We start from the raw sequence: 125121 nt of genomic DNA, 5'->3' as shown, positions 1-125121 counted from the left end.
GGTGGTGGACTTTGGTCCTGAGGAACTGAGTTCAATTCCCACTTCAGGCACAGGCAGCTCCTTGTGACTCTGGGCAAGTCACTTAACTCTCCATTGCCTCATGTAAGCCGCATTGAGCCTGCCATGAGTGGGAAAGCGTGGGGTACAAATGTAACAAAACAAAAAAAAGGCTGTGTCACAGTTGCATCTTAACCAGTTAACATTCTCCCCAAGACCTCATAAAGGTGAAAGCACACTACATACCCTGGACTACAAGAGAACTTCGACCTATCTGAAGTGGAATAAAGCCCATAAAATTCCACCCAGCTTTTTGTTTCTTTTGACCCAAACAGGACAGGGGCTGCTATCAGCAAACATATGCTTACCATTTATTTATTTGTTACATTTGTATCCCACATTTTCCCACCTTTTTGCAGGCTCAATGTGGCTTGACACATTTGGCTAACATACTGCATTTCCTTCACATATACTCAGGCTGGGGTGACTGGTAGAGGGTCATGTCACAGCTCATAATGTCAAAGCCATAGCTGTGTTGGAAGCTCAGCTAAGGTTAGCCTCCTTACAAGAGATATGCAGATATAGACCCCCACTATGATGTCATAAGTGCTCACTTGAAGGAAAAGGCCCTGAAAATGTCACAGCGCTTTTCCCCACAGAAAAACTACCAGAGCCTTTGTCAAATTAAGGTAAATGTTACAAATTTACATTTATTTAAAAAAAAAACTAACATAAATGATTCTAACATCCTAATTTTCAAATAAGTAATTTATAAACTAGTCTTTTAATCCTTTTCTAGATTCAGTTGGGTGAATTACTAAACAGTTTCAGACCCTTAAACAACTATACTTCAACGAGGGTCTTTAATCAACTAGGCTTAAGCAGCCTTTGTGTTCCTGGCAGAAATGTGCTACTACAGCTTTTCACTTTAGTTAGTATTGCTCTGCCCTGGCCCAATGTCCATGTAAAAATGCCCAAAATACAAAACAGGAAAATACCTCTATGATGAGTAGGCACAACAGACAAGAGTAGAGGCTGACAAAATATGAATCACCACCGGAGATATGAAGGCAGCAGCTTTATTATAAAGTTAAAAAAGAAGGACCCGATACGGGCCGTGTTTCGACACACATAGACATCTGCATCAGGGGTCAAACTTGTAAATTAGTGAACTACCGTCGCTCACCTTACCCAGAGCGGAGCTCAGGACCACAGTCCTGCTGTAATACAAGACTGTAGACCGTGCACAAATACTGCTGTGATCGAAGCAAGCTAGCAAGCGTCACTTTCTTGCAGTGGGTACCTGTTGCGCTCCTCACCTCGGTGAGGGGCATTCCTGCAGCACGGTGCGCCGGCCATCTTGGCGGGTCCAGCATTCCGGGGATTCCTCTGTGCTCCTGCTGGCTCGTGGCACTCCTGGGCCTTCTACGATCGGAGCGCCGGCCATCTTGGCTAGTCCGGCACTCCAGGGATTCCTTGGCCGGCCCTCCACGTGGGACGCCGAAATCTTCGGCCCGCCTCCAACTCTGCGGGATTGGTTCCAGCTCCCTGCCCTCCTGGGACTGGCAGCCAATGGGGAGTCCTTCCTGCCATCAGCTGGGGCTGATTTTCCTGATGGTGGGGGTGAGGATCTCTATCAGCTGTGCCTGCTTCTCCTGATGTGAGGGCTATTTAAGGGGTAACTTTTCTCCACTTTGGCTTCTACTTTGGTAGATACCTTCTAGATTCCTGACTGTTCGTGTTTGATTGCTTCCCAGTTCCTGACCACTGCCTGACTTTGGATTCTTCCTTGCTTGCCGCCTGCCCTGACCACTGCCTGACTTCGGATTCTTCCTTGCCTGTTACCTGTCTTGACCACTGCCTGACTTCAGATTCTTCCTTGCTTTCCGCCTGCCTTGACCACTGCCTGACTTCGGATTCTTCTTTGCCTGCCTTGACCACTGCCTGACTTTGGATTCTTCCTTGCCTGCCACCTGCCATGACCACTGCCTGACTTCGGATTCGTCTTTGCCTGCCTTGACCACTGCCTGACCACGGATTCTCCGTTGTTTGCTGCCTGCGGGGAATGGCGGTTGTCACAGGTGAAGCTTTGGGGATTGTTTGGCCGCCAGTGGAGCACGGGATTCCTGCCGGTGCAGCACAAGGACTCACTAACCGCAACAGTACCTTAGGTTCTCAGCAGTTGGTTCAGTCTCTGGATCCCCTCCTTGGATCTTTAGGGTGTCTTCAGAACCTACTAACCTTCTCAAAGAAATCAAAGAAGGAAGACCCTGACTCCCTGTGTTTGCAGCTGAATTGGTGTCTTCTTTGACAGAAAAGCCATGTACAGTGGGGGAAATAAGTATTTGATCCCTTGCTGATTTTGTAAGTTTGCCCACTGACAAAGACATGAGCAGCCCATAATTGAAGGGTAGGTTATTGGTAACAGTGAGAGATAGCACATCACAAATTAAATCCGGAAAATCACATTGTGGAAAGTATATGAATTTATTTGCATTCTGCAGAGGGAAATAAGTATTTGATCCCTCTGGCAAACAAGACCTAATACTTGGTGGCAAAACCCTTGTTGGCAAGCACAGCGGTCAGACGTCTTCTGTAGTTGATGATGAGGTTTGCACACATATCAGGAGGAATTTTGGTCCACTCCTCTTTGCAGATCATCTCTAAATCATTAAGAGTTCTGGGCTGTCGCTTGGCAACTCGCAGCTTCAGCTCCCTCCATAAGTTTTCAATGGGATTAAGGTCTGGTGACTGGCTAGGCCACTCCATGACCCTAATGTGCTTCTTCCTGAGCCACTCCTTTGTTGCCTTGGCTGTATGTTTTGGGTCATTGTCGTGCTGGAAGACCCAGCCACGACCCATTTTTAAGGCCCTGGCGGAGGGAAGGAGGTTGTCACTCAGAATTGTACGGTACATGGCCCCATCCATTCTCCCATTGATGCGGTGAAGTAGTCCTGTGCCCTTAGCAGAGAAACACCCCCAAAACATAACATTTCCACCTCCATGCTTGACAGTGGGGACGGTGTTCTTTGGGTCATAGGCAGCATTTCTCTTCCTCCAAACACGGCGAGTTGAGTTCATGCCAAAGAGCTCAATTTTTGTCTCATCTGACCACAGCACCTTCTCCCAATCACTCTCAGCATCATCCAGGTGTTCACTGGCAAACTTCAGATGGGCCGTCACATGTGCCTTCCGGAGCAGGGGGACCTTGCGGGCACTGCAGGATTGCAATCCGTTATGTCGTAATGTGTTACCAATGGTTTTCGTGGTGACAGTGGTCCCAGCTGCCTTGAGATCATTGACAAGTTCCCCCCTTGTAGTTGTAGGCTGATTTCTAACCTTCCTCATGATCAAGGATACCCCACGAGGTGAGATTTTGCGTGGAGCCCCAGATCTTTGTCGATTGACAGTCATTTTGTACTTCTTCCATTTTCTTACTATGGCACCAACAGTTGTCTCCTTCTCGCCCAGCGTCTTACTGATGGTTTTGTAGCCCATTCCAGCCTTGTGCAGGTGTATGATCTTGTCCCTGACATCCTTAGACAGCTCCTTGCTCTTGGCCATTTTGTAGAGGTTAGAGTCTGACTGATTCACTGAGTCTGTGGACAGGTGTCTTTCATACAGGTGACCATTGCCGACAGCTGTCTGTCATGCAGGTAACGAGTTGATTTGGAGCATCTACCTGGTCTGTAGGGGCCAGATCTCTTACTGGTTGGTGGGGGATCAAATACTTATTTCCCTCTGCAGAATGCAAATAAATTCATATACTTTCCACAATGTGATTTTCCGGATTTAATTTGTGATGTGCTATCTCTCACTGTTACCAATAACCTACCCTTCAATTATGGGCTGCTCATGTCTTTGTCAGTGGGCAAACTTACAAAATCAGCAAGGGATCAAATACTTATTTCCCCCACTGTATACTAACTAATTCTGAAAACAAAATACAATTATTTGTCCCTGTGCTAATATCCCAAAAATCCCATAAAATCTTTTAATGCACACTAAACAGTTCACTCTCAACAATGGTCCACACAACAATGCAGCACACAAACCTTTCTCACTTAAGAAACCATAAATTCTACTAAATAGCAAGATTCAGGTTTTGTCAGTCTTTAAGCAGCTTCCAGCACTGCTCAGATTCCAAGCTGTCTCTTTAGTTTCAATGCAGCTCTGACATCAACTGAAATAATTTTCTAGTTCACAACATTTTCTCACTCCCTACAAACAGAAGTTTCCTTTCTACTTTCTCACTGGAACAATACCCTTAGTCTCCCAGACTACTAAAAATCCTGAAATTAAAGACCTATAACCCAGGGGCATAGCCACAGGTGGGCCTGGGCCCACCCACTTTGGGCTCAGGCCCACCCAGCAACGGTGCACCTCAGACAACCAAACTGCGACTTCAGCTTTCCCTCCTCCTAGCCACCCGCCGGCGCGCCGCAGGTGTTGTTCCCTTCTCCCTCCCCTGTCATCCCCGCCCTGCAGCGGTGTTAGCTCCTGCGGTTTTTGTTCTCTCTCACCTCCTAGCCACCCGCCGGTGCGCCACAGGCCCTCCCTCCCCTTCCATCCCCGCAGTCCAGCTCTGAACTTCTGCAGTGGCGCCGGGGCCGTCCGCACGCTGCTACGAGTGCTTCCTCTGCACTGGCCCCGCCTCTTCAGAAAGAGTATCGGAGAAGGTGAGGCCGGCCGGAAGGAAGCAGTTGTGTAGCGGCAGTGTGCGGCTCCGCTGCAGACATGCAGAGCTGGACCGCGGCAGGGATGGAAGGGGAGGGAGGGCGGGCCTGTGGCGCGCCGGCGGCTGGCTGGGTAGTGGGAGAGAACAAAAACCGCAGCGGGTGACAGGCGGGGGGGGGGGGGGGAGAGGGGAAAAAACCTACAGCATGCTGGCAGGTGGCTTGAGGGGTCAGGGAGAGAGCAAGAGACAGCAGCACTGTTGGGATGAGGGAGTGAGACAGGGTAGTGCTAGGTGGGATGGAGGATTAATTGTCCGATGTGGGGGGAGGGATGGAGAGATGCTGCAAGGGGAAAGAGAGGGAGAATTGTTGGATATGGGTGGGGTGGGATGGGGAGAGGGAGGGAAAGGCTGCATAGGAGTGGTAAAGGACCAGAGAGAAAAAAAAGTGTTGGACATGGAAGTGGAAGGAAAGGAGGGAGAGATGAGAGGGGAAATGTTGAACATGGCATTGAGGTGAGGGGAAGGATGGAGAGATGCTGTGTGGCGGGGGGGGGGGGGGGGGGGGGGGGGGTGGGGGGGGGGAGGGGAGTGAGATGTTAGACCAGGGTCTCAAGGCAGGGAGAGGGAGAAAAGTTGGACATGAAGGTGGAGGAGAGGAGAGGAGAGGGAAGATGGATCCAGGGAGAGAAGATGGACAATGGATGTTAGGGAAGAGAAAGGGAAAAATGCTAACAATGGGGGAGGGGAGAGAGATGGGACAGGAAGATGCTGGTGGTGGGAGGTAAAAGGGATAGGGAGATATCAGGCTAGAGGGTGAGGATGGGAGAAAGAGGGAACAGATGCTGGGCTGGAAGGGTGGAGGGAGGGAGACACTAGGAATGGTGGAAAGCATGGGGATGTGGCCCAAGGAGTGGAGATGGCAAGGAAATAAATGAGAGAACAGTGATTACAGGGGTAGAAATATAGTAATGGTGCGTAGATTGAAGATGGAAAGGAATGATAGGCTGGGAATGAGAGAGATGGGGAATGGGAGAGCTAGTGGGTGAAAGGAAATGGAAATGTGATAGATATCTTAAAAGTAAAAAGAAGGAAAAGATTTAGAAAGAGGATGACATTTGAGTGTACAGAGGCAGAAAAGAAAAAAGAAAGAGAGGAAAGAGCTAAAATGGAAAGATCAATATTTCAGAGGCAGGTGTAGTGAGGAAATGAAATGACAGGAGAAAAAAGACAAATGGACAGCCGTTTGAAGAATTAGCAGAAAACAGGAAAGCGGGAAAGAGAAATTGGAACCAACATGAGAGAAAAATAAAATGCCCAGACAATAAAGGTAGGAAAATCATTTTATTTTGAATGTTTTAAATGGAATATGTTAGTTTTGGGAAATGTGCATAGTGGATGTCTTTTTATTGTGTTAAGTAGAAAAGGAAATGCACTTTTGTTTTGGGGTTTTTTTCTCCAGTGTTGCAGTGGATGCTGAGGTTCCCAGTTCAATGTTGTCTACATATTGTTATTTCTAATTTGTTATCCCTTGTTCTGTAATTTGTGAGGGTCTGTCAGTGTGACTGTAAGGGCAGATGAAGAGATTGGAGAGGAGAGGGAATTGGGGGAGGGGCTTCTTTATTTTCTGCCCTGGTCACCAGCATGGTTAACAGCAGCCCTGACCCTTGCTGTGGCTAGTGGGGATCCCCAAGCCCTGCCAGCTGGGGATCTCTTCCGGGGCTGGCCGGAGCTGCCTTCCGCCAAGATGGGGGCAGCATCCTGGAGCCACTGACAACTAAGTATGTATGGGGTGCTGGCATCAGTGGCTCCACGAGTTGCTACTGCTTGCTGGGCTTGGTGGGGAGGAGTTCTGGCCATCTCTGGAGGTCCCCAGCTGACGGAGATTGGGGATCCTCATCAGCTAAAGTATTTATATTTTGAGTTGGGAAGTGCTGGGGAAGAGGGGGGAGAGAGAAAATTTTGTGCCCACCCACTTTGTGCTCAGGCCCACCCAAAATTGGTTGTCTGGCTACGCCACTGCTATAACCTTTTTTCCTCTTAATTTAACCTAAAACTCAGACTGCAGCCACACTTGCCTCTGTCTCTCAGGTTTTTCAACTGACTCATACAACTGAACTTTTCTGATGACATCTCTCATTATACCAGGCTCATGCATGTGAAAGTTCTAAACCCTGCACATGCCACAACTTCAAACATTGCACAAATAAACTCTATCTCCTCTTAAAGACACAGAGGCATATTTTCAAAGCACTTAGCCTTCCAAAGTTCCATAGGTTTCTATGGAACTTTGGAAGGCTAAGTGCTTTGAAAATATGCCTGAAAGCTTCCTAGTCCTTTCTCCAAACCACAGCAGTCACTCTGCCTAGCAGTATTTATTTTTTCCTCATTTACACAGAGCTGCGACATGGACTTTTGTCCATACATCCACATCATCACACTATTGCCTAGAGGACTCCCAATGCGAAAGTAGGTTTGGCCAGACAGTCCTCCAGAATCTATTTGGGGTTTAGAATCCCAACTCCATTCTCCCCATGGCCCTTCACTTTCACTTCCAAGCTGCTTTCCAAAAAAAAAGGAAAGAAATAAATATGGCTTGTTGCCACTAAAAAGAAGTTGGTGCCTGCCAGTTACAATGCCATTTGTTTTTTTTTGTTTTTTTTTTCTGTTGAAGGCAGGCTGTAGCTAGGAGCCCCATGAATGAGAATTTATCAGTCCTGCTTTTCCTTGGAGAAATGAAGTTACTTTTACCTGTAGCAGGTATTCTATGAGGACAGCAGGACGTAAATCCTCACAACCCTTCTATTCCCCAAGGAGTTGTCTTTCTCTAGTTTGAAGAGGTCCCATGTGTCAGTGGTAGGTAGAAGCAGGCGTACATATGTATTAAGCCTGCTCAAATGCTTCTGGAAAAGTTGGTAGAGCAGTGCCTCCTGCGTGCTAGGCTCTGTCAGTGACATCAGCCGTGAGATTTACTTCCTGTTGTCCTAAGAGAACACCTGCTACATGCCAGATAATGAATTCAGCTAGAAGGAGGCCTACTATTGTAATGCAGTCTTTCTGCACCTTTTTGATGAGCTCCACACAGTAGGTGGATTTTATGCATTGCCCCTAAATGGAGTAGGTATAACATGGAGTTTCCAAGTCAAACACATAAACTATACATATAGGCACCGATATTCCACACCTATACACACAGAATGCATACACAGCTGTGCATACAGCCATATGGGTATATTCTGCGGTGCTTGCTCTCTCTCTCTATATATATATATCTATATGTCATCACAGAATTTAGGAATAATTAGAAATGTCTAAATCAGTGGTTCTCAACTCAGTCCTCAGGGCAAAACTAGCCAGTTGAGTTTTCAGGATATACACAATGAACATGCATGAGATAGATTTTCATACAAAGGAGGCCATGCATACAATTCTCTCTCATGCATATTCATTGTGGATATCCTGAAAACCCATAGATTTATTATTTTGTACTTAATATACTGCCCTTCAGGATAAAGTATACCTCAAGGACTGAATTAAGAACTACTGGATTAGATTATATGTTTCAAATTATTCCCCAATCATCTTGCTAAAAATTGTGTGTGTGCAGTGGCGTACCAAGGGGGGGGGGGGGGGGCGGTGGGGGCGGTCCGCCCCGGGTGCCAGTGGGTGGGGGGTGCTCCGCTCTCGCCGCCTCCCGTGGCCGTTCCCGCGGCGCCGCACATTTAAAAAACCAGCGAAGCAGCATCGCCTCGTGCCCTGCTTGTAAAAAAAAAAATCAAATCTCCTTCTCCTCCTCCTTTGATTGGAAGGCCCGAGTCGACGTCAAGGCGAGAAGGAAGGAGATTTGATTTTTTTTACAAGCAGGGCACGAGGCGCTGCCTGCGACGCTGCTTCGCCAGTTTTAACGGGACTGAGGTGGGGAAGGAGAGGGTGAAAGGGACTCGGGTGGGGGTGTTCAGAGGGGAGAAGGGGACTGGGGTGGGGAGAAGGGGACTGGGGTGGGGGTCTCAGAGGGGAAAAGGGGAGGGGAGAAGGGGACTGGGGTGGGGATCTCAGACAGGGGAGGGGAGAAGGGGACTGGGATGGGGATCTCAGAGGGGAGAAGGGAAGGGGAGGGGAGAAGGGGACTGGGATGGGGGTGTTCAGAGGAGAGAAGGGGACTGGGGTGGGGGTCTCAGACAGGGGAAGGGAGAAGGGGACTGTGGTGGGGGTCTCAGACAGGAGAAGGGGAGGGGAGAAGGGGACTGGAGTGGGGGTGTTCAGAGGGGAGAAGGGGGCTGGAACTGGGGGCTGAAAAAAGGGGCAGAGAGAGGGGACAGATCCTAGATGGAAGGGGGAGCGAGAGGGAGGGCAGACCCTGGATGGATGGGAGAGGGAGGGCAAATGGTGGATTGAAGGGGCAGAGAGAAAGGGCAGGCAGTGGATGGAAGGGACGGCAGAGTGGGCAGACACTGGATGGCAGAGAGAGAGAGAGAGAGAGAGAGAGTGAAGACAGATGCTGGATGGAAGGAAGACGGTGAAAAGAAGATGAGGAAAGCAGAAACCAGAGACAACAAACTGTAAATAAAATATATTTTTTTTAATTTTTTTTTGCTTTAGGATAAAGTATTGTAGATGTGTTAAATGTTTATAATAGAACATGTAAATAAGGTAATCTTTTTATTGGACTAATTTTAATACATTTTGACTAACTTTTGGAGAACAAAACCCCCTTCCTCAGGTCAGGATAGGATACTGTAACAGCACTATACTGTACTGACCCGAGGACGGAGGTTTTGGCCTCTGAAAGCTAAATGTATTAGTCCAATAAAATGGTATTATTTTACTTTCTATATTTGTTTTATTTCTATTTGTTAATTTGTAAAGTGGTGATTGGTACTTGTTAGGTTTTTTTTTTTCAAATTTACATCTGCTGTCTTTATATTTTGCACAGTACTAGGGGACAGTTTCTGTTTCTGTGGTGTTGCATTGTATGCAGAGTCTGGCATTGGGGGTTCAGTTTAATTTTTCTCTAAATAGAAAGTTTATGATTACTTATTCTATAGTGGATTAGGGTGTATCTGTGTTTGTGAAAAAGACATGGCTTTCAGTTGGCATTGACTGTGCAGGATCTACGATCTGTACTATTCTGTCTGGTTTCGTTTTACAATAGGTGAATTGATGTTCTAGTGCTCACTGTAGTGTTTAAGATGCTTTCCTTTTCCTTGTGTGACTCATAGAAATGACTGCTTATGGTATGGTAGAATTGCTCTATAGGTCCTGAGTGTTTTGTATTCTCTGCATGCCTAGTACTGGATTGGGGGGGGTGTTAAAAAATGATCGGCCCCGGGTGTCAACTACCCTAGGTACGCCACTGTGTGTGTGTATATAGACACATACACACGCACACCTATTCTGTAATGGAACATGCAACTGCAAGGGGGGTACATATGGGCAGAGCATGTGGTGATTGGGCATCTCCAGATTACATATGTAATTTATAGAATACTATATGTTACGCATGTAGTTTGCCGCACTTAGACATCCCCATTTATGTCTTCCATTGACATAAGTGGGTGTACTAAAATGTACATGTGCTGAGGCTGACTATAACAGTATCTTGATGCCCAGATCAGTAGCATAGCTACAGGTGGATCTGGGGGGTCACAGGCATAACCATTTGTGACTTGGGCCCATCCAGTCTGGTGACCAATGAGGCCCCCAGAGCACCTCAGTGGCGGCCTCCTCTCTCCCCTGGCTCCGGATCCAAAATCTGCCCCTCCCCTCCCCCTGTACCTGAGCATCGCCAGCAGGAGCAGCAGCGATTAATTTCCGCTGTCTGTAGTGGCCTCCAGGCTTCCCTCTGCTGCATCCCGCCAGGAAGTGATATCATGAGAGTGGAACACGGCAGAGGGAAGCCTGCGGGGTCAGTGCAGGCAGAGATTGTGAATCACTGCTGCTTCCGGGGATGCTTAGGTAGAGTGGGGAGGGGAGGGGAAGTTGCCAGGCTGTAGACAGGGGAAAGGCAGATGCCAGATCTGGAGGTGGAGGAGAGGGAGATTCAGGACAAAAGGTGGTGGGAGAAGGTAAGTTTTGGAAGGACCCACCCAAGTGACTCTGTACCATGCATCTTGCTCCCATCATATATCTACTCTTGGTCCCTTAGCTATATGGTAAAGCCATATTGTAGAAAATCTTTTGCATCATATCTATGTTAGTTGAATGTTCTAATGTATATCATTAGTACAATGCTAACATTGTATTATATTTCTGTTATTTGAATTCCAGTGAAGTTAAATGTGTATATGTTTGATACTATTTCACAGTAGTTCTATTATTAGCTTTCAGTTTACGGTTTTCAAGTTTACCTCATTTATTGTATTTTGTGTTTATTCTTGGTTATTTTACTATTGTTATGCTGTTAACAAAATTGTAAGTTTTATGTTAAACTGTAGAAGTCTGCCCAGCACTAGCCCCGTCTCCCAACCACCAGCCCCGCCTCCCACCACCGGCTCTGCCACCCAATCTCGGCTAAGCTTCTGAGGATTTTTCCTTTAGTCTCCTTTGTTATGAGAATTGGAACTACTAATTGTAGTGGACTTGAACTGAATAATTTCTGGGGAGGGGAGGTTTCATGATAGCATTGTGCTTATTATTTCAATAAGTTTTTTGTACAAGTTTAGCTTCATTTGTCTTTTTTTGAAATTTCATAAATAAAAAAATTATCAATGGGGTGGACTAGGGTGGGGGCGAGGCTAGGGTGGGGCCCCGCCAAATTGGTCTGTTATACACTGCCTTGGGCGAATCTCTTCATAAAGGCGGTTAACAAATCCCAATAAATAACTAAATACGTTTACTCTGGGTCCACCCAAAATGGAAGGTCTGGCCACGCTACTGGTCCAGATGCCAGAGAATTAGCGTTCAGCCTTGAGGCGCCTACATTGTGGCATCCAGTTATAGAATTGCCCCCCGTTGTACAAAAATCTAGGGGTCAATATTCAAAGTGATTTAAATAGGCTGGAGAGTCTCTTCCTTGGTTAAATCATGCTGACTGGGCTAAAACTGAATATTCAGCAGTGCATATGTGGATAGTGCCACCAATCACCCAGGCATACTGCTGCAGCACTATACTGTCAGTGCCAGGGCGGAGTTGAGGCAAAGCCAGGATTCATCTGGACACTGTGTTATGTTTGTGCTCACCTCACCCTTTGGTGGCCAGAACCGGTGGCTGCTGTGGACCGTCACCCGTTCCAGATTTCAGCCCAGTCCGTTCCGGATCTTCCGGGCTGCCAGACTTGCTTGCTTGGATTGAACCTACACAGCACCCGTAGTTTCCTGGTGATGGTTGCAGCTGAGCTCCAGGTGCTGCTGGGCTTATTAGCCATTCTGAAACCTTGCTGCTTGGCCTTTGCATTGCGTCTAAGGCCCTGGTATGTTGGTGCTTGTTGCACTTCAGCCTAGTTTGATTCCTGTTCTAGTTCCTTGCCTGATTCTGTTTAGTTTATGTGTAGCTTAGTTTGTACTGTCCTAGTCTTGACTCTTGTTTGTATTTACTGTGTCTGGTTCTGGGTTCTCTGTGTTTCTTGTTTAGTGGCTGCCTGGCAGCTTTCAGTCTGTCTTTTGTTTTTCAGTGTTTGGTTCCCTGCTGCAGTGGTTGTTTACAACTTTCAGTCTGGTCTTTTGGTTTCTCATTCCCTGCCTGGCTGTCTCTGTATATTCCTCTCCCCTCTGACCCTCAGTCCTGGTTCCGCCTAGTGGGGTATCCAGTCCTGCCTTGCCCAGTAAGCCCTGCTGGCCACCTGCAGCCAGAAGCTCAACTTTTGATGAAAAGCGGCCAAGTGCAGGTGAAGTTTAAGGGTGCCTGCTCTGCTTTAGTCCTGCCTGTGTGCCTCTGCTGCAACTCCAGTCCGGAGTTCCAGTCCTGTTCTGCCTAGTCTCCGGTGTGGGGTGGTTTTGCCTGCCACTGCCGCTCCTCAGCAGTGGCCCAAGGGCTCACAAACCAGGTTTCCAGCTTTGAAAACATGACACACTGCCAATATTTAGTAAGTACTGGTACCCATATAACTATCAGTTAATGTACGATAGCAAAAAGAGTGTCCTAAGTTAACTGAGTAGCTATGCAGGTAACACTGCAGAATAGTGGCGATAACGAGATAACTCCCAGCAGGCCGCTAAGTACCTGGATAATCAGTGCTGCTACCTGGATAGGGGCTGGCACTGAATATCTGGGTCAATTCAGCCAGAAGCAGCCAGCATTTAAAGAAATTCTGACCGTTTCTGGCTGAATATTGTCCTTCTACTTTACATGTACCCCAGGTATTAAATCCACTATTACTTTCCTTATTGCAGCAGCCTAGCTCAGACTGACTGCAGATCTGAAATGAAACTTCACTGGGACAGTAACAGTATAGTGTGCATTGTGCAGCCTGCAGTTTATACAGGTTACCTGTGTATATTCAGGGTTTTCTTTTATGCTTGATTATATCCCAGCGGTTCCCAAACTATGCGCCGGGTCACCCTGGTACGCCACAGCACTGTCAGTTCTGCCGGTCCTCTGCCCCCAGAACTGGAAATTGATGTCAGCAGGGCAGATGAACAGCAGAGCTGACGGCATATGCCTGAAGGATGCTGCGGCCCCACGCTTGCTTTTTTTTTTTTTTTTTTTCTCTTTTGTCACAGCCACTGGGGACACAGAGCAGATGGCCTTCGGGATTCACTTTTGCTGCCAGGGAGGTTGGATGAAAACAGGAGATGGGATGAAGTAAAAAAGTTGAAGCCAATAGGTCTGTCTCTGTTTTCCTTTCCCATTCAAAACAAAGCAAGCAAACCTGTGAGCTGCTGCATCCACATTGTCATTCTTTTTTGTTGGTGGCATTTTTTATTTAATATCACTTATATTTTCAAACATGCTGGCTCGTGCAGTACACAGAGGAAGAATAATAACAGAACAACTTTTCATTGGTAGAGTAGTAATTTGTTATAAATTGTAATCAGTGTGTCATTTGTAGAGGCTGGTTATAGGGACACCCTAGCACTGTTATATTTGTGCAGAGAAAAAGATGGAGACTTGTGTAGCTGGGGTGGGGAGGGGGGGAGAAAGCGGTGTGGATGGGGGAGGGGGTGCTGCAAGAAATTGCTTGGAAACGCAGGCTGCCATGAACCAAAAAAGTTTGGGAACCACCGTTATATCCTAAGAAAGTAATTAGCCTGCTGTGCTTGAGATCAATTACAGTTGACTGCACAAGTCCTGTATCAGTCATGTTGCTGATTATGTAGTCAATGCCCTTTTCCTTCATTAATATTAATAGGTCACATACACCCCTTTTCTAAAAACTCCATTACTAATTCTGTTTGTGCACATGATGTTACTACTTAATTAAAAGGTTTTACAAAAGAGTACAGCCGCTTAGCTTTGTGTGCTTTCCTGTTTATGAAAACAGCGATCTATTCACTGATGTCTAATTGGGCACACATATCATGCTCAAGTGTCAGCAATAGTTTTAGAATGATACTCATCACAACACGTACCTCACATAAAAACATCTCCATGCGTTCCATGCCCACACTGCACACATTTCCTCCCCGCACATCCACATATATACCCACAAACCTTACACATTTACTATACCCATAGACACATAACCAACTTCTCCCCACTACTACCACTTATTCCCATACACTCCTATCCCTCACGCATCTCAAGAAAGGTATAGTAGAATTGGAAAAGGTGCAGCAAAGGGCGACTAAAATGATAGCGGGGATGGGACGACTTCCCTATGAAGAAAGATTAAGGAGGCTAGGGCTATTCAGCTTGGAGAAGAGACGGCTGAGGGGAGACATGATAGAGGTATATAAAATAATGAGTGGAGTGGAACAGGTGGATGTGATGCGTCTGTTCACGCTTTCCAAAAATACTAGGACTAGGGGGCATGCGATGAAACTACAGTGTAGTAAATTTAAAACAAATCGTAGAAAATGTTTCTTCACCCAACGTATAATTAAACTCTGGAATTCGTTGCCGGAGAAAGTGGTGAAGGCGGTTAGCTTAGCAGAGTTTAAAAAGGGATTGGACGGTTTCCTAAAGGACAAGTTCATAAACCACTACTAAATGGACTGGGGAAAAATCCACAATTCCAGGAATAACATGTATAGAATGTTTGTACGTTTGGGAAGCTTGCCAGGTGCCCTTGGCCTGGATTGGCTGCTGTCGTGGACAGGATGCTGGGCTCGATGGACCCTTGGTCTTTTCCCAGTGTGGCATTACTTAAGATGTACTTATGTACTTATTATCCCTGTGACACACTGGCTAATCCTACATTCCACTACACAAGTAGGCTTCATTAATTTTTAAGTCAAGGCTGCTTTGGGTCCAAAAAGGATGACGAAGAGCCGATATACATCTTCCTACATGGGCCCACCACTGACCATCCATTCCCACCACTGAGACCTTACCGCCAGCCATTGAACTAGTGGTGAAGTCTCACACGGTAACCGGGTAGTAATAACCTACACGCATCAAATGCCACTTGGTATATGCCCAATACGCACGTCCAAAAATAAAAATTATTTTTCGGCCACGCGTATCGGACGCATGCAAAAATGAAATTACCACAAGAGCCACATGGTAGCCGGGTGGCAACTCAATTTTGACATGTGTTAGTGCTCGTAGTTGCTTACATGGCTTAGTAAAAGGGCCCCATAATGTCCTCTGACACCTAAAAGGTAATAACAATTAACAGGGTGGAACTGTTCTGAGACGTGATACTGGTTAATTCAGTCCTGCTGCTAATCTTTTTTGTTTTTTTTGATGCTTTAAACTTTTCTGTTGGTGTCTCTCTTTACATTGATGTGGCAAAATGATGAAAAGGAAATGGAAAGTTAGATGTTTTGCCTTGTAGACTAGCTGATCCTCTCTCTGGTGCAGCAAACACAAACCAATTTCTTACAGCTGGAACAAACATTTTGAAAGAAGAAATCCCTATTGCAGTATGGACTAGCAGAGCAAGAATAGGTGTCTGTACAAGAGAAGCAAAGGTATCCACAATCATTATCAGCAGAACAAGAGAGTAGATCACAAGGATCGTAAAATAAAAATATTTGTTTAAAATTGTCCAGTAGGGCTACATTTCACCCACTTCTGGGCTGTGTCAGGGGATAAAACTGAAACACACAGATTTAAGATATATGTCCCATCTTAAAAACTTTCATACTAGTGCACCTTTTGAAACAAGCATTTGGGGCCCTTTTACTAAGACACGCCTAAAAGTGGCTCGTGCTGGTGTAGATGTATGTTTTAGACGCGAACAGGTCAATTTTTCAGCACACCTGGAAAAAAGGCTTTTTTTTTGGTGGCTGAAAATGGACGTTGGCAAAATTACAACAAGCGCACGTCCATTTTTGGTTTGAGACCTTACCACCACCCACTGACTGAGCAGTAAGGTCTCACACGTTAACCGGGCGGTAAACGGCCAGCATGCGGACACTGCTGATTACCGCCGGGTAAGCGCCACACGGTAGAAAATAGAAAATATTTTCTACCATGTGTTTTGAGCACGCATCAAAAATGGAATTACCACCCGGGGCACACAGTAGACAGGCGATAGTTCCAATCTGGCACGTAATGAGCACGCGTAGGTGCATACGCGCCTTGCTAAAAGGACCCCTAAATAAAAGTGGCTTCTTTACACTACAAGTGTTCATATATTCATTGTAAAATGTTAAAAGTTTTTGATATGTGTGCTATAATTTATAGTTTTATCTATATTTTGTGTTATTTTTATTAATGAATTATTTAAGATTTAGAATTATTTATATGTTTAACGTTGCTTTTAGATAGCATAAAATGGAATTAAAATACTTGTCTATGTTTCAGTTTAATCCCCTGATGCGGCCCAGAAGTGGGTGAAATGTGTGATCTACTACTACTACTACTATAGGGCTGCTAGCCGTACGCAGCGCTGTACTCTTGAGCTTGAAGAGACAGTCCCTGCTCAACAGAGCTTACAATCTACTTTCTTCTTCTACAGCAAGAATAAGGAAAAAGGAAGAAAAGTCAAATTAAAAGGAAAGCCAGGAGTCAAAGCTGGTGAAGAAGATGGAAATAGCAGGGAATAACACATAACTTTCAGCAATCACTGAAGACCAGCCTGTTCAAAAAGGCATACCACAACAATACAGCCTAACTACCAGACAATGAAACTCAAGCCGAACTAGATAAAACCCAACTCTCTATACTTGACTACCAAAGTCTACTCTACCACGAATGAACTTTAAAGCAATACCACTCTCTCTCTAATTCAGAATATGAACTCTTTATTCTTGACTGTTTATTCTACTATGCTTTTTAACCACCAGAACATACGAAGTAAAATCAAATTCAAACATATCACCACCGTGGAAAGCAGCCTGTGGAGTACCCCAAGGATCACCATTATCACCAATACTCTTCAACATGATGATCCCACTGGCATAGTCCTTATCAAAACAAGGCCTTAACCCATTCATCTGTGCAGATGATGTCACAATCTACATTCCCTTCAGACATGCCCTGATTGAAATAACCAATGAAATAAACGATGGCCTGAACATTATTATCTCCTGGGCAAACTCATTCCAACTGAAACTAACACTGAAAAAACTCACTGCCTTATCCTATCATCTCAACATAACTTCAAACCCACAGCCTTACACACCTCAGGACACACAGTCCCTATTTCAGATAGCCAAAAATACTTGGAGTAACTATCGACCGCAATCTCACTCTCGAGAGCCAAGTAAAAACCGTAATAAAGAAAATGTTTTACTCAATGTGGAAACTCAAACAAATAAAACCTTTCTTCCTGAGGGATACCTTTCGTAAACTAATACAATCAATGGTCCTAAACCATGCAGATTACTACAACGGTATCTATGTGGGATGCAAAGAACAACTCACAAAAAAACTCCAGACCGCCCAAAATACAGCAGCCAGACTGATATATGGTAAAACACGATTTGAAAGTGCCAAACCCCTTTGAGAAACGTTGCACTGGCTCCCAAAGAACGAGTCATCTTCAAAATCTGCACTTTAGTCCACAAAATCATTCACGGCATAATCCCAGGATACATGACGGACCTCATTGATCTACCAACCAGAAACAGACTCAGATCAGTAAGATCATATCTAAACCTACATTACCCAAACTGTAAAAGGCTAAAACACAAAACAACTCACGCATCTAACTTCTCCTACATAAGTGCACAACTATGGAATGGACTCCCGTTTGTAGTGAAAACAATACATGACCACCTAAACTTCAGGAAATCATTCAAAACCCACCTCTTCAAAAAAGCTTATCCACCGATCCAACATAAATCCCCACACCCAGCAACAACATAAATCAAAGATCGTACTGGACAATTTACTTCCTCAACCCCATGACGCCTGATATACTTCTATCTCATGTGACCACAACACAATCTTGTATTTGTTACCAACCGTAATGGCAAACGCCTTTACGATACTTTGTAAGCCACATTGAGCCTGCAAATAGGTGAGAAAATGTGGGGTATAAATGTAACAAATAAATAAATAAAATAAATACTGCAGATGATCACAACTTCTTCATTTTCTACAATTTTAGGGGCCACTTTACTAAGCCGTGTAGGGGCGTATGCGCATCAATTTGGAGTTACCGCCCGGCTACTGCGTGGCCCTTGCGCTAATTTCATTTTTGATGAGTGTCCGCTACACATGCCGGAAAATAATTTTTATTTTCTGGTGCGTGGCAGAAACCAGGCGGTAATTGTCATTCTACGCAGGTAGATGATTACCACGTGGTTAACGCGTGAGACCTTGCCACTAAGTCAATGGCTGGCAGTAAAGTCTCAGACCAAAAATGGACTCACGCCAATTTTGATTTTACTGTACGTTCATTTTCAGCAAAAATTTTAATTATTGGGGAGAGACGGTTCCCACCACATACTAATGCAGCCTTAATAACCTTCATTTTAAAACCCGGACGCCCTGGAAATGTAGCTCATTCTTATAGATCCATTTCCCTACTCAACGTAGACCTGAAATTTTTAGCTAAAGTGCTAGCTAACCGTCTGGCAGAGATCTTACCCAAATTAATAGACGAGGAACGTGGGCTTTGTTAAGACCAGACAGGCGGCCAAGAATGTTCGAAAACTATTACTTGCTATGACAAAATGCCAGATATCCGAAATCCCAGCTTCCCTATACTCACTAGATGCCACAAAGGCCTTTGACCAAGTGGGGTGGGAATATATGTTCATAGTACTGAGATACATGGGATTTGGGGGTAGATTTTACAAGGCAATAGAGGCTCTATATGCAAGTCCAAGGGAAGAGGTGTTGGTGAATGGCATCCAAGCCCAATCATTTGAAATAGCAAGGGGCAGGAGACAAGGTTGTTCTTTATCTCCAGCTTTATTTATCTTGACCTTGGAACCCTTGCTGAGAACACTCAAACGAGCAACAGACATACCAGGCATACAAGTGGGAGGGGGCACAGTCAAAGCTCTTGCCGTTGCGGTTGATCTCATGATCATCACGGCACAACCCAGCAGATCTCTAGCTCACCTCATTCAATTGATACAGAAGTTCGGGCAACTATCTGGGTTCACCCTAAATATGAGCAAATCCTTAGCTATGGACATTTACCCGGATGGAGCCATGAAGGGGGCGGGAGACCTCCCTATAGCCCAGGCGGGCGACAAGATCAAATATCTGGGGACCCAAATACCACAGAATTTAACCACCCTCTATTCAGAGAACGTTACTCCCTTGCTGGAGACCACCTGCACCAAACTACGGCTATGGGAAACATACCCCTTGAGCTTGATAGGCCGCATAGCATTGTACAATATGATGATCGTACCGAAATGGCGTATATCTTCCAGACCCTACCACTCTATCTCAGACAGGAAGATGAAAAGACACTTCATAAGTATCTGCAGCGGTTTCTCTGGAAATGGCGAAAAGCGCGTATACCACTGGCAATCCTGCAAATACCCCGTGAATATGGAGGATTAGGCCTTTTCAGCGTTAGACTTCTTACGGTGGCCAGTGGAATGAGACATATCTTGGACTGGTATAGATTTCACAGCTACACAGATGGAGATGGACTTGATGCAAGAAACACATTTTAGTTGCCTACTACACATCGGAGGTGGCAAAATGCCCAAAGCGATGCAAAGATCACACATACTCCCGACGGCCAAAGCGGTGTGGCATTGAACATGCCGACATCATCGCTTCTCCTGGACAGATACCCCCTTCATAGCGATGTGACAATCCTAAATTCCCATTGGGCATAATATACCCGGACCTTCCGCAGATGGCAGAGAGGAAGCCTCACATATATTCTTCAAGCAGTGACAGACGAGGGTCAAGTAAAGACATTCACAGAATTAAAAACTCAATGCTCATTGAAACCGGCAGATTACATACACTATCTGCAGCTAAGGCACTACATTCACAGCCTGCCATGGGATTGCTTAACAGAAGATGTACAAGAGGAACTTTCCTCAGCTTACTCTCTACAATCGCAAAATAAAGTTGCATTATCAATGCATTACAGGCATTTGAGGGATAAAATTGCAGACCAAGACTTTCAAGACCTGGCGCAAAAGTGGAGCACGGAATTGGACAGTCAAGTGACACCCCAGGTGCTATGTGAGTACATGGTATCGATCCAGAAGTCGTCCAAAATGACCACCTACAATGAAATGGAGTATAAATTCGCTCTGAGAGCTCACATCTCACCCCGCAGGGCATTCCACATGGGGATATCACCAGATGGAGCTTGTCCCAAATGTAAAGTAGAAGGAGCACGACTTGGCCACATGTTCTGGGGGTGTCCTGCCATCCAGAGATTTTGGAACCAAATAACACAAAGCACGACGGCCATGTGGGGTGCAACCTGGAAGGGGGGCCCGCTCATGTTTGGACAATTAAATCTGGTGAGACCTACACCGGCTGGATTTACGGGATTCACCCGCAGAGCAGTAATGATAGCAAAAAAACTAATTCTCTTGGAGTGGATTACAAATAAAGTGCCTACTGTACAGCAATGGCGAAGCTACATGATGGAATACATGAGATTCGAGAAAAGAGTGGCGGACAATAAGCAAGACTCAAGATTTAAGAAGAAGGACTTCAATCGCATGTGGACTCCGTTTTGGCAGACTATACCCCCAGTGAGTAGAGATCGTATTCTTAATATGTGACTGGCGGATAGGATGGACTAGACTGATACTCCACGACCAAAAGGCAAAACGGGGGGGGGGGGGGGGGGGGGGAGGGGAAGGGACGGGGACTGGGGTAGTTGAAGTTTGAAATGACACCAGTAACGGAGGGCTCAGTTTGATAACGAGTGGAGTTAGGATTTGATGCATTGTATTAGATAGAGTTTGTAGACGTGTAGCATAGATAAAGAGTATTGATGTTTGTAAACAAGGCCCATGGAATGTAAAACCAGAAAACCAATACGTCAACACAAATGTGAGACACTGTTTGTTTAACTGAACCATTGCCTAATAAACAAATTATAAAATAAATATATATCTGTGGTAAAACCAAAGTGGTTTACATATTATATACAGGAACAGTAGATATTTTCCTTATAGTCTTCAGTAAGAGTGCTGTTTTCAGTTTTGCTTAGTTTCTTTAAACACAAAAGTCATATTAGCACCTTTGTCTTACTCCCACATCATCCTAATGCTGAGAAGCTCTTTATTATTAAGAATTGTTCTGCTAAACAAACAAAGGAATGGTAAAACTTCAAGTCACCTCTAATCAGTATGTGCTATGAAGAATAAGATGAGGACAAAAATCCATAGTTCAAGAAGTTAACAGTCTCACCTGTATGGATTTTATAGTGCTTTGTGAGGCATACTTTTCGGCTGAAGCTTTTGCCACATTCAGAACACGAAAACGGTTTCTCACCAGTGTGGATTTTCTGGTGTCTTGTGAGATGTGTTTTCTGGATAAAGCTTTTCCCACATTCAATACATGAAAACGGTTTCTCACCTGTGTGGATTTTCTGATGTTCTGTAAGGTTTACCTTATGTCTGAAGCTTTTATCACACACACTGCATGAAAATGGCCTCTCACCAGTGTGTATTCTTTGGTGTCTTGTAAGATTTATCTTGTTTTGGAAGCTTTTGCCACACTCGTAACATGAATATGGTCTTTCACCATTGTGAATTTTCTGATGTGTTGTGAGATGTGTATTCCAACGAAAGCTTTTTCCACACTCAGCACATAAAAACGATCTCTCACCAGTGTGGATTGTTTGGTGCATTAGGAGGATTATCTTCAGACGAAAGCTTTTGCCACACTCAGCACATAAAAACGGTCTCTCACCAGTATGGATTTTTTGGTGTGTTGTGAGGTGAGTTTTCCGACTAAAACTTTTGCCACACTCAGTACATAAAAATGGTCTCTCACTGCTGTGGCTATTCTGGTGTTTTGTGAGAGCCATCTTTTGAGAAAGGCTTTTATCACATTCAGAGTATGAAAATTGTCTTTCTTCTGTGTTAAATATCTGGTATTTAAGGATTTCCTTATTTATAAAGCTTTTCTCATATTTTGTACATGCAAACAATTTCTCTTCTTTGTTAGTTTTCTGGTTTTGTATTAGATCTCCCTCCCAACTGAAACCTTTTCCATATTCAGAACAAGAATAAGGCCCCTGTCCTGTGTCAATTTTTTCTTGTTCCAGCAACTCTCCCTTCTGACTGAATGGTTCCATGTAGCCTGTACATTTAGGTAAGTTTCCTGTTGAATTATTTTTTCTCCTTTCTGAGCTGCGTTGATCCATGGGATTTCCTCTCCAATCAGAACATGCAGTATCTTCTTTGTCTATTTCTGATAACCTTTTGTTCTTTTCTGGATTATCAATGAGCTCCCAGTGATATGTTTCTGTATTGTTTACATTTCTTTGTTGCTGCATGAATTGGTTTTCATTGCTTACGCTCTTCTCAAAGTCTGTACTTGAAGGTTGCCCCCCTTCTTTAGGGGCTTTGTGCTGAGCAATAGAGACAAGCACTTTCTGGAGGTCTTGAGGAAATCCTGTGTACTGAGGCAGGTTCGAGTCTAAAAGATTTTCCAGACTTATGTTTGCATTTTGAGGTTGACTGGAAATTCTTTCCTTTTCAGAACAATGAAAGACATGAATCTCACCTTCCTTTGACAGTGTCTCAGGCAGCATTGGTTTCTCAGGAGGCATATCTTTCTCATTGGTCAAGGTTGCTGGATTAAGAGGAAAGCACAATCAATATATATCTATACTAGCCGTTAAGCCCGTAAAAACGGGCGAGTATTGCAGCCCTCCTCTGTCCCCTGGCCTCACCCCGTCCACCGATCCTCCCCCCCCATATCCAGCAACCCTCCTCTCTGCCCTGCTCTCACCCCATGTCCAGCAACCATGTCCTCTCCCCCCTGCCAGACTACCCTCCTCGCCACCACTCCCTCCCCCCTCCGTGCCGGGCCCCCTGCATTGACCTGACAGCGCCTCTCACTTCCGTGTGAAAGCACTACAGGCAGCAGCAGATCGCTCTGCTGCTGCCTGCAGCGCTTCCACACGGAGGTGAGAGGCGCTGTCATGTCAGTGCAGGGGGCCCGATACGGAGGGGGTCGGGAGCGGCGGCGGGGATGGGAGGGGAGGGTGGAGGTTGGTTCACGCGATGTTTGTTTCCAGGCGGCGGCGTCCGACTCCGTTTCCCTCTCCGTTCCGCCCTCTGACGTCTTGACGCGAGTGCGGGACAGAGAGGGAAGTCTGTACTGCGCATTTGTAGGTGAGTCGGTCACTTGCCGTTTATATGTTTGATATGCATACATTCTCAAAGGCCCCAGTGCAAGTCATATTTAATTTTAGAAGTATGGTTAAATTTTAACAAACTTGGGAAGTCATGTTAGAAGAGACTCCTTTTGGAAACAGCAGCAGTTATACATGTAGATTAGCTACACGTGTAAATGGTAATTTCAGAAAGCTGATGTTCACAGGTGGAAATGGATGGGATATAGAGATTAAGAGTATGGTTTGGGCAGGCCAAAAACCCATCTACGTATAGTTTCCATTCTGTAAAATCTCCTTATCAGCTTGGTGCTTGGCCAGGGTCTTAAAATGAGGGATTAAGGAAGGACTTCATCAAGAAGCAGTAAAAGTTCACCTTTTACCAGACCTTGATTCCCAGGGGGATTTAGCAATCTGTGGGATCCAGGTACCAAAGATTGCTGAACCCCATTTTAGAAGAATAACACTGCTTGAAAGCCACCTTGCAAGCAGCGCTATTCCTGCGACCTGGGAGCATCAGGCTGCAAAGCTGTGGCTCAATGCTCCCAGGCCTGCACAGCAGGGTTCCCCCCAAGCACCAGACTCCTACCTGGACCTTACGACCTCCCTCTCCTTCCCCAGCAACATCCAGAAACCCCGGCAGCATCCGGAGCCCCTCTGACAGCACCCAGATCCTGACAGACCCTCCTGGCAGCATCAAAAAGTTGGGGTTATTGCTGTAGTATTTTATGTCAAGCCGCATTAGGGCCATTTAAGTTGCATTAAGGACTAAATAACTAACTTAGGGGGTCTTTTACTAAGGCGTGCTCACGTGTTTATCACGCGCTAAAATTGTGGGTGCGCTAAACGTTAGAGACGCCCATGCATTCCTATGGGCGTCTCTAACATTTAGCGAGTCCACAATTTTACTGCGTGCTAAAAACGTGAGCACGCCTTAGTAAAAAAAGATGCCCTTACGGCCCTAACGTTGCTTGATGAATTCCCCCCTAAAGAAGTCATCTTCCTTGATCTCCCATTTAAAAAAAAAATTTTTAATTCAAACTTACCTTTTGCAGCTTAGCTTGTTAAGTTGCACCACCAAATTTGGGCATACGTCCGAGTTATGCGTGCGCTTAATTGGCTAACAAGCTGTTAACCTTCAATAATAGGATACTGACAACCAATTATTGATGCAGATTTTTAATTGGCACCAATTAGGATTTGCGTGCACATCTAGCTGTGCACTATTCTACAATACTGGGTGCCCAAATCCCATAGCGTGCATCCCAAAAGGGGTTGTGACCATGGGAGGGGCGACAGAATAATGGGTCAGCACCCAACTTGGGAGCAAGGATTTACACCAGGTTTCGGCAGGCATAAGTTTGGTACCCAGTGAATTGGTGCTAAGCGCTATTTTATAAAGGGTGCACAGTGCTTAGTGTCGATCTTTTGCAGTGTCTATTTTTGAGCATCAACTATAGAATTCCCCCCACAGTAACTAGAAGTTGAATACTTTAACATGACCCACCTATACAAGTATTCTGGGCAGTGGCGTAGGTACCTTGGTTGCCATCTAGGGTAGAGCACCCCCTCCCTCCTCCAGGCATGTCCCTCTGCCCTCCCTCCTCCGAGCAAGGGAGTGCACTGAGCACTCACAAATCTGTTGGCTCTGCCGGTTCCCTGCCCAAGATTGGGAAGTTGATGTCAGAGGGGGCAGGGGACCAGCAGAGCCGTGCAACAGGTCAGCGCACCCCCTTGCTGCCTGCACCTGGGGCGGACTGTCCCCACCGCCCCACCCTTGGTACACTAGAGATTCTGGGGCATAGTCACGATTTTATATGCATACTTTACAAAACACCCTCAAGAAGTGTCCATGGCTTCAATATAGCTGCAATTAGTATTTTAGAAAGGCACATAGTTGCCCATGTGTCTTTATAAAAAGGCTAGAAATAGGTACCTTTTTGCCCTCTCAACCTAAGCAACCTGTTATGAAATTACTCCCTATATGTTTAAGTGCTGGCACTTGCACGTGGAAGTTGTAAAATCACCATTTTCACATCTAAGTGATGGCACTTAGGAAACCACCAAGAGATGCCATTATTTTTCACAACATGCAGCTCTTCAAAAATTGCTGTTTCTGCTCAACATTTTGGCAAATACATGTTTACGACTGCTCATCCTTATACATATTTTACAAAAAGTTCTACATTGGGAAGGCGAAATTTAATCATATCTGTTAATGTCTTTTCCTTTAGCACAGCCACATGAATCTGTACAACAATTGGGTTATGTCCCTTTCCTACCAGCAGATAGAAGTAAAGAGCTGTGTTTTACACTGACATCACTGGATATAGGCTGGTGCTATGCCAGAACTTTCCAGTATGCCACTGCCAAAGCAGCATAAGGTCCTGTGAGCCACCCCAAAGCCCCATCCACCACTGCAGCATCTTCAAATTAAGTAATTCACTAAAACTGAACCTATAAACATTGAGCAAACAACAGTGAAAGCAGAGAGCCCAAGGAGTGCTCAGATCACAGTCCTCTTGGGCAGGAATCACAGCTTGTTTTTTTTCTCTTCCTCCATTATTGCAGACACACCTTGACTCTGTATGTCAATCAGCTTTTTTTTTTTTTGCCCCGTTTTATGGAACACTTTGCCTGGTGAACTACAAGCAGAACAATCCAAGATAAAATTTAAGGCTGCTCTCAATACATATTTCTTTAGTACAGCCTACATAAATCTAATGAGTGCAGTATTCTTGCGAGTTTTGGTAAACTGTAGATGGTGCCTATGTCTCTGTAATGTTGGTGGTAAATCTCTAGTATGCCCTATCTGATTATTGGAGATCCTGTGTTATGTTTTTGTGTTATTCTTTTTTTCTTTGTGTAGTGCTTTTAAATTTAGTATTTTGCTTTAATATGCTTGGCTGAAGGTGGTATAGAAAGCACAAATAAACCGTAAACCATTTAAGTGGCTGAACTAAAGGAAAGGAAATTAACAGGTATGACTAAATTTCATCTTCCTTATCATCTAAACAATATGACTATCTTTGGGATATATCTAAATAAACTCACACTGGAAGGAGGAAGACAAAGCCCTCTGAATCAATGTCTTGCTAAATGCCGAGCGGTATCTGGCTAAAACATCATAGTAACACAGTAATGTAGTATATAACAGCGGACAAAGACCTATATAGTCCATCTACTCTGCCCAATAAGGTGGCCAGAACCACATATGCCACTCCGTGCAGGTTACACTCTGTCATGATCAAGTACATTCACACAATCATGAAAGAGTGGTTTTATAATTTTGGTAGTAGCATAGACACATTCATTGCCAATACTTGATTAAACCAGCAATCCAACATTGTTGCAAACTGACATTTAACTCGCCAACCTTAGGGTGTCTCCCTTACCCCTCTAAGATACACTGATAGCATGTGAAATAAATGTGACCCCCAAAATACACACTTGCTCTTGATCTAACCCTGTTATTTTCAGGTCACATAGCATAGAAGTCTGCCTGGCACTGGTGCTAACTTCCCAATCGCTGCAGTTGCCATCAAAGCCCACTCCAGCCCATCCAAATCCATTGTTCCATAATTGAGACCTTAAAGTCTACCCTGTCTGAGTCAGAGACCATAGAAGTTTGCCCAGTACTGTCCTTACTTCCCTACTAGTAGAATTGCCATCTAAGCACCGACAAGTTTTGTTTTGATTCCATTCTTTTTGCATTTAAGGATCCTTTGTGTTTATCCCATGCATTTTTGAAATCCGTCACTGTTTTCATCTTCAACAGCTCCCCTGGGAGGACATTCCAGGCATCCACCATGCTGTCTGTGCTGAGGGCTTCCAGTGTTCCATCGGAGCAGCGGGCTGGAGCAGCGGGCTGAATCAACAACTGAGACTGTAGCAGTGCAGCAGAAAGGAGAGAGAACTCTTGGAGCTATTTGGGGCCTCCTTACCAAGTTAGAATCAACTATTGTGAGCTGCTCATCACCATGGAAACCTGAATGCGGAGTACCACAAGGATCACCGCTCTCACCAACTCTTTTTAACTTAATGATGACACCATTAGCCAAATCGCTATACAACCAAGGACTCAACCCCGTACATCTATGCAGACGATGTCACGATTTACATCCCGTTCAAACACTATCTAACCGAAATCACAAATGAAATCAAACAAAGCCTCCAAATAATGAATTCCTGGGCAGATGCATTCCAACTAAAGCTAAACGCAGAAAAGACAATGTCTTATTCTGTCCTCACAATATAACACAAACAAACCCTGCACCATAAACACCCCAGACTACACCCTTCCGATCTTAGATAGTCTGAAAATTCTGGGAGTCACAATTGACCGAAATCTCACACTCAAAGACCATGCGAAAAATACTGCAAAGAAAATGTTCCACTCAATGTGGAAACTTAAAAGGATCAAACCTTTCTTCCCAAGGGAAATATTCCGCAGCCTGGTACAATCGATGGTGCTCAGCCATCTAGATTATTGCAATGCCATTTATGCCGGATGCAAAGAACAAGTCATTAAAAAGCTTCAGACTGCTCAAAACACAGCAGCCAGACTCATATTTGGGAAAACAAAATAAGAAAGCGCCAAACCCCTAAGAGAAAAACTACACTGGCTCCCTTTAAAAGAACGAATTGTGTTCAAAGTTTGCACCCTGGTCCACAAAATCTTCACAGGGAAGCTCCGACTTATATGTCAGACCTCATAGACTTGCCTACTAGGAACGCAAAAAGATCATCATGAACATTCCTCAATCTCCACTACCACAACTGTAAAGGACTAAAATATAAATCCATATACGCATCCAGCTTCTCCTACATATGCACACACCTATGGAACGCATTACCGAAGGCCATAAAAACAATACATGACCTAACAATCTTCCAAAGACTACTGAAAACTGACCTGTTCAAGAAGGCTTACCATAACAATCCATCCTACATACAAAATAATCAGACTTTACACGAACTAGACAAAACCAAACTCTTGTCGCTTGACTGTTTAACTTCATTGCTATTAATGAAAGCTACACAATACGCACTACCACTTTATTTCCTAAGCTGAAAATGATCTCTATAGTCGATGACCAAACTTATATTACAAATCACTTTATCACTCAGAAACCTATATGCAATACCATAATGTATTCCTCTGTACCATGTATGTATGCACCTTAATGTAAAACCATTTGTTTTATATTTAATATTTTATTAGGCAAGCGAACATTCAAACAGAGAAAGTCATTAGTTTACAAATTGTGAGGAGAAACTTATTGCCTTACTAATGTACATTTGATGTCTCTAACGTGTCTCAAAACTCTCTCTGCTCATCTAATTAACCACTTCAGACTATGTGCTCTCATGTAAAGTAACAGAGCTTAATCATAGTTAAACATTCTAAGTCTATCATTTTAACCATTCCTAAAACTTCAAACTCCCTTATTCCTCCTTCCCCTACCTACATCTATATTTCCTTTTTATCTATTCCTTCCCCCCCTTTTGCCCCTCCCCCCTTTCTCTTCTCAGTATCTGTCTGTGGATGGTCTGGTTATGGAAATCAGTTACATGTTAAGAATACGGTCTCTACCCCCAGGGGGTATAGTCTGCCAAAACGGGGCCCATACACGATAAAATTCCTTTTCCTTGAATCTCGAGTCTTGCTGGTTAACCGCCACTCTGTACTCGAATCTCATATACTCCATCATATAGTGGCTTATTTGTAATCCATTCCAGGAGGATCAGTTTTTTAGCTATCATCACTGCTCTGCGTGTAAATCCCCTGAATCCAGTCCGGATGGGTCTCAACAAGGTGAAATGTCCAAACAGCATAAGTGGATCCCTCTTCCAGGTCGCACCCCACAGCAGTGAAGTGACTTGAGTTACCATCTTCCAAAATTTCTGGGTAGCAGGGCATCCCCAGAACATGTGTCCCAATCGCGCTCCTTCTGCATGGCATTTGGGGCAGGCACCATCAGGCGAGATCCCCATATGAAATGCTCTGCGGGGTGGAATATGGGATCTCATGGCGAATTTGTTTTCCATTTCAGTATAAGAGGTCATCTTGGACATTTTGTGTATTGACACAATGTACTCTCGAAATAGTTGGGGGGGGGGGGGGGGGTCACTGATCTTTCTAATTCAGTACTCCAAGCGTGCGCCAGACCCCAAAAATCTGGTTCTTCAGTTGTGTCTCGTAAATGTCTATGGTGTATGGATAGCGAGACTTTAGTTTGTGATTGAAGGGAGTATGCCGAGTATAATTCCTCCTGTATATCTTCTGTTAAGCATTCCCAAGGTAGGCTTTGTATATAATGTCTTAATTGCAGGTAGTGTATATAATTTTTATTTATTATTTATTGCATTTGTACCCCACATTTTCCCACCTATTTGCAGGCTCAATGTGGCTTACAGAGTGTTGTAATGACAAAGTCATGACAGGATATTGGAAACAATCAAAAGTAATCAGAGGATAGATGAAGAATTAGAGAAGATGGAATCTTTGTGTTTTGTGTCTTTAAGGGTTCTTTTTGTAGGCTCTATTGAAGAGATGTGTTTTCAGAGATTTGCGAAAGTTGCTTAGATTGTCCATAGTTTTTAGGGCTGGGGGTAACCCATTCCACATCTGTGTACTTCTGTAGGAGAAGGTAGTGGCGTATACCTGCTTATATTTAAGTCCTTTACAGCTGGGGAAGTTCAGATTGAGGAATTTGCGGGCTGATCTCTTGGCATTTCTGGGTGGTAGGTCCACAAGGTTAAACATGTACAGTGGGGCATCTGCATGAATGATCTTGTGTACGATCTTGCAGATCTTGAATTCGATTCGTTCCTTGAGTGGAAGCTAGTGAAGTTTCTCTCTTAAGGGTTTCGCGCTTTCGTATTTGGTATTTCCAAATATGAGTCTGGCTGCGGTATTTTGGGCTGTTTGGAGTTTCTTGATAGTCTGTTCTTTGCAGCCAGCGTACAGAGTATTACAATAATCCAGGTGACTAATTACCATAGATTGTACCAATGTGCGGAAAATGTTTCTCGGGAAGAAAGGCTTAACTCTTGAGTTTCCACATCGAGTAGAACATCTTTTTTGTTGTGTTTTTCACGTGGGTATCGAGAGTGAGGTTTCGGTCGATGGTAACTCCAAGAATCTTCAGGTTTTCTGAAATAGGAAGGGTGCAGTATGGTGTGGTTATAGTGGAGTAATTGTTTGTGTTGTATTGAGAAGTGAGTACTAGGCATTGAGTTTTTTCTGCGTTGAGTTTTAGCTGGAATGAATCTGCCCAACTATGCAAGGTTCTGAAGCTTTGGTTGATCTCATTGGTGATTTCGTTTAGATTGTGTTTGAACGGGATGTAGATCGTGACATCGTCTGCATATATGTAAGGGTTAAGGTTTTGATCGGCTAAGAGTTTGGCTAGAGGTATCATCATTAAGTTGAAGATGGTTTAAAGAGATGTTTTAAAGAGAATTGTTTTTGTAGTTCTGAAAAGGTCTTTACTTGTCCCTCTTCTGTCACTGCTTGAAGGATGTAGATAAGTCCTCCCCTCCACCACCGGTGGAAGGCTGGATAAAGTGTGCCCGGTGGGAATCTAGGGTTATCACAAATTGCTATGAAGGGGGTGTCTGTCCCGGAGAAGTGGTGGTGTCGGCACACCCACTGCCACACATGTAAAACCATTTGTAATTTTGTACCCCGAAAAGGAGGTCACTCAGAAACCTCTATGCAATACCACAATGTACTTTTCTTTACCATCTATGTATGCACCTTAATGCAATACCATTTGTAATTCTGTAACCGGAAATGGCGATCGCCATCACGGCATAATGTAAGCCACATTGAGCCTGCAAATAGGTGGGAAAATGTGGGATACAAATGCTACAAATAAAATATTTCTAATCTAAAGTTATCTTGTGGGACTTTAGCACAAAAATTTGAGACTTTAGAGGCTGCGCATCGTGAGAAGTTGAAGAACATGGAGAAATCTTTGAAAGATAATACAGAAGTGGTGTAGCCTTTGGTTAAGGACAAAATTGTTATTCATCAAAAGTTGGAGCAATTTGAGAATCAGTTTAGACATCTGAATCTTCGTCTGGTTAATTTTCCAAAAGTTTTGGGTGTGCAGCCATTGGATATCTTTAAAAAAAATATATTTGACTGAGGTTTTGAGTTTACCATCTGAATCAATACCTCCAGTTCATAAGGAGTGTTTTATTTATTTATTTGTTGCATTTGTATCCCACCTCTTTGCAGGCTCAAAGTGGCTTACAATACATCATGAGTAGTGGAGGAATGTTAGTAAATAAACATTTAGTATTAAGAGTATTGGTCAGCATGATGATAATTAAACAAAGTTATAGTATACAAGCAGATATTTGAGAAACAGTTCTAAACATAGATAGGCGAGTTGTGCATATTCACATTGGTTGGTTGATCGTTGTGGTATGCTTTATTAAAGAGATGGGTCTTCAGTGATATGCGGAAGTTCGTTCTTTCGTAGATCAATTTTAAGCTGCGTGGCAGTGCGTTCCATAACTGTGTGCTCAGGTAGCTAAAGTTTGACGCATGCATTAGTTTGTATTTAATTCCTTTGCAGCTGGGGAAGTGTAGATCAAGGAATGTGCGGGATGATCTTTTGGCATTCCTAGGTGGTAGGTCTATCAGGTCAGACATATAAGCTGGTGCGTCTCCATGGATGATTTTGTGAACTAGTGAGCATACTTTGAACGTGATGCGTTCCTTAACTGGGAGGCAGTGTAGTTTTTCTCTTAAAGGCTTGGCACTTTCAAATTTTGGTTTGCCAAATATGAGTCTAGCTGCAGTGTTCTGAGCACCAGCTGATAATGGTCAGTCTAATATGCATGTATCTGCTATCTTGGATTCTTCTCAGGAATACGTCTCAGTTGATCATATTTCTGAATCAAGTGGATACTTGTGAGAATTTAACTGAATCAAAATAAAGTTAAGAGAGAAATCCTGAGACCTCAGGCACCAGCATGATAATAGGGCTCCCTGCAGGGGTTTTGCATGTATGTGCCCACAGAACCACTTCCAGGGTCACCACAATGGAGCCAAAGACTTGATGATAATCCCACGTCCTCAGGGCCTGCAATGCACACAGATGGTTCAGCTGTAACTGAAGCTTGTTCCCCTGTTTCTCCATGACAAACACTGTCCTACATGCAGTGTTGAACAAAACTCTCAGATAGTCCAAACACCTAGAGGGGACCAAATGGTTTTTGGCTTAGTTCCCTACTCATCCCAAGCTCTCCAACAGCTAAATCACCTGGGAGGTAGCCACCTTGGACTCCTCTGCCGAGTCGGCTCTGATTTGCAAATTGTAACGGTAGGGGTACATTATGTTTCCTTGAGAGTGTAGTTGGGATACCACTACCACCATCACTTTGAAGAAGATGCAAGGGGCTGTTGCCAGCTTGAAAGTAGGGACGTAGAATTAAAAATGTTTTCCCAAGGATATAGAAGCACAGATAGTACTTGTGGACCACATGAATGGGAATGTAAAGGTAAGCCTCTGTCAGATCCACAGATGTTAGAAATTCATCAGGATGGACTGAAGCGATGACCAAGCACAGCATCTCCATATGGAATTGCAGTGCTTGTTGATGCCTTTGTAGCCTAATGGTTAGTGCAGCAGACTTTGATCCTGGGGAACTGGGTTCGATTCCCACTGCAGCTCCTTGTGACTCTAGACAAGTCACTTAACCCTCCACTGCCCCAGATACAAGTAAGTACCTGTATATACTATGTAAACCACTTTGAATGTGGTTGCAAAAGTCACAGAGAGGTGGTATATCAAGTCCCATTTTCTTGCCCTTTGAGGTCTACAATGAACCTGAAAGAGCCCCCATTCTTTGGCACAACAAAATAGATGGAGTAGCATTCTCTGCCTAGCTTCTTGGATGCAGGGGCAGACTGACCATTGGAAAAATAGGACACTGCCCGAGGCCCCACAGCAGGGGGGGGGGGGCACTCTCCCGTAGCTTCCACCTAAATTAATCACTTTTGATGGGTATTTAGGGGCCTATGACCTTTATTGCCCAAGGGCCCAGATCACTGTCAGCCCACCTCTTCTTCAGTGGCACCGCCTCCCCAGCCCCCCAGCTGGAGCAGATGAAGAAGCATGTTGCCCACTGCCTGACGTTTTGTGGATGAGCTGCAAGGGGAGATCATTTAGGCCTCTAAAATGGGACATGCCAGATCCAAGGCATAGCCCTGAATCACCACCTCCAACACCCACTGATCTGAGGTGATACAGGCTACTTGTGGTACAAGAGGGAAAGTCTGCTGCCCACTCAAATCAACGAGAGGCCTGGCACAGCCTTATTGTGATGGCGGGGACTCCACAAAAACCTTGGTCACCAGACCTTTTTGGGCTCTGAAAGGGACCTTGTTTGAACAGTCTCCCTGCTCCAGCCAGGGCTGGAAAAGCTCACTTGCCTTGCCAGAAGTGACTGCCCCCTTTTGAGCTGCCCTTGCTTAAGCCTAACTGCCTGGGGGCTCATATGCATGAGAACTTTGTGGAGAGCAGAAGCCTTTGGGGCCCACCAGGCCCTCCAGAAATGAGTCCCCTTCATCTGGCTCCAGTGTGGAGGTAGAAGACAGCCACAATGTCTCCCTGATTGCATCAATCAGGATAGAACGCTATTCCTTCTTAAATAGCCAAATGGCCGGGTAATATGCCTCTCCTTCCACTTGAGGAGGCTCTGGGTCTAAACTCATACCTGATGCTGAATCCTTTAGAAAAAAGGAAGTATCCAGGCTGTCCAGTGCCCACAAGGGTCCAAGAGCTACTTTGGGTTGCTTTGCCCAACCGACCATGACCCCCAAGGGCCTTTCATCTCCACTATCTCAAAGGGGGGGGGCCCAAGCCCCCCCCCCCCTAAATGGTCCAACAGCTGCAGCGTCAGTGCAAGAGCCTCCTTTATGAAACCCACACTCTGGAACCATTCTCCCACCAATCCTGATGTGAGATGATTAGGGTTAGTCCCACTGCAGAATACTACCTCTCCCAGGTACTGCTGTACTTTCTCATACAGCAAAACAGATGGAGGAGGAGGAGGAGCAGACGATAAAATTGCTGCCATTCCTGCCAAACTCCTTGGGACCAGCAGCCCTTAAACTTATCTCCTCCATGTACCCCAGTGCTATTTCTACAAGGGAAATGGCCCATCTCAAGCTGGATAAAGGAAACCAGCAGCTGTATGCCTCTTCTTGCCTAAGTGAGACTTGGCACTTCCTGGACTCCTGCGGTCCCCCCTCCCTCCATGGGCTCTCAAAGTGGCTTAGCACTGCTTTTTGTAATTGCTCTTTTTTTGTTCTTTTTTTTTGTTAAATGCTTTAAACAGGGCTGTTCTCTCATTTTAAACTCTACTTCCCTGAACAGGAGGGAAACAAAGCAAGCTGGGAGGGAGGGGACCCACACCTCTGCAGGGACCAAGCCTGAACGCCACCTAGCAGGCACCCTTAAGTACTGGCTGGGGGCTGCTGAGCCACAGCTCCCGTGTTTGACTGGCCCCAGCTGATGGATGGGGGGGGGGGGGGGGGGGGGGAGCAGGAGTAGGCCAGAAAGTCTGTACAATGGGGAGTTAGGCCTAGTACAAGCACCAGCCTAAAAAAACTTACCATCTGCTGGAAGTAGAGAAATATTAGAAAGTTCCAGCAAAGCATCAGCCTATATCTGGAAATATCACTGAAAAACTTGGCTCTCTATTTCCATCTGCTGGTTGGAAAGGGACACAACCCGACTGTACAGATTTAAGTAGATAGGGCTCTAAGGAAGAACCTTTGGTAAAATGCTGGCAGAACTGGACATATCTTGACTTGAACTAGAGATGAAAGCCAATATTCCACTCAGTGCACAGTTCAAAAATATTCAAAATTTCTTTTAGGAAGGAAAAAAAACCCTTAAAATAAAAAAAATGTTTTTAGCACCTTCTCATACTGATGCTTATTTCTCTCTCTATCATTAGCAAAAAACAACAACTTTCCTTCAAAAATGTGTGTAGAATTTCCCACTCCAATGTACAGAGAATGAAAGTTTGATATTCTCTCTCAAAACCCTTGCCCTGCTAAGGGAGAGGCATTTGGAAATTTCAAATCATTCCTTGTTGGTTCATTGAAAATATAGGATCTGTAAAAGCTCTCTAGTTTCAACCTAGCAAGTGAGGAGTAAGAATAAGCTACACCACCTTGGATGAATTTCTTCAAAAAGGCAGTATATAAATCCTAATAAATAAGTTCTGCACCTCCCATCATTATAATAAATACACCACCAGTTTCTCCAGCTGATTTCACACAGGGTTGATTGTGCTAAGGTGGAGGAAGATCATGGACAGACTAACAAGGGATCTGGGCCCTTGGGCAATATTGTTTTATCATTTGTCATTTTGTTTACCGTTTATTTAGAATTTTACGTATCGCCTAATTCGCAGTGCAAGTCTAGGCGGATTAACAATAAAATTATATTCTGAAAACTGAAAAGAACTCCATCGTTAGTCAGCAAAGTACAAATTCACTCAGAACACCGACAAACACGCTGTATTCTACCTATATACTTCCCTGCATTCATCCACTATCCAAGTTAAACAAAAACAGCTTAGTTCTTTGAAAGGTCTCCTAATGCTATTCTAAAAAAAAAAAAAAAAGTGTCTTCAGAGCTGACCTAAATTGGGTCAATGAAGGTTCAGATGGTAAGCAAAGGGGCAAACTGTTCCATAAAGCAGTGGCAAGAAAAAAGAAAGCTGGGAAGGATCAACCTATGATCATTTAAAGAGTGCAAGAAACGTAAGGGCAAATATGGAATGGTTAGCGATGCTAAGTAGCTGGGGTTCCCAATATGAAGAGCCTTATATGCTAAAAGTAAGATTAAACTTCACACTATATTCTACTGGCAACCAATGTAACTGCTTCAAAATGGGGGCCACATGGTCTCTACGCTTCGTCCTGCAAATCAGACGAGCTGCAATGTTTTGAAGAGACTGGCCTTAGTAATGCCTGCATAGATGACTACAATAATCGTAATAAGAATGAAAGTATAACACAGCGTACACAAAGCATCATGGTCATAAGAATAGCCATGCTGGGTCAGACCAATACTCCATCTAGCCCAGTATCCTGCTTCCAACAGTGGCAAATCCAGGTCCCAAGTACCTGGCAGAAACCCAATAGCAACATTCCATGCTACAAATCCCAGGGCAAGCAGTGGCTTCCCCCATGTCCATCTCGATAACAGACTATGGACATTTCCTCCAGGAAGTTGTCAAAACCTTTTTAAAATCCAGATACACTAACTGCTGTTAATACATCCTCCAGCAATGAGTTCCAGAGCTTAACTATTCATTGAGTGAAAAAATATTTCCTCCTATTTGTTTTAAAAAGTATTTCCAATAATTCAAGTGTCCCCTGGTCTTTGTACTTTTTGAAAAAGAGTGAAAAATTAGTTCCCTTTTACCCATTCTACACCGCTCAAGATTTTATAGACCTCAATCATATTCCCCCTCAGCAGTCTTTTCCAAGCTGAAGAGCCCTAACCTCTTTAGTCTTTCCTCATGGGAGGAGTTCCAGCCCCTTTATCATTTTGGTCACTGAACCTTTTCAAATTCCGCTATATCTTTTTTGAGATACGGCAACAAGAATTGAACGCAATACTCAAGATGAGGTCGCACCATGGAGCGATACAGAGGCATTATAATACTCTTGGTCTTATTTTGTATCTCTTTCCTAATAATTCCTAGCATCCTGTTTGCTTTTCTGGCCAATGCCGCACACTGGGCAGAAAATTTCAGTGTATTGTTTAAAATGACACCTAGATCTTTTTCTTGAGTGCCGACTCCTAAGGTGGACTATGGCATCAGGTAACTATGATTTGGATTATTCTTTCCAATGTGCATCACTTTCCATTTCTCCACATTAAATTTAATCTGTCATTTGGATGCCCAGTCTTCCAGTTTCCTATCTTACCTGATAATTTTCTTTCCTTTAGTCACAGCAGGTGAATCCAGAGCACCTCCCTTTCTTCAGTACTTTCGTGGTTTGTGAATTCACTTGTCGGTTATTGTTCTTGCAGGTATTTGTTTAATTTCTTTGGCTGAAGTTTTGTTCTAAGAGGAAGGCGACTAGAAGGTCTCCTGTACCAGTTTCTGCTTTGATAAGGATACACTGAATAGCTAGGAGGAATACCATCCTATAAGGCAGAGTCAATTCAGTACTCTACCTCATAGACACATCTAAAGACACAACTAAAGGAAAGAAAGTTATCAGGTAAGACACAACTTTTTCTTAGCATGTGTTTGACAACTTTGAATAGTTTTGTATGATCTGCAAATTTAATTACCTCACTCATCGTTCCGATTTCCAGATCATTTATAAATATATTAAATAGCACCAGTCCCAGTACAGATCCCTGCAGAACGCCACTATTCACCCTCTTTCATTGAAAAAAAAATGGCCATTTAACCCTACCCTCTGTTTTCTGTCCAACAACCAATTCCTAATCCACAGAACATTGCCTCCTATCCCATGACTTTTGTAATTTGCTCAGGAGTCTCTCATGGGGAACTTCGTCAAAAGGTTTCTGAAAATCTAGATACACTACATCAACTGACTCACCATTGTTCACATGTTTATTCATGCCTTCAAAGAAATGAAGCAATTGGTAAGGCAAGACTTCCCTTGGCTGAATCCATGCTGACTCTGTTCCACTAAATCATGTTTGTTTGTCTACGTGTTTTGTAATTTTATTCTTTATAATAGTTTCCACTATTTTGCCTGGCACTGAAGTCTGGCTTACCAGTCTGTAATTTCCTGGGTCACCCCGGAACCTTTTTAAAAAATTTGCATTACATTGGCCACCCTCCAATATTCAGGTTTTATGGACGGATGATTTTAACAACAGGTTACAGATCACTAACAGCAGATCAGCTATTTCAAATGAGTTCCTTCAGTATCCTGGGGTGTATACCATCTGATCTAGGTGATTTATCACTCTTTAGCTTATCAATTTCACTCCAAATAGCTTCTAATTAAGTACATGGTGGAGAGTGTAAAAATCAGATTTCACCACATTAGAAATTTGCTGAGTGAAAGAGTACCTAATATGACTCCTAAATATCTAAAGAAAATGACTGTTTGGACTGAATGACCAAACAAAACTGGGGAAAGATAGGAAGAGATGTGTGACCCATGACCCAGCAGACCACTGTTTTTTTTTCTGGATTAAGAACTAACCGATTGGCTCAGAAACAATCTGCCACTGCCTCAAGACATAATTGAAGAGGTTGGAGATCAAGTACTTCAGCGATACAGTAATGAATCAGAAGAATGTCATCTGCATAATAACAGGTAAACTTATTCCTAAACTTTGTATCAGAAGAGCAAGAGGACTTGTGAAAACATTAAACAATGGGAAAGAACTGAATCTTATTTATTTATTGGGAACACTACAAGTTAAGGGATGCAGTGCAGATGTTTTATCTTGCATAGAGACTTTAAATGAACAACTCTGGAGAAATGATTTTAAACCATTTAAGAACCCTAATCACTTATCAAAAGGGATTAAACTAGATAGAGGCTAGGGGAGAGTCCACCCCTGATAGAGATACAGTAGGTTATAAATGAGGTGCAGAACCTCTTCTTCCACTCATTCCTTCCTCTCCTCAGCTGCTGCACAATTTAATTTTTTTTTAGCGTTAAGGATGTGGGTTAACTGCCTGTTTGACAAGTACATTATCAGTGGGTTTGACTATATTTAAGGAAGGCGGTATAGAAATGTAACATAACAAGGAGCCATGGATTCAACTTGTTGCATGTTTCCTGACTTGTAAACCACTGCTGGTTCACTACCGCTGTCATAGGGATGTAACAATAGCTGGCATGACCTAGCAAGGTCCTCTCATCAGCATCTGGGAGGGCTCAGCCAAGGCCTCATAAGGGTATTAGTAATATTGGAAAACCCAAACAGAATTAATCTCAATAAAGGCTGCAAAACAATTTTTTCTTTCATGTTTAATATGTTCAGTTTTGCAACTTTGCAGATGGGCCAAGCTGCTCAGGTTTTCTGAGTAACAGCAGATAAGGGCTAGGTGAAATTATGCTGTGTTCTGCCCCAGGTCATCCAAACTTAACGAGGTTCATACTCACTCGCAAGGTTGTTAATTACTCCTCCACTTCCCTCAGATGCATGTTGTTCTTCCTTAACTGGGAGTAAACAATCAGGGCTGGCAGTGGGAATGCCTATTAGTGAAAGAATATAAAGGTTTATAATCAGGATTTGGAATTCTGTAATGTGATTGACTGACGAGAACATTGCGAGATATTATACAAGGTTTGCATTTTGAATCAGGGTGTTTTATTGTGCCAACTAAAAGTGGACCCACATCATATGGTAACGTTTATAATCTGGTTTTGGGAGTTGTAAAGAGATTGACTGATGACAGTAAATGTCAGATTTTTACATCCTTATTAACAGGAAGGTTAAACCACCCACATAAATATATTAGAACATCAACTTCCATTGGATAATTCTCAAAACAAGACAATCTGAAATGCTTTATTCCTCACCTAAAAACCTTCAGGCCTAAGACACTGTTTTTCCTAAATTTACATAACGGCTAATGTTTAGGGGGACGAAGATGTTACAGATAAGAAGCCCCACTACCATGCATGTTCTGCAGCTTGTCAAAATCTCGACATGCACTAAGGTTGGAGAGAGGCAAATCATAGCATACAGAAGCTCTATTTTGGAATATTGAAATCTTCTCTGTATATAAAGCGAATGCTACATACCTGTAGAAGGTATTCTCCGAGGACAGCAGGCTGATTGTTCTCACTGATGGGTGACGTCCACGGCAGCCCCTCCAATCGGAATCTTCACTAGCAAAGTCCTTTGCTAGCCCTCGCGCGCATGCGCGGCTGTCTTCCCGCCCGAAACCGGCTCGAGCCGGCCAGTCTCATATGTAGCAAGACAAAGACAAGGGAAGACACAACTCCAAAGGGGAGGCGGGCGGGTTTGTGAGAACTATCAGCCTGCTGTCCTCAGAGAATACCTTCTACAGGTATGTAGCATTCGCTTTCTCCGAGGACAAGCAGGCTGCTTGTTCTCACTGATGGGGTATCCCTAGCCCCCAGGCTCACTCAAAACAACAACCATGGTCAATTGGGCCTCGCAACGGCGAGGACATAACTGAGATTGACCTAAAAAATTTACCAACTAACTGAGAGTGCAGCCTGGAACAGAACAAACAGGGCCCTCGGGGGGTGGAGTTGGATCTTAAAGCCCAAACAGGTTCTGAAGAACTGACTGCCCGAACCGTCTGTCGCGTCGGGTATCCTGCTGCAGGCAGTAATGAGATGTGAATGTGTGGACAGATGACCACGTCGCAGCTTTGCAAATTTCTTCAATGGAGGCTGACTTCAAGTGGGCTACCGACGCAGCCATGGCTCTAACATTATGAGCCGTGACATGACCCTCAAGAGCCAGCCCCGCCTGGGCGTAAGTGAAGGAAATGCAATCTGCTAGCCAATTGGAAATGGTGCGTTTCCCCACAGCCACTCCCCTCCTATTGGGATCAAAAGAAACAAACAATTGGGCGGACTGTCTGTTGGGCTGTGTCCGCTCCAGATAGAAGGCCAATGCTCTCTTGCAGTCCAATGTGTGCAGCTGACGTTCAGCAGGGCAGGAATGAGGACGGGGAAAGAATGTTGGCAAGACAATTGACTGGTTCAGATGGAACTCCGACACAACCTTTGGCAAGAACTTAGGGTGAGTGCGGAGGACTACTCTGTTGTGATGAAATTTGGTGTAAGGGGCCTGGGCTACCAGGGCCTGAAGCTCACTGACTCTACGAGCTGAAGTAACTGCCACCAAGAAAATGACCTTCCAGGTCAAGTACTTCAGATGGCAGGAATTCAGTGGCTCAAAAGGAGGTTTCATCAGCTGGGTGAGAATGACATTGAGATCCCATGACACTGTAGGAGGCTTGACAGGGGGCTTTGACAAAAGCAAACCTCTCATGAAGCGAACAACTAAAGGCTGTCCCGAGATCGGCTTACCTTCCACACGGTAATGGTATGCACTGATTGCACTAAGGTGAACCCTTACAGAGTTGGTCTTGAGGCCAGACTCAGACAAGTGCAGAAGGTATTCAAGCAGGGTCTGTGTAGGACAAGAGCGAGGATCTAGGGCCTTGCTGTCACACCAGACGGCAAACCTCCTCCATAGAAAGAAGTAACTCCTCTTAGTGGAATCTTTCCTGGAAGCAAAGAAGATGCGGGAGACACCCTCTGACAGACCCAAAGAGGCAAAGTCTACGCTCTCAACATCCAGGCCGTGAGAGCCAGGGACCGGAGGTTGGGATGCAGAAGAGCCCCTTCGTCCTGCGTGATGAGGGTCGGAAAACACTCCAATCTCCACGGTTCTTCGGAGGATAACTCCAGAAGAAGAGGGAACCAGATCTGACGCGGCCAAAAAGGAGCAATCAGAATCATGGTGCCTCGGTCTTGCTTGAGTTTCAGCAAAGTCTTCCCCACCAGAGGAATGGGAGGATAAGCATACAGCAGACCCTCCCCCCAATTCAGGAGGAAGGCATCCGATGCCAGACTGCCGTGGGCCTGAAGCCTGGAACAGAACTGAGGGACTTTGTGGTTGGCTCGAGATGCGAAGAGATCCACCAAGGGGGTGCCCCACGCTTGGAAGATCTGGCGCACCACTCGGGAGTTGAGCGACCACTCGTGAGGTTGCATAATCCTGCTCAATCTGTCGGCCAGACTGTTGTTTACGCCTGCCAGATATGTGGCTTGGAGCACCATGCCGTGACGGCGAGCCCAGAGCCACATGCTGACGGCTTCCTGACACAGGGGGCGAGATCCGGTGCCCCCCTGCTTGCTGACGTAGTACATGGCAACCTGGTTGTCTGTCTGAATTTGGATAATTTGGTGGGACAGCCGATCTCTGAAAGCCTTCAGAGCGTTCCAGATCGCTCGCAACTCCAGAAGATTGATCTGTAGATCTCGTTCCTGGAGGGACCAGCTTCCTTGGGTGTGAAGCCCATCGACATGAGCTCCCCATCCCAGGAGAGACGCATCCGTGGTCAGCACTTTTTGTGGCTGAGGAATTTGGAAAGGACGTCCCAGAGTCAAATTGGACCAAATCGTCCACCAATACAGGGATTCGAGAAAACTCGTGCACAGGTGGATCACGTCTTCTAGATCCCCAGCAGCTTGAAACCACTGGGAAGCTAGGGTCCATTGAGCAGATCTCATATGAAGGCGGGCCATGGGAGTCACATGAACTGTGGAGGCCATGTGGCCCAGCAATCTCAACATCTGCCGAGCTGTGATCTGCTGGGACGCTCGCACCCGCGAGACGAGGGACAACAAGTTGTTGGCTCTCGCCTCTGGGAGATAGGCGCGAGCCGTCCGAGAATCCAGCAGAGCTCCTATGAATTCGAGTCTCTGCACTGGGAGAAGATGGGACTTTGGATAATTTATCACAAACCCCAGTAGCTCCAGGAGGCGAATAGTCATCTGCATGGACTGCAGGGCTCCTGCCTCGGATGTGTTCTTCACCAGCCAATCGTCGAGATATGGGAACACGTGCACCCCCAGCCTGCGAAGTGCCGCTGCTACTACAGCCAAGCACTTTGTGAACACCCTGGGCGCAGAGGCGAGCCCAAAGGGTAGCACACAGTACTGGAAGTGACGTGTGCCCAGCTGAAATCGCAGATACTGTCTGTGAGCTGGCAGTATCGGGATGTGTGTGTAGGCATCCTTCAAGTCCAGAGAGCATAGCCAATCGTTTTCCTGAATCATGGGAAGTAGGGTGCCCAGGGAAAGCATCCTGAACTTTTCTTTGACCAGATATTTGTTCAGGACCCTTAGGTCTAGGATGGGACGCATCCCCCCTGTTTTCTTTTCCACAAGGAAGTACCTGGAATAGAATCCCAGCCCTTCTTGCCCGGATGGCACGGGCTCGACCGCATTGGCGCTGAGAAGGGCGGAGAGTTCCTCTGCAAGTACCTGCTTGTGCTGGAAGCTGTAAGACTGAGCTCCCGGTGGACAATTTGGAGGTTTCGAGGCCAAATTGAGGGTGTATCCTTGCCGGACTATTTGGAGAACCCACTGATCGGAGGTTATGAGAGGCCACCTTTGGTGAAAAGCTTTCAACCTCCCTCCGACTGGCAGGTCGCCCGGCACTGACACTTGGATGTCGGCTATGCTCTGCTGGAGCCAGTCAAAAGCTCGCCCCTTGCTTTTGCTGGGGAGCCGAGGGGCCTTGCTGAGTCGCACGCTGCTGACAAGAGCGAGCGCGCTGGGGCTTAGCCTGGGCCGCAGGCTGTCGAGAAGGAGGATTGTACCTACGCTTGCCAGAAGTGTAGGGACCAGTCTTCCTTCCCCCGAAAAATCTTCTACCTGTAGAGGTAGATGCTGAAGGCTGCCGGCGGGAGAACTTGTCGAATGCGGTATCCCGCTGGTGGAGATGCTCTACCACCTGTTCGACCTTCTCTCCAAAAATATTGTCCGCACGGCAAGGCGAGTCCGCAATCCGCTGCTGGAGTCTATTCTCCAGGTCGGAGGCACGCAGCCATGAGAGCCTGCGCATCACCACACCTTGAGCAGCGGCCCTGGACGCAACATCAAAGGTGTCATACACCCCTCTGGCCAGGAATTTTCTGCACGCCTTCAGCTGCCTGACCACCTCCTGAAAAGGCTTGGCTTGCTCAGGGGGGAGCGCATCAACCAAGCCCGCCAACTGCCGCACATTGTTCCGCATGTGTATGCTCGTGTAGAGCTGGTAGGCCTTCCTCCCAAAGGAGTCTAAGGTTCTAGAGTCTTTGCCCGGGGGCGCCGAAGCATGCTCCCTAGAACTCTTAGCCTTCTTTAGGGCCAAATCCACAACTCCAGAGTCATGAGGCAACTGGGTGCGCATCAGCTCTGGGTCCCCATGGATCCGGTACTGGGACTCGATCTTCTTGGGAATGTGGGGATTACTTAGTGGCTTGGTCCAGTTCGCAAGCAATGTCTTTTTTAGGACATGGTGCAAGGGAACAGTGGACGCTTCCTTAGGTGGAGAAGGATAGTCCAGGAGCTCAAACATTTCAGCCCTGGGCTCGTCCTCCACAACCACCGGGAAGGGGATGGCCGTAGACATCTCCCGGACAAAGGAAGCGAAAGACAGACTCTCAGGAGGAGAAAGCTGTCTTTCAGGGGAGGGAGTGGGATCAGAAGGAAGACCCTCAGACTCCTCGTCAGAGAAATATCTGGGGTCTTCCTCTTCCTCCCACGAGGCCTCACCTTCGGTGTCAGACACAAGTTCACGAACCTGTGTCTGCAACCTCGCCCGGCTCGACTCCGTGGAGCCACGTCCACGATGGGGGCGTCGAGAGGTAGACTCCCTCGCCCGCATCGGCGAAGCTCCCTCCGCCGACGTAGTGTGGGAGCCCTCCTGGGAGGTGGCCGCAGTCGGCACCGCACGCGGTACCGACGTCGGGGACCTCACCCCGGGTGATGAGCCAGCCGGCGCCACGCTCGACGGTACCGGAGGCGCAAGCACCGCCGGTACCGGAGGGGTAGGGCGCAACAGCTCTCCCAGAATCTCTGGGAGAACGGCCCGGAGGCTCTCGTTCAGAGCGGCTGCAGAGAAAGGCAGAGAGGTCGATGCAGGCGTCGACGTCAGAACCTGTTCCGGGCGTGGAGGCTGTTCCGGGCTGTCCAGAGTGGAGCGCATCGACACCTCCTGAACAGAGGGTGAGCGGTCCTCTTGGTGCCGATGCCTGCTGGGTGCCGACTCCCTCGGCGACCCAGAGCTCTTGGTGCTGACGCGGGGAGGAGACCGGTGTCGATGCTTCTTCGACTTCTTCCGAAGCATGTCACCGGAGCTCCCCGGCACCGACGAGGACGTAGAATCCAGCCGTCGCTTCCTAGGGGCCGAGGCCGAAGGAGGTCGATCTCGGGGGGGCTGTACCGCAGGAGCCCTCAGGGTAGGGGGAGACCCACCCGAAGGCTCACCGCCACCAGCAGGGGAATGGACAGCCCTCACCTGCACTCCAGACGATGCACCACCGTCCGACGACATCAGCAGATGAGGTCCTGGTACCACCGACGTCGATGCAGTCGCCCGATGCCTCAGCGCCGATGCAGAGACTCGATGCCTCGATGCACCCGATACACTAGCAGCCGAGGAAGAAGGTCTGGACGCTGACGACGTCGATGCACTCGATGCCGACGAAGAGCCCGAGAACAAAACGTTCCACTGGGCCAATCTCGCTACCTGAGTCCGCCTTTGTAACAGGGAACACAGACTACAGTTCTGAGGACGGTGCTCGGCCCCCAGACACTGAAGACACGACGAGTGCCTATCAGTGAGCGAGATTACCCGGGCGCACTGGGTGCACTTCTTGAAGCCGCTGGAAGGCTTCGATGTCATGGGCGGAAAAATCACGCCGGCGAAATCAAAAGCCGAAATGGCGAAAATGAGCACCAAAACTTAGAGGGAGAAAAATCTCGACCGAGGCCGAAAAGAGGCCTACCCCGACGACGAAAGAAAACTTACCGGGACAAAATCTGAAAAAATACGGGAAGGGGCAAACAAAACCCGAGAGGGCTTCCGGAGCACTTCCCAAACAGTTTTTGAGGATTTTCCGAAGAAAAAACACGTCGAAAAAAGGACACGCGAGGTCGACTTTCCGGGGCTCGACACGGCGAAAACACGACTGTACCGAGTGCGGACGAAAGAAGACTGGCCAGCTCGAGCCGGTTTCGGGCGGGAAGACGGCCGCGCATGCGCGGTGCGCGCGGGCGCGCGAGGGCTAGCAAAGGACTTTGCTAGTGAAGATTCCGATTGGAGGGGCTGCCGTGGACGTCACCCATCAGTGAGAACAAGCAGCCTGCTTGTCCTCGGAGAATGCGTGTTTCATTTGCTCCTTTCCCTTTATGGCAAACCAAACACATAAGTTACATTTTTTTTTTTTTGGGGGGGGGGGGCACTTAAACAAGCACAATTAATTTTTAACTGCTCTAATATATCCTCATGCTTTATGTATTTTATGTATACCTGAGAATACTTACTAAATCCTGAAAGTCACGAAATCATTAGAACTTTAGGCCATACTAGAATGGAATCAGCATTCTCCCATCTATCACAACCCCATTGGCAGCAAACTAGAAACTAGCAACCAACCTTCAGCATTTTGGATGAAATAAACTGATAGGGATGGGCACCCACAAAAATTTGTTTTCATGTTTTTTTCATTATTCAAATGAATGTCATTAAGAGCGTGCACTATGCACATAGACCCCTGGATTCTGTATAGGTTGCCCAAATTTGGGTGCGGATCCCGGATCCATGCTTAAACTAGTAAATTAAGTGCTAACAATCAATTTTTGGAGTTAACAAGCACTTGATTGGCAGTAATTAGGACTTACGTGTAGATCTGCCCTACACCCTATTCTATAAAATGAGTATCTAAATTTCATAACGTGCAACTCAAAAGGGGGTGTGTCCATGGGAGGAGCATGTGCAGGCCAGGGGCACTTCCAGAAATTAGGCACAATATTATAGAATTCCTGGATTTGCACACCTGTCATCAGTTGGGCATGAGCATTTACACCAGCTTTTGGCAGGCATAAGTGCTCGCACCCAAACTTAGGTGCAAGCAGGGGCGGATTGAGAGTGGTCTGGGCCCTCCACCCGGCCGGTGCCTGACACACCCCCTACCGCCACAAAAAGAATATCAACACACAAATCATGCTGACAAAGCATATTCCAGAAGCGGCGTCTAGATTTAGGCGCAGTATATAGAATACACTTAATTGATATCTCAGCACCTAAAACTACGCACCTCCATTTACACCAACAAAAATGTGGCATAAATCCCGGTGCACAGAATTAGGCTCAGTAGGCCATATTCTATAAATACACACCTAAAGTTTGGAACACCCATTTTCCTGTCCATAACCACGTCCCTTTTCATCTGCCCTTGTTAGAAGTTGGGTGCACTGCACTACAGAATGCAATTAGCGAGTTGCATGCATAAATTCTAATTATTGCCAATTAGTGCTCATTATTGCTTAAGAGCTGTTAACACTGATTAGATTGTTAAGCCAATTAAATTACATGTTATAGAATACACTTGGATTTCAGTGTGAATCTCTAGCTGCAATATATAATTCGGTGGAGTATGCACTTTTTCTCAAGGGGCTTGTATGTGGGAACCATCATGCATGTGCAGCCTCTTGAGAAACAGCGCATACTAGGGCTGATATTCAGACCATGGGAGGAAGCTGGGCTGCCTTCAGCGGTCAGCGCTGAGCCTGGATCTTCAATGCTGGGCTGTTTCTGGTGACCGGCATTGAATAACTGGGTGTTTTTTGGCCTGTTTAAATTTAAGCGGCCAAACCAATATTTAGCGCTGGTCAGTTAAGTTTAAACCAGCCAAAGATATTCCAGCTATTTTGGCAGCCTAATTTGTCTGCCAAACTTAGCCAGCATATGCTGAATATCGAAGGATAACCGGCTATCTGCTAAGCTCTAAACTGGCAATATTCGGCAGGAGATAACCAGCTATCTCCTGCTGAATACTGCCGGATAGCTGGTTAAGTGTCATTTAAATGGTTTTAAATGTTAGGTGGACCTTGTACAAAGACTTTTCTCTGCCAGTGCCGGCTGCTGCGTTTTACGGGAGAAGATGTCGGCTGGCGGGGAGTGGGGTCCCCCGCCAGCAAAACGGAAGGTAGGCGGCGGCGGGTTCGCGGTGGGAGGGGGGGGGGTCGGCAGAGACGGGGGGGAGTGACGATGGCGGCAGGAGGGGGGCGGGGGCGGCGGCGGGGGGAGGTAAAATGTGCCCCCTCCCCTCGAGCTGTGGACCCCCCTCCCACGCAAGTCTGGCTACGCCCCTGCTATGCATGGGCCATAGACGTCCCAGTATACCCAGGTTTTGTCTCATTGGCAGGCATAAACTATCCTTGCTTTTGCTGTCCGTTAAAGTGCGAAATAAGCCACAGTCCTTAAGTCTGAGATTCTGTTTCCCTCCGTAAAAGACAAACAAACAAACCCGGAGAGTGAATTTTATCCTATTGAAGAAATATAAGTATAACCTGTCCTGAGAGAGCGCCAGCTAGTCAAGTTTTTAGGATATCCATTTGGAGGCAGTTCTGTGACACAGGGAATAACATTAACATGCCGATCACATGCATAAGCATTTAGAAGAGACACATAAATGTCAAAATTCCACCTAAGTGCTACTCTGTAAATACCTGCTTAACCTGAATAGCCTGGTACAAATGGGTGGAGCTTAAATGGAGCATGGACAGGGTTCAAACTAGCTTTATGGCTGGCATAAGTGCTTGTGCCTAATATTAAAGCATGTATATACCCAGTTAGGTTACTATTATCAAGGACTGTAGATACTTGTATTCCATTACAGCAGACTTGACCAACCTTTTTCTAGCAGGGATCACATTTTATATTTTGAAATATTCAGAGGGTCAAAACAGTCTTTATCTCATGTACCCCCCGCCCAGAAAGGGGGCAGATGCTGGACCAGGAGAGAGAGGGGGACAGATGCTGGGAAGCTGGACATGGGGAGAGACAGGGACACAGAAGAGGTGGCATTAGAGGGAACTTAGGGGCAAAACTGGACACAAGTGGACGGATAGGGACACTGAACATGGGGGAGGATAGGGACATAGAGGGGAAACACTGAACAAGATGGATAGGGACACACAGAAAAGATAAATGCTGGACATAGAGAACACAACCAAAAAGAAGGGGTTGGACCAGTGGATCCAATGAAGGATATTTATTAAATGAAACAGTAAAATGACAAAGACTTGACGTAGTCTGTTTTGGCGACACAATGCGCCTGCATCAGGAATCAAAACAATTTCTATAAAATAACACAAACATAAAAACATCTTGATAATAACATATATTTGATAAACAATAAATGAGTAAATGAATAAAAAAGACCGTTGCAAGAACATAAGAGTAAAACAAATGTCAAAAGAACAGGGGACCCTGAAGGAAAGCAGGAGAGAGACACTAGGAGCAAAGCAATGCTCACACAACAAAAAGGTAGAAGAAAATATTTTTTTTTACTTTTATTAATCATAATATGTCAGCTTTGGGAAATGTGAACCCTCTCCTCCCCCTATCATCTTGGGAGCAATGGTGTTATAGGGGACCCATATCAATTTTTCTGTCCAGGGCCCAGTCAGTCCTAGCTACTGCGGCAGGCAGGTGCAGTCACAGTCCGAGACCAGGAACAAAAAGGTTTGTAGGCAGAAAAAGTACTGCAGTTTTCCCTATTCTCCAATAAAGGAAGAGAAAAGGGAGAAAAGTGTCCTTACCTGGGCAAGTAGGTTGGCAGTTCCTAGAAAACCCGGTTGCTGGGACAGAGATCCTGTGAGGAGGAACAGGTAGGAAGCAAAGCTCAGGAAGCTAGCCAGGCACACAGAGGAAGAATATGGGAATTGTAGTTCCCTAAAAGTGAGCAGAGGATTTCTTGACTGCCCAGCAGGCAGTGTGAAAACAGCAGACAGGCAGCCTGGGAGCTGTAGTACCGGGAGCTGTTCACTACAAGGGAAGCAATCGGTCATTATTCTCACAAAAAGATCAGTACGCGCATTCATGAATCTTCACTACCCCAATTGCAGAGGACTTAAATATAAATCCACGTATGCACCAAGCTTCTCCTACATAAGCACGCAACTGTGGAATGCACTACCAAAGGCCATAAAAACAATGCACGACCTGACAATGTTCCGTAAACTACTGAAAACCAACTTGTTCAAGAAGGCATACCATAAGGACACATCCTAAACACTAGACATTTAGACTTTACATGAACTGGACAAATCTGAATGCTTACACTAAACTGATACCATCGCTACGAGCGAAAGCACGCAATCCATGCACTACCACTCTATTTCTCATACCGGAAATGAACTCGCTATAGTTAATTAACTTATTGTTATTACCCACTCTATCATTCAGGAATTTCAATGTAACACCACTATGTATGTCACCTTCCTTACTGCAATAATACTTGCAATTTCTATCCAGAAATGGCGATCGCCATTACGGTATAATGTAAGCCACATTGAGCCTGCAAATTGGTGGGAAAATGTGGGATACAAATGCAACAAATAAATAAATAAAATTAGCTACCTTCCATCTCGGGAGGAGGGTGTGGATTAGAGAGCAGAATAAGAATGGGGTTAGTGGGAATCCCGCAGGGATGGACGCAGGTCCTGCAGGGTTCCCACGGAAGTATAGTGCTAGGCCAGCCTACCTATCCTTTCCTTGTGTTTCTAATCTAGCTTAGCAATTACAATAGCACTAAAACAATTAATGGATATGATTGATAGCATTGAAAACCCCATAAGCACTGAGAGGGGAAGTTAACATGGTCTACTGTTAAGTTTAATTATTTTACCACAAATCGGGTTGTTTTAGTACAGGGGACAGGCTGGGATGGAAGAGATTACTTGCGGGGATGGATGAGGATGGGTTAGATTCCAGTGGGGACGAGTGGGGATGGGTTAGATTCCAGTGGGGACAGGCATGACAGGTGAAATTTCTGTTCTTGTGCAACTCTCTAGTGTGGATCTGGCTGCAGCATGCAAGTAGAATGTTAACAGGCTCTTCATGCACAGAAAGAGAGGCCCAGGAGATGTGAAGCAAACTCCAGTTGAAAGGAGAGAAACTAGCCCTGGAGATTCAGGTGCTGCCCCAGACAGCCAGGCAAGGGCTGGGGGAATTAGGTTGTTCTTTAAGAGGTGCTCTATCTGCAGGAAGGGAGAAGAGCTTGGAGTGAAGGGGAAGGGTGCTCAGAGGCAAAGGATGAAGACAGCTGGAGAGATAAGATACAAAAGGGCAGGGAGGGAAATGGTTTAGTGCTGCTCTGTTTGCACAGTGGGAGGAGAGCTTAAGGTGAAGCTAACTCTGGGAAGGTGCACACTGCACAGGGGGCACAGGGAGGGTGAAGGAAGCTGGAAAGGGATGTCAGCTACCCTCTAGAAGTTTGCTATTAGGCCCGATAAAAAAAGGAAGCCATAGAATGGTGGACTTTAGTAGTTCTTCCTTAGTGAGGTTTGTTTTCTTTGCATTGCCGAGAACCCAGGAGAATGAATGCTGGGGGGAGAGGTATGGAACCTATGAATACAGTTCTATGGTTAGCTTGTTCATTGTTGGAGAAATAAAAGTAAAGCCTTATGTATTGTAACTATCCTCCTGAGTGAGGCGGTTTGAAGCATTCGTTAAATGGAATAGTTTATAGCACATGTGCAGTCTGGAGTCTGGTTCTTTGTTAAAGGGGAAGGCATCCTTAGGAGACGTGGAGGGGTACATGACATCTAAGTCCAACACTGGACGTTTTGCTCAAAATGTCCAAAATTCAAGTGAAGAATATAGCCATTTTCAAAACAGAAAAACATCTCTCTTTTGTTTTTGAAAATGGCTATTTGCTAGATGTTTTTGTGCTCCGTGCATTTCTCTTTTTGGCACATTTTCGGAAAAAAACACGTCCAAGTGAAAAACACACAAAATCAAGCCATTGGGATGTAGGAGGAGCCAGCATTCTTAGTAGACTGGCCATACAGATATCCCAGGAGAGCAATGGGGTACCCTAGGGGGGGGCACTGCACAGGACTTCATAAAATGCTGCCGGGTACCCATTTCAGCATTGCTTCCTTATCTTGTCTGCTGAGCACCCCAAAATCCACTGCCCCCAACTGTACACCACTACAATAGCCCTCATGGATGAAAAGGGCACCTATATATGGGTTCAGTGGTTTTCTGGTGAGTTTTGGAGGGCTCACAGTTTCCACCACAAGTATAAACAGGTACGGGCCTGGGTCCACCTGTCTGCAGTGCACAGCACCCACCACTAGATTATGCCAGAGACCTGCACGCTGCTCTAATGGACTTGAGTATTACATCTGAGGCTGGCATAAAGGCTGCTAAGTAATGTTTTAAATCACATTTTTGAGGGGGGTGGGTGGGAGAAGGGTCAGTGACCAATTGGGGAGTAAGGAGAGGTCAGCCCTGATGCCCTCCAGTGGCCATTGGGTCATTTAGGGTACCTTTTTGTGTATTACTTGTTATAAAAACAGGTCTAGCTCAAAACATCTTAGTTTTAGTCCTGGACAGTTTTATTTTGTTCCACTATGGCAGAAAAACATCCAAGTGTTAAGGGCGGGATCTGGGCATTCCTAACACACCCCTGACATGCCCCCTTATGATTTGAACGCACTTCTGATGGACTTCATAAAAAAACAGGGCAGGCAATGTGGCAAACAGTGCTGGAGGAAGGCTTCTGCTGGCAGGGCTTGGGGACCCCTGCCAGCCAAGGTGTGTTGCAGCGGGGCACAGGGAGGTGGAGCAAAATGTGCCCCCCACTTTCGGCTCTGGCCCCCCAATCTTTCAAATCTGGCTACGTGCATGGAGGGAGGGGTGGCCCAAACTAGCAAGCGAGGGAGGGGCGGCAACTGCAACTGCGTCCTGAGTGTGGGGGTAGGAGTGGTGGAGGTCCTGCCCCAGGCCTGGCTCTCTCTCTTGGCAACCCTGCAAATCTATATTCCAACTGTTTATAAATTATGCTGAAGTTTTCAATCCTCACTAAGCTATGACAAAGCATAATATAATGCTGCTATTAATCTATGCTCTTGTTTTGGAGAGCTTAGTAGCTGTCTCATCTTATTGATTTCTCTGGGAGACTTATTCAGTGCTACTAATTTTTCAAGAAGTGCTTTTAGCCAAAGATCGATATCTTCCTGCTGATATTCAGCCAGTGGCAAACTGTGTTTTTGTTTGTCCACCACTAGTGCTAAAACCGGAAATTCAATGCCAGCCCTGGGTGGGCTTCAGTACTGAATTTCCAGGTTCTTTTTTTTTTTTTTTTTAAAGCTGGCTACTGCATGCCCAGTTAAGTCAATATTCAGGCTTAACCGGCCATGGGCTAGTGCATAAAGGGGCCCTTTTACAAAGGCTCGTAAGGGCCTACGTGCATCCAATGCAAATCGCCATTACCGACCAGCTACTGCATGCCCCGGGTGGTAATGCCGAATTTGGTGTGCACCACAAACACACAGTAGAAAATATTTTCTAATTTTCTACCATGGGCCACCTACCCAGCAGTAAATGGCAGTTGGGGCGTGCTGCATGCTTACCACCCAGGTAGTGTGTGAGACCATACCGCTTAAGTGGTGGTAAGGTCTCAGGTTAAAAATGGATGTGAGCTGCTTTTCATTTTGCCGCAAGTCCATTTTCTGGCCCATTAAAAAATAATCCCTTTTTCCCAGATGCGGTACAATAAGGATCTGGTGCGCACCAAAAACATGCGCCCACACTGCCGCAGGTCAGATTTTGGTAAGCCATTGTAAAAGGGCCCCAAAGATAGGGCAGTTATTTATGTGATTCTATTTATGAACTAAACGTGGCTGGTTAGCTCTGAATATTTGGAGCTAACCAGATTCCAACCCTGATGAAGCCGGCTTCTGCTTTGGCACTAACCAATCATTTTCAGTGCCACTAAACAGTTAAGTGCCGCTGAACATGACCAGATAGACGCATATAAGCAAGTTAACCGGGTTGGTGGCCGTTCCCAGCAGGTTAACTCGATTTGCGTATCGGCTAGCTTGTGTATAGTACCTGGGCAGCTAATATTTCTCAGAGTTTAAAAAAAACAGGGGGTTCCTTAATGCTCATGTCTATTGTGAGGCTGTGTGTTCCATCTGAGAATTACAGTACTGAAACTGGATAGGTATCAACAATAGGTACTTTGATGAATATTTTCACACTTTTCAAAACCTTAAGTGAGTGTGCAATAAAAGTGCAGTCTCTACTAATTTCCCTTTCTAAAGGGGCATCAGAACTTAGTGTTAATAGTGCTTCTAAACTTCTCCCCTCAGCTCGATATTGCTTTGGCTGTACCCAGCAGTCTTGTGGTTAGTACTACTGACACGTAACTCGGTTCCCCAGCTGGTCTGAGGCAGGGTTGGTTGTGGTAAGGTGGATGGAACCAAGATTATTCTAATTGAGGTATGCAACCTTTTTTTTCACTCATTCTTTCAGCAGCATGGTCTACTTCATCTGTTTTGGTCCTAAAAAGGCTACTAACAGCCAGGCTTGTCCTCAAGGTATCGCATTTTGATAGAGCCACTCCATTATTATGCAAGCTGCACTGGTTGCCCATTAAAGCCAGGATTAAATTTTAAATTATGTGTTTTTGTCTTTCAGATATTATATGGCATGACACCAGATTATATGCAGCCCTTAATAACTATTCCCCTACGCAATATAACCTCTAGTTCTAGGGACTACCTTAGACTTTGGCTTCCAGATTGCAAGAGAATGCCTTATAAGTCAGTTCACTCTGCTGACTTTAGATACTAGGGTGCCAAGTGGTGGAATTCACTGCCAATGGCAATCAAAGGTCAGCCTGATTACTTGGTATTTCGTAAAAGTCTGAAAAAAAACTCTCCTCTTTGAGAGGTTTCTATCCATTGATGGAGTATCTTAGATTGCAACTGGCCATCAATGGTCTATATTTGATATTTTGTTTATGGCTTTGTAAACCTTGTCTGTTTATTTGTATCCCACATTTTGCCACCTATTTGCAGGCTCAATGTGGCTTACAATGCTCCGTTATGGCATTCGCCATTCCAGAGTAGAAGATAACAAGTGGTATTGCATAGAGATCATGGATGACATAATAGAATTAGGCAAACAGATATAGAAAGAAAACAGTTCAGAATATAAAGTAAAGTGATGTGTTACATTTACAGTTCTTGATCATTTTGGTATGCCTTGTTTAAGAGATAGGTCTTCAGAGATTTACGAAAGTTCATTAGTTCGTAAATTGTTTTTAGGTTAAGTGGTAATGCATTCCACAACTGCGTACACATGTAGGAAAAGCTGGACGCATGTGTTAAGTCTGTATTTTAGGTCTTTATAGCTAGGGAAGTGAAGATTAAGGAATTTGCGGGATGATCTTTTAGCGTTCCAGGGTGGCAAGTCAACCAGGTCTAGCATGTAGGTCGGGGCATCTCAGTTTATTTACTGTTATCCACATTGAACTCAATAATGTGGGGTATAAATGTCAAAAATAAATAGCAGCCTGTTTGCCAGGTACATAAACAGAGAGACATGGATTTCTCTCGACACAGATCACCTGATTTGTGAACATCTGCTGGTTTACTACAGTTGCAATGGGGAGCTAAAAAGCTGGCAGGACCCAACAAAGGCGCTACAAAAACACTAGTGATGTCAGACATTTTTGTCTCCTAAATAACTTTATTAGTAAACTGGGGAAAACAGTCAGAAATTGGAACTCCCTGAACACACCTCAACTCTCCCTATAGGCTGCTAAATGGTTTTCTTTTGGGTCCAATATTCAGCTGGCAGCAAAAAGTGTTTTGCTCACCACCAACGGAGTTATTCCCAGATATTCAAAGCCAGAACCTGTGTGGGCTTTGGCTTTGAATATCCAATTATTCTAAAGCTGGCTAACACATAGCCGCTTAAATTGTTATTCAGCACTTAAGCGGCCATGGGTTACCACATAAAAATAGGACAGACTTATGCGGGCCCACTTATGTGCTAAACCTGGCTGCTTAAGGGCTGAATATCAGTGCTTAAGCAGCCAAGTGCTGATTCCGCCCCCAGAATGCCCCTAACATAGCCGGTGTTCAGTTCTGGCGCTAATCACGATATTCAGCAACACTTAGGGCCCTGTTTACTAAGCCGTGTTATAGGTGCGTTAGTGTCTTTAATGCGCATTAACCATGAATGCGCCTACAATATCCGTATAAGTGCCTACACGGTTAGCACGCACACTGATTGTAGGCATGATAAAAATGCTAACACGCCTTAGTAAACAGTGCCCTTAGCTCGATAAGTGCCGCAGAAAATTAGTGCCTAGCCCCGACTAAGCAATGTAACTGGTCAGCGGCCGGCTAAATCTCTTTAAATATTCTGCCCCTTTGTGTTCTGTGTTCAGTTTTGTAATTTTGTAGATAGACCAGGTATCTCGGGTTTTCTGAATAACAGCAGAGAAGGGCTGCACAGGAATAGTGTGTTCCACCCCAGGTTTTCCAAACATTTTAAAAATAGTTCATACTCACCCACAGGGTTGTCAATTATTCCTCCTTCTCCCTCTGATACATGTTGCTTCTCAAAAGAGATTACTTCCTCTTCCTTAATTGTGAATAATCTATCAGGACTGGCAGTGGGAATGCCTATTAGTGAAAGAATACAATGTGTGTTTAAATATCCAGTGGACAATCCACAGGGTACCAAGTTTTATATACCAGTTTAATCAGATGATAAGGTTTATAATCATGTTCTGGGCGTAGAAGTGCATGATAACACACCTTTGGTAACAGGCTGGTTAAACCGAACCAAAATTACACATCACCAAACCTTTACTACTTCAGTTTATACAAACTTTGCTTTTGATTTGACGTGTCTTATTATGCTAAATAAAATTTGAGATATATCCAGTAAGCTCAGGAAATACTTTTGCTGAGACCCAACAGGGGATATTTGAAAGAAAAAACAAACAAACGAGAGAAACTTAGATGCATAAGATATTTTTCACCTTCAGCCTGGTGTTCCCCAGGACTATTCTTGCACCCACCCTTTAATATTTTTCTAGCAAATCTTTTGACTATTATCCAAGAATAGGGCTGCACTCCCTATTGCTATGCTAATATCCAAATTCTCTGCCATGTTTTTGACCCACTGACATAATTAAACTCCTTGAATAACTGTCAACCATGTACCTAAGTGGCTGAAGGACAATCTTCTGTTCCTGAACTTGTCCAATGTGAATTTATCCTCTTTCCTAATCCCTACAACTCCCTCCTTACTTGTCCCTCTGTTGATGATCACTCTCTTCCTTTCAAAGACTATTAAAATTTTGGGGTGTCATCATTGATGCAAAATTAATATCTAAGAAACAAATTGATGCTGTTGTTCTATCTTCCTTTTTTGCTGTGCATTGTATTCACTCTGTTCACCCTTTCCTCTCCATATTTTATTCAAATTCTTCTTCTCATTCTAGTCATATCCAACCTTGATTATTGCAACTCTCTCCATGCAGGACTTCCCTTCTATTCCACCAAAAGTCTACAACTCATACAATCTACTGCAGTCAAACTATTTCATCATATCCACTGCTTTCACCATAACACCTTTGTTCGATTTCGAACACTGGCTACCCATCTCTGCTCATGCAAAATTCTTCTCATCTATAAACGCCGCCTACCAACTACCCTGGCCTACATCAATAAGTTGCTCAGTCCATACATCCCATCTTGCACTCGTTTGGCTGATAATCTCCTCACTCCTCCTTCAGCCCTCATTTAAACATTTCACGTGAAATAGCTTTTAATTATATAGGCCCCAAACTCTGGAACTCCCTTCCCTCTTACCCGAGGAAACAACCCTCTGTGGGTACGTTCAAAGCTCTGCTTAAAACTAATCTCTTTTCTGAGGCTGTCAGTCCTTCCCCTGATTCTTCTCCCATCCTATACCCTGAGCTTTTCCTCCCCGCTATCCTCTTTTTTTCTCTTTCCTTTTTTACTGTGTAAGCTGCATAGACACCTTTACAGGCCTCCTTGCAGTATATCAAATAAAGTAAATAATTACAGAACAATAATCATTTTCTAAAGATGAATTCTTCTTGTCTAGAATATATTTGACAATTCTTTCCAATTTTTTGATTTTCCAAATAGCTCGATATGTATTCATGTGAAAGTGATTCAACCTGTGTACTATAGTGATGTCCAGGTATGCATAGCTGTTCAAGTCCATTATAAGTTTGTATAAACAAAAAAAAGGATTTTAAACCTTGGGTCTACCAGATATATTTTGATTTGTCCAGAATGATGATGTATCCAGATAATGTGCCACAGTGCTAATCTATTTGTACGGGCCAGGTACATTAAAATATCATCAATGTAAAATGATTTTATGGGAAACTTACTGGCACCTGAAATCTTGGAAATCATCCTGTTCATATATAACCTGAGTCAACAGTTCAACTGACAAATGAAATGGTATTGATCATCCCTGCCTAGTGCCACCCTAAATCAAAAAGGGATATTGATAGGTGCCGCCCATTTGAGGTCAATGGCATGAATATAAGAATTGTACACTTTTTATAAAACCAAGCAGTAAGCAAAGCCTTCTCAATTCATCAGGTAGACATGGCCAAAATATATTGTCAAATGCCTCAATAGCATCAAGAGCTAAAATGACCTGGAATTCTCTTTTGTTTGCTATATTTATTAGCGTAATAATTTCCCAGTATTTTGTACCAAAGTTTTAAAAAGCCTCTCCAACCTGAACTGTACAAGTTTTGCTTTGATACATCTGTATTGATCAAAGTGATGAGTTCATACAACTTACATCTAATCAACAAAAATAAATGGTTTTGCGAGGCCACCGCTGGAAGTCTCGGCAGCCATTTTAAAGAAGCGGTACGGCAGCAAGAGGGTCAGCAGCAGCGGGCAGGAAAGACTAGGGATCTTTCCTGCCCCAAACAAGTCACTAGACCACCAGGGTGGTTTGAGGTATGTGCTGGGAGGGCACCCAGGGCTGGAGGGGAGGTCTGGAGTCATATGTGGGTGGGAGGGAGGGAAGGAACTGTAAAAAAAAGCAAGGGTATGTTTCCCCGTTCTCGCGCAGCTGTCATTCTTGTGCACTCAAAACAAATCAAGCAAACCCACCCACCCCCAGGGTTATAAAGTGCTAAAGGACGTTTACCTAATACCTGTTCTGCTGCATCTCCCTCACCTGTCCAGTCTAACTTTAAAATGTCTTTTTCTAAAACAGAGGATTTCTGGCACAGGAGCGATTCAAACATGCTGCTTTTGGCCTGCTTGAAACTCTCCCTCTGCCGTGGTCTGCCTCACCTCCGACGCAACTTCCTGTTTCCTGTGCGGACTGCGTCAGCAGAGGGAGAGTACAAAGGAAGCGTGTTTGAATTGCTCTCGCACTGGAAAACCTCTGTTTAGAAAAAACACATTTTTAAGTTAGAACGGGCAGGTGAGGGAGACACCGGACGAGGGTGGAGAGAAGGGGAAGACATGCCGTGCAGCGCATGCTGTTTCTAGTGGCAGGGCAAGCAGTGGCTTCCCTCATATCTATCTCAATAGCAGACTATAGACTTTTCCTCCAGAAACTTGTCCAAACCTTTTTTAAATCCAGATATGCTAACAGCTGTAACCACATCCTCTGGCAATTAGTTCTAGAGCTTAACTATTCATTAGTGAAAAAATATGTCCTCCTATTTGTTTTAAAATTATTACCATGTAACTTCATTGACTGTCTCCTAGTCTTTGTACTATTTGAAAGAGTAAAAAATCAATTCACTTTTACCCATCTTACACCACTCAGGATTTTGTAGACTTCAGTCATATCTCCCCTCTGCAGTCTCTTTTCCTGACAGTTGAGACCTAACCTCTTTAGCCTTTCCTCGTATGAGAGGAGTTCCATCCCTTCATCATTTTGGTCATCCTTCTTTGAACCTTTTCTAATTCCACTATATCGTTTTTGAGATATGGTGACCAGAATTGCAAACAATACTCAAAGTGAGGTCCTATCATGGAGTGATACAGAGGCATTATAATACTCTATCTTATTTCCCATCCCTTTCCTAATAATTTCTTGCATCCTATTTGCTTTTTTGGCCACCGCCGCACACGAAGCAGGAGATTTCAGTGTATTGTCTATAATGATACCTAGATCTTTTTCTTGGGTGCCGACTCCTAAGGTGGACCCTAGTATCAAGTAACTATGATTCGGATTATTCTTCCCAATGTGCATCACTTTGCATTTGTCCACATTAAATTTCGTCAGTCATTTGGATACCCAGTCTTCCAATTTCTTAAGGTCTTCCTACAAAGAAAATACATAATAGTAACAATAACATTACAGGGTATAGATATGGAATATAGTATGGACAATTACCAAGTTCTGGTGCTGTTCTGTATTGCCTATGGTCACAGCAAACTGGGTTGGTGTTTCAACTCTATTAGTCTGTGCCTTAAAATAGCATGCAGCCCTCTGCTTTTCATTCTCTCCAGCAACTTCTCTCAGCAGAGATTAGGAGAGGAATGGGAGAGATTGGAGCAGACAGAATAGAGCAGATAATTACTCTGCCCCTGTCATTTCCTAGGGGGCTGAGAGAGATTAAAATAAAAAGTGCATGTGCTTAGTACCATCAAGTACTAAAGAAAGAAGTGCTATAACTCATATGCCTTTTCTTTCAACTTGACGCACCCCTAACAGGCAAGAAGAGACTACTGTAACTCCATTCATGATAGAACAAGTGGAGGAGGTTGATATGAGAATTGGGGTTAAATTGGTGGATTTAAACAAGGGCTGAGGGAGGAGAAAAGATAAAAAGACCAAAATTCTGAGGGTACCTACCACAGATTAATGGCTTTCAGATGTTGAATCATGATTGGCTGATACCTTTAGCTTTACATAATGCAGAAAATAGTGGAGGAGTGGCCTAGTGGTTAAGGTGGTGGACTTTGGTCCTGGGGAACTGAGGAACTGAGTTTGATTCCCGGCACAGGCAGCTCCTTGTGACTCTGGGCAAGTCACTTAACCCTCCATTGCCCGCCGCATAGAGCCTGCCATGAGTGGGAAAGCGCGGGGTACAAATGTAACAAAAATTACTTCTGGCCTTTGAACATACATTTACTTGGGGCAGTAGAACACAAACTCAAAAGTATCAGCATTTTGTCATCTCCAAAATGTTCACACTTATAAGCACTACTTACTTGCTATACAACTATTTGGCAGTTTTCTTCTTTCTATATCATGGTGCTGTGTGGGGTGTATTTCTTCCTCTTGTTTAATGCAGAAAGGATCTGAAAGTAGGATATCTGAATACCCTGCAAATAAAAGGATATATATATGTAACTGAACAAGCGTTCCAGAAGTAAATTTAAAAGTCATGAGTTTTTTGCACTTCTGTAGTGCTAATGGATATATGCAATACCAAACAGCAGAAGTAAGCCCCAAAGGGCTTATAATCTAAGTGGGTAATTGAGGCAATGAAAAGTGGAGGGGCATTTTCGATACGTCAATCCAATTTTGGACATTTTGCTGAAAGTGTCCACAAATTAAACAGCAAACATACTGATGTTTGACCAGAAAAACATCTATATTTTTGTTTCAAAAATGGCCATTTGCTAGATGTTTTTGTGCTCAGTGTGTCCGTTTGGATCATTTTTGGAAAAAAAAAGCATCAAGGTATAGCGTATCAAAAGCATGTAGATATATAGGAAAAGAAAAAAGAATTGCAAGAAATTCCACAGGAACAGAAAAATATGGGAAAGCTGTCATTGTACAGGGGTGGAAAGGGCAATATGCAGGAAAAAAAAAAAAAAAAAAAAGAGAGAATGGGGAATGATGCAGCCAAGCAAGGGAGCAAGGATGTGAGCTGAGGAAGACTGACTTGGGTCGAGAAACACTTAAGAGAAATTGCATGAAGCATTCACATCTGTTTACAGGTGCTCACTTTGCTTCCTTATATGTAGCTGGTTTAGGGAAAAGGCCTGCTATTACACTGATGACGTTACTGTATAAGAGATAAGGATAGCATTCATTGTCCCTTCTCAGTCATTCAAGAGCTCTTCAGCATCTCTCACCTTCCACTGCACTGGGACAATTATTCACATCCCATCCCTCAGATATATGCTGAGCTTTATAACGTTCATTGTTCTCTTCTTTAATCCTCAACAAAACATCAGGAATGACACCTGGATAACCTTAACATTAAAAAAAAAAAGGAGTAGAGTTGTGAAATACACATATCAAGGCTGATGTTATAATACAGGGAATAAAGCAGAGTGCCTGGGTTCCTTTCCTCCCTCCCTCTCCCCACCACCACTACCACCATGTGATCTGCAGATTACCTACAGCAGCATAGAGAGAGAAAGAGAGAGTGTGAGAAAACCAGGCTGGCATCAGGGAAGGTATCTGTACAGGGCAGAAAAGAATGACCTGGGAAGGGAGGCAAAGTAACAAAGCCCAGTCTCCTAAGAGGTGTGCTGTCTGCATGGGGAAGGGAAAATTAGCATAGAAACATTTCCTTGAGAAATGCAGAGGTATACAGCTGCCCCCCCCAGTAGGGGAAGGAAGCCTGGGCTTGTGGGTTCAAGTCCCATCTGAAAAGAATGCTAGCTTCATGGTGAAGAGAAGAGACGTGACAAGAGGTCAATCTTCTGATAGATGTGTTGTTTGCCTGGGGAAGGGACATTAGAATAGTAGCAATCCCTTAGCAAAGCAAGGCACTTTGGAAGGAAGTCCAATGACCTAATGGATAGGGCACTGACCTCCCAAGTGAAGATTTGTGGGGTCAAGCTCCACCTAAGCCAGCAGGAGAGAAATAAGGATAGTGATACTAAAACATGGTCCTGAGGCACCCCAGCCTGTTAGGTTTTTGGAATTTCCACAATGAATATTCCTAAGAGATATCTGAATGAACTGTCTCCACTGCATGCAAATCTCTCTCACGAATATTCATTGTGGATATCCCAAAAACCTGACAGGCTGGAGTGCCTCCAGGATCAGGCTTTGGAACCACTCGCATAGTACATAGGAAGGTTTTGTCCGTCTTTATCAAAGAATAAGGGGGAGGCTGAAAAATACAGACCCATTATTCTTATCTTGAAATTGAAAAAATTACTAGAAACTCTTCTAAAGAAAAAATTAGTGAATCTGGAAAGCTGTGGGGTCCAAGTCAGCATGGGTTTTACCAGGAGGAGACTGTCACACCAACCTGCTTGAGACCAGAAAATAAGATCAAGGAAGCAGGCAGGATGTGGTTTACTTGATTTCAGCAAAGCTTCTGATACTATCCTGTACAGGAGGTGCATTAAGGGCCCTGTTTACTAAGCCGTGCTGTAGGTGCACCAGCATTTTTAGCGTGCGCTAATGCTAGAGACACCCATTTATTCCTATGGGTGTCTAGAATGAGCGCGCACAGCTTAGTAAACAGGGCCCTAATAAAAAATAAATAAATAAATAAATAAAAACTTAGGGGCTCTTTTACTAAATTGAGGTAAAAGTGGTTTTAGCGCATCCTTATACAGGTCATTCCTGCACCCTAAGGCCATTTCTAACACAGGGGTAAGACGGCCAATTTTCCTATTTTTGGTATTAATGGCCATGTGCTAATTTTCCCATTAGCGCATGGCCATTAGCTCATGAACCCCTACCGCCACCCACCCAATCTACACCCCCAGTGCTAAAAAATACATTTGATTTTTTTTAGCGTGTGGGTAGCGCAGGCACATGGCAAAATTACCATGGGATGCCTCAGTGCAGCCCACGGTCAAACATTTTTTGCTGGAATAAGCACGCGTTCATGCTTACTGAAGCTTAGTAAAAGGACCCCTTAGTAACCTGGAGGGATCTGAAGGAGGTGAACTGGTTTAGAATCTGACTGAGATAGTAATAAACAGAATTCACTCCGAGTACAGAAAAGTGATTGGTACCGGAGCAAGTCCTGTTCAATATTTTTGTGAACAATGTTTCCAGAAGGATTAAGATGAAAAATTGTCATTTTGAGGATGATGCCAAAATCTACAACACAGTGAACAAGTCTGAAGAAATGATTTATAGAGGCTTGAAAACAAGCTACATTTCAATGCAAAACAAAACAAAAAACTGCAGTGTTATGCATTTTAGATGCAGAAATCTAAAGCAATAAAAGATTAGATCTCATGTCCCTGAAATAGGAAGGAGAACTTGGGGTGATTATATCTGATTTCTGTCAAGGGAAAGAGACAGTGTGATATGGCACTGGAAGGATCCTAGGGTACATCAGAAAAAGAAGGAAATGATTGTGCTGAATGTAAGACCTCACCTAGAGTACTGTGTTCAATTCTAGAGGCCTTTCCTCTGGACAGGTCGATAGAATTGTAATGGTCCAGTGAAGAGTTACCAAAATAGATGCAGGATCTGCATCACAAGCCCTATAAGATGATACTATAAATCTAAAATCTGTATACCCTGAAGAGATGAGATAGGGATGATAAGGTATATAAATACCTGAAAGGTATTAGTAATGTACAAGAAAGAAACCTCTTCCAAGTTAAAGGATTTCTAGAACAAAGGGCCGATATAATATTGAGGGAACAGATTATTACAGCCACAGAAAGCATGCGACTCTCTGGTGCATCCCTTCCAGCCATTCTGCAGCTCCCCGCCCTTCTACAGTGCTTCACAGTCAACATTGCTGTCATCCCCACACATTCAGTGAAGCCCACACAGGCCTCATTATAGCACAGGCTTGTTAGGAGTTGTCTGCCAATGATGTTTATTTTCGGCCAGCCAAATCGCGTCTCCAAATATGGATTTTGCGATCCCATTTGGGGTCACCACCCACAGTTTTGGAAACCCAGCTGCACACATAGCTGGATATGTCTGGAAGGCTATGCAGAGGACCTAAAAGCCTGGATGCCTGGGCAATAGCCAGGCTAGTACTGCGGGGTATTTACATTACTACGGAGTCTTGTGTTTAGAAATGGGAAAGATGGACACTGGAAGAAGCTAAGGGGTAAATTCAATATAGGTACTAAATGTTAGGGGCCAAAAACTGGGCTGTAAGCTAGTATTCTATAACAGCAAAGTTGCACATCAAGTCTATTATAGAATACTTCCTTAAGTCAGGAGTTACATGCTAAACTTTAGGGCCGACCATTTATGCCACATCTATGGCTAACATAAATGGTGGCACTTAAATGCAGGATGACACAGGTCTGAAAGGTCCTAGGTATTTCATCTCTGGATTCATATACTTACACTTCATAAAAACACTTAAAACCCACCTGTTTAAAAAGGCATACCCTACCGATCCAACAAATACTTGATTTCTGCGACATAACACTAAAGTTCGTCAAAGTCTTTACACAATTTCTCCCGTTGCAGGATCACCTTTATGCGATCCTACCACAACAACACCTTATATTTGTTTACTCCGGAGGCTGCACACAGCTCTCTGGCACAATACATTGAGCCTACAAATAGGTGAGAAAATGTGGGATTCAAATGTAAAAAATAAATAAATAAATGCCTATAACCCCTGTAAAAAAGTTCCCAAAAATTGTGCATGCAATTTGGGTGCATGCCCAATTTAATTAAATAAAAAGCTCATTAGTGCCAATAATTAGCTTAACATGCAATTATTGGCACTAATTAAATTTAATTGAACTTTACCCATGATCTGAAAAAGGGAGGAGGGGGGGGCGTTCCTAAAATTAATGCCTGTTATAGAATAACAGGGATATGCGCCTAATATAGGCACGTACATTTGCACCACGTTTCAGTCCCAGGCCTAACTTTAAGCACAGCTTAAAGAATAGCGCTGATGTGTTTAGCACCACAAATAGAATCGAGCCCATACAGTGCATACAAGGTCAGAACACATCAATGCCCCCTTTGCATTTGTGTGTGAGAGAAGTTAGGCGCTATTTATAGGATAAAGACAAAAGTCTTGTTACACGTGCAACAGCAAATTACCACCAAATAGTGCCTGTTTAAGCCAATATTTATCACCAATTTGATGCCAGTTAGTTAATTATATTACATGCACAATTGACCCTTGGGCACCTTTTATAGAATTTGGGAGTAAGTGGGAGTACTGCATGTTTTTCTGCCAAGACTGTGCACTACAAAGAGGAAAGACAAAAAACCCACTGTTCTGGATAAGGAGAAATCTTACACGTAGTCATCCTTTGTGACAGGCAGCTGGGATGTGTCCTTAGCTGTTTGGACAGCATAACTAGGCAGAATGGATGGGCTGGCTGGTTACCTCTCCCTACAGTCCTCCCCGTGAACTCCGCTCAATGGACAAGTCTCTCTTGTCGTCCTCCTTCTCCTCTACTGCTAACTCCAGGCTTCGCTCCTTTTCTCTTGCGACACCTTATGCCTGGAATAGACTTCCTGCACCTATACCTCTAGCTCCATCTCTACCTGTTTTCAAATCTATGCTGAAAACCCACCTTTTCACTGCTGCTTTTAGCTCCTAGCCACAATTGCCCTCCCCTTGTCCCTTCCTCCCTTCTCACCCATTACTTCCCTCACCTGTAACTGTCTTGCCTGTCTGTATTACTTAGATTGTAAGATCTATTGAGCAGGGACTGTCTCTGTGTCAGGTGTTCAGCGCTGCGTGCGTCTGGTAGCGCTATACAAATGCTAATAATAATTTGATTTACTTAATATACTGCTACATACTAAAGATGTGTTCTAGCAGTTTATAATAAAAAGTGATTTCCATTATACTGACATGTATTAACACAGAAAATAAACACAAAATTCTTAACATAATTAAAATAATCAGCTAAAACTAAATCCCATTACTCAAAACCTAACAATAACACGATTATAATAAAAATCAACCAATAAGCCCATAATACTTTTGAAGCAGCCATATTTTCAAAGCTTCATGAAAAGTAGTATAACTAGGTATCTTATGAAATTCATCAGGAAAGGAATTCCAAAGAAATGAACCAGCATAACAAAATGCCTTATTCCTAACAAAATGAAAAGATGGAACAATGAAAACCAGCCCTTTATTTAGGATCCTTTTACAAAGCGGCAGTAAACCTAATGAGGGCTTCCTGCTCACTAAAAAGGAAGTACCACTGGGCTACCGCAGCAGCCTGGCGGTAGTTTCCACCCTCCAGCGTGCGTCATATCTGGTGCTACACTCAGAAGGTCTATTTTTGTAGTACCACCTGGTTAGCACAGAAGCCCTTACCGCCACCTCAGTGGGTGGTGGTAAGTGATCCCCCCCCCCCCCCCAAAATGGTCGTGCAGCAAATGCTTTACTTGCCACATGTTTGTTTATAAAGGTTAGAGCAGAGCTGGCGCTAGAATAAACGCTCAGGGGAACTGTCCTTGAGGCAGCTCAGGTTTGAGCGAAACATATGTTGGACAATATTACCTCTGGGTCCGATGATAAACGGAAATAAGGTAAGTTAAAAAGTTAAGCTATTGAGTGATTCTGAAAGCTAAATATGCTATAGCTGACCTGTGAAGATGATGGATGTTGTTAACATTGCCATACAAAATAATTATGGTTGGCAATGAACATTGCTGAGGTTAAGTAAAAACGTTAAAACACTACTGAAAAAAGTTTGCATTTAAGCTGCACTGTGTGTGTGTGTATATATATATATATATATATATATATACATACATACATACATATACTACTACTTAACATTTCTAGAGCGCTACTAGGGTTACGCAGCGCTGTACAATTTAACAAAGAGAGCCAGTCCCTGCTCAAAGAGCTTACAATCTAATAGACAAGTGAACGGTCGGTCCGATAGGGGCAGTCTGGATTCACTGAACGGTAAGGGTTAGGTGCCGAATGCAGCATTGAAGAGGTGGGCTTTAAGCAAAGACTTGAAGACGGGCAGGGAGGGGGCTTGGCGTAAGGGTTCAGGAAGGTTGTTCCAAGCATAGGGTGAGGAGAGGCAGAATGAGCGGAGCCTGGAGTTGGCGGTAGTGGAGAAGGGTACTGAGAGGAGGGATTTATCCTGTGAACGGAGGTTACGGGCGGGAACGTAAGGGGAGATGAGGGTAGAAAGATAGTGAGGGGCATATATATATATATATATATATATATATATATATATATATATATATATATATATATATATATATATATATATATATATATATATGTGGTTAGACACTTGAAGATTGAAATTTTACTTGCCACATGGCCTTTTCCTGAAAAAAATTAAGACCTGCCTTTTACCCGCTGCACTAAAAGGGCGCCTTGGCGCACATCAAAAACATTTGCTGACAACAGTGCAGGCCCCTTTTGCCGTACCTTCATAAAAGGGGCCCACAGACACTAGAGTTAAACATAACTTGGGCAGCCTATTTTGTTTATGTTTATTTGCCCATTTGATATATGGCCTTTAAGTCAGGACAGCCAACAAAATGGTTCACAATAAAAAGGCAATACAGAAAAACAAATCAAAACAGCTTACTATCAAAATGCAAAAATTAAATAGGGACAGAGAAAACAACAAAGACAAGAATACAACCAACAATCATAATAACCACCTATAACACAGACCACACGTTTTATAAACAAGGCACAAACTGAGACTTAAGACTATCAGTGTCTCATCCCTCAGGAATCCTGCAATGCTCTGTGCCTGCCCTGAAGTAAACTCTCAGCAATTCAGATGCTAGATACCTGTTAAATATTTTTTCATAAATCCCTCTGTACATACTTGTGGTGCATTCTTTGATTCCTTTGCTTCTCTCCAAGTCATCAGCCCTGAAATATCTTCCATTTTCTTCTCTTATTCTGAAATAAACATCCGAATTGAGGATAGTATAGCCTGCATTGAAGATAAACACATCTGTACTGTAAATATATGCTCCAGAAATATTTTTCTTCCTGATAGGTGTCATTCCCTGGCAGTATCTGCATGCACTAATGTCTGTACATTTAAACAATTTTTTGAACATGTAGCAGTGTGACTTTAAATAGTGATGAGGCATGCAGAATACTGGTGAAGGGATAATTCTCACAACAAGAGTATACTGGGATACAATCCCACTACAGAGCGCATCTCTTCTGCTAATCAGTGATGTAGGCAGACACCCAATTTTTGGTACCTGGGCCCAAGATGGGTGGGCAAAGAACCCTGCCCCATCCCACAGATGATTTGGTCTCTCCTTCTCTCACCTGTATGCCATATGGTCTCTCAAACATCCTGCCTCTCCTCCATACCTTTTAAATTGCAGATTTTCACCAGCAGCAACTAATGTACTCTGCTCATGTTGGCCCCAAACCCTTCCCACTGATGCAACTTCCTGTTTCTGCATAGGCGGGAATACATCAGAGGGAAGCCTGTGGGGCCGGTGTGAGCAGAATGTATCAGTCACTGCTTGCTGCAGGTGAAGATCTGCTATTTACAAGGTATGCAAGAGGAACAGTTGGTGGGAGTTTTCAGTTGGTGGGGCTTGGGAATCCCTGCCAGCCACATCATAGCCACTGCTGCTAATGCTACAGAAATAAATTCAAATACAAGGAGATTGTAGGCATAAAGCACTAAAGAGCATTTTAGGATTCCACAAATGCAAACAAAATTAGAGATGGTAAAGTTTTAAGATTTTCTTGAGCAGTACAGACAGCATCATCATGCAACAGCCCAGGTGGACTCAGTCTTTCACGGGTCAAAGAAATCAAACTGTGGAAGCAAGACCAACCAGAGATCTTTGACATTCTCAGCAATTTTCTAATTACTCCCTTAACAGAAGGAAAGCAAATGTATAACTTTAAGTGTGGACATTGTTATTAGCATCCTGAGCCGCTGGTAAGGAAAAAGCATGAATCTATATAGCTTATGAATGAATTGCAATTAACCAAACTGTTTTAGAACAGTGATTTCCCCCTGCAGCCACTAGCCCCCTAATTCTATATAGTGTGCCACAGGTTAGGTGCCCAAAGAGGGGTAAGCAGCAGGTGCTGTCATGAAATGCCTAGCCACCCGCCTGGGTTACCCCACGGTCACTTGGAGGGTCTATCCCCAGCACAGCTCAGGTCCACCTGCCACTTGTGCTCTATACTAGCACCCTCCTCCCACCAACTGGGTTCCAACTGCCTCTGGGCGAGTCTCCTGCTCTCAAATTATCCCCAGTGATTTCTAGGTTACTGGGAAACCACAAGGCTTCTTAGTCAGTCCCGACAAGCAGAGGCAATAAACTTAAAAATGTTTATTGTCATGTAAAAATTAGAACAATGAACAAAAAAGGCGCAATCAGCAAAACAATAACAGGTAACTGAAATATGGATCAATTATAACACTATTTAAATAGTACCTGGGGAGATCACGAAAACTGTTCACAGGGCCTCAGCAAAAAGCTCTCTCTCTCTTTTCTCCCTGGCTAAGACTGGAGAAAAAGCCAGTACATTCCTAGATGAATTGAGCTCCTGGGCCAATCAGAGCCCAGAAAAACAAGTTTTAAAAGTAGCTGGCCACATCACTGCAGGTTACCTTTTATCTGTGTTAACTAAAGAAGGGTCAGTTGTTCTCTGTAACAAAACATAAACATGCACCACCTGCTGGCCAAACTAAAGAAATACATCTCAAGAAATAATAAAGTTTCCATACACAAAACCCACTGTTTAGTCACATGCTATGAACTGGTGCCTAAGGGACCCCTTTACTAAGCCACGGTAGGGCTAACGCATGGCTAGTGGACACCAAATTGATACTACCGCCGGGGTAGCGTGGGTGCCAGGCGGTAATTCCAAAGTTGGCGCACACTGTTTCCTGCTGTAGAAAACTATTTTCTATTTTCTACCACGGGGGTGGGGGGGGTGATCCCGGTGGTAATCGACAGCACGGCCACATTGCCACGTGCTTCCACCAAGTAAATAGGTGGCAGTAAGGGCTCAGGCAGTAAATAGCTGCTTGCTACTTTTAACATTAGCGCACGGCCATTTACTGCCCCGTTAGAAAAAAAAAAGGCCTTTTTACCTGCGGCGGTAAAAAATGGCCCAGCGCACGCCAATTTCACACTCCCACAGGCCACTTTTTACCACAGCTTACTAAAAGGGCACCCAAGTGCTTTAGTACCTAACTGCAAAGGGGGTGTGAATATGGGCAGGACATGGCTTAGGTGCCAAACTTATAGATTACTGTCAGTTACATGACTAGGTGCCAACATTTAGACGCCTTTTTCATAAAGTGTTGGCACCCAAATGCCAATGTAGGCTCTATTCTATAATAGAATCTGGGTGCCCAGATGCCATTATAGAATACCATCTTAGTGCACAGATTTTGGCCGCCTAATTATTGGCAGTGTTTAAAGAATTATCCCCTATATGTCTATACTAAAATAAATGCAAGTGTGAAAATCAAAGCAGTGGCCTTACCCAATGAGATCAGAGCTCCATGTATTTCCTTCATCACGCTCCTGTACAGCTCTTTCTGCCGTTCTTCTAACTGCTGCCAGTCCTCTTCAGAGAAATAGACGGCAACATCATGGAATGTGACCGACGCCTGAAGCAGCAATAGGGACAGGCTCAGGGCTCTTTTTTCTAACTGCAGCACCATAGCAAAACATTTCTCACATTCCTATAGGCATCTACCGCCAGATTTCTACTGCGAGCTAAAAACGCTACTGTGGCTTACGACCCCTTTTACTGGTCCTTTTTTTTTAGCTAATTGACTTCTGGAATCCCAGATGGAAATGCACTGAACAGTTCCAACTTCAAAACAGAAAATAAAATGGCAGATAAGGACCATAGGACTCATCTGGTCTGTTTCAATTAATTCCCAAAGCATGTTGTAGATCCCAAGTGCAGAAATGCCAAGGTTGAACCATCCCAAACAGTGAGATTTTTTTCAGATGGTACATTCAGGGTATAAATCTAGAATAATTGAAGTGTAGTATTGTTTTGTAGATGAAATAAGGAAGCATTAATGACATTGGCTGTTCTTTGGAGCCTCTGAAAAAATATAGACAAAAGTGGGGAGAAATTTGGATAAATGTTTTAAGCTGAAAACTTGTCTTCCATCCAAGTAGTTAAAAAGTATGTATATTGATTTCAGAGCATATGTACTAGAAGAAGGGGAAAAGGGACAGGGCAAGGGGAAGCAGTAGGCAGGAAGGTGAGCTCAGACTTCTTCCTATTGGTTCGACCACTTGGTTTACTTCTCTAAGGCTTCTGTCTCATGAAAGCAGTGATCAAGATCAGTGCACTGGTCCTGAAGCTCTGATGAGTGAGAAACGGGGCTCAAAGAGCTTGAGAATGAGAGCTTTCAAATGTGTGCGATACACTCCTAACGCTTGAAACTTGGCACCTCTGTTTCGTAGGCTGTTCCACACATTCAAAAACCCACAAGTGAACAACACAGTCAACATTCGCGTTTTTTGTGCAAAAATAGAGGAAAAAGATCTCATAATACTGTGACAGTTTTCCAAAAGGAACCCCCGCTGTGTGGTCCCACTGCTGTTTGTTTTTCCCGCTGAGATTGAACTGCCGAATATACCGACACGGCACTTTCAAGATAAGTTTGACTATGATGATGTAAGATAAGTGCTTGTTTATTAGGACTGTTAAATTGATGATGTTCTCTGCACAGAAGATTTTTTTGAGACCTATGATTAATAGTTTTTTTACTGTGGTACAGCAACACCGCTGAAGCAGGGGTTCCTTTTGGAAAACTGTCAGAGTATTATGAGGTCTTTTACCTCTCCTTTATTTTTGCACAAAAACATGAGCGTTGACTGTATTATTCACTTGTGGGTTTTTGAATTATTTTCATATTGTTTGAAGAGGATCTGAGATTGGTGTTCCACACATTCACCATCCTCTCAGGCAGTAATATTTTCTAAGGTTATTCTTACCTGGGCAGTAAATCGCTCAAACATGTTTGTTGCTGATACTTCCAATGATGTATTGGTTTCTGGGCTGCATATTGTCTGAGAATGAAGAAATTTATTCTTGGTTAGATTTTAAGAGGTCTGGGACTGCTGTGAGAAAAACTTAGAAACAAAGACCCCTTCCACTTCTTCAGAGATGTTCTGTGTTTCTCCCATACAGGGGGTCTTTTACTAAAGCTTAGCTGAAGTTATCTGCAGCAGGGCCCATAGGAATAAAATGGGCCCTGCTGCAGATAACTGAAGGTTTAGTAAAAGACCCCCACAATCTTTGTCTCCACCATTTCCACCAGGAGGTTGTTTCAAGCATCCCAACATCCTTTTCTGTGAAGAAATATTTCCTTAGGGATAAAAAAAAAAAAAAAAAACAGCGGGCAGCATTTTTTGGCTGTTGCTGATGTTATGTCCACATCCAGGAGCAGGGTTTATGTGGTCAGCCATCTCTTATCCAGTTAAGTGTAATATTCAGTACTCAACTGCCTAAGTAAAACTGAATAAAGATAGAACTGTGTTTTATGTTATGTTGTTATTATTATTATTGACAACATTTGTATCCCACATTATCCTGAACAAGTTCAGGTTCAATGTGGCTTACATTCAAGAAAAACATAAAAAATATGGTACAGATAATGATGACATTTTAATATATTAGGAATAATTGTGTGTTCGTCATGAAGCTGGGCTAGAGAAGTGGTTATGTTGAAACCTATAAGAGAGACGGCAACATTAGTTTACTGTCTTTTGATAAGATATGTGCTTAATTGAAAAGCCTTTAGTAATTTATGGAACCTCAGATAGTCTTCTATGTGCCTTAATTGCTTGGGTAGAGAACTCCAAAGTTTGGTACTCTGATATGTGAAGCCTGTGACAAGGATTGATTTGTAAGAAAGACCTCTGCAGTTTGGATAACGTAATACGAGGTATTCTCTAGATGTTTTTACTGTATTATGTGAAGGTAAATCAATTAGTTGTTGCATATAGTAAGGTGATAAACCATATATGATTTGGTAAACAGTCATGCATATTTTAAAGGTGATCCTGGCGTTTGTGGGAAGCAAGTGAAGTTTTAACAAGAGAAGGGAAGCCTTCTCAAAGCGAGCAGCACTAGAGAATGACACAGGGACAGAGACCCACAGTAACTGGGGACAGGGACAAACTTTGTCCCCATGTCATTTTCTACTTTGAAGCCTGTTAATGAACTGGACTGTAATTTGTGTTTCAGTGAAGCAGATGATATTTTTATTTTTTTGGAAAAACAAGCAAACATGCTGTCCACAACTAGCAACATTTGCATGGGGGATGCTGTACATTCCTGCTACCAGTACATCTTCTAAGAAGACATCTTCTATTGCAGGAGGGACTGTGGAAGGCAGGAGAGCTAGACTGAATACGGAGATTGTCGATGACTTATTATTAATCCACAGATTAAAGTATCATAACAGTGCTGCTAGGGCATACAGAATGGGTTGTATTTTGTACCCCTGGACATTTTAACAGGGTGGATTAGGATTCCTTGGGGTAGTAGAAGTCAGCTATTGCTGGGGTTGGAAATGTAGAGGGTGGGAGGGGGGAGGAGGGTTATTATAGTTGCTTGTTGTTATTATTGTTTTCTACTTGTTATAAAACAGTTGCACAGCATATTGTTCCTTTTTATACTTTAATAAAGATTTAAAATATAAAATAAGTGTTGAGGCTTCTACAGATGAGGGCAGAGCTCACGGGGATGGCGCAGGGACGGGAATAAACTTTGTCCCTGTGTCATTCTCTACATTGCATACAAGGAGGGCAATGGTATTTTGTGCCGTTTGTAATTTTTTTAAGGAGTGAGATTTTAATACCCACATATATGGCATTTACAATAATCAAATTTGAATAGTACGAGATTGAGATAGGATGCAACCTTTTTAACTTCCATAGTGCTCCAATTTGTCCAGTTAATTTAGGCGGTTAAGTATTGACTATCTCATAAAATACTGACTTTGTCCCCAGACCACCCACAAAATATCCGATTTTCAGTGGCAATAACCAGTTAAGTGCTGCCAAATATGAGCGGATAGCATGCCACAAGCGATTTAACTGAGTACCAGTGGAAATGCCACGCATGGGAGGAAATTAAAAAAAAAAAAAATACTCCAGGAATTATGGGTGCGCAGCTAATCTGAAATTACCGCCAGGGGGATGCGGTAGCCTCATCTTGGCACAACCACCTTTATAAAATGGGTTCCTCAGTGATTCTTCCTCACAGCAAAATAGGATCTTGACAGGAGTAGAACAGTCTGTACTAGACTGTGCCACATTTCAAGATTTTTTTTTTTTTAATGTACCATCACTTCATAGTCAGAAACAGAAGTTCTTCAGAGAATGGAGAAGGAGGTTCTTATCCCTAAGGAGAGAAATGTCAACAAAGAAGTAGCTTTTCTATTGGTAACTGAAATGCCTGAGAAAAAGTTACTTCAGAACTTTTAGGAAGCCAATTATGGATACAAAAAGTTATTATCTGTTGAGCTAGTAACTTAAAAGTCAGCCACAGATGTAGCAGATAAAATTAATTCTCAAGCCTCTCTTATTCAGTCTTTGGGGGTAAAAAGATGTTTTTCTAGAAGTCTCAAGAGAGTGGTTTTAACAGCACCCCATCCCCACTGTCAAGCATATACCCCTCTCACTCTACCAGGGATTTCCCTGGAGTCTAGTGTGTGTAGGGGGGGGGGGGGGCAGGAATGATCTCTCATGGTTCCTGCCCCATTGGGTGCCCATTTGAAATGATGCCTTTTGCCTCTTAGAAGTAGTCTCATAGTATTATTGTTAGAGGTCAAATTAACAAATAAGCAACACAGCACAATTCCTTCTTTCAAAATGCCTCTTCCCTGTTCTCTACTGCTACCACTCCCACAACTACCCCACCACCCTCACAACCTAACCCCCCCCCCCCCAAATTTATCCATTTTCCAAATTGCTCCAATCCACTAAAACTACCCCCTCCCATAGATACCCCTAGCCATATACTGTATTTATAGAGGAGTTGGGAAAAATTCCATGAAGCACACTCTGCAGGCTTTACCCTCTTGTTATACGTTTGTGTTATTCATTGGATTGGTAAACCCTTTGCTGTTTTATTTTACAGTGTTCCTGGTAGTGGAAAGAGTTTATGTTATTGAGATGACATCAGAATATGTTTTGTACAGCGAGTTGTATGGGGAAATGTCCTAAATCTGCTCTGCACCCACTGTTTAGGGAGGAAAGGTTTCTGTGGATGCAAAGTATGTTTACATTTAACTCTGCATCTTTAATGCGCGTTAACTGTGTATGCGCCTACAATATCCCTATAGGCGCCTACATAGTTAACATGTGCGCTAATTGTAGGCGCGTTAAAAATGCTAACACACCTTAGTAAACAGGGCCCCTAATTTTTACAGACACCTAAGACTAGAAACCCTAGGTATAACTAAGGGGTCCTTTTATCAAACAGCAGTAAAAAGTGGCCTTAGTGCACCCTTACAAGGGTCATTCCCGTGTTCTAAGGCCAAATTTACTGCTGGGGTAAAATGGCTAATTTTTCTATTTTCCTTATTAACAGCCACATAAGCTATACTGTCCTTATAACATCTACTGCTTTATGAAATGTATTTCTCTTTAGAAAGTAAAGGACTATCAGAGGTCCAATTTCTTGCTCATACGGAATGCACACAGGCTGAATCCCCCTGGGCAGTGAATAGGACCCTAAAGCAATGAGCAAACCAGAAAGGGGAAAACCTTGAAACAGTTAGACGTGAAACATGATCATGTCAGCACAGAATTCCCCATGATTAATAAGATAAGTAATCATAAAAGAGAAAAATATTATGAATGGCTCTAAAACTGAAAGTTATCAACTGAGATAAAGAAAAAGTATATAAAAATAAGAAAAATGATTTTTAAAAAAGTAATATATAATAGACCGATTACAAATTAAGGGCCCCCTTTACCAAGCTGCGGCAAAAGGGGGCCTGCATTGGCGCATGTTTTTCACACGCGCCGAGGCCCCCTTTTACCGCAGAGGGTAAAAGGGAAGTCTTTCTTTCCTGCAGGAAGTGGGTGTGTAGCAAATAAAGCACTTGCTGTGCGGCCATTTCGGGGAGGAGCCATTACCGTCACCCACTGAGGTGACGCTAACCCGGCTGTAACTGGTCAGCACGCGGCACTGCCTGATTACTGCCAGGTACACTCCAGCGCTACAAAAATAAATATGTGTTTGAATGTGGAAAAGAAATTCAGAAATGGCAGCTGAAGTGCAGAAACACTGAAACTGATTTGTCAGTTTTTGTAGTGCCGGACTATGACGGTGTGCTAGGGGTGGGAAGTACTGCCGGGCTGCTGTGGTAGCCCAGCGATACTTCCTGTTTAACGAGCAGTAAGCCCAACTTAGCGCGCGGTAAGCCCGCGTTGGGCTTACTGCCGCTTAGTAAAAGGGGCCCTAAGTTGGCAGAACCCAGAATTGGGATTAAATGCCACACGAGCAACAAATTGCACCACTGATGATCCTTTAACTTTTATAGAGAAATACATTTGATAAAAACTGCAGAGATGTTATAAGGACACTATCATTCTTGGAGCAAATCTGATGATTGAAGATTTTTTGTAATAGTCAATAGTACACATGCAAGGATAGGCTTCCTCTCATTTGCTGCGCTGAGAATCGCTAGCGCGGCTTAGTAAAAGCAGCCCTTAGCATGTAGCCATTAGCGCGTGAGCCCCTATCGACACCCATTATATAAGCAGTAAGGGCTCAAACACTCACCTTGTACTAATTAGCGTGCAGCAATGTATTTGTGCTAACCGATTAGCATAGAACATGCTTAATCTCCACCCCCAGACCCACCTCCAGCGCTAAAAAATTATTTTCTTTTATTGCTGAGGTAGAGTGCGCACATCCCAAAATTACAGCAGATGCCTCAGCGTGCCCCATAGGAAACCATTTTTTTTGCTGTGGTAAGCACACACTAGTGCACAGCATTGTAAAACAGCTCCTAATTAAGTTAATCAATGTTTTACAGCATAAGGCTAGAGTAACAAAAGAAGCTTAGTAGCTATCAAATGCATTTATCTAGTAAAGAATACATTTTACAAAGCTCAGCTGCAACTTAAGATACATAAAATGAATTGCACACAGAATCATTGGGATGTGGAGTTTCATTACACGCATACTTTTGGCACCTGGGTTTTCAGAGGTGTTCTAGGAAGCATTCAAGGGTGTGGGATGCTTGGAACATAACTTTTCAGAAAGCTATAATGGCGTGCCATACAAGCACATAACTGAATAAAGATATTCAAACACAGAACCACCTATTTTGAAGTAAACAAAAAATTCAAGGTGCATGTATTTTGCAAATCAAGGGGGGGGGGGGGGTAGATGCCCATAGTTACACACACTAGTGAAAATTTGAAACTAAATTCATAATTAAGCCTCCCAATTTGCTGTGTTTTTTTTTTTAAATCACTACATTCAACATTCCCTTCAATTTCAGTCCATCTCTAGCAAGTACATTAGACAGGAAAGAGGGTACCTGATCAGGCATTGTACTTTGTTTTGAATGACGTGACTGAAGTTCTGGTAAAATTCACTGTCCACAGACCCTGGTTTCCTCCTCTGCAGAGACCTGCATGGAAAAAGAAAAGCATCAGACATACACTCAGAGGGCAATGTCTCCTTGCTCATCATAGAAGCTTTAAAACCGGAGCGAGTACCAAAGTAAAGGGCTTCTGCACAATTCAAATATCTAATGTCTAGAATCTTCACAGCTACTTAAATTAAAAGCAAGCTTAAGCAACTCCCCAGAGTACTATTAACAGAACAAGAGCATCTTACTTTTTTCCCTTAGCAAATAAAACTCCAGCTCCTACAGCAACACTGACAAAAAGCAAACATCAATCTGCTCCTACACATGCGCAGCAAGGAGGACAGGCAGCTAAGCTTCAAGAGCCACCGTCTGTGCCACACAGCATGCTGGGTAATAGTCTTCACATCTGCTTCAGCTGATTCCAGCAACCCAGGTTTTCTGCTTCTTTAGATAGCTGCCCTTCATTCCTATTAGCTAATCCACCGCTGGTGATTTTGTGATGCACTACATTTATTGACAGTTTACTTGAATTAGGCAGAATGAAAGTTCAGATCTGATATGCCATCTAGCTATTGACCAATTGGTAGTTTGTTAACTAAGTTGATGAAAGTCACATTGTAGCCACTCAATTCATGACCTATTTATGGTAGACAATAATTGCACCATTCTCAATTTGGTTTTCAAAGTACACACAGCACAGAATATTTGCTTATTACTTTAGTTGCAGATGCTAAGAGATTTTTATCTTGCGGAATTGATGCAACGTATTCAACTTGATAACTGCAGCCTTTGACACTGTAGATCACATTCTTCTGTTAACCAGATGTGGAGGGGCATTTTCAATAAGACGTCTAAATCCAATTTTGGACATTTTGCAGAAAACATCCAAAAATCTGGTAGTGAACATGGCCATTTTCAAATGAGAAAAACATCCAACTTTTGGGTGGATGGGGGGGGGGGGGGGGGGAGTTTAGGGAAAGGGATAATGACTGTGGAATCTGTCAAACATTTTTGGTAATGTCTGCCTTCCTGTCAGTACTTGAGCCAATACCCACTCTCAGGAAGTGAGATATTTATTCTCAGTGCAGTAAAGGAATGTGTGTTAGAGAGCTGCGTGGGAATGGGGTTCACGGGAATCCCGCGGAACCCCCACATGGACGGAAGCAGGGAAGGGAAAGGGAAATGGGACTTGATATATCGTCTTTCTGAGGTTTTTGCAACTACATTCAAAGCGGTTTACATATATTCAGGTACGTATTTTGTACCAGGGGCAATGGAGGGTTAAATGACTTGCCCAGAGTCACAAAGAGCTGCAGTGGGAATCGAACTCAGTTCCTGCGGGGTTCCCACGGGGATGGAAGCAGTTCCTGTGGGGGTTCCCACGGGGATGGAAGCAGTTCTGTGAGGTTCCCGTGGAAGTGTAAGCTGCATCTGCACCAGCCTCTCATCTAACGAGTACCAAGTTCTTTAAGTGCTGTCTCCTCCTCCTCCTCCTCTTCCTTGATTTAACAGCACAAACGTGGAAAGTCTTCTATTAAGGAGGTGGTAGAGACACAAATGATGACGGAATTCAAAAAGGCATGGGATGAACACAGAGGATCTCTAATTAGAAAATGGAAGTTATAAAAAAGCTAACCTTAAATGGCTGCATGTGTACGGATGTGTCAAGTGACACTTAGATGACAACTCTGGCTGTGATTAACTAGGGCTGATACTGGGCAGACTTCTATGGTCTGTGTCTCATACATGGGAATCTGGTTTAGGATGGACTGGAAAGGGCTTAGAGAGCAACTTCAGTGGCTGGAACATAAGGACAGTGCTGGACAGATTTTTACGGTCTGTGTCCCACAAATGAGAAGACAAATAGACTGGAGTGGGCTTCAATGGCAACTCCAGCATTTGGAACATAAGGATAGGGCCAGATAGACTTCTTTGGTCTATGTTCCAGAAACACGAAAGAAAGACCATAATCAAGTATATAATATCACACTCGATTTAATCATGAATTGATAATGAGTGTGACTATTGGGCAGACTGGATAGACCATTCAGGTCTTTATTTGCTGTCACTTACTATGTTACAATTAATCCTCTTTGCTCCTGGGCTGATGCGCAGACCTCAGCTCTGACAACGGCATGAGCATCGGATGTCACCTGACCTACTGGCATATGCATGTGGTAACCTCTCAGCACACAGTGCCAGTAAATCAGAGACAAATCTTACATGTGCACACCAGAGTGTTCCATGTTCTCATCTTTCCTGTCTCATCAGCTCATAACCTTGGGGTCATCTTCGACTCCTCCCTCTCCTTCTCTGCACATAATCAGCAGACTGCTAAAACCTGTCGTTTCTTTCTCTATAATATCACCAAAATTCGTCCTTTCCTTCCTGAGCACACCACCAGAACCCTCATCCACACTGTTATCACCTCTCGCTTAGACTATTGCAACTTGCTTCTCACACGTTTCCCACTTAGCCATCTCTCTCCTCATCAATCTGTTCAAAATTCTGCTGCACGACTAATATTCTGTCAGTGTCGTTATGCTCATATTAGCCCTCTCCTCAAGTCACTTCACTGGCTTCCTATCCGTTTCCGTATACAGTTCAAACTCCTCTTATTGACCTATAAGTGCATTCACTCTGCAGCTCCTCAGTACCTGGGCCGGGGCAAGGCTGCCCCCGCCGCCGCCCCTCCTGAGGTCGTCGTCATCACCGCCCCCTTCCACCCACCCCCCTCCGTCCACCACCGGGCCGGGCCCCCCTGAATTCAAATCATAGCGCCTCACCTCAACCTCGCTCCGTGTGAAAGAAGCGCAGCAGCGGCAGTCTGCAGATCGCCTCCCTTTGGGCCTTCCCTCCATGTGTCCCACCCCAAGGCCCAAAGGGAGGCGATCTGCAGATTGCCGCTGCTGCGCTTCTTTCACACGGAGCGAGGTCGAGGTGAGGCGCTATGATCTGAATTCAGGGGGGCCCGGCCCGGTGGTGGGCGGATGGAGGGGACTGCAGCGCCGGGCCCCCCTTGGAGGCCCAGGCCCGGGGAATTTTGTCCTCCCTGCCCCTCCTCTCGACAGCCGTGCTCTTCACTCTCATCTCTCCCTACATTCCTCCCCGGGAACTCCATTCACTGGGTAAATCTCTCTTATCTGCATCCTTCTCCTCCACCGCTAACTCCAGACTCCGTTCCTTTTATCTTGCTGCACCATATGCCTGGAATAGACTTCCTGAGCCAGAACATCAAGCTCCATCTCTGGCTGTCTTCAAATCTAAGCTAAAAGCCCACCTTTTTGATGCTGCTTTTAACTCCTAACCCTTATTCACTTGTTCAGAACCCTTATTTTTATCATCCTCACTTTAATATTCCCTTATCTCTTGTTTGTCCTGTTTGTCTGTCCTAATCAGATTGTAAGCTCTGTCAAGCAGGGACTGTCTCTTCATGTTCAAGTGTACAGCGCTGCGTACGTCTAGTAGCGCTATAGAAATGATAAGTAGTAGTAACTTCCATTCCTTCCTTGCCTAAATCCAGAAGGAGACTGAGGGAGCTGACCAGAATTTTCTTTTATGTACCATTAAATTCTTATGGGGATGGGTTAAATTTTTGCGGGGATGGGTAAGATTCCAGTGGGGATGGGTAAGATTCCAGCAGGGACGGGCGGGGATGGGTAAGATTTCTGTCCCCGTGCAACTCTCTACTGTGTGCGCTCTGTTTTTCTTGAGAGTGCATGCTTTTTAACACAAGATAATTTGCAGGTCATTAGGTGTAAATATTTTTACTGCTTGTCTTAGACCACTGTGTGCTGAAGCTTAGTGCAGCATTCCAAAACAACAGTCACTGCACTGAGGCCTGAATGGGAAAACTGCTTGAGTAAATCAAGCTTAGAGAGCATGGTGGACCCAGAAAAGCTTCTCAGTAAAGGGAGTGGAAGCAAATTCAGTAACACAATGGTATAAAACATAGGCAAGTTGCTTCACACTGTTGTCTCAGGTACAACTTAAGACTAAATTTACTAATGTGCATTATCATGCTTGTTTATCTTTGGGAACAGGAAAATTTCTACTAGACCTGAATGTAACTCACCTTGAGCTAACAATGAAAAGGTATGAGCTAAATCTAGACAAATAATTGATACATTGTGAAGAAGTAAAAATAAAACCTGAGGAAGTAGGGGCCACAGTATTACAACAGGAAAAATACCAGCAGATTAGAAGGGCCTTAGAATCATATTTATTTTTCTTCGCTCTTCTAATACCAGCCTCTTAGTTATTCCCTTAGTAATCCTTATCCCCCGGATTCTATATCCTAGAGATCGGCGCTGAAATCAGCGTGGATTCTATAACAATGAAAACAATTTAACAAGCTTAACAGCTAATGATCACTGATAACAGCACTTAATAAGCAATAATGAACACTAATTGGCACTGATTAGAATTTAGGCACACAACTCACTAAGCATATTCTGTAACAATGTGCGCCAAACTTCTAATGCGCGCAGGCAAAAAAGGCATAGTTATGGGTGGGAAAATGGGCATTCCAAAATTTATGCACCTAGTTATAGAATATGGCCCAGTGCGCCTAAATCTACGTGCTGGAATTCACGCCACATTTTTGTTGGTGTAAATGGATGCACGTAGATTTAGGTGCTGAAATATCAACTAAGTGTATTCTATAATCAGTGCCCGATTATAGAATATGCTTAGTTTGCAGTGATTTCAGTGCTGATTTTTTTTAGGTATCATATACAGAATCTCCCCCTATATGGCTGAATTATTCCTGTTCTACAGCTTTTCACTGCTTGGCTCCAATCTTGTGGAAACAATTGCCCACAAATCTCTGACCTTGAAAGCCTGATTTTTTATCAGTGTTTTTGGCTAACTGGTTTCTTCATCTTTTCCAGTGGTCCCTTACCCTTGTGTATTCTACTTTAAGCACATTGTTCTTTATTATTGTTTTGTTAAGCATCCCCCCCCCCCCACCGCCAGATGTCAATTTCATCTTATGTTCATCTTTTGATAGTATGTCTTTTCATGTTGTCTTCTATTGGCTGTTTATTTACTGGCTTTTGTACACCGCCATGTTGATGACAGCACTCCTGTACACTGCCACATTATAGCAGGATTTCGTATGATTCCTCAGCCTGGCAGTTTTATAAACTGAATACCATAGGTACCACTTTAACACCAGTGACTACACAGAGTTCCCCCACTGAAACACAGACCTGTGTCCAGTCTTCAGTTTTGGCGCCTATTAAAGACTTTAGATGTAAATTCTCCCACTTGTTAGCCATGTGTCACCAGCAGTTAGAGGCCCAGATAGCAGATTTGGAACAGACACATTCACAGAGTTTAATTGAAACTGCTGCCCACCACCGTCAGGAGCTCCAACAGGAGATAGAGCGGCTGCGGGCATTTCAAGGACAGGCTGAGCGCACACTGGATGCATGTGAGAGAGCTCACAGACAGCGTGTGAAAGGGCTGGAGGAGCAGGTGAGATTTACAAGTGACCAATAACACATTTCCACCTCAGGAAATTAAGAAGCCATGGGATGGAAGATAATGTTGTATTGTAGATTGGTAACTGGATAAAAATTGAAGTAAAATAATGAAATGTCATAGAGATCTGTACTGGGACCAGTGCTCTTCAAATTATTCATTAACAATCTAGAAAAAGGTACAATGAATAAGACAATCAACTATGCAGATGACACAACTATATTCTAAATTAATTATTTATTTGTTTGGTACGTGCATTCTGTTTAAAAATAATCCCCATTTTCTTCTGTTAAAACACAAGGGGCCCAATATTCAGTATTGGGCTAGTAGTTGCTCATACTAAAACAACCAGACAAAAGAGATGATGAACCCTCAATAAAACCCCACAAAGATGGTGCACAGAATGCAAAAGAACATAAGAGTAGCCATACTGGGTCAGACCAATGGTCTATCTAGCCCAGTATCCTGTTTCCAAGTACCTGGCAGAAACCCAAACAGTAGCAATATTCCATGCTGCCAATCCCAGGGCAAGCAGTGACTTCCCCCATGTCCATCTCAATAACAGACTATGGACTTTTCCTCCAGGAACTTGTCCAAACTGTTTTTTAAACCCAGATTTGCTAACCGCTGTTACCACATCCTCCGGCAATGAGTTTTATTTATTTATTTATTTGTTGCATATGTATCCCACCTTATCCCACCTCTTTGCAGGCTCAAAGTGCCTTACAATACATCATGAGTAGTGGAGGCATGTTAATAGATAAACATTTGGTATTGCAGGATCTTGGTCTGCATGATGATAGTAAAACAAACATAATAAACGAAATCATAGTGTACAAGCAGATATTATGAAACAAGTTCTGAATATAGATGTGCGAGTTGTGCATATTCACAATTGTTGATCTTTGTGGTACGCTTTATTGAAGAGATGTGTCTTCAATAGTATGCGGAAGTTCGTTCTTTCGAATATCGATTTCAAGCTGCGTGGCAGTGCGTTCCATAACTGTGTGCTCAGGTAGGTAAAGTTTGACGCATGCATTATTTTGTATTTCATTCCTTTGCAGCTGGGGAAGTGCAGATCAAGGAATGTGCGGGATGATCTTTTGGCATTCCTAGGTGGTAGGTCTATCAGGTCTGACGAGGGGCGTAGCTACGGGTGGGCCTGGACGGGCCCAGGCCCACCCACTTTTGCTCTAGGCCCGCCCCAACCCAACAACATCGCTGGCGGGAGTGTTGCCTGCCTGAAATTCTTCTCCCCGCAGCTGCCTCGGTCCCTGCATTATTCTTTTTTTTCGCCCGTGACCAGCAGCGCTACGATTCACAGAGGCCGCTCCGCTCCCCACTGCAGCGTCCATTCGGCCCTACGAAAACAGGAAGTGTATCATAGAGGGCCGGATGGACGCTGCAGTGGGGAGCGGAGCAGCCTCTGTGAATCGTAGCGCTGCTGGCGACGGGTGAAAAAAAAGAATGCTGCAGGGACCGATGCAGCAGTGGGGAAAAGAATTTCAGGCAGAAGTTCTTCGAGAGTTGCTGCACAGGGGGGTAAGGAGTGAGGGAGAAAGTTGGACATGGGATGGGAGGGAGAGATGCAGAAGAAGAGAGAGGGAGAGAGAGAGAGAAAAAATGTTGGACATAGAAGTAGGAGAGAGGGTGACATGTGGGAGTAGGACAGGGGCAGAAAAAAATGTTGTGCCCATCCAATTTGGGCTCAGGCCCACCCAAAATTGGCTGTCTGGCTACGCCACTGGGTCTGACATGTAAGCTGGTACATCTCCATGGATAATTTTATGAACTAGTGAGCGTATTTTGAACATGATGCGTTCCTTGAGTGGGAGCCAGTGTAGTTTTTCTCGTAGGGGCTTGGCACTTTCAAATTTTGGTTTGCCAAATATGAGTCTAGCTGCAGTGTTCTGGGCTGTCTGGAGTTTCTTGATTATTTGTTCTTTGCAGCCGGCATACAGTGCATTGCAATAGTCTAGATGACTGAGCACCATTGATTGTACCAGTTTGCTGTTCCAGAGCTTAACTATTCGTTGAGTGAAAAAATTTTTCTTCCTATTTCCTCCTATTTGTTTTAGGAGAGGCGATCCAAGATGGCGGCATAACAGGTTGCGCGGAAAAGCTTCTCTGAGAACTGATTTGGGAGAAAACTTATTGGCGATAAAATGCTCCATACTAAAAGGAAGGGGCTGATGCGGTTAGTTCCCCCACCTACCTCGACTCCCTCCTCGACCCAGACGGGACTTCAGTGCTTTTTCATGCCGGTTTCCCAAGCAATTGGAGATATGGATCCCATAGCGGGGCTCTCTGGAGAAGCGGAGGCCCCGCTGGGAGAGGAAATATCTCTTTCTCCACCATCGATTACTAAACCTCCTTGCCCAGCATCAATGACGAATCCCGATGTGGCTCAGTGCCCTACCGGAAGTGTTTCAAGGTAAAGTATACACAAAAAGTGGCACATATGAGTTTATCTTGTTGGGCAGACTGGATGGACCATGCAGGTCTTTTTTCTGCCGTCATCTACTATGTTACTATCCTGCTTATAATTGAACGAGAAAAACGCCCAAGTTCCGACCTAAATCGGGAGATGGACGTTTATCTCACAAAAACGAATAACGCGGTATAATCGAAAGCCGTACTTGGACGTTTTCAACTGCACTCCATTGTGGAAGCGTACAAAGTTGACGGGGGCGTGTCGGAGGCATGGCGAAGGCGGGACTGGGGCATGGTTATCACCCGAACAGAGATGGGCGCCTTTCGCCGATAATGGAAAAAAAATATGCGTTTGTAGCTAGAATTTAGGGCACTTTTCCTGGACCCTGTTTTTTCAAGAATAAGGCCCCAAAAAGTGCCCTAAATGACCAGATTACCCCCAGAGGGAATCAGGGATGACCTCCCCTGACTCCCCCAGTGGTCACTAACCCCCTCCCACTACAAAAAATGATGTTTCTCAACTTTTATTTTCACCCTCAAATGTCATACCTACCTCCCTGGCAGCAGTATGCAGGTCCCTGGAGCAGTTGTTAGGGGGTGCAGTGGACTTCAAGCAGGTGGACCCAGGCCCATCCCCCCCTACCTGTTACAATTGTGCTGCTTAATGCTTATTAGTCGTCCAACCCCCCAAACCCACTGTACCCACATGTAGGTGCCCCCCTTCACCCCTTAGGGCTATAGTAATGGTGCAGACTTGTGGGCAGTGGGTTTTGAGGGGGATTTGGGGGGGCTCAACACACAAGGGAAGGGTGCTATGCACCTGGGAGCTCTTTTACCTTTTTTTTGTTTTTGTAAAAGTGCCCCCTAGGGTGCCCGGTTGGTGTCCTGGCATGTGAGGGGGACCAGTGCACTACGAATCCTGGCCCCTCCCACGAACAAATGCCTTGGATTTATTCGTTTTTGAGCTGGGCGCTTTCTTTTTCCATTATCGCTGAAAAACAAAAATTCCCAGCTCACAAATTGTCGAATAAAACATGGACGTCTATTTTTTGCGAAAATACGGTTCGGTCCGCCCCTTCATGGACCCGTTCTTGGAGATAAACGCCCATGGAGATAGACGTTTTCGTTCGATTATGCCCCTCTATGTGTCACCCTCTACTCTTTTTTTTTTTTTGGAAGGGTGGTATATAAAAGTTTAAAAAAATAAATGGGCCTGATGTTCAGAACCGTGGGAGGCAGCTCGCATAAGTGCTGCGATTGGCACTGACCCCAGCTATTCAATGCCAGGCTGTTTCCGGTGACTGGAGTTGAATACTTTTTTTTGGGGGGGGCTGACTTAAATTTAACCAGCTAAGGGGGTCTTTTACAAAGGCACGATAGCATTTTTAGAGCACACTAAATGCTAGAACGCCCATACGAATATATGAATGTCTGTAGCATTTAGTGCATGTTTTTAGCACACGCTAAAAATGCTAGCGTGCCTTTGTAAAAGGTCCACCAAGTGAATATTCAGCTCTGGCCGGTTAAGTTTATAGTGCCCAAAGATAGGACTGCTAAACTTAACCGACCAGCACTTGAATATTCACGCTACAGTCAGTTAGCCTCTATCCCCCGTATTCTATATATGGCGTGCTGAGTTAAACTGTGCACATGACCAATTTATACAAACTACTCAATTAGTTAATGAGCCTATTAGTACTGATAATTGGCTCATAACAATCAATTATTAACACATGGGCAATAATTAAAATGTACACGTGCATCTTTAGGCTTATTCTAAAAAGAGGTGCACATAAATTCCAGTGTGCATAGCCAAGAAAGGGCATGGCCGGGCTGTACGATTTCATAAGGACTGCTTTAGGGTTTTTTTTACTAAGCCATGATAGCGTTTTTATCTCGTGGTAGAAATCAGCAGGCGCTAAACGCCAAGATGCCTATTGTATTCCTATGGGTGTCTCAGTGTTTACTGCCAGTTGATTTTTACTGTGAGCTAAAAATGCTACCGCAGCTTAGTAAAAGGGCCCCTTAATGCTTTATAATGGTGTTCTTCAATGGTGGCCCCTGGAGATGTCTGAGATAGCCCCTTCATCATTCTACTTTTTTTCGCTACTCTCTGCCTCTCTACCCAAGCTCCTGACAGAAAAGGAGATGGGGGTGGGGGTGGAGAGCAACATGCTTGAAAGACAACTCATTGGAGTGGAGGAGTGGCCTAGTAGTTAGAGCACTGCTCTTGACATCCAGCTCAAATCCCACTGCTGCTTCTTGTGATCTTGGGCTAGTCTCTTAACTCTCCATTGTTTCAGGTACAATCATATCAGTCCTCCCACAACAGAGAAATACTCCATGCACCTGAATGTAACTCACCTTGAGCTACTACTGAAAAAGGTGCAAACAAAATAAATAAATAGAAGAGACAGCATTTGGAAACACCCACCTCAAGGATACCCCCAGTGAAAAGTCTGAAGGTGAGATGGATGTCATTGATACATGCTGGTCAGAGGTGTTGTATCTGTTGGTGGAGGTGTGCTACTGCTAAATATCTAATATCTAAGAATTAATATACAGATGAGGAGAAGTGGAAATTTCTCTTTTTTTTCTGTAAATTACAATGATATTAAGCTAGAAGGCCAGGTGGAGCAAATACCCCACCTCCTCCCTATCTTCCTCTGCCAGGCAATTGAAAGACAATGAGCTGTTTATATGAGTGTGTTTATTAGCCTTTGAGAGACATTTGGGATGCAGATCAAAGCAAAGTTCCAGGTGACAAGAGGGCAGGGCTGACAGAGGAGAAGGGACAGAAATCCTGCAGTCAGGATGGGATAAGAAAATGCTATTGCAGGGGGGTCGTGGGAACTGAGTCCTGAATCCTTTGAAGTGAGACACAGATTGCTTTTATGGAGGATGGAGATGTAACTTTTAAGGAAATGCAATAAATAGGCCCAAACATATCCATGCATAGGAAGATATCTAACTCTCACTTAAAAATGAGGGATAAACACTGCTTTATAAATGTATTCCCTACATGTTTAATCTGGAGAAAGATCAATGATAGGGTATTGGTTTGCAGTGGTAAATCATCCTGCTTTTCTAACCATGATGTGAAAATAAAACTTGGCAGTGTGAAAATCAAAGAAGAGATTTTTATGTATAAATCTTTTTATTGAACACAAGCAATGCAATAAAGCAAAACATAATTCCAGGAATTTCCAATACCCAATCCGTTCTACAGCATTACTTATAAACTGCCTATAAACATTTTCAGATCATTTTATATTAAACTGATTACATGTTCAGGTTATTACAAGTATACCCCCCTGTTTACAAAACCACGTGGCAATGCCAACACAACCTATTCAAAGTGAATGGGCTGTGTTGGTATTAGCGCACCGGCAGCATGGCTTTGTAAACGGGGGGGGGGGGGGGGATAGAAAGCATGTGAGGCATGACTTGTGTAATTCTTTCCAACTGTTCTTTGTGTGCGTGTGTGTGTGTATGCGCAGGGGCTGTGGAGTAGGTACATTAAGGGCCCTGTTTACTAAGCCATTCTATAGGCGTGCTACTGTTTTTAGCACGTGCTAATGCTAGAAACACCCATAGGAATATATGGGTGTCTCTTGCACAGGGCACACTAATTTTTAGCATATAATAAAAATGCTAGCACACCGTAATTGACTCCAATTCCTCTATTTTTCTACTGTCCAACTCTGACTTCTACTATGTATAATAAATCTAAGAGAAATTTGATTAATTACAGAAATATAGGATATTTCTTTATGTACAAAATTAGGACTAATAGACCTATATATTATAATGTTCTTAAATTTTATTTTTTACATTTAAGTTCAATAAATGGAAAATGAAAAAGAAATTCACCTAACAGTACACATTATGGAGAGAATAAGCTAATTGCATAGGCAAAACCTCCAAGAAAGCAATACAGAATACACTTTGTCATAGTTAAACAGTACTAAACAACCCCAAGTTAGGAAGAACTTTCTAAAACACCTTCAAATCCAATAGAAACCTCTCAAGTTGCGCGGGATCACAAAAAATATAGGGCTCCTTTTAGAAAGCTCCATTAGCGATTCTGGCACAGCAAATCCTTGGTGTCATGCAGGGCATAGTATGAGAGGTAACAATGTTGGGCTCCTCCCGTCTCTTACGTCACTGCCCCTGGAGCGACGCAGGGGCAGTGATGTAAGAGACGGGAGGAGCCTGCAGAGCCAGCAGCCAATGCCTCAAGGCTGCCTGCGGAGGTGCTGCGCTTTTTATTTTCAACTTTTTTTGTCGTTAGTGCTCAGCTCAGTCAGCTGAGCGCTTCTTCTTTTTGTAGCGCCGGCCCTGTTGCTCAATAGGAAAAGCAGCAGTGGCCGGCAATGGGAGCTGGTGTAGGCTTGGAGGAAAAGTGGGCGGGCAGTGTCTGTGCGCTTGGGTGGGTGGGCCAGAGCTGAAATTGGGTGGGCCTGGGCCCACCCAGGCCCACCCGTAGCTACGCCCCTGGATCACTGACCATTTTAGTAGCCTCCCTCTGGACCAATTCCATCCTGTTTATATCTTTTTGAAGGTGCAGTCTCCAGACTTGCATACATTATTCTAAATGAGGTCTCACCAGAGTCTTATACAGAGGCATCATTATCTAATTTTTCCTACTGGCAATTCTTCTCCCTATGTACCCAAGCATCCTTCTAGTTATCACCGTTGCTTTTTGTACCTGTTTGGCCACCTTAAGATCATCACATATTATCACACTCCTGACCTCTCTCGCTTCTCCTTCTCCACTCCTCCAAACCTGTCCACAATGAAATCTTTTTTTGTAGGGGAGGGGAAAGGAAGGCAGGTAAGGAAGGAGGGGCGAGAATTCCATCCTAGATCAGCAGTAGTTCTTTTAGAAACTGACTTACTAAGGCTGTTTTCCTCTGAAAATCGCTGGCAGAAGCTAGCAGTTTCTCTTTCCAAATCACTTTGAAGGGCATAATTGAATGCGAACGCCTATCTCCATGGGCGTCTATGTCCAAAAACGGGTATGTGAAGAGGCGGGACAGACCGTATTATCGAAAAAATGGACGTTTTTCAGCTGGGCGTTTGTTTTTTTTAGTGATAATGGAAACTAAAAACGCCCGGCTCAAAAACGTCCTAATCAGAGCCATTTGGTCATGGGAGGGGCCAGGATTCGTAGTACACTGGCCCCCCTGATATGCCAGGACACCAACTGGGCACCCTAGAGGTCAGTGCGGTGGACTTCAGAAAAAGCTCCCACATGCATAGCTCCCTTACCACGGGTGCTGAGCCCCCAACCCCCCTCCCCCAAAACCCACTACCCACAAATGTACAACACTACCATAGCTCTTAGGGGTGAATGGGGCACCTACATGTGGGTACAGTGGGTTTTGAAGACCTCCCATTTACCAGCACAAGTGTTACAGGTAGGGGGGGATGGGCCTGGGTCCACCTGGCTGAAGTGCACTGCGATACCCACTAAAAGTGCTCCAGGGACCTGCATACACGCAGGCCTCTAGGACTTGTTGCTGCTATATAACATTGGCACACCAGTTGACACCTGAAGACTAATCTCTCCGAAAACGTCCTTTATTGGAATAAGCACGCTTACTCACAGTTAACTGCAGATCAGAGGTTGTGCCCCACTGGCAACGAGTCTCCCTGGTACTGAGATGAGCAGTAGGTCAGAGCTGGCAGAATGCTGTACAATGCCCTCTTTCAGCCACATTCAAGGGAAGAACTAAGTTCTGTAACGTGGCTAACACGTGAAAGGGATCTAAAACTGGCTTACAAAAATGGCCACTACCTCATGGACTACCGGAAACAAAACAGGGCACACTCTGACCCAGTAAGCAGAGGGAAAAGCACCATGGGAGTAGAGCCTACCAACTACCAACATCGTGAGCATGTAACACAAGCTAGTGGAATCACGGAACCCAATACCCTACACCCACCACAATGCATTGCTGATGTGACTCTGCAGTGCTCTTAACAGAAAAGGTGTCATACTCACTCGAGAGCCACCTCAGAACCAGGGAAAGGCTGTCAGAGGATAGAACACATTCTGCTGTCATGGAGGTGGGTACGGCATTTGAGGCTGGCATAAAGGCTGGAAAAAAAGTTTTTAAAGTGGGTTTTTTTTGGTGGGTCATCTGGCCAGTTGGGGCACTTTTTTGGGACTTGTTCGTGAAAAGAAAGGGCCCAAAATAAGTGACCCAAAATCGCGGTCAAAACACCTTTTTTTCTGATTATCAGCTAAAGACGCCCATCTTTCCTCGGCCGATAACCACGCCCCAGTTCCGCCTTCACCACGCCTCCGACACGCCCCGTCAACTTTACCCGTTTCTGCGACAGATTGCAGTTGGAAACGTCCAAAATCGGCTTTCGATTATACCGATTTGGGCGCCCACGGGAGAAAGACGTCCATCTCCCAATTTGGGTTGCAATATAGGCGTTTTTCTCTTTCGATTATAAGCAGGATTGTCAGCTGTGTGACATCACCAACTTGATAGGTGAAACTAAGAGGCAATTGCATCTTTGTTCACATATCACCATAGCCTGGATCCTCACCAGTATCTCTCTCTCTCTCTCTCTCTCTCATGTACCCCCTCCCCCAGCCTTTATCTAGTCTTTCTTATGCAGTGATATTTTAATTCAGCATAACATTTTAGTTCTAGTTATTATTCAGTTGCAAAATATATAATTTTATTCTAGTTCTGACAACAATCTTAATTCTAGTTTTTATTTAGTCTTCTTCTGAAAATATTAGTTTTTATTCCGGTCACAAACTCATGACAAATCATTTCAGTTCTTGCAAAATAGACACAATAATTCTAGTTTTTATTCAGTCCTCTTCTGAAAATTTTTGTGCTTATGCAGTGGTGTGCTGGAGTCGGCTCGCAAGAGCCGGTTGTTAAATTTTTTACCAACTTGCGAGCTGGTTGTTCCTGAGGGCGATCCGGCACTCCCTCCTCCCTCCCTCCTACAGGGTCCGCTCCCTCCCTTGTCCAGTGAATTCTTCGGGGCAAGCAGTCTTGCCTGCCCGCTGCCGGCGCTGACCCTCCCCCGCTGCTGGATCGCTCTTTAAAAATGGCCGCCGAGACTTCTGCTGAAGTCTTGGAAGCCACCCTTGTAAGTCTCGGTGGCCATTTTGAATAGCGATCCGGCAACGGGGGAGAGTCAGCGCCGGCAGCGGGCAGGAAAGACTGGGGATCTTTCCTGCCTGCCCCAAAGCATCCGTTGGACAACCTCGGTGGCTGGAGGGGGGGCAGGGGAGAGAAGGGAGTCGCTGGACATGGGTGGCTGGAGGAGGGGGTAGGGGAGAGGGGAGTTGCTGGACATGGGTGGCTGGAGGAGGGGGGCAGGGGAGAGAAGGGAGTCACTGGACATGGGTGGCTGGAGGAGGGGGGCAGGGGAGAGAAGAGAGTCGCTGGACATGGGTGGCTGGAGGAGGGGGCAGGGGAGAGAAGGGAGTCGCTGGACATGGGTGGCTGGGGGACGGGGGCAGGGGAGAGAAGGGAGTCGCTGGACATGGGTGGCTGGGGGGGCAGGGGGAGAGAAGGGAGTCGCTGGACATGGGTGGCTGTAGGAGGGGGGCAGGGGAGAGAAGGGTTGCTGGACATGGGTGGGTGGATGGAGAGGAGGGCAGAGGAGAGGTCGCTGGACATGGGTGGATGGAGGGGAGGGCAGGGGAGAGGAGGGTCACTGGGCATGGGTGGCTGGAGGGGGGCAGGGGAGAGAGGAGAGTCGCTGGGAATGGGTGGCTGGAAGGGGGGCAGGGGAGAGAAGTGTGTCACTAGGCATGGGTGGCTGGAGGGGGCAGGTGGAGAAAGGAGAGTCGCTGGGCATGGGTGGTTAGATGGGGAGCAGGGGAGAGAGGAAGGTCGCTGGACATGGATGGGTGGATGGAGGGCAGGGGAGAGGAGGGTTGCTGGACATGGGTGGATGGAGGGGAGGGCAGGGGAGAGGAGGGTCGCTGGACATGGGTGGGATGGAGGGGAGGGGAGAGAGAAGAAATGCTGGACATGGATGGAGGGGAGGGAAGAGTGAGGAAGGAGATGAGATGAGGGAAAAGGAAGAGAGGAGAAAAACTGCACGTGGATGAAGAAAATAGGCAGTAGCTGGATTCACAAGTCAAGTCTGCGGAAGACCAGAAATGAAGGAGGAAAGGAAAGAAATAAATGGAAAGGAAGCCCTGGAAACGGAGTTAAGAGGACAGATAGCAGCAGAATCGGATACTGGGCCAGCATGATCAGAAAAACAAAGTCACCAGACAACAAAGGTAGAAAAAATCATTTTATTTTCATTATAGTGTTTGGAATATGTTCACTTTGAGAATCAGGTGCTCAACATTAAAAGTTTATATTTATTTACTTATTTATGGCATTTTATCGCATATTAAACATGAATTAGATTGGAACCTGGGATAATTTAAATTTTTTTCCCTGGAGTAATGCATTGCCCCCCCCCCAGGCTCTCTCCCCGGCTATAGCCATCTCTGCAATTTGGGGGGGGGGGGGGGCGCAGAGGGGGACTGGGGAGAGAACCTGTTGTTAAACATTTACCAGCACACCACTGTATACATGTAAAGTTTTCATTCCTCTTAAGCCATTTTCATTAAGAAAAATGATTATTTATAGTTTCAATTCTATTCAGGAGAGTATATTTTTTATTCCTATTCAGCTTTTGTTTTGAAAAAAAAAAACATGAGGCTCCTCTTACAAAACACCCTCTCCCATGGCCGCACCCTGATTTTGGAGCCACTCATAAATATGCATGTTTAAATTTGAATTAATTCCAATTAGCACTGATAATTGATGATTAGGGTCCAATTATCAGCACTACTTGGCTCATTCAATTGCGTATGGCCAAATTTGCGCACACAATTCTGAGTGCCATATATAGAATTTGGGAGATTCTGTGCTACATAGTATTTGCAAAGGAACACTTAGAAGACATTGCATGCATGTGGGAGGTCTTGTGGAAAAGAATGGTAGTGGCAGCGTTATATTGTGAGGATATTTTGCAACAGTGAGGAGAGTGGGGCTTGTGAATTTTAAAGGAAAGAATGTTGGTAGAAAGAATAGGTAGATCCAGGAGGAAAACCTGTTTCAGTCTGTCACAGACCTAGAAATGGGGATAAGATTCATTTTTCAGCAGAAGAACGATGGGAAGCACAAATCAAAATCAACAAGGGAGTTGATCGGGAAGAAGAAAGTGAATGTCCCTGAGTGGCCCAGTCAAAATCCAGTCTTGAATTAAACAGAAAATCTGTGGTAAGACTGGAAGAATGCAGTGTACAAATGATTCCCAGTAAATCTGAAAGAGCGTGAGTTATTCTGCTAAGAGGAATGGCCAAAAATGCACCATCCCACTGTGCCAATTCAAAAAAGTTTGCTAAAAATTTGGTTTGTAGGTGCCAATTTGATAATAGCATTTATGTGCATAATAGTCTTTATAGAATAGTAGCGTAAGTCAGCATTTAGACACCTAACTTTAGGCACGAGCACTTAACACCAGCTGAATGGCAGGTGTAAATGTGCACGAATAGTGCATGTAAGTGATAGTATTATATAACATACGTGTGCAACTGCAAGACATGCCCCTGACCTGCTCATGTGCACACACTCATTGCAATTGTGTGCTTTGGGGGTCTTTTACTAAAAGCCGAGATGCCCACTATATTCCTATGGGCTTCTCTGCGTTTACTGCCAACTGATTTCTACTGCGAGCTAAAAACACTGCCATGGCTTAGTAAAAGACTCCCTGTAGCATTTAGATCTGTCTTAAGAGAGATTTCATAGAAAGCTAAAACCTTTTCTATTTAAGAAACATTTATTAATTGATATATGTTGAAAGTTAACCTTCTGCCTTTATTCTAAGAATTGCTACACAACATTCTACTTACTATACACTATCTCTCCATTTTTGTGATATGTATTTGCTGCTATTATAACTCCTGTAAGACACATAGAACTGGATTTGATATCTGGATATTTGTGGGCTAAAATCTAATAAACTGAAAAATAAAAAGATGCTATGTTTATAGAATTATGCTTAAGTGGAATTAATAACTGCAAATCAGTGCCAATTAATGCTAGTTAAGGGCCATTATTGGTACTTAAAGTCAATAAGTGCTTAGTTTAACAATGAAGTTAGGTACATAACTGGCAGTATTGTATAAATTGCATGTGAAATTTTGAGCACAAGTTTATAGAATTAGAAGGGTTACTGTATCCTCAAGTTGGTTTTCCTTAAGTATTGTCTCAAGGGGTATGAGGACTTACGCAAAGAAGATCATTGGTTTTATTGCTCTTAATTACTTTATCAATATTTCTGCAATTGTTCTTTCACTTTGAAAGTGTAGAGTCTGTTTTATGGACCAGTGAAACAAATCCCTACTTTAATATATCTTGAATTGCATTTATTAGAAAACAGAATGAGGAAACTATATAATGTCTGAATATACTTACAAGGCACAGTAGACCAGTTGATTCCTGCTGCCTATGACAGTGGTTCTCATCATGTTTTGTGTTATATCAGTCCCAACATTAGGTTTAAATTGTTAGGACACAAAATGACCTTCCTTTCCTCCCCCCTCCCCCCTTTCCCCTTGGCATTAGCCCTTTCCCTGCTACAATATTGAGGTCTGTGCCGGGTCTGTGCTGGGTCCGTTGCTTTTTAATGTATTTATAAATGACCTAGAGATGGGAATAACTAGTGAGGTAATTAAATTCGCCGATGACACAAAATTATTCAGGGTCGTCAAGTCGCAGGAGGAATGTGAACGATTACAGGAGGACCTTGCGAGACTGGGAGAATGGGCGTGCAAGTGGCAGATGAAGTTCAATGTTGACAAGTGCAAAGTGATGCATGTGGGTAAGAGGAACCCGAATTATAGCTACGTCTTGCAAGGTTCCGCGTTAGGAGTTACGGATCAAGAAAGGGATCTGGGTGTCGTCGTCGATGATACGCTGAAACCTTCTGCTCAGTGTGCTGCTGCGGCTAGGAAAGCGAATAGAATGTTGGGTGTTATTAGGAAGGGTATGGAGTCCAGGTGTGCGGATGTTATAATGCCGTTGTATCGCTCCATGGTGCGACCGCACCTGGAGTATTGTGTTCAGTACTGGTCTCCGTATCTCAAAAAAGATATAGTAGAATTGGAAAAGGTACAGCGAAGGGCGACGAAAATGATAGTGGGGATGGGACGACTTTCCTATGAAGAGAGGCTGAGAAGGCTAGGGCTTTTCAGCTTGGAGAAGAGACGGCTGAGGGGAGATATGATAGAAGTGTATAAAATAATGAGTGGAATGGATCGGGTGGATGTGAAGCGACTGTTCACGCTATCCAAAAATACTAGGACTAGAGGGCATGAGTTGAAGCTACAGTGTGGTAAATTTAAAACGAATCGGAGAAAATTTTTCTTCACCCAACGTGTAATTAGACTCTGGAATTCGTTGCCGGAGAACGTGGTACGGGCGGTTAGCTTGACGGAGTTTAAAAAGGGGTTAGATAGATTCCTAAAGGACAAGTCCATAGACCGCTATTAAATGGACTTGGAAAAATTCCGCATTTTTAGGTATAACTTGTCTGGAATGTTTTTACGTTTGGGGAGCGTGCCAGGTGCCCTTGACCTGGATTGGCCACTGTCGGTGACAGGATGCCGGGCTAGATGGACCTTTGGTCTTTCCCAGTATGGCACTACTTATGTACTTATGTACTTATGCACATTGAGTATATAATTGATAGCACTGGTGAATTAATGGACTAAGCGAGTGGAATTTTGATGTGGGGGAAGACATTGCAGAAAGAGGACTTAGGGTCCACTCCACGTCCCATTTTCCATTGGGAGCCCTGGTGTGTGGACCCCAGCCAATGACTGTCACTACAAGTGTTAGGCTAAGTGAGCTGAAAAAGGATATAAAACAGTGATCACAAAAGCCAGTTCTGGCTATGTTGGAAGACCACAAGTCTGAAAGAGAAGTCAGATTTCTTTTCTTGACTGAACCAACAATTTATGAGCTGTAAGGCTTGAATTTAGTTAGAATAAATTTTCCTTTTTAAAAAGTGTTTTTCAGCACATTTAATTTTTCTAGCAGTATGAGTTTTGAAAGGTGATTGAAGCCCAGTTCAGTAGCCCATCTGTGATGTAATAAATACTAATTCATTGACACGTGCGTTATGAATGCACTGCTGGACCAATCAGATTACTTTACAGGCTATTTTCTGATGAACTTCATAAATCAGCTTTCATTCTGCTAGAGCTGTCCGGAGGAGACAGGTAAATATATTCCCTGTCCTTAGCTGTATCTGGCCACCTCTCTGGCCTGCTCCTGTCCAGGTTCAGGATCCCCTATACAGCAGCCTCCTTCCTTCTCTTTTGCCTGTTGAAAATTCATGATTTCCCCTCTTCATGCAGACTTTTCTTTCTCCTCCCTCCCAAATATCTACTTCCCCGCTAATCTTCTCTCAATTTCCCAATACCTTCTACACTGTGCTGTTCTGCCTATTCAGAAAGTGAGCAGTACGTCATGCTGTCTGCCTCTGCCCACTGGCTTCAGTCTGCAGTTTGAATGTATGGGGCCCCATAGTCCTGCAGGACCTGCTGGCACCAAGCATTCAAACTGGCAGAATGAAGCCAGCCCCAGAGGAGGAGAAGATGTGGGAAATAAACTCTGTTTGTGTGTGGGAGTGGGGGGAGACAAGGAATCAGGGGAGAGAACGAATCATGAATCGGGGAGAGAAAATTAGGTGTGCTGGGAATCAGAGGGGGAAAGGATCGAGGAAGCGCGGTGGGGGGGCAATGGAGGGGGGAGAGAGAGAGAGAAGATCATGTTGGGTGTGGAGGTGGTATAAGGATAGAGTGAAAATGAAATTTGCGTTTGCTTTTAGCGAAGGATCCGGTTTCACTGTCTCCTTGCAGGGGAAGTTGGTGGTGTTTCCCTTAGATTTGCTGAGAGGCATATGAAATAAATTTATTTATTTATTTATTAGGATTTATTTACCACCTTTTAGAAAAAAAAAATCACCCAAGGCAGTATACAGCAACCATCCCTCTCTTTACTCTGTTGGTCTACGGACTTTTCCTTTAGGAAGCTGTCCAGACCTTTTTTTAAACACCGCTAAGCTATCCACCTTTACCACATTCTCTGGCAATGAATTCCAGAGTTTAATTATAAACGACTGAAGAAAACTTTTCTCCGATTCGTATTAAATTTACTACTTTGTAGCTTCATCTCATGCCCCCTAGTACTAATATTTTTGGAAAGAGTAAACAAATGATTCACATCTACCCATTCCACGCCACTCATCATTTTATAGACCTCTATGATAGCGCCCCTCAGCTATCTTTTCTCAAAGTTGTCCTAGACACTTCAGCCTTTCCTCATAGGGAAGTCGTACCATCCCCTTTATCATTTTCATTGCCCTTCTCTGTACCTTTTCTAATTCCACTATATCTTTTTTGAGATGCGGTGACCAGAATTGAACACAATATTCAAGGTGCGGTCACACCATGGACAGATTTAAAGGCATTATTTTATTTTTTTAATTATGTTTATTAACACAATACAGAATGTGACCACAAGTAACACAATGTGTGATAATAACAATACATAATAATCAGAAAGTCTATAAAACAGCTCTCTAATGTACAGCAGAGTGAAATTGCCATTCCGCATTGATTTTTTTTTTATATATATACCCCGTATCCTCAGTCATTCTCCACATCAGACCTCTCTCTCCTTCCAAAAGTCACAACATACACCCAACATACCAACTCACTCAGCTATTCATATACCCCCCTGCTAGCCTTCCCTAACCCCTTCCCACCACCTTCTCTTGTTAGTTAATCAAGTTTAAACAATGTGTCCATAAAAAGACGTAATGTCTATTATCTAACTTTAATGACTTGGAGTAAATCTGGCTTTCATGCCTGCCCACGTCTCGCATTTTCGTGAGTCAGATGCCAAGAGGTATTTCCTCAGAGAATATCCAAAACTGCAGAATAGTTTTCCGAATCAATAATAGGGAAATATATATAAACCGCCTACATGGTTGGGAGAGACCTTGGGCGACAAGGAGTGATTGATCTTCCAGAAGCAGAGTTGCATAATCCCATTCCATTTCCCTTTGGGAAAGCCTCATTCCACAGCAAGAGATTCGGGCATTCTAAAAAAGAATAGAGAAATGTACCCACACCTCTGTGGCATCTACTGCACTGATCATCATCCCATAGGCCCATTTTTGCCCCTTTTGCCTTAGAGATATGTGCTCTATGGCAAAATTTTATATTGTGTCTCCTGTAAATCTACTGCTTTAACCATTTCATATAAGGTGGAAAAAAAGTGCTCCAAATTGGTGGCTTGTATATGTACTGCCTAGTTCTTCATTCCAGTAACCAGATTCTCCATGTCGCCCAATGGTATAGTCATCTTTAAGATTTTATATCATGTCGAGAGTCTATTCAGAATAGTGGGAATGTGTAGGAGTATTGTGTCTAAAGCGCCCCATGTCCAACTATCCCCATATCCAGCCCTCAGAGAGGACCGGTAGTGCCTTGCCTGAAGATATTGCAGCAAATTATTGTTTGGAAAGTCCCAATGTTCTTTTGCTTGAGCAAAACTCATGAAAGAATCTTCTCCAATGGCAAGCAACTGTCCTATAAGTCTGCATCCCTTCTCTCCCCATCTAGTAAATACCAAATATCCCATACCCGCAGGAAATGCAGCATTACCCACCAAACTCAGGAAGGGAGAGACATCTGGAGAGCGCTGCTGGTGCTCCCTCCATCAGATCCAGGTCCCCCTCAATGGTCTTAGGAAACCTAATTTACCGGCAATTTTAGGGTTATTGTTAGAGCTCATGTGTATAAGATTTATGAAAGACCATTCCTCCAGCCGACCACGAGGGAAGAAACAAAATGTCCCTCAATCCCTTCAAAAATAAAATGCATGAGCGCTGCTAGATTATACAAGCGGAGGTTGGGAAGTTCCACCCCCCCCCCCCCCACATCTTTATTTAAGGTGAGCCTTTGATGTCCTATCCATGCCTCTTTCTGACACCATGTAAAGGAACGAATTATAGAGTGGAACATGCGTTCTTCCCTCCTCAGTATTCAAATGGGGGCCACTTGTATGGGGTATAAAATCTTAGGCACTAAAATCATGTTTACTAAAGCTACCCTGCCCATTAAGGGCAGTGGTAGGTCTTTCCAATGTTCTCACAGTTGCCAAATCTTTTCTACTGGACCTAATGATCTAACATATTACATTTATAAAATACCGATTGGCTGGTGCTTTGAAAAATACCCAGGTATCGCATTGTGCATTTAGCAAGGGGTACAGGCAACGCAGAGAACCCTGGATCTCCCGTGTGTCCTGCAAGGGGAAATAGTTCCGATTTAGAGCAATTAACCCTCAGATCCGAAAGATCTCCAATGCCTGTATGATAGATAATGCCCTTGGCAGACATCTAGGGGCATTGACCAAGTAAAGTAATATGTCATCCGCAAAAAGGTTTAATCTTAACTCCCTACCCTTATCCCCTGAATAGCTTCACTACTATGAATCTTAATAGCCAACGGTTAAATGTTATCTATCTGTTTCCTAACCTGCATCAAATATTGCTTAGTGGAGTCGCTCATATGTAGTACATGTTGCCTTCTAAGCTGGTGATATTCCTGCGACAGGCGCAAAAGATCAGACTCTCTCTGCTTCCTCCACCCTGAGGTATAAGCTATGATGTGACCTCTCACTACTGCTTTAGACGCTTCCCAATACATGCCTGGGTTAATGTTTGGTGTGTTGTTGTGGAATTGAAAGTCTAGCCAGTTACTTCTCAAAAATGCATGAAATTCCCTGTCATTATACAGAGAGGGGGAAAACCTCCATACCTTCTCACCAGGTTCTGCAATGAAAGAAAGTGTCATCACAACCACAGAGTGGTCAGAAAAGATATTGTCAACTATACACATGCTTATGGCCCTGGAAATCAGGGATAGGGGCTAGTAGGAGATAGTCTATCCTTGAATATACCTTGTGGGGATGAGAGAAAAAAGTAAACTCCCTATCTTGGGGGTGGAGGAGTCTCCAAATATCTGTTACTCCCAATTGTGACGACAAAAAATTAATACCCCTGTTGTCCAATTTCCACCCTTTAATTTTGAGTGGATTACAATCGTGGGATCTGCCACTATATTGAAATCACCTCCCATAATAATTTGATAATTGGAGAAGGTATCACCTTAGCCACCAGATCTGAGAAACATTTGTGAGACTATATGTGGGACCCATAAACATTAAACAAGAGAATCTATCTATCTACTTATCATTTCTATAGTGCTACAAGACATACACAGCGCTGTACACCATACACAGAAGACAGTCCCTGCTCAAAGAGCTTACAATCTAAATAAGACAAGTAAACAGACAGGACAATTAAGGGTAAGGGAATAAAGAGGTGAGTAAGTGTAAGTGAGTTAGGAGTCAAAAGTAGTGGTAAAGAGGTGGGTTTTGAGTTTGGACTTGAAAACGGCTAAAGATGGGGCTAAACGAACAGGCTCAGGAAGTCTATTCCAGGCATGAGGTGCAGTGAGATAAAAGGAACAAAGTCTTGAATTAGCAGTAGAAGAGAAAGGGATAGATAAGAGATTTATCAATGGAACGGAGTACTCGAGGTGGGACGTAGGGGGAGACAAGAGTGGAGAGGTACTGGGGAGCAGCAAAGTAAGTGCACTTATAGGTCAGTAGGAGAAGTTTGAATAGAATACGGAAACAGATAGGGAGCCAGTGAAGTGACTTAAGGAGAGGGCTAATGTGGGCATAACGACTTTGGCGGAAAATAAGTCGCGCAGCAGAGTTTTCGATTGATTGAAGAGGAGAGAGATGGCTAAGAGGGAGGCCGGTGAGTAGTAGGTCACAGTAATCAAGACGGAAGGTGATAAGAGTGTGGGTAAGGGTTTTGGTAGAGTGCTCAGAGATGAAGGGTACGGATTTTGCTGATGTTATAGAGAAAGAAACGACAGGTTTTGGCAGTCTGCTGAATGTGAGCAGAGAAGGAGAGAGAGGAGTCGAAGATGACCCCAAGGTTACTGGCTGATGAGAATGGGATAATGAGAGTGCCATCCACCAAAATAGAGAAAGGGGGAAGAGGAGAGGTAGGTTTAGGGGGAAAGATGAGGAGCTCGGTTTTGGCCATGTTAAATTTCAGGTGTCGTTGAGACATCCAGGCAGCAATGTCAGATAGGCAGGCTGAGACATTGGTCTTGGATGCTGGTTGAGATTTTGGGGGTAGAGAGGTAGATTTGGAAGTCATCAGCATAGAGATGGTATTGAAAGCCATGGGAAGATATCAGAGAGCCAAGGGAAGAAGTATAGATGGAGAACAGGAGAGGACCGAGAACAGAACCTTGAGGTACACCGATTGGTAGAGGGATAGAAGTGGAAGAGGATCCACCAGAGTGTACACTAAAGGTGCAAAGCGAGAGGTAGGAGGAGAACCAGGAAAGAACAGAGCCCTGGAGATAGCGTGTCAAGGAGTAGGCTGTGATCAACAGTGTCAAAAGTGGCGGGTAGATCAAGAAGGATGAGGATAGAATAGAGACTTTTGGATTTGGCCAGGAACAGATCGTTAGAAACTTTAGTGAGTGCGTTTCAGTTGAATGAAGAGGGCGAAAGCCAGATTGGAGTGGGTCAAGAACAGCATGAGAGAAAGTCAAGACAGCGGCGGTGAACGGCGCGCGTTCAAGTAACTTGGAAAGAAAGGGGAGGAGGGAGATGGGTCGATAGTTGGAAGGACAGGTAGGGTCCAGTGAAGGCTTCTTCAGGAGCCTGTGACCACCGCATGTTTGAAGGCATCAGGAACGGTTGCAGTGGAAAGAGAGAGATTGAGGATATGACAGATAAAAGAGGTGAGAGTAGGAGAGATGGTGTTAAGAAGGTGGGTAGGAATGGGATCAGAGGAACAGTTAGTTCGTTTTGAGGAGGAGAGAAGAAGCACTGTACACTTGAACATGAAGAGACAGTCCCTGCTCGACACAGCTTACAATCTAAATTAGGACAGACAGACAGAACAAACAAGAGATAAGGGAATATTAAAGTGAGGATGATAAAATAAGGGTTCTGATCAAAGTGAATAAGGGTTTAACTCCTAACCCTTATTCCCTTTGTTCAGAACCCTTATTTTATCATCCTCACTTTAATATTCCCTTATCTCTTGTTTGTTCTGTCTGTCTGTCTGTCTGTCTATCCTAATTTAGATTGTAAGCTCTGTCGAGCAGGGACTGTCTCTTCATGTTCAAGTGTACAGCGCTGCGTACACCTAGTAGCGCTTTAGAAATGATAAGTAGTAGTAGTAGTAAATAGGGGAACGGACAAGGGGAGGGGCAAGAGGAGGAAGAGGTGGGGGTGGTTTGGTAGAGAATTCAAGGTTAATCTTCTGAACCTTGTCGTGGAAGAACTCAATGTGATGGCCCCACAATTCCCCCATTACCAGTACAAATCTACCCTCCTTGTCATGAACCATTTTGTGAATATGGAAAGGTAGTTGCTTGTATATTAAAATAGCCACCCCCTCTGCCTCGTGTTATGAGTACCCCATCTGCTCCACTCATCCCCTCTTTAGTTTCTGATGTTCTAAATCCGTCAACTGAGTTTCTTGAGTATAAGCAATGTCAACTTCCTCTTTTTTTCAGCCAAGATAGTATCTTAGTTCATTTTATAGGAGAATGTCATGGGCATAGATTGGGGGGGGGGGGCGAGGGGGGCATTGCCCCCCCCCCAAACGACAGAGAGTTTTCTTACCGGAAGTCGCAGCGGTGAACTGGCGGGTGGGGCGCCACTAAGCAGCAAGCAGGCAGGCTCGACTCCGTCCTTCGCTTCCCTGCCCTCTCTGCATCCCGTCTTCCTCTGATGTCATTTCCTTTCGGGCGGGCGGGACGCTGAGAGGGCAGGGAAGCAAAGGACAGAGTCGAGCCTGCTTGCTTGCTGCTTTTAGTACTGGCGCCCTGCCCGCCAGTTTGCCGCTGCAACTAGAGAAGGAAGGAAGCTAGCCATTTGGAAAATCTCTGTTTCCACTCCCCCGCGCAGCTGTCGCCGTTCACTCAAAACACAGTAAGCAAACCTGTGAGCTGCTGCCTGCATCCACGTTGTCGTTCTTTATTGTTGGTCCATCTTTAACAAGTCCAACAGGGTGTTAAGCAGAGAGAAGGATGGGACTGGGAGGGGTGGTGAGCAGAGGGAAGGAGCAGAAGATGGATGGGACTGGGAGGGGTGGTGAGCAGGAGATGGATGAGACTGGGAGAGGTGGTGAGCAGAGGGAAGGAGCAGGAGATGGATGGGACTGGGTGGTGGGAGAGGGGAAGAAGCAGGATGTAAAATGAGGGATATGAGAAAAAGGACAAGAAAAAGGGATGATGTGGGAAAAGGTTGAGACATAATGTGAATTACCTGAAAGACTGGAGAGAGGATAAGAGACACTGAAAAGGGATTTGGGTACTGGTGAGGGGTATAGGAGAAGGGGATAAGTCTCTGAAGGGGGTTGAGTTAGGGTAGAAAGGGGTTAAAAAGATGGTGAAAGATAAGTTATTGGGCATGTGGTATTGAGCAGGGACTGTCTTTTCATGTTATATTGTGAAGCACTGCGTACAACTGGTAGCGCTATAGAAATGATTTCTAGTAGTAGTAGTAGTATACGATAACAGGCAGAAGAGTGGTCTTGGAGGCAAGGGAAGGAAGCAGAGACATGGATGGAGCTGGGACTGATAGGGTGATGAGCTGCAGTGGAGGGTAGATGAGGGCAAAGGGGGTGAGTACAGAGTATGGGAATGGGGGACTAATGAAGTGGGTGAAAGATGGGGGAGGAATTTAGGAGACTGTATAAGGGAGAGTCAGAGGGGGGAATGGGAGTGCTTGAGAGGGAATGAGAGGGAGATGGTCAAAGCTAGTAGGTAGATGGATACTAAGGACAAAAGAGTGAGAGAAAAGTGTGTGTGTGTGTGTGTGTGGGGGGGGGGGGGGGGGGGGGATGTAAAATGAAAGATCAGTGCCAGATAGATGCAGAGAAGGACAGGAAGAAGACAAGAGAAGAGTGAAGAATTGGAAAAGTCAACCTGGAAAAGAATTTAGGAGAAGACTGATACATGGAAAGTGGAAAAGAGACTGGGACCAGACCAACTAGAAAAACAGAATGCTCAGACAACAAAGGTAGAAAAGAAAACATTTTTTTTATTTAATGCTTTTTAAGGACTAAGATGTGCCTGCTTTGTGAAATGTACATTTTTTTCTATTGTTGTATTTTGAAGAGAACAGGAGAAAATACATTTCTGTTTCTCTTTTACTAGTATTTGCACTGCTTACAGAATCTGGATTTCTTGAAGAGATCTATGCTTCAGTTTTTGTGGGCATGTTTTTTGTGGTTCCCTATTTTGTATCACATGAGGGTCTGTCCATGTTCTGCATATGTGACTGGCGTGACGGATTCTGCTAGCATGTAGTGTTTGTGTAGGAATGTGTAACAGTCCAGCTTGTTACAGTTTTCCAGTAGCAGATACTGTATATTGGTGCCCAGTGTAAAATTTATAGCACTGTCTTTTCATAGGTGGGTTAACACTGTTGTGTGTTAAGTTTTCTGTATAGGTTTTGAGTGTTTTTTTGTAGGGTTTTGTGTTTTTTCATAAAGTGTCTGGTCCTATTGTTTTTGATATGCTGGCTTCATATTCAGCATTTTAGGCAGGTGCGTGTGTGTTTTTGTTATTAATAGCCATAATGAATATGTATGAGATGTATATATGCAAATGAATATGCAAATGTGCCAGGCCCCACCCTTTGCCCCCCAAATGAAACAGTCAAACTACGCCCATGGAGAATGTATACCATCAACATTGAGAGAGATTATTTTCAAATTAACCATACTCAAAGGATATGTTAAAACAAACATAAGCAGGTTTTGAACTTCTCCCGCAGGTCTCCCAGCTCAACCCACGGGAATTTTTCCCTTTTATATCTGGCAGGCATACATTTACCATATAGCAAACAGTAAATAGAACATGTATCTTTTCGCTCTCCTTCTAAGTCATGACAAAATCAGGAAAACCCTTTGCCCATAGACAACCAGTTCCAAAATCTTCACTGTCCCCTCTCTGCACTAACCACTCATTCACCACCAAACATCTTGCACTCACACTATATTCCACATCCTCACCTAACCTCTCTCCCCACACTTCACACTCCCCCCTCCCTTCCCTCCACCTTCCGGACCATCCTATCCACATACTTCACCTACCCAAGTTCAGCCTAGAGATTACCCCCCAACCCGCTGCCCCATCAAGAGAAAAATAAAGTTCAACAAGATCACTGACTTTTAAGGTGTGTGCCCCCTAAAACCGTTAACATTAAAGAAAAATCCAAATGTCCCCAAGGGCCAGTCTTGTCATATTATAAACAGCTTTACCGTCTCTGACTGCACGTGTCTTCTTTCTTCACATTATTCTCCAAGTGTGAAACAGGAATTAAATCATTGTAAGTTAACTTTGTCCATATCCTCAACGTTCAAGAACTCAAGTACCTTTTGAGCAATCCTCGTATCAGCTCATAATTTAAGTTCATATTGGCTCATCGCTGCTTGCCCTATTCTCGTTATTTAGATCCTCTAAGAGGGTTCTCGCTTCTGCCACTTCATTTATAATAATCGATTGTCCTCCATGCCAGATCCGTAATTTTGCTGGATAAAGTAGGGCGAATCTTATGCCTTTCTTATGGAGTGTAGAGCACATGGGCGCCATTGCCTTGTGCAGGAGAGCAACTCTCGTCGAGTAGTCATTAAAAAGCAGCAGGCGGAGTCATTCGTAATCCAAAGCAGCTTTAGCCCAGAATGCCTTCAGTATTTGTTCTTTTGCTTGCCAATTAAGGAAATGGGCAATTGCTGTGTGGGGCCTGGCATTAGGCTCGCCTCCTGCCCCTATGTGGTGCGCTCGATCGCAGCAGAAAAAACTCCCATTGCCCACCAGGCTCAGATGCTCCAGAAGCCAGGAGTCGAAGAAGTTATAAAGATTTTTGTCCATCACTGCCTCTGGTAAGCCTATTACCTGCAGGTTGTTTCTCCTATTGCAGTCTCTTGTTCTTCTACACACTCCCACAGCTCTCCCGTTTCCTTCTGGAGCGCGGTGATTTGGGCCGCTACAGTCTGCGCCTCATCTTCCCTTGCAGAAAGACGGTGTTCCACCTCCGCAATGCATTGCGCATGAGAATCAAACTTCTCATTGATCTCATCTATCGCTGACTGTAGTTTATTAAGCTTGTCTTCCCGGGCTGCCGAGACCGAATGCAAAATCTCCTGCACCCATTCATTCGTCTGCACTTGTTGCAAGGCCTTCGGTGACTGTGTCTCCACCATTTTGTTCGGGCTTTTCCTTGGATCAACCGCCAACCTCTTCTGGTTCCTTGGGGGCATGCCACGGTTAATACACCCAGCAATCTTTCTTTTAGGGCCCCAACAAGTAGAAGATCTCTCCAGTACAATTATTGAGTCAAAAATTACTGCGAATCTTGTTGCGAAAGCAGATATTGGCTGGTTAAACGCAGAACCTCTCTTTCTTGCTGCTTCTTAGGTAGCAGGCATCACATGACCGCCTCGATTTAAAGGCATTATAACGTCCTCACTTTTGTTTTCCATTCCTTTTCTAAGAATACTTAACATTCTATTTGCTTTCTTAGCCACCACAGCACACTGAGCAGAGGGTTTCAACCAATCATCAACAACGACGCTGAGATCCCTTTCTTGGTCGTTACACCTAACGTGGAACCTTGCATTACGTAGCTACAGTTCGGGTTCCTCTTTCCCACCTGCACCACGTCGCAGTTGCTCACATTAAACGTCATTTGCTATTTAGATGCCCAATCTCCCAGTCTCGTAAGGTCCTCTTGTAATTTTTCACAATCCTCTCGTGATTTAACAATTTATAACTTTGTGTCATCAGCAAATTTAATTACCTCACTAGTTACTGCCATCTCTAGATCATTTATCCCAGATTCCAGTCTCAGGGTAGACTGGGCCGCAACTTGCCTTTCTTCTATTGCTCAGGATGTGCTTCGGTGGCTTACATTACCATAAGTTGATTCTTTGGTGGCTGCAGGCACAAAAAAAAAAGAAAACAAGTCAAGATGGCGACAGCAGAGTAGCAGAGCTCTCCTCAATCCTATCGCTATGATCAAGAAGAAGGGAAGAGTGGAGTCTCTCTACCTTCCTCCATTTCTGCTGGTCCTATGGATGATTTTGTGGTTCACAGGACTCCCTGTTCTCCAGCATTAGGGGAAGGAGTTTTACTGGCTGCCCTTGCAAACGCCACCAGGAGGATCAGTGTCAGGCTTTGGTTCTGAGATCTCTCTTACCCCAGACCTGTGATCTCCCCTGCCACAAGGACCTGGCAGAAACCCATATAGTAGCAACATTCCACGCTACCAATCCCAAGGCAAGCAGAGGCTTTCCCCCATGTCCATCTCAATAGCGGACTATGGACTTTTCCTCTTCCTTGGCACGCGCGCCGTCGCAGGTCCACCCACTCTCCCTCCCTTCGGCCTCCCTCCCGCCCTCCCTCCAACCCAACAAGCATTGGGCCGCCCGCCCATCCTCCCTCCCAGCACCAGGAACCCCCCTCCTCCTAAAATTTAAAAAGCGTACCGTCCTCGGAGTCGGGGTTAAGTCGGGGTTAAGGCGGCGTGCGGCAGCAGCGGCAGCGAAGCGCGTGTTTTTCGCTCGGCATGCCTTCGGCCTTCCCTGTCTCTCAAGAACACGCGCTTCGCTGCTGCTGCACGCCGCCTTAACCCCGACTCCGAGGACGGTACGCTTTTTAAATTTTAGGAGGAGGGGGGTTCCTGGTGCTGGGAGGGAGGGAGGACGGGCGGGCGGCCCGATGCTTGTTGGGTTGGAGGGAGGGCGGGAGGCCGGCCTGGTGCTGTCTGTGTGCTGCTGGATGGGAGGGAGGCCTGCTGCTGCGTGCTGGGAGGGAGGGAGACCTGATGGTGGGTGCTGGGTGGGAGGAAGGCCTGGTGTTGGGTGCTGGGTGGGAGGGAAGCCTGATGGTGGGTGCTGGGTGGGAGGGAAGCCTGATGGTGGGTGCTGGGTGGGAGGGAAGCCTGGTGTTGGGTGCTGGGTGGGAGGGGGAGGCCTGATGGTGGCTGCTGGGAGGGAGGGAGGCCTGATGTTGGGTGCTGGGTGGGAAGGAGGCCTGATGTTGGGTGCTGGGTGGGAGGGAAGCCTGATGGTGGGTGCTGGGTGGGAGGGAGGCCTGATGGTGGGTGCTGGGTGGGAGGGAGGCCTGATGCTGGGTGCTAGGAGGGAGGGAGGCCTGATGTTGGGTGCTGGGTGGGAGGGAAGCCTGACGGTGAGTGCTGGGTGGGAGGGAGGCCTGGTGCTGCCGGGTGCTGGGAGGGAGGGCAAGGGGGAGAGGAGGGTGGCTGGACATTTGTGGCTGGAGGGTAGAGGAGGGTTGCTGGACATTTGTGGCTGGAGGGGAGAGGATGGTTGCTGGACATGGATGGAGGGCAAGAAATGAAGAAAGGAGGAAAGTAAAGAAATAAATGGAAAGGAAGCCCTGGAAACGGAGTTAAGAGAACAGATAGAGAGCAGCAGAATCAGCGACTAGAACCAATATGGATAGAAAAACAAAATCACCAGTCAACAAAGGTAGGAAAAATCATTTTATTTTCATTTTAGTGTTTGGAATATGTCGAATTTGAGAATTTACATCTGCTGTCTTATTTTGCACTGGGTATACTGGAGCTGTAACAGCTTACAGAAATGATTTATAATGGAAGAAAATCATGTTATTTTTTTCTCCTATACTAGTATAATATTTTCAATGATGTCTGTTTATATGCGCCATGGCTGGTGTAAGGGGTGTGGCTATCATAGGGGTGGAGTCATATGTGGTGACCCCGCCCATAATGAGTACCGGCACATTGCGATAAATAATTCGATTTTGGGTTGCTGTTTGGGCACTCGGTCTCTGAAAGGTTCGCCATCACTGCTCTAGGACCTTGTCCAAACTTCTTTTAAACCTAGATATGTTAACCGCAATTACATCCTCCTTCAGCGAGTTCCAGAGCTTAACTATTCCTTGCGTGAAAAAATATTTCCTCATATTTGTTTTAAAAGTATTTCATTGAGTGTCACCTTTTTGAAAGAGTGAAAAATTGATTCACTTCTACCCGTTCTACACCACTCAGGATTTTATAGACCTCAGTCATATCCCACCTCAGCCATCTCTTTTCCAAGCTGAAGAGCCCTAACCTCTTTAGCCTTTCATCATTTGAGAGGAGTTTCATCTCCTTTATCATTTTGGTCGCTCTTCTTTCAACCTTTTCTAATTCCGTTATATCTTTTTTGAGATATGGTGACCAGAATTGAACACAATACTCAAAGTGAGGTCAATCCATGGAGCAATACAGAGGTATTATAATATTCTTGGTCTTATTTTGCATCGATTTCCTAATAATTCCTAGCATCCTGTTGGCTTTTATGGCCACCTCCACACACTGGGAAGATGTCAGCACATTGTCTACAATGGCACTTAGATCTTTTTCTTGAGTGCTCCTAAGATGGACCCCAGCATCAGGTAGATATGATTCTGATTATTTTTCCCCAATGTGCATCACTTTGCATTTGTCCACATTAAATTTAATCTGCCATTTGGATGCCCAGATATCCAGTTTCCTACAATTTTTCACAATCCGCATGCGTTTTTACAACTTTGAATAGTTTTGTGTCGTCTGCGAATTTAATTACCTCACTCATGGTTCTGCTTTTTTTTTTTTTTTTTTTTGATTTGCTATTTCTGTGGCAGATCTTTGCCTTTTTTTTTTTGTTTTGTTTCTGTCTGTTTACTGGGCTAGATGGACCATTGGTCTGTCCCAGTATGGCTACTCTTATATATTCTATGAAAGAGTATTTTCTTTTAAGCTTACCTCTTTGCAGTTTCATGTCAGGTCCTCTAGTTCTTTAGCTTCCCCGTTTTGCATCTGTGACTGAAATTGGCCGCTCGATTTTGGCAGAAACTGAAATTGAACCTACTCCCCCCAACAGCTCCTACTTACTCCCCGCCATCCGACCAAAAAAGCCCCCTCCTTACTCCACAACCCCTCATGGCAGTCCCCCTTCCCAAGTCCACCACCCCTCTGGCGGCGGCGGCCCCCTCTTGAGTCTGTCTCATCGTTGGTGGGTAATGAGTGCAAGTATGTCCCCATTTGCTCCTGTGCACGGCCAGTTCCAGTAGAAATGGCTTTTTGAGACTTCCTGTGGCAGCTTCATAAGACAGCTGCGAGAGGTCTCGAAAGCCATTTTGAGACTGGAACCAGCGCAGACTATTTTTTTACTTTACATGATTGAAATACAGGGCTTTGTGACTGGAATCCGCCTTACATAAGAATAGCCATAATCTAATCAACTTGGTGCCATTGTACCTGCTAAGTAAGAGAGGAGGGGCAGTTATATGGAGCCTTTTCGTAAAAACAAAAAAACAAAACTCTTGCTTTTGGAGTGCTGCCAGTGAGCTGAACTGTGAATTTTTCAGATTTGGTTTAATTTATTGACTCCAATCTGATCTTATCTGTGTCCTTCTCTTAATATCTCCTTGATAATCTGCTGACTTTACCTCTATCATCTAAAAAAAAAAAAAATCAAACATCTCCCTTTCTTCTGACTTGTACAGGTTCTGATTTTTTGCAGATAATATGAAGATAGCCAATAGAGTGGATACCCTGGAGGGAGTAGAAACCATGAGAAGGGATCTTCAAATGTTAGAAAAATGGTCAAGGGTCTGGCAGTTAAAATTTGATCCCCAAAGCACTAGGGAACAAACTATATCCACAACATGTGCTAAAATGAATTCCCCAAAAAGACACAGGAAACAAAATCATACATTCATTTTAATCATATACATTATAAAATTCAAACAATATTCAAAATAACTACTACCACTTATGAACCCGGAAAAGAAAGTGTAGCAAAGTGCAAACAGATGTTATGCAAATATTTATAATAAAAATCACAATACATACTGATAATATCCCCACAAACATTCTATATTTGGAAAACTGAAATATTGTCCATCGTCAGATCAAGAAATGATCAGTAATCTTTCATTGGAGCTGTTGCATCGATTAAGATTACAGATCAGGTTTTTGATCCTCTGTTAGATCGGTCTTCCCCTCAGTTGTGCCTGGCTTTGGGGCAGGTAAGGGCCTGTCCTACCTTTACAAAGCCCTTAACTTAGTGGATCCCTGGCACCTTTTAAATCCCTCGGTTTCTGTCTACATGCAACTGTCACATGCTCATAACATTTGGTTCCACCTTGACTATGTCTTTGTTGACTTCCTTATTTTCTTCGGGGGGGGGTGGGGGGTGGGGGGGGGGCTGAGATTGACTCTATGGAGGTCTCCGCCCACACAGTCATTTGGGTGGACTTTGATTTTTGTCCCCGGCAGGCTAGTCCTGGTTTATGGAGATTGCCAGCTTACTTGGAGGGGGTCAGCGTTACTGGGGTGATACAGAGTGAGAAGTGTGTGTGAGATTGAGAGAGGGGGGCCGTGGGAGTGTGTGTGTGTGTCACAGAGAGAGATCATGTGTGTCACAGAGATAGATTGTGTGAAAGTGACAGAGGGTGGGGGCGAGTATCTGTATGTGTGTGTGTAACAATGTTAGGGGGGGTGGGTCTGGTGAACGGGGAGGGGTTGCAGGGGGCTTGGAGTGTGGTTTGCTGGGAGGTGGATGAATCCTTCAGGCTGTGTTGGTGCTGGCTGTCATTATTGTAGCGTTTTGGTGTGTGTGTGTGTGATAATGTTAGTGGGGGGGGGCGTGGGTTGCAAACTGGGAGGGTGTGGTGGGGGGGTTTGAAGGGGTTTGTGCTGCTAGGCTCACGTATCCTTCACTCCGTGTTGTTCGCTGTCTGTCATTACTGTAGCGTTGTGTTGTGTGTTTTAATAGACTTTGTGTGTGTGTCTGTGAGAATGTTATATGGGGGGGGGGGGGTGCTGGCGAGGTGGGAGTGTGTGGCATGGTGTTTGGAGAGAGATTGTGTGTGTGTGTGAATGTTTGATGGTGAGTTGCGCTGTGATGCTCACGTATCCTTCAGACCATGTTGTCGCTGTCTGTCATTACTGTAGCGTTGTTGTGTGTGTTTGTGATAGACTTTGTGTGTGTGTGAGAATGTTATATGGGGGTGGGGGCGGTGCTGGCAAGGTGGGAGGGTGTGGCGTGGTTCTTGGAGACAGATAGTGTGTGTGTGAATGTTTGAGTGGGGGGTGCGTTGCTGGCAAACTGTGAGGGAGTGGCAGTGGGCATGGAGGGGGGTCAGCGTTGCTGGGGGGATGGGGTGAAAGTGACAGAGGGTGGAGCGTCTTGAAAGCGCTGGTGTGTGGCAGTTCAGACGCGTTGGGGGTCATAGGAGCCGACTTTTCAAAATGATTGGGGGGTGCTGTTTTTTTTTTTTTTTTTTTACAGGTGGTGCATTCCCCCCTCCTCCCCTCTCCTCTGTTCCAGGCCCTCCCTCCCTCTCCTCTGAGTTCCAGGCCCCACCTCCCTCCCGCCCTTCCTCCGAGTTCCAGACCCCCCATCCCTCCCTCCTTCTTTCCGCGTTCCAGACCCCCCTCCCTCCCTGTTCCAGACCCCCTCTCTCTCTCCCTCTCTCTCTCCCTCCCTCTGAGTTCCAGACCCCCCTCCCTTCTTCCCTCCCTCCCTCTGTGTTCCAGACCCCCCTCCGAGTTCCAGAACCCATCCCTCCCTCCCTCCGAGTTCCAGACCCCCCCTCCTTCCGAGTTCCAGACCCCCCCTCTCCGATTCGATTCTGTTCCAGGCCGACCTCTTCTCCCACTCCCACAACAGTCCTTTGCCTGCCCCTCGCCTTCCTGCGTGCCGCCCACCCAGAATTTGGGAGTCGTCTTGCCGGGGTCACGTCGGCGGCGGAGAGGGGCGAGCAGGCTGCCTTCCCTTCTCTTCGCTCTCGGCTCTGCCTCTGGTCCCGCCCTTGCGGAAACAGGAAATGAGGGCGGGAACGGAGGCGGAGAGAGGGGAAGGCAGCCGACTCACCGAGCCTGCTCGCCTGTCTCTGCTGCCGCCGTGGCCCCGGTGGGATGGCTTTTGAGTTCTGGGTGGGCGGCACGGAGGATTGCGAGCGGCGACCTCTGGGGGGGTGAGTGAGTGAGTGAGCGGCCACCCTGTGGGGGGGGGGGGGGTTGGTGTGGTGTGGTGTGGTGCAGCTGCAGAGGTCAGACTCGGGTCTGTAGGTGGGAGAGGGGGGGAGGGGGTCCTGCAGCACTGTGGGGGTGGGGTGAGCGGCCACCCTGTGGGGGGGGGCGCGGCACGGCAGCGGAGGTCAGACTCGGGACTGTAGGGGGGAGAGGGTGGAGGGGGGGTCCAGCGGCGACTCAGGAGGGGGGTCGGTCAGTCAGTCTTGTGCTCTATACGTCATAACGTTTTGACGTGACGGCCAGGACAGTGAGAGCAAATGAAACGCTGAGTTACAAACTTACGAACCCTACACTGCCACAGTGCCACGGAGTCAGCTTCAGAACGTTGGAGGTGTTTTTTATTATAGTAGATAAATCAAAGTAGGGTTTACACAAAAAGTACCACATATGAGTTATCTTGTTGGGCAGACTGGATGGACCGCGCAGGTCTTTTTCTGCCGTCATCTACTATGTTACTATGTTACTATGGTTCCCTTTTCCAAATCATTTATAAATATGTTTAGGACTGGTCCCAGTACAGATCCCTGTTGCTCTCCACCATCCACCCTCCTCCATTGAGAAAAATGGCCATTTAACCCTAGAATGACATTGCTTCCTGTTCCATGACTTTTTAATTGTCTCAGGAGTCTCTCAATGACAAACTTTGCCAAAATCTCTCTGAAAATCTATTCACACTGCATCAACCGGCTTGCCTTTATCCACATGTTTATTTACTCCTTCAAAGAAATGAAGCAAATTGGTGAGGCTAAACTTCCCTTGGCTGAACCCATGCTGACTCTGTCCCATTAAACCATATTTATCTATCTGTTCCATAATTTTATTCTTTATAATAGTTTCCACTACTTTCCCTTCCTGGGCTGTCAATCTAGAAATTTCCAGATTTAACCAAAGAAACTCAGAAAAGAAGGAAGAATTTTCTCCTTAAACCTGCAGTGCTCCAGCTAGGAGCTCTCTTCTTTTTGAAGTATTCCTGCAAAGGTATTACCAAACAGAAATCAGTGAAATATGTTTTTTGAACAATCATAACTCTCTGCCGTCCTGAGCAACATGAGACTGATTGCCAGCTCTCCAATTAGATCAGATGATTCTTGACTAGATTCCCTGAATCAGTTTAGACTCCTCTCCCTCTCATCTGCTTTATTGTGGTCTAAGGTAGACATGGTGAAGTAATAATGTATTTTTTTTTTTTTTCATTTTAAGTATTGAAATTATATGTTTCATTCATGCCTAATGTTTCTTGTAACAAGCTTAAATACTTGTGAATATATAAAATGCATAAATAAAATAATAATAAAAAAAAAAAAAAAGATCAGATGTCCATGAATTGAAGGATTTATGCTTTGCCTGGAGTCTGCTGCTTTGTTTCTGGTTTTATTTTTGCAAACAGAGACAGATGGAACACTTTTAACCTAATGACAGAGGAGACCCTTGACAAAATCCTAAGAGACCTTCGACCAACTACCTGCCCCCTCGATCCCTGCCCATTAAAGATAGTGCAGCAGGCAAGTATGGGCCTTATAGAAGGCGCCACAAAAATTGTGAACACCTCTCTTTATAATGGGCAACTACCAACAACATTAAAAAGGGCAGTGGTTCGCCCTCTGCTAATGAAAAACAACCTTGACCAGGACAAACTTGAAAGTTACAGGCCAGTATCGAATATCCCGTTTCTAGGGAAACTCATAGAATAGTCTGTGTTCAACTTAATGAATGGCTAGAAAAGAGTAATTGGCTAGATCCATGTCAATCTGGATTCAGACCCAGTTATGGAACAGAAACTGTCCTCGTATCCCTGCTAGATGATCTTCACACAAACCGAGACAAGGGATTCGCCTCGATGTTAGTACTGCTAGATTTCTCAGCAGCTTTTGACACTGTGGATCATGATATCTTGCTAGCACGACTGACAGAAACAGGTATCAATGGAACAGTACTTGCCTGGTTCAGATCCTATCTATCAGACAGGCAACAATCCATAATGTTTGGCAACAATTCATCACCACCATGGACACTGACCTGCGGGGTACCACAAGGATCGATACTGTCACCTAGTCTGTTCAATATCTACCTCAAGCCACTAGCTGAACTGATTCGGTCAATGGACACTCAGTTCTACATCTATGTGGATGATGTGCAGCTACTCATACCCATTGAACCTGACTTACCTACAGCCTTGAATAAACTGATTACCTGTCTAACATCAATTCAAGAATGAGCTAAACTCAACAAACTTTGCCTGAACCCAAGTAAAACTAAGCTTCTCTGGGTCCCTAACACAAGTGGATACATACCTGACATCAAAATCCCTTTTGGGAAGTATGAACTCCCCCTCAAATCACAAGTCAGGAACCTCGGAATACAGCTAGATTCAATACTTACTCTGATTCTCCAAATCAAAGCAACCTTCAAGAGCTGCTTCTACTATCTGCGACAGCTACGCTGCCTCTCTCCTTACATCAAGAAGGTAAATCTTATCCCAGTTGTGCATGCCATGGTAACATCAAGACTGGATTACTGCAATGCACTATACAATGGTCTGACTACAAAGGGCCTGCACCAGCTCCAGTTGATTCAGAATGCAGCAGCAAGACTCATAGAAGGTTGCAAGCGACGTGACCACATCACACCATTTTTTGCAAAAACTTAATTGGCTACCAGTACAATTCAAGGCTAAATTTAAAACTCTATGTCTGATCTTCAAGGCCCTGAAAGGAAATGGCCCTGAGTATCTAAAGAATAGGATGATCCTCCACACACCGCCAAGGACACTAAGGTCCTCCCAAGGAAGGACTTTCACTAACTACACCCTCTCCAAAAGACATTACACGATTTGTGATACCTGCAAACGAGCCTTCTCCGGAGTAGCCCCCACACTCTGGAATGCACTGCCTGAAAGGCTCCGCTTAACACAATACTATCTGTACTTCAGGAAGCAGGTGAAAGCTTGGCTCTTCAACCAAGCCTTTAATGGAAAAAGTAACTAACTTGTTAGTCTCACTCACACACACAAGGAGTGACTCGGGCTGCACATACTGCAGCGGGACATGTTTATTCACTCCTCCATGTGCAACTTTCTTCAGAGGACAGAATGAGTCAGAAGGAAAGGCCTAGCACAGGCTGAGGCAGCTTTTCAATACACTGCTGCTGCAGGGCAAAGACTTTACTGCAATGTATAAACTGGAAGGATAGGGGAGAGGAGAGCTGCCGACATGTCCAGGAGCGGAGGCAGAGATGCCAGACTGGGAATGCGGGCAGGGGAGGAAGAGAGAGAGGATGGTTAATCATTAATCACAATTCATTTTTAAAATCTCAATTAATGATTAGCACATTCATCGCTGCGTTAATCACAATTAACAAAATTTAATAAAATTTTAAAATACAAAGAAACAAAAAAAAACCCCCAAACCTACCCTGCCGGGGGTGGGTGGAATATTCTTAAACGATGTGCAGGGTGGGAGATGTATGTGTTAGGCGGGGAGAGTCTGATATAGAGAGTTGCACGGGAACAGAAATCTTACCCATCTCCGCCCATCCCCGCTGGAATCTTACCCGTCCCCATCTGTCCCCGCTGGAATCTTACCCATCCCCACCCATCCCCGCAAAAATGTAACCCATCCCAACCCATCCCCACCCGTCCCCGCAAGAATTTAACCCATCCCCACCCATCCCCGTAAGAATTTAATGGTACATAAAAGAAAATTCCAGTCAGCTCCCTCAGTCTCTCTCTGGATTTGAGCCACAGCACTGTAGGCAAGGAAGGAACGGAAGTTGGAACACTCTGGTGCGCACATGTAAGACTTGTCTCCGATTCACTTGCACTGTGTACTGAGAGGTCGCCACATGCACGTGCCAGTAGGTCAGGTGACATCTGATTCTCGTGCCTGTGTCAGAGCTGAGGTCTGTGCACCAGCCTGGTAGCAAAGAGGATTAATAGTAACATAGTAAATGACAGCAAATAGACCTGAACGGTCCATCCACTCTGCCAATAGTCACAGTCATAATCAATTCATCATTAAATCAACGAGTGTGATATTATATACTTGATTATGGTCTTTCTTTCATGTTTCTGGAACAAAGACCACAGAAGTCTATCTGGCCCTATCCTTATGTTCCAACTACTGGAGTTGCCGTTGAAGCCCACTCCAGTCTATTCGTCTTCTCATTTATGGGACACAGACCGTAAAAGTCTGTCCAGCACTGTCCTCATGTTCCAGCCACTGAAGTTGCTGTCTAAGCCCTTTGCAGCCCATCCTACACCAGATTGCTATGTATGAGCCACAGACCATACAAGTCTGCCTGGTATCAGCCCTAGTTCATCACAGCCAGAGTCGCCATCTAAGCGTCACTTGACACATCCACACACATGCAGCCATTTAAGGTTAGGTTTTATATAACGTCCATTTTCTAATTAGAGATCCTCTGTGTTCATCCCACGCCTTTTTGAATTCCGTCATCATTTGTGACTCTACCACCTCCTTAATGGAAGACTTTCCACATTTGTGCTGTTAAAGCAAAGAAGAAGAAGAGGAGGAGAAGACAGCACTCAAAGAAATTGGTATTCGGTAGATGAGAGGCTGGTGCAGGTGCAGCTTACACTTCTATGAGAAGACCGCAGAACTGCTTCCATCCCCGCGGGAACCCCGCAGGAACTGCCTCCGTCCCCGCGGGACCCCCGCAGAGCTGCTTCCATCCCCGCGGGAACCCTGCAGGAACTGCCTCCGTCCCCGCGGGATTCCCGCGAACCCCGTTCCCGTGCAGCTCTCTAGTCTGATAGGTACCGACGGGGAGAGGGATCTTGGGGTGACAGTATCTGAGGATCTGAAGGCGACGAAACAGTGTGACAAGGCGGTGGCCATAAGTAGAAGGTTGCTAGGCTGTATAGAGAGAGGTATGATCAGCAGAAGAAAGGAAGTGTTGATGCCCCTGTACAAGTCGTTGGTGAGGCCCCACCTGGAGTATTGTGTTCAGTTCTGGAGGCCGTATCTTGCTAAGGATGTAAAAAGAATTGAAGCGGTGCAAAGAAAAGCTACGAGAATGGTATGGGATTTGCGTTACAAGACATATGAGGAGAGACTTGCTGACCTGAACACGTATACCCTGGAGGAAAGGAGAAACAGGGGTGATATGATACAGACGTTCAAATATCTGAAAGGTATTAATCCGCAAATGAACCTTTTCTGTAGATGGGAAGGCGGTAGAACTAGAGGGCACAATACGAGATTGAAGGGGGGCAGACTCAAGAAAAATGTCAGGAAGTATTTTTTCACAGAGAGAGTGGTGGATGCTTGGAATGCTCTCCCGCGGGAGGTGGTGGAAAGGAAAACGGTAACGGAATTCAAACATGAGTGGGATAAACATAAAGAAATCCTGTTCCGAGGGAATGGTTCCTCAGAAGCTTAGCTGAGATTAGGTGGCAGAGCTGGTGGTGGGAGGCGAGGATATTGCTGGGCAGACTTATACAGTCTGTCCCAGAGCCGGTGGTTGGGAGGCAGGGATAGTGCTGGGCAGACTTATACGGTCTGTGCCCTGAAAATGACAGATACAAATCAAGGTAAGGTATACACAAAAAGTAGCACATATGAGTTTGTCTTGTTGGGCAGACTGGATGGACCATGCGGGTCTTTTTCTGCCGTCATCTACTATGTTACTATGTTACATTTGTCATATGAAACATTGAATTTTGAAATCTTTTGTATTCTCTCAAGTTCTCATGTTTTACAGATTCTTTTTCTTTTCTTTTCTTTTTTTAACCCTGGAAGTTTCTTCCTGCTCCTTTATACATTCATCTTAGTTGTAGCCAGTGTTGGGAAGTGGCACCATGAGCATTCATTTGAAACTGCCCAGAGATTTTCTCCTGTTTTCTATCCCCACATCCTTAACATGCCTAGTTTGGTCATTCCAGTGATGATCTTTGACTGGGGCCCTTCTAGAACCCACAAACATCAGTCTGGCTAAAAGGCATTACCCTCAACCAATGACCAAGATGCCCTCTATTTAGCTGCCTATGAATACTGCTTCTGCATTATCACTAGCCCCAACTAACCTGGGGAGCAGAAGATCGTACTAGGGGATTGACTGTGAGATCAGTATGGCAGTGAGGCTGGCTTTTCTTTCTCTTCTATTTAATCATTTTCTCTTTTTGGTTGTCATTATTTTTCTTAAAATGATTTCACTTGAATTCCCTCTTTTTTCATAAAAGCCTGACCTAATATGACAGAATAGGAAATTGCCAATGTATGGTTTTCTAAATCCATTTGATTATTATAAAATCATACAAAGATTTATAAAATGTCCTGATAATATCTTTTTACTGTTTTCTCTTTTCCATTATTCATATTCTAGATTTTTGTATGTTTTTCTCCAATTTTTTTAATGTTTCTGTCTCCTGTCCAGATATTCTGTTTTGACTACATTATGAATCCTTTCTTTTAGATTCTCTTTCTTCTTCTTTTTCTTTTCATGCAATATTAAAAACAAGCCTTGAAAAAATACAGCAAGATCCACAATGCAGGGCCTGCGATATTCAGCAGATTCAAAGTGCAGATGACATCAGAGCCTATTCTGTTCCAAAGATGACATATCCCTTCCATACAAAGGAAACAAAGTTATACACTACACAACCAGAGGAGGAACTGAAGTGTCTTTCAGAGTCAGAGAAATCATCATCTCCCACACAGCCACGGAAGACCCTAAAATATCCCACAAAGTTTGAAGAGAAATTGTTATGCCCCACAAGCCTGAAGAGAAAGTATACATCTTCCACAAAGCTTGTGGATAATGTGAAACAACCTGAACAGAAAAGGGGGAAAATGAAATGTATAACAGAATCAGCAAAAAATCTAAAATGTTCTTCAAACCTGAGAAATGCACTGACGTGCTAAAAAGCCAGAAGAGAAGTTTTGTCCGAGATCAAAAGATCTCAACTCATTTGATAACCCTTGCCTAGAGGAGTTGCTGATAAGCAGTTCTGGGGGGGACAATAGCAATGAAACAGTGCGCACTCTGACAGACATGAAGAATTCCAATACGAATGAAGCTCCTCAGAAAAAATCTCTACCAAGTCTTCCCTCAGTTCTTTCTAAACTTAAAGAGCTAATAGAGAAACGAGAAAAGCGCTTGCTAGCTGGAAAAGATTCAAGAGATCCTATTTCTGATAATAGCACTGTAAATATTACAGTGGACAGCAAGACTTCCAACATGAGTGGAGCTCCTCAGAAGGAATCCAACCCAACATCCAGAGGAATCAAGAGAAAACAGTCAAACAATGACCAATATAGTAAGAAAGCGAAGCAAGAGAATGAAAAACCTGAGTAGGTGCTAATGATTAAGAAGTGTAAATCCATAAACGTATGTACGACAGACAGACTGCTGGATGAGGAGGTACTTTTGATTTTTCTCATAATGATGTTTGAGAAAGAAGTGATGTCATCTTCCATTGACCACCAAAAGTACCCTTTTATAGTTGCTAACAGTAGTGATCAACTACTCCTGAACTGTTGCTTCTTTATGCTGTATGGTGAACTGCAGGAGACTTGGCTGATCGAGTAGATGTGTCACTTACATAGTAACATATAACATAGTAACATAGTAGATGACGGCAGAAAAAGACCTGCACGGTCCATCCAGTCTGCCCAACAAGATAACTCATATTTGCCACTTTTTGTGTATACCCTACTTTGATTTGTACCTGTGCTCTTCAGGGCACAGACCGCATAAGTCTGCCCAGCACTATCCCCGCCTCCCAACCACCGGCTCTGGCACAGACCGTATAAGTCTGCCCAGCACTATCCCCGTCTCCCAACCACCAGCCCCGCCTCCCTTTCTTGACTAAGCTCCTGAGGATCCATTCCTTCAGCACAGGATTCCTTTATGCTTATCCCACGCATGTTTGAATTCCGTTACCGCTTTCATTTCCACCACCTCCCGCGGGAGGGCATTCCAAGCATCCACTACTCTCTCCGTGAAAAAATACTTCCTGACATTTTTCTTGAGTCTGCCCCCCTTCAATCTCATTTCATGTCCTCTCGTTCTACCATCTTCCCATCTCTGGAAAAGGTTCGCTTGCGGATTAATACCTTTCAAATATTTGAACGTCTGTATCATATCATCCCTGTTTCTCCTTTCCTCCAGAGTATACATGTTTAGTTCAGCAAGTCTCTCCTCATACGTCTTGTAACGCAAATCCCATACCATTCTCGTAGCTTTTCTTTGCACCGCTTCAATTCTTTTTACATCCTTAACAAGATACGGCCTCCAAAACTGAACACAATACTCAAGGTGGGGCCTCACCAACGACTTGTACAGGGGCATCAACACCTCCTTTCTTCTGCTGGTCACACCTCTCTCTATACAGCCTAACAACCTTCTAGCTACGGCCACCGCCTTGTCACACTGTTTTGTCGCCTTCAAATCCTCAGATACTATCACCCCAAGATCCCTCTCTCCGCCCGTACCTATCAGACTATCCCCGCCTAACACATATGTCTCCCGTGGATTTCTATTCCCTAAGTGCATCACTTTGCATTTCTTCGCATTGAATTTTAATTGCCAAACCTTAGACCATTCTTCTAGCTTCCTCAGATCCTTTTTCATGTTTTCCACTCCCTCCCGGGTGTCCACTCTGTTACAGATCTTAGTATCATCCGCAAATAGGCAAACTTTACCTTCTAACCCTTCAGCAATGTCACTCACAAACATATTGAACAGAATCGGCCCCAGCACCGATCCCTGAGGCACTCCACTACTCACCTTTCCCTCCGAGCGAATTCCATTCACCACCACCCTCTGGCATCTGTCAGTCAACCAGTTCCTAATCCAGTTCACCACTTCAGGTCCTATCTTCAGCCCATCCAGTTTATTTAAGAGCCTCCTGTGGGGAACGGTGTCAAAAGCTTTGCTGAAATCTAAGTAGATTACGTCCATAGCTCGTCCCTGATTCAATTCTCCTGTCACCCAATCAAAGAACTCAATGAGATTCGTTAGGCATGATTTCCCTTTTGTAAAACCATGTTGTCTCGGATCTTGCAACTTATTTGCTTCCAGGAAATTCACTATCCTTTCCTTCAGCATCGCTTCCATTACTTTTCCAATAACCGAAGTGAGGCTTACTGGCCTGTAGTTTCCAGCTTCTTCCCTATCACTACTACTACTACTACTACTACTATTTAGCATTTCTATAGCACTACAAGGCATACGCAGCGCTGCACAAACATAGAAGAAAGACAGTCCCTGCTCAAAGAGCTTACAATCTAATAGACAAAAAATAAAGTAAGCAAATCAAATCAATTAATGTGAACGGGAAGGAAGAGAGGAGGGTAGGTGGAGGCAAGTGGTTACAAGTGGTTACGAGTCAAAAGCAATGTTAAAGAGGTGGGCTTTCAGTCTAGATTTAAAGGTGGCCAAGGATGGGGCAAGACGTAGGGGCTCAGGAAGTTTATTCCAGGCGTAGGG

At 44.5% G+C, this 125121-nt stretch overlaps 1 protein-coding gene across 3 annotated transcripts; it reads right to left on the bottom strand.

Moving 5' to 3' along the window:
* Positions 1-21246: 21246 nt before the first annotated feature.
* LOC115474938 (zinc finger protein 2 homolog) lies at positions 21247-78871 on the bottom strand. 3 transcript variants are annotated; one of them, XM_030210650.1, is made up of 11 exons: positions 78766-78871; positions 78464-78556; positions 75248-75306; positions 72891-72965; positions 71413-71539; positions 68756-68866; positions 62141-62260; positions 61268-61381; positions 56594-56707; positions 39611-39703; positions 21247-22910 (listed from the first exon to the last, which is right to left on the bottom strand). In XM_030210650.1, exons 3-11 carry the CDS (start codon positions 75248-75250, stop codon positions 21463-21465), a joined length of 2205 nt encoding a protein of 734 aa, XP_030066510.1. In that variant the 5' UTR covers positions 75251-75306; positions 78464-78556; positions 78766-78871; the 3' UTR covers positions 21247-21462. The 3 variants fall into 3 exon arrangements, with proteins under 3 accessions (XP_030066510.1, XP_030066509.1, XP_030066511.1); XM_030210651.1 differs by lacking the exon at positions 75248-75306 and adding an exon at positions 49817-49869 and having other exon boundaries at positions 22824-22910; XM_030210649.1 differs by lacking the exon at positions 75248-75306.
* Positions 78872-125121: the final 46250 nt, after the last annotated feature.

Source organism: Microcaecilia unicolor, chromosome 7, assembly GCF_901765095.1.
Source record: "Microcaecilia unicolor chromosome 7, aMicUni1.1, whole genome shotgun sequence".
In the NCBI taxonomy this organism is placed as follows: Eukaryota; Metazoa; Chordata; class Amphibia; order Gymnophiona; family Siphonopidae; genus Microcaecilia; species Microcaecilia unicolor.
Note: the sequence above shows the minus strand (reverse complement) of the source record. Positions and strands in the feature narration are given on the sequence as shown.

What these genes read in the sequence shown, in the direction of transcription:
- LOC115474938 (XM_030210649.1), bottom strand. An exon ending in TTGTCCCAGTGCAGTGGAAG is followed by an intron (nt 61,382 to 62,140) that starts GTGAGAGATGCT and finishes TTTTATTTGCAG; the next exon opens with GGTATTCAGATATCCTACTT. An exon ending in AATAATTGACAACCCTGTGG is followed by an intron (nt 39,704 to 56,593) that starts GTGAGTATGAAC and finishes TTTCACTAATAG; the next exon opens with GCATTCCCACTGCCAGCCCT.